This window comes from Cottoperca gobio, chromosome 3, assembly GCF_900634415.1.
Source record: "Cottoperca gobio chromosome 3, fCotGob3.1, whole genome shotgun sequence".
NCBI lineage: Eukaryota > Metazoa > Chordata > Actinopteri > Perciformes > Bovichtidae > Cottoperca > Cottoperca gobio.
In genome coordinates, this window is record NC_041357.1 from 13,738,047 (window position 1) to 13,856,669 (window position 118,623).

General features: G+C 40.1%; 10 protein-coding genes across 18 annotated transcripts; 5 read left to right on the forward strand and 5 right to left on the reverse strand.

Annotated features, from left to right (window-relative positions):
- Positions 1-214: 214 nt before the first annotated feature.
- LOC115004481 (homer protein homolog 2-like) lies at positions 215-27,739 on the reverse strand. Its single transcript, XM_029426118.1, is given in 11 exon segments — positions 215-1,117; positions 1,120-1,195; positions 1,197-1,226; positions 3,160-3,240; positions 5,765-5,870; positions 6,436-6,597; positions 8,434-8,573; positions 9,181-9,273; positions 9,538-9,669; positions 17,594-17,750; positions 27,281-27,739. Coding segments are annotated over 11 exon segments (1,062 nt in total). The 5' UTR covers positions 27,286-27,739; the 3' UTR covers positions 215-1,037.
- A 459-nt stretch (positions 27,740-28,198) lies between these two features.
- LOC115004468 (RNA guanine-N7 methyltransferase activating subunit-like) lies at positions 28,199-31,001 on the forward strand. Of its 2 annotated transcripts, none has more exons than XM_029426097.1 (3): positions 28,199-28,309; positions 28,543-28,710; positions 30,031-31,001. In XM_029426097.1, the coding sequence occupies exons 2-3, from the start codon at positions 28,544-28,546 to the stop codon at positions 30,251-30,253; spliced, it is 390 nt and encodes a 129-aa protein (XP_029281957.1). In that variant the 5' UTR covers positions 28,199-28,309; position 28,543; the 3' UTR covers positions 30,254-31,001. The 2 variants fall into 2 exon arrangements, with proteins under 2 accessions (XP_029281957.1, XP_029281965.1); XM_029426105.1 differs by having other exon boundaries at positions 28,213-28,309; positions 28,523-28,710.
- Positions 31,002-42,639: 11,638 nt separating this feature from the next.
- On the reverse strand, positions 42,640-52,926 carry LOC115028231 (BTB/POZ domain-containing protein 1-like). The gene is given in 9 exon segments (XM_029461836.1): positions 42,640-43,563; positions 43,664-43,810; positions 45,697-45,784; positions 45,894-46,086; positions 46,248-46,445; positions 46,535-46,640; positions 49,395-49,538; positions 49,540-49,552; positions 52,290-52,926. Coding segments are annotated over 9 exon segments (1,470 nt in total). The 5' UTR covers positions 52,712-52,926; the 3' UTR covers positions 42,640-43,404.
- A 991-nt stretch (positions 52,927-53,917) lies between these two features.
- Positions 53,918-59,369, forward strand: LOC115028234 (transmembrane 6 superfamily member 1-like). 2 transcript variants are annotated; one of them, XM_029461850.1, is made up of 10 exons: positions 53,918-54,290; positions 54,383-54,486; positions 54,640-54,737; positions 54,824-54,927; positions 55,134-55,216; positions 55,402-55,520; positions 56,090-56,185; positions 56,282-56,374; positions 56,462-56,581; positions 58,332-59,369. In XM_029461850.1, the coding sequence occupies exons 1-10, from the start codon at positions 54,199-54,201 to the stop codon at positions 58,521-58,523; spliced, it is 1,101 nt and encodes a 366-aa protein (XP_029317710.1). In that variant the 5' UTR covers positions 53,918-54,198; the 3' UTR covers positions 58,524-59,369. The 2 variants fall into 2 exon arrangements, with proteins under 2 accessions (XP_029317710.1, XP_029317720.1); XM_029461860.1 differs by having other exon boundaries at positions 55,459-55,520.
- A 746-nt stretch (positions 59,370-60,115) lies between these two features.
- On the forward strand, positions 60,116-65,889 carry zrsr2 (zinc finger (CCCH type), RNA-binding motif and serine/arginine rich 2). Its single transcript, XM_029459285.1, has 11 exons — positions 60,116-60,424; positions 61,334-61,413; positions 61,507-61,612; positions 61,757-61,865; positions 62,190-62,276; positions 62,698-62,736; positions 63,258-63,388; positions 63,506-63,719; positions 64,341-64,396; positions 64,514-64,623; positions 64,733-65,889. Exons 1-11 carry the CDS (start codon positions 60,384-60,386, stop codon positions 65,644-65,646), a joined length of 1,887 nt encoding a protein of 628 aa, XP_029315145.1. The 5' UTR covers positions 60,116-60,383; the 3' UTR covers positions 65,647-65,889.
- Positions 65,890-65,971: 82 nt separating this feature from the next.
- On the reverse strand, positions 65,972-70,997 carry LOC115026446 (AP-1 complex subunit sigma-2-like). Its single transcript, XM_029459296.1, has 5 exons — positions 70,826-70,997; positions 70,211-70,389; positions 68,695-68,803; positions 68,401-68,538; positions 65,972-67,783 (listed from the first exon to the last, which is right to left on the reverse strand). The coding sequence occupies exons 2-5, from the start codon at positions 70,387-70,389 to the stop codon at positions 67,736-67,738; spliced, it is 474 nt and encodes a 157-aa protein (XP_029315156.1). The 5' UTR covers positions 70,826-70,997; the 3' UTR covers positions 65,972-67,735.
- A 2,275-nt stretch (positions 70,998-73,272) lies between these two features.
- Positions 73,273-90,389, forward strand: phka2 (phosphorylase kinase, alpha 2 (liver)). 5 transcript variants are annotated; one of them, XM_029457514.1, is made up of 33 exons: positions 73,273-73,568; positions 73,694-73,783; positions 75,146-75,304; positions 76,228-76,275; positions 77,227-77,395; positions 77,643-77,725; positions 78,214-78,294; positions 78,425-78,523; positions 78,609-78,755; positions 78,892-78,945; positions 79,194-79,316; positions 79,434-79,529; positions 80,224-80,331; positions 80,604-80,682; positions 81,001-81,135; positions 81,282-81,391; positions 81,496-81,640; positions 81,994-82,072; positions 82,191-82,339; positions 82,430-82,600; positions 83,399-83,511; positions 83,595-83,731; positions 83,837-83,999; positions 84,289-84,368; positions 84,482-84,560; positions 84,638-84,767; positions 84,861-84,962; positions 85,561-85,679; positions 85,814-85,837; positions 86,366-86,419; positions 87,389-87,622; positions 87,703-87,903; positions 88,322-88,495. In XM_029457514.1, the coding sequence occupies exons 2-33, from the start codon at positions 73,706-73,708 to the stop codon at positions 88,493-88,495; spliced, it is 3,723 nt and encodes a 1,240-aa protein (XP_029313374.1). In that variant the 5' UTR covers positions 73,273-73,568; positions 73,694-73,705. The 5 variants fall into 5 exon arrangements, with proteins under 5 accessions (XP_029313374.1, XP_029313399.1, XP_029313391.1 ...); XM_029457539.1 differs by lacking the exon at positions 86,366-86,419; XM_029457531.1 differs by lacking the exon at positions 85,814-85,837.
- Positions 90,390-90,670: 281 nt separating this feature from the next.
- Positions 90,671-98,116, reverse strand: LOC115025373 (protein HEG). Its single transcript, XM_029457561.1, has 11 exons — positions 98,034-98,116; positions 97,256-97,342; positions 96,996-97,169; positions 96,608-96,772; positions 95,163-96,311; positions 93,927-94,079; positions 92,459-92,581; positions 92,116-92,244; positions 91,326-91,541; positions 91,118-91,234; positions 90,671-91,023 (listed from the first exon to the last, which is right to left on the reverse strand). Exons 2-11 carry the CDS (start codon positions 97,302-97,304, stop codon positions 90,869-90,871), a joined length of 2,430 nt encoding a protein of 809 aa, XP_029313421.1. The 5' UTR covers positions 97,305-97,342; positions 98,034-98,116; the 3' UTR covers positions 90,671-90,868.
- Positions 98,117-98,507: 391 nt separating this feature from the next.
- On the reverse strand, positions 98,508-107,972 carry ppef1 (protein phosphatase, EF-hand calcium binding domain 1). The gene is given in 21 exon segments (XM_029457575.1): positions 98,508-98,798; positions 98,893-98,977; positions 99,442-99,605; positions 99,689-99,795; positions 100,260-100,402; positions 100,492-100,677; positions 100,780-101,023; positions 101,106-101,159; positions 101,161-101,246; positions 102,164-102,313; positions 102,460-102,496; positions 102,583-102,650; positions 102,652-102,750; positions 102,963-103,009; positions 103,464-103,578; positions 103,674-103,837; positions 105,397-105,457; positions 105,570-105,697; positions 105,990-106,022; positions 107,398-107,541; positions 107,888-107,972. Coding segments are annotated over 20 exon segments (2,313 nt in total). The 5' UTR covers positions 107,528-107,541; positions 107,888-107,972; the 3' UTR covers positions 98,508-98,586.
- A 921-nt stretch (positions 107,973-108,893) lies between these two features.
- Positions 108,894-116,843, forward strand: rs1a (retinoschisin 1a). 3 transcript variants are annotated; one of them, XM_029426002.1, is made up of 8 exons: positions 108,913-109,012; positions 110,419-110,527; positions 110,628-110,690; positions 111,033-111,058; positions 111,448-111,574; positions 113,694-113,835; positions 114,663-114,858; positions 115,367-116,843. In XM_029426002.1, exons 2-8 carry the CDS (start codon positions 110,518-110,520, stop codon positions 115,517-115,519), a joined length of 717 nt encoding a protein of 238 aa, XP_029281862.1. In that variant the 5' UTR covers positions 108,913-109,012; positions 110,419-110,517; the 3' UTR covers positions 115,520-116,843. The 3 variants fall into 3 exon arrangements, with proteins under 3 accessions (XP_029281871.1, XP_029281878.1, XP_029281862.1); XM_029426011.1 differs by lacking the exon at positions 110,419-110,527 and having other exon boundaries at positions 108,894-109,012; positions 110,597-110,690; XM_029426018.1 differs by lacking the exon at positions 110,419-110,527 and having other exon boundaries at positions 108,904-109,012.
- Positions 116,844-118,623: the final 1,780 nt, after the last annotated feature.

Here is a 118,623-nt window from a genome sequence, read left to right on the forward strand (position 1 = left end):
GCCTTGGAGACCAATACAATCGCACACACAAAGTCCTCCGAACACTACACTCCTGGAAAAATTGGGTACCGATTATTATTTTGGATGTTCAGAAGGAAAGCTCCTGAGGACAGGAGCGCTTCTTATATGCAAATATAATCAAAAGTAGTGTTTACTAAAAACACTCACGAGAGAGTTTGATGACTTCCTTGCTGCGGTCCCTCCTCAACTAGTGTTTGTGCAAACATCCGTTTCATCCTTTGAGTTTATCACCACATTAACATCCATTAACATCCTTATTGGCTCGTCTGCCTGCATTTTTTCTTTTCACTTTATTAGTTTTTCTTACAAAAAGTTATTATTATGGTGATGGTCATCACTTGGCCAGTTCTCCTTGCCAGGTAGATTGAGACTCACCTGGAGGCACTTTGTGTCACGGCCGTTTGTCATGTATGTGCATATAATTTAATAAGTGCAAACTGTCTTCTTACACACCTGAGATAGACGAGAGGCAAAAGCAAGGACAGTCTGTAGAAAGATTTCATCTCTAATTCTCTGAGGGGGCCACAAGGATTCACACCAATTATTACTTGAGTGATGCTGAACAGCATTGTCATTGTGTGTTATTCATGTTAGCCCTTTAAGACCCCTCTTCTATTCTGAAGCAAAGACTGCCTGTGAAGAAGTGCTGCAGCCTTCAGAAAAAAAGACATATGGACAGAATCTAAGAACCCACCACCACCTTTATAAAGCCGTTTCCCCCCCACAGAAACGGATGAGTAAGCTCAAAGTGTGACTCTTGATTTAGTTTCAGAATGCCAGCGCACAAAATGGAGCCATTTGGTGAAGCACGCTGGCCTTCCTCCTGCCAGTCTCCCTCTCCCTCTTCAAAAACATCTCTTTCTCACATGGTAGTGTTTATTAGAAGCCAAAGCTGATAGTGTCTGAGTGGACGTCACCTTGGGGGAGAAGGTGCCACATAGTTTCTGCCCTGAAGACAAACTGTAGTGAATCCTCCGTACCTGACCTCTGACCCTTTCAGCTCAGTGCCACTTAACTCAGTTATCAACACTTAGCTTGGAGAGCCCCTGTCTGAACTCATGCAGCTCGTCTATTTTTCCATCCAGCATATCCATAACTTCTTCAGCTCGCCCTTCATGTTGGCCTGCTTCTGTTGACTGTCGTCTATGTCCAGCTGAAGACCCTCTGTCCTCCCCCTCCAGTTCCTTGCTCTTCGTCTCAGCAGTCTGTGGATGGATATTAGGCAAAACAATAATAGTTACAATACAGCAGATGGTGGATAAAGGGAAATCAAATAAGTTTGTTAAGAGGGATGTATTTGATGTAGCAGTTAGTTAGTCTTTATCTTAGAGACGCCAAACTTAAGACAGAGTTTCTTACAGCTTCTTTCAAAATGAGATAAAAGCAGTTCAAACCAGCATTTCACTGCTTTGCACTGAGTTCTGGGGAACAGCTGCAATAAATAAATCCCTATTTACATCATCAAGACTGAAAACCAAGCTTTACATTAGGGGTGTAACGATATACCAGTGTTGGCAATAACCGTGATATTTAAAAAATGAAATATTGATATCTTGTTAATAATAATACACATATACTAATATTGTGTAAATAATCCAGCGCCTCTTAAATCATTTCCTTTTTTCCCCACTCTCACTTTGTCTCCCACCCCCAACGCCCCACACACTAATAAGTGTAATTTCATTTGTTTATCTTGCGTTTGGTCTCTTTTTTTTTGGCAAAGTTAAATATAAATTTGACTTTCAAATGTTCTATAGATATTGCCATAAAATTGTTACGTGAATTCTTTTGGTCATGATAATCGTGTAGTGAAAATCTGATATCACGACAGCCCTGCTTTACATTTAGGAAAAGTATATTTGGAGTTGTGGATGGGAGGGTAAAGCAAGTCTTTCAGACTAGCAGGCGACAGGAGTGACACATTAATGTCAAAGATACCATTGAAGGGAGGGGTTTAAAATAGGAGTGCTAAATGGGTGTTGCGCCTGCGTGACTGTATCTTCCAGCTGACTCCTGAAACCTGATCCCCACGTGGGGTGTTGTCTTTAAATAGAGAGGAGCCATGACCACAAACACAGAGGTAAAGTAAGTGGATTAATTTAAAAAAGAAAGCCACAGAACTGCTACAGCCACAACTGTTTTACTTCACCCAACAACTTCTGTGTGAACGGGCTGTGGCTGAGTTTTCATTATGGATAAACGGAGGTATTTGAGAAATCCCATTGTCTATGCTTCTCCTCAGTGTGGGTAGCTGGTTAGATAACTTCTCTGATCCGCCGGTTCTGTTGTCTCCGTCATTCATCCAAGCCGGCTGTTGCAGAAACAAACCAGGCGGTCGAGCTTTGTGAAGCACAAAAACTTCAGGCATGCCACTGTTGGTTTTATTCTCCTCCCTGCCCCGGCTTGAAAAGCAGCACATGCATGACAGCATGGATGATAAAATCTGAGTCAGTCAGAAGAAAAGGGCGAGATGAGCGTCACTATCATTCAGCTTGTGCCAAAAACCTGGCACCTACAGAGCGTAGTCATTCACCGAGCCTGACACTTCTGGTTTTACAGAAAGTCGGATATTACTCAATGGTGAATCAGACTTGATGAACAGGTGCTCTCTTTGTTACAAGGAAGACGGGAGGTAAAGGGCGTGAATCTGTATTGGTTTTGGCAACAGTAGATTCTCGCACTCAACAAAAATGTTATCAGACTCCGTCATTAAAGCTCTCAAACAACTTTAGCAGTTTTCATAGACAGCAAACAGATAAAATCTGCACTGCTAGAAAACGAATAAGCCGAGACAAAGATGCAGTATCTATGAAAGAGGAAACCTTTTCTAAGAGGCAATAATCCACTCAGTGTTGTACTGGGGATGGACCTTTAGATACAGTAACCACAATGTGCGTTAGAGAGACATGTGATGGGGATGTTGTGTCACCGGCCCCCTCAGGCAGAATGGTGAATAGGAACTCATTATTTACCTCCGTCTGAAAGCGTTGCTTACGCCTCAGAGCCTGTGTGTTCTCTCGCTGTCACAGACATCATGTACTCACGTGTGATGTAAGCTCGAGCCTTTATACTCTGCTGTGAATCACATCAGAGAGAAAAATGTGGGGTCTGGGGGATTCCTGAGTGCTTTGAATGTACCTGCAGTTTTGCGGTGATGCTCTCGCACTCCGCCATGAGCTGAGGGATTATCTCCGCCTGCTTCCTCAGGTTCTCCAGCTCCTGGAGTAGATAGAAAAAACAGTTACTCAAAAGCCAGCAAAACATATCATGTTGATTCTTTCTGTAACATTTAACAAAAGAAGGAAATATGGGGAAAACACACTTATTTGTTTCTTGCCCAGAGTTAGATGAGAATATGGATAAAGGCTGGAAACACAAAGAGAATATGAGAAGGGTTTCATATTCGTCTTTTGTGTTTCCAGCCTTTATGCTAAGCTAAGATAACCGTCTCCTGGCTTCAGCTTCACATTTACAAACAAAGTGGCATCGACCTTTTTAATGTAACTGTGGGCAAGAAAGCGAATAAGCATATTTCCCAAAATGTCAAACTATTCCTTTGAAGGTTATGAAGCATGTCAACAAGAACTTTGTCTAAATAAAATGTAAACAAATGACAAAGTTTATTTAAATGAGAAACTATCTGATCCAAGAGTTAAGAAAGAAAAGTACATATCGTGCACTTAAATCCAGCCTTCTGATACTCTGTGCTACAGAGACCTTTTCAGGCAGTACCAAACATTGATGGCAGAAATACAAAGCAGGTAAGGAACAATGAAAATCAAGGTAAAAGGGTAAAGAAAGAAAAACAGACTAAAATGAATACGGAGGCCATGACCATGTTTTTCTGCCTTGTGCTTACATGTATACTCTCTACTCAATTAAACATCTATTATCGCTCTGAAAGCTGAATCCCTCTGCTTTGCTTTAAGTCACACACGCAAAGTAGTTTCATAGCATCTATAGAGTCGCTCCAAGCTCTTCCACACCAAGTAATAATTGGCCGAGTCTTTGGAGTCACCTGCCGCAGCTTTGTTCGGTTAGTTCACGTCTGGCCAGCGCTGGGGTCAACACCACAGTGATTGTTAATAATTCATCTGCACTTTTTTTAATTGGAGGAGTTGAGCGTGTGCATTTCTAGACGGGGGTGAGTCACTCGGCAGATGAGCCTCTGTGGGCCGTCTGCCGTATCAGTGCTCTGCAAACAATGAGACTTCCTCTGCAGGCTCCTCGGTCACTGTTAGAAGCGTTATGGCTGATGCACAGGACTGTAAAACGCTGAAGCCCCCAATGGAAATGATTCTTTGCTTATAATCTTTCAAACTCAGCTCCGGCTCTTTGAACTGTTTTCTTGCTGTTGTGTAAGACATACGGCTCTCCAAGGAAAGATTTACATGTTCTATTAATACTCAGGCTGCCAGGTGCTAAACAAGAATATCCCAGACACACGGTTTACCTCTGGGAATTTAAAAAGGGTCTTTACGCAGCAGAGCCATAAACATCATTATTTTGCAACAACAAATGATTAGAGTCAACAGAAAATGTATCTGCAACAAATACTGATAATCGATTAACCCTTTTTTGCTACACTTTGACGCTTGAAGGTTCTCGAATGTGAGAATTTGCTGCTTTTCTTTGTCTTTGCATTATTGTACTTTGTAGTAACAAATGTCAACATTTCATGACATCACATTGAGCAAATTGTGATGTGCATTTTTCATTGTTTTCTGGTGTTTTATATACGAAACGTATAATCAAGGAAGAAATTCTGCAGATAAACCGAAAATTAAATATTAAGGACTGATGAAGACGCCATCTTGGGCTTTGGGAAATTGTGACAGAATCTCTTTCCACTATGTACAATATATAAAAGCCACTGAACAGAGAAGAAACAGACTGAAATGCTTTAGTTTGCCGTTGAAACAAAAATATATACAGACTTATCAACTATTTTCCTCTTAATGAGTTTGTTTTGTTAAATCGGTTCCCCTCATGTGGCTGATTGTCTTCCTATCATGACGTCGGTAGGGAGACAGTCACTATCAAAAACAGGCAGCGAGACTCAGAGATTGCCAGAAGTACAGTATGTCCTAATAATTCGTCTGCAGACAAAAAAACAGCATTTAACCAGTAATGAGCAAAGGTCAAAAGACTTTGTAGCCGTGTGGGGCTCGTCCTCATTAGAAATAACAGCACCATAGGATCCGCTGAGCTGACATCTAGTTTGGATTATAGATGACTGATGCAGTAGACATAAGGCGATGTAGCAAATTCCCTGATGCTCTGACTTCAGACAAAGTCAGCTGATGAATTAACATCACCCCAGTAGACTATTGCAGAACACAAAGTAAGATAAAAGGAAATTGAAAGAAAAACATTCGGGAGTAGAAAGGTCTGGGTTTAACTGGGCAGGTCAAAAATCCAAAATCCCACCAAAAAACCTATCATTTCCTACTGAGGTGTAATCATCTCCTGAGGGAGAGGAGTGGCACTAAGTAAGAACAAGAGGCGAAGAGCTGGTGTACAGTGAGGAGACGCAATACAATGTTGGAGAGCGGAAGAGAAAGTAGATATGTAACTTCAGGAGTGTTGATGAAAACTGTGATTTTGTCTTGATGAAAGTGAATCATGAACTTTCAAGGTACAATACTACCTCCCTTACAAATAAAAACATGCTTTCACAAACTTTACAGACACCCTGGCATCAACAGTGGCCCCGTTGTTTCAAGACAAACTGACGTCTCACCTGCTCTTTCTCGTGCAGCTCGGTCTCCAGCTCCTGCACTCGTACAGACAGTTGGGCGTTTCTCTGCTTCTCCTCATTGGCTTCGTTACACTGAGCTTCTAGTTCGTGATCTGCACACAGAACGGAAAAAAGTTGTTTTGAAAAATGCCAAGTTTTTATTGTGAAAAGTAAAAACAATGGAGGTCAACAGGTTTTAGGAACTTCTTTACATTTTGTTTAGCCATCATACATATTTTTAGGTTGCATTTGTTGAATCCTAAATATTATAAGTGATGTCATGTTGAAAACTGACACTAGCAATTAGACACAAAGACTAGCAACATGTTACAAAACGAAGAGTACCATTACAACACCAGCCCAGCTGCAGAAACAGCCCACATTGATTATGAAACTAAAATGATTCTATTTATAGTGGCCTCTGGTGCAGGGAACACAGAAACTGATAAAATGCACAGTACTTTGCTCGCTCAAAGTGAAGAAACTGGAGAAACTTGAGATTTTTCTAAATTTGGTGAGGGACTCAATCATCCGCCTATACAGATCTTAAATAACAGATTAATCTACCTAGGACAGATAATTAACTCATTTATAAAAGAGGAAACAGTGTTTCTAACGCGTCACTTTTTCTGCAAGCAGGATCGATGGGTTTGTATAGATTATTTAACTACAACATTACCTTTTCCCTGAGCGTGTCACTCTCTTCCTTGCAGGCACCGAGTTGTTTCTTCCAGCTCTCTACATTAGCAGAAGACTCCTGCAGTGCATCCACCAGCCTGGCATTATTTTCTCTTAAAGTCTGCAGCTCTGTTTCCCACTTCTTGGCGTTGGTGGTGCTGTCAGACAGGAGAGACAGAGAGTTATTAATGGAGGAAAAATGTAGACAGGTTAGTGCTGAAATGCCTCGGGCGTGTGCCCACTGACATGACACATAATGCTACAAAATCCTTGCAGTCATGATTATTTAATTAGCGGTGATGTACATCACACTGTCAAGAGATATTTAGATCATAAAATAAATAAGTGGTAAAAGTCTCAAAGATTTAATGAGCTGCAGCCCTGATATGAAACAACACACAGTTTGTTATCTTTTCATAACACCAGTGTGTTTCTATCTTATCAATGAGGTCAGAGGGGTTGTGATGTATATTTAGTATGCACCGCTGTTCCCTTCCTTATGCATGGCTGGTTTGAAGTGTGCTGCTCTCCATCAAATGCAGATAGACTTGCACCGTAGCATTCTGCATTCCTCAGCCGTTTCACTGAGGTGACACACTTCCACAAAAGAAAATCTCAAGGCCTTATGAAGGCATGGAAAATGGTCAACAAAGACGGAGAGCAATGGTCGACCAAACTGTTTTTCTTTACCACAACCTGGAGCACTTTAAAGATACATGTAAGCTTGATGCACTGGGTTGAAAGAAATGTTTCTCCTTTAAGAACATTTTGTTTTAGGATCAGTGTTTGAAACACAATGACACCTTTATTTTACAGATCTGTAACTTCCTTATCATAGAATATTCCTGGAAAAACTCCCATGTGGTCCTAATTTACATCTTATTTATATCTTCCGGGTCAACCGCAGTCATCATTCTTATAAGGTTAACTTCAACCAATAAAAGTAAGAAAGGCCACAAAGAAATAGAGAAGAGAGAAATATATAAATGTAGCTTCTTGTAGGATAAATATCAACTTCAATACGAGTATATATTCATTAATATTTTTATACATAAGTGATACGATACTGTATATTCTCCCTCAATGTATCATTAGACACTATAAAGATTTAAAATAAATAAATAATTATTTATTCATTTTGTAACTTATTCCTGTAGATAAATGCACATGTTACATGCTGTGTACTGACTAAAAGACTCTAGAGGTTACACCAGCAATCTTCAATATAATTGGTACCAATTTACATCGTCCTGTCCAGGAACCTTAGAAAGATTATATTATTATATATCAGTTTCTTTCTGGGCAAATTATTGAGAATCACGGGAAAATAAAGTTTTACCGACACCACTCGTGCAGCATGCAGATGTTCATTTAATTATTATTTCCTTGTGTGTGAATCTTAAGTATTGCCAGGAAGGTCTGCTAATTGGTTGTTGTTTTTTTTACCTGAGGGCTTTTTATCCCATCTGGACCAAGTACTTCAGTGATTTTGCTGTTGCTACTAATTCTGGCTAAATTAGCTCACTGTAGTCACTGTTGACTCTGATACCCTTGGGTCATTTTAATCCCATCTGGATCCAAATCTGGTGTTTCATGCATTTACCAATTTATACACTCAGCATCTGGATTATAAAGGGCATATAACCAAATGGTGGAGAGAGCAGTGTCACTCTTTAGATTAGATCAGATTATTTCTGAGCCCTTTGGGGACATGATATCCTATACAGCAGCAATAAAATGAAGAGGGAGAACATTTGAACAGTTTGGTGCTGAAACAATTAAAAGACGAGGAAAGAAAGAAAAGAGCGTGAAAGGGATCAGGAGCTGTTGGGAGTTAAAATGATATGATTGCCCTTCATTGCCCCTTTAAGTGACATTTGCTGTATTGTGAGATTATGTGGCACATGATTTTAAATCACGAAGAGGGGAAACACATTCAGATGCACGTCACATTAAAGAGGTTCTTCTGAGGTTTCCATGAAAGTGAACCTTACCTCTGTTCTATGGTACTCTTGAGATGTTCGTTCTCGGTCTTCAGCACAGCGGTCTCTGGACCGACATGAAAGATTTTCTCGTCATCTGTCCCATTTATGCTGGACGCCTGGTTGCTTGAGGGTGTCTCACGTCCAGACTCCTGGTATGGGAGAGAGGGAGACAGGTTTTGATTCAGTCTAACTGCAGCTTTGATAAGATCTGATGGGTTAAAAATTCCTAAATGTGTTAATAAATATCTGTTTATGAAAAAGGGCCCTGGGCTTCTATTGGCGAAACACTGTAAACACCTTGGACACATCAGCTATGACAGCAGAGTTGTGAGGTAAAACTGATGCCAGTATTTATCATGTCATATGGCCCAGCAGCTTTGTGAGTCTGATTTGTGCCATCTGGAGTCAGTGCAGGCAGAGAGCAGACCAGACTGCTGGATCTACGTCCAATCAATGTGGTTTACTCACTGACAGAATTATCAGTTTAGGATCATTTGTATTGAACTGAGAAACTTTTATTGTTTTATTACACTCACTGACTTCCTTTTCCTCTCAATTGCTGTGGGCCTGCCAGGTAGTTTGTACCTTATGATGACCCTTGACCTTTCTTTTATGACAATTCACACAAATGATTTCTCTTGAATTACTTATTATTTCTGTAATGTTGATAGTTTTCTCTGTGTAGAGGCCGAAGGGACTGTAGAGGAGACAGTAGGACATCAGAGGTGTTGAATCAGAATTTCATATACAATGTACCTGGGAGTGATTACTCAATGTCTCCCCCTGGTCTTGAGACTTGTCCCTTGCTAGCTTGGCTGCTTCTTTTACCTCCTGGAACTTCTCAGAAAACTGAAAATATGACAGACACGTGATGATTAGTGACAATACAAGCAGAAATGCCATACACAGTGTGGCTCATCTTAAAAACTTTTGGGGAGATCATGGAGCCAATTATTTAGTAAAAGTGATGATTTAAGAATCAGGTATACCCTTAAATCATTTTCTGCTTAATTTCCCCACCTAAATTCCAGTTTTAGGCCAAATACAAAAATCGAATGTCTCTAAGCTTTATAGAAGCTTTTGTGATTTCATGTGAATGTTTCATCTCCTCACCTTGGCCAGTTGCTGCTCCGAAGCGAAGCCCAGTCCAAACACAGTGTTGGCCCTGCTGTCCGCCCACTGGCCAAACTTCTGCGATGTCTTGGTGAAGGTCATGTTGGGTGTGATGGTACTGTTGATGATCACCTGTTAGGACATAACAACATATCATTAATGTCCTAGACCTATTGGAGATTAAACTGATAACCAATGCAGATGTATAGACTTCCAACATGGCTCTCAAGTGCACCTGACTAACACACTCCCTCAGAAAGATGCCTGCTGCTGGGTTTTGAAGAGTGTGTCTTGTACAGCCAAGACATTAAAGAATGAGCTCCAGCAGCTGCATTCACATGATGAATAGTCCTATTGATTTAGTAAAGGACAATCCCCTATTGTAGCTCCATTCATACAGAGACAATCTGTAATATCCTGCTGTCCATGTCTTTCAACATGCCCACACTGACAAGTTTGATTACAATTGGCATATTTATTGTTTTTTTTCTTCCACTTCATAAAAAGCATCTGACTCATATGTATGTTTGAGAGCCTCTCTACAGTACAAAGCTATTTTGTATATAAAGAAATCTTTGGATGTAGTCAAAGAGTAATTATCTTCTTTCATTTCCACAGAGGGAAACATGTTTTACATTAAAAGCATAGAAATCAAATATAAATTCATGATGCTGGATGGCAAATGTCTCATTATTTTAAAAAGGAATCAAAGAATCCATCTTATATCCACAAACATTTATACACACACACACACACACACACACACACACACACACACACACACACACACACACACACACACACACACACACACTTGTCATGTTAAGATACGTTACAGAGTTTACTATACCTGCCACTAGATTTCACATGAAACAAGCTCAAAGTGACTCTAACTTGTGCCAACTTAATTAACTGGGAAGCTCTTAACGCATGATGTGGGAGTGCCCCTCTGTTCAAGACTTTTGGGGTTGAGTTTCCAAAGTTTTGTCTGAATTGACAGGTAAGAACATGCCACACGAACAGACTTTGCTACTACATAATGATGACAAGACAAATGTTATAATGCAAAATATTCCAACTTGGAGACGTGGTTCCATGCGGAAGCGCAAATAAAGTCTTAGCTTCATGGTCATGAATAGAAACATCATACACCACGCCACTCAATTTGTTATGGTCCAGCAGTCCATGACAGGCCACAGGCGATGGGATGACGTGGCTGGGGCAGGTGTAAACTATATGTATGTAAAACATTTCAGATATTTGTATATGTCATTTTTGTTCCACAATTGTGAAATAAAGATTTGCTGACAAAAATGTAATGCCGGCAAATAAATAAAAGATTGACACAAACAGACACACACTATGCAGTGGTGACTGCTGACCTACCAACCTCAAAGTAGTCAAATTACAGTCTCCATATTTGCTACAGAACACGTTCACCTGTTGCAGCTATGTATTAAATCAGCTGCTAGAAAACATTTGTTGCAGTCTATAATTGTAACTAGTGCATGTGGCAGTGACAGCCGAAACCAATAGACGCTTAAAACGTCTTATTTCAGCCTGACCAGACTGCTCTGATGTGTATTTACGGCATCACTGTACATGTCCCAAACATATATGAACAGCTAGATGTGTGTGTAAACACAAGCAGCTTTAATTTATTATTGCTTATGTACACAAACCCAATCTCACTACTAAGATATAAGAGAATTTAAAAGCAAATGCAAATTACCACAACAATTAGGAAACAATAGAAGACAGTTTAATCACAGTGCAGCCCTTGTTTCATAGCAACATGGCTCTGATCACAGGTCTCGAGAAATTCAAATTGCTGACGGGCTTGTGTCGTTTTCTACGCCCCCACAGTCTCCCTCTCCATCTCTTCAGTGGCTGAGGTGTTAAAATGCTTCACATCATGACTGGACACAGAGACCAAAAAAGCAGAGACTGCGCCAATAGAATGATGACATGAGCACATTCAAGAGAAAAGATCACTGCACAGACACAGAAAAAGACCTTAGTCAGTGTCATATACTCAAGATTAGAGTCACAACTACTGATTCCGGCTGCATTCCCACATCAACGGTTTATAAAGGAGAGTGGCAAATTACTAAGGTGTCGGTAATTTGATTTTAAAGGCATCATTCTTTCAGAGGCTTTATCAAAACAAAGGTGACCTAAATTCCCCTGAAGAGAGACCTGAGCAAAGCCTGAGCAACACTCGCACGTCTCATCTCAAGCAGCTGAGGGCATATTTAACAGAGCTTACTAAAAGAGAAGTGTAAAGATAAACTTTAATGATCATTGTGAAGAAACTGAGCCGTCGCTGCAGAATGAAGAAAAAAAATAAAAGAATGAGGGTAACCAGACAACACCGACCTTTTAAACAACATTTCAAGAAGAAGAAGAAGAAGAAGAAGAAGAGAAGAAGAAGAAGAAGAGAAGAAGAAGAAGAAGAAGAAGAAGAAGAAGAAGAAGAAGAAGAAGAAGAAGAAGAAGAAGAAGAAGAAGAAGAAGAAGAAGAAGAAGAAGAAGAAGAAGAAGAGAAGAAGAAGAAGAAGAAGAAGAAGAAGAAGAAGAAGAAGAAGAGAAGAAGAAGTATATGAATCAAAATACATGTTTCCCTTTGAAAAACTGAAGCAGGTTACCCTCAAGTTTGTCAGATTTATCATAGATCAATTAGAGCCTAAATTACTTCTCAGTTTCATCTCCTTTGATTGCTAGAAAAACCCCGTCAGAGCCTTCTCTACATATCATTTTCAGAACTGCTGCTTGAAGTTGTAAAAATGTCTTATCAAATTCAACTTAACATTGAACTGAGGTAATTAACTAGTCCCTTGTTGGGCTGATATGCCTGAGCTGCTAGATCTTTATGATATAAAACTGATGTAGGCTAACTGACTCTTAATTTAAGATATAAAATGGGCATTTAAAAATGAGTGAAATTGGTACAAATGAGACGAGATGAACCTGTTTTTAAAATAACCTATAGGTGGAAAGGTACAAAAGTAAAGCTACAGTGAGTCACTGAACCCCAACACTACAGACCTAAAGCCTACACCGGTGCTGGACCATAACCCAATGAATCAATGATTGACTTAATTATTTCAAGTTAGTTGAAATAAAAGCAAACAAAATTGTTAATGAAGTTTTTGTTTTACACATATGAAGGGTTTTGATTGATGAACTACTTGAACAGAAATATATGAGCCTTTGGATTAGAAAAAACATCCCCTAGTTCCAGCTTCTTCGTTGTTAGGATTCTTTGTCTTTAAGGATTGTAACCTAAGTGTCTTTGACTGCTAGTCGGACAGAACAAGCCATTAAAGGCATCACCGTGTCCTTTAGGAAATGGTGATGGCCAATTTTTTCCATTTTGTTGAGCAAACCATTAATCACTTAAGTCAATATCAATTTCATTATTTTTCTTTTTTTAATAATTTTTAATTAATTAATTAAAATAATATTTTGACAGTGAATTCAACCATATCGCCCAGCGTTACGCATAACAAATCTTTGAACAGGTTATTGATTATGGTTGAAACTGGAACACGAGTAGAAACATATACAAATGATTTGGAATCTCAACTAATCTGTGAGTTAACACACAGGACTACCTGGTTGCCACCATCTTCGTGGGCTCTGTGACTGTATGCTGGCATGTACGAGTGTACGACGGAGTGAGCAAGCGAGTGAGAGTGGGAGGGGGAGACAGAGGGAGGGAGAGCGGAGTGACGCTGGCAGCTGTGCCGGTTGTGAGCCGGGCTGTGGATCAAGTGGCGCAGGAGGCGCAGAGCGAAGCTGGGCTGGCCAATGGCCTGAGGGTCAGTTAGAAACTCCGAGACAGCCAGGAGGTAATAGAAAAAAATCTTCCTTGGCTGATTATGTGTCTGCAGAGTGCACAGAATCTGCAGAGTCAGTAAGAAAGATAGGAGATGTAGAACATGGGAGAGGAGTTTATGGGAGGGAAAGAGCTGTATCACTTGTCTGGCTGACAAAAAGGACAGCCTTTACACAGTGGTCGCTTTTTTTTATAAAGATGATAAAAACTTAAATACCAAAATAATGTTGATAAATGTGCTGCGAGGATGATGAACAGGCGAGCTGGCAGCAGCGCTATAACTAAAACACAGCCAAAGAAAGAAGAGATGATAGTCCTCTCATCAAATCTGACAGCAAAATGGAAAATTGCTCATCAAGCAGAGGTGTGATGGAGATGAAGTGAAATATTACATATTTTTGTATGTCTGCCAATCGCTTTAAAGACCTGATGCATTCAATCTCATCATATATTTTAGGACTGCAAAAACACGCTGTTCTCTGGTGGCAATGACGCAGGTTTGGTTTCCAAAGGGGGAGGGGGGGGGTCAACTTAGTTGGAGTCGGGGGTGCACCACCACCATCTTCAAGTGAAGGCTGTTTTCTGTATTTGTGCATAAACTATCGGCTTTCATACTTTGAACTGGCCCTCATGCTTTCCACAATCATAAAAGTGGACGCCTAAATTAAAAGTTAGAAATGATTTGTATTATTAAAGCTCTGATCTTACATAGCATTAACATTTACCTTCATAACTATGGGCTGTCCAGGTTGAACATAAGTAAATAGGCATGGGTAAAGTGAATATGAAGAAGTTGCCCTGACAGGAGGAATCTACGTATGTTGATACACAGGGCTTCACGAAGCAATGTTGATATTTGGAGGGTGTGAATGTCAGCTCCTCTGTAATCTATTGGTTACCCCCAACACCCTTCCCTTCATAGATCCCCAGAGACCTACACGCTTATCTCCACAGAAATACAACACACACACACACACACACACACACACACACACACACACACACACACACACACACACACACACACACACACACACACACACTTGAGACTAGACAATAAGTGGCCAATTTCCATCACAATAAGCAGCATTAAGAATTCAGCTTCTAAGGCTAAAGTTATGATTCTACTAGGATTTTACCTTGAGTCTTGACAGTCGGCTGATTAGGGCTGCAACTAACCACCATTATTTTTTTGTGAGCAATTAATCTGCCAATCATTTGTTTAGATTATTCATTAATCGTTTGGGCTATAAAATATCCAAAAATAGTGAAACATGTCAATCCCAGTTTCTCAAAGTCCAAGGTGATGTCTTTAAATATTTGTTGGTTTTGGATTGACAAAACAATATATTTTGTTTAATATGATATAAAAACGGATAAAAGCTGAAAGGCTGAAAACTGCATTTTCTTCCATTTATGGTTACGGCCGAGGCACAGCAGCCGTTTCATTGGAAGAAGTTCATAAATACATGTGCTTTAGATGACATTCATGTGCTTTATAACATTTGTGGTTACACTTTTGTTTTCCTCTGACAAAAATAGTCAGTGATATGCAAAGTTGTTTACAATACAGAACTTCCTGATGTTGGAGGTTCACATTAGCGCATCAAAGCTTGGGTGTGAGTGCACTATAATCCTAATGGCTGATTGTTTTGGGACTTGTATCGACCCAGTGCATGCTCTCATTGTGATGGCCGGGAATACAGTAAAGTACCCAATCTAGCTTCATTTGTAATGATTCATCCAAACCCCAATTTAAAAGTGTGTCGGGCAAATACTGGAATCTAAAGTGCCACGCAGACATGTCTCTTTCATCCCCAGTGGAAACTGCTCTTTTTTAGTTTGTTGTGGAAACGAAACGCCATGACCCATAGGTAGAGAAACTATATGGTGTGCTTGGGGTGCAGCAGACAACACAGGGCACAGACAAACGTGGCTGTAGATTGTAATATTGCCGTATATACATTAAAGTGGGTAAAATTGTACAACTGGCAAACCTACCAGCCACAAACACATTTAACAAGCTCACTTAGAGGAATTTGAATTCCTATTCTTGGCAGGCACATGTCTTTTAGCTAACCAGGCCTTGGCACATGAACCAAAATGTTCATTTTGGACACTGGCTGTGGGAGAAGTAGTAAAACATTATTATTATTTTTTTTTAAAAAGGTAGTTAAAGAGGGAGTAGGATGTAAGAGAGAAGAATATGCAACGCACATATAAATACAGCTGAAGGATTTTTTTTTTTATTGATTTTTTTTACATTAGCCTGGAAAGTGATCACACTCATGAAGTACAGAACGAACACCTCTCACTGGGTGGTCACAGCGGTACGTCGCTGTATAAGAAGTGTGATTGAGGGTGAACGAGAGTCAAAAGTGCTGATATGCTCCTCTACTTTCCATATCATCATCAGCGAGTTGCCCGCCGTCATCACGGATGGACGAATACAAGCTGACGGTCTGTCAAAGTTAGTGTGTACAGCAGCGCAGACTATTCTTCTGGACAGACCTGCCTCCCTTGCAGCTAGTGTGCATAATACAAACTATATTTAACATTCATCTCATGTGACTCAACATTTCCTTGCTTTCGGTGACTTTGCTCACGATCACTTTGACTTACTTAAATTAACTGGAAACACGGATCAAATTTAAAATCAGCAGGAGTCATCTCTATTTAAATTGACATAACATTTCATGTTAAATGTTAATCTTCATAGCTCACATATAGCTGCTGCCTGCAGACATTATATGACACAGACTCAAGGTTACAGGACAGTGTAGAGACAAGAGGACAGGGAGGATGATAGGAGAGCAGAGAGAGGACTCCTGGCTTGCATTCATTTGTCACCGTTAAGAAGTCCTATGCAATGGCAGAAAATGCAAGCTATGCAAATACTCTACATTCAAATATATCTATATTGAGTTCCTGAGACCCCCCCCACCACTTCAGCTGTTGGGTTGGTAATCCTAACCCTGAACCCAACAGGCCCCTCACCCAAACAAAGAGGCGCGTGGTAAAAAGACGAAAAATGAGGACACAAACAGATCCTGAAAAGGCTCTGCAGGTAATCTGTGTGATTTAAGATAGTGCGAAAGGTGACTGCCTGACAACGGTCATAACTCTCCTCCAGCTTTCACACAGAGAGTAGGCTCTGATCGCCATGGAAACACATAATCTACTCTTTCACTTAGTGGAGGAAGGAGGTGTAAATATGGTGCATAGGCACAATCATATGGTGTCTATTAACACACGAGTTAATCTCAACATCATTCTCTTGTGAAGACAAATCAAGATCATTTTGGATAATGAGCTGCATGTTCACATACAGTCCATGTTAACCAACAAATGTGATTCTTTGTTATCCCACACACATGAAAACAGGATTCAAAAGAAAACATAAAATCAGGTTAAGAAAATAAAATCACTGTCGAGGACTTTGACTGGGGTTGTGCTTTCTAATGCACATCACAGACGCTCACAGTGAATAAAGTTTGCTTGTTTTTCAGGTTGTGCTGCTCTGACACTCATGGAAACAACATTTATCTTACTTTGATAAACATTACAATAAGGGCTGAGTGATAGCAACCTTTTGCCAAATCATGTCACGATGATGATTCTAATTATCGTTCTACAAATTTATGTAGAAATTGAAGCCGAAAAGATTAGTCGATTAATCAATAAGTCTAAGCAAAAGTTAATAGACAACATTTTTGATCATTGATTAATCATTCGTCAAACATCAAGAAATAATGCTGAGCCTACACTCTTCAGCTCTTAAACTGTGAAAATGCTGCTTTTCTCTCAGTCAGTAAACGACTGACTGTTCGGGGACATCCCCCTGTCTCACTATTCTGACCTTTTGTAGACTAAATCATTATTTAGTTCATCAAAAACAATAAACAATGAAAACAATAACTAATTGCTCCACCAGTTCAAATCAATGATTCAGAGAATGTCATTAAAAACAAACAATATTAAATATAAAATATCCTTATTAATTCCATGATATTGATTTAATTAAATGATTTCTCAGATGTTGTAATGAGTACGAAGTTTTGGAGGGAAAACGGGCAGCCGTGCTCACATCAGCAGCAGGAGAGCACAGAAATATTAATAGGTCCACAGTAAAGTTGTTGCTGATCAATAGAGACTGCAGATGTAAAATTAATATGCTTCAAAATTCCTTCCCACACAGTAAGCACACACACATACCTTGGATCCATCCACGCTGATGATGCGGTAGCTGTTGCGTGTGCTGTCGTAAAAGTAAGAGACGGTGACGGCCTGCTTGCTGGCAGGGACCCAGTTCTTCTTGGTGGTTGGGTCGATTTGGAAGACATGGGCCCTGGTGGTGTAGATCGGCTGCTCCCTGGAGAGCAGAAGACGGAGGAGAGGGACGTTATGAAGGGATAAGACTCAAAATACGTAACTACAGGGACAGGGACACTGAGCTATGTCTCCAGAGCTGCAGAGTCCTGAGAGTGTCAGCCCGGACAAGCAGGTGATAATGCAACACAAACACTAAATCTTTACAGCAAACCAAATCCACCACCCTCCCCTCTCACAGGCGACAGTAACACATATCTAGTTGTTTGTGCGAGACTGTGCACTTGTATGTGGTGGTCTAGTGGTACGCCTTCCAGACAAAACACCGGAAGGCTGTGAGTTCAATACCAGAATCAGAATCAGTAATTGTTGTCATACATTTAAATAAATGCTGATAATGTAAACTACATGCCAAGGCTTGGAGATGAATCAGAAGGTTAACAGTATGTGGAGTGAGTCTTCTACAATGGGGGACAATAGTGTGAATCTTAATATTGATTTTGCTTCTCTTCTCATTAGCAGTCTGCAAAAACTTTTTCTCAATTTCTAAAAACTGCACAACAGCTCCTAACCATTTTTGAAAAGTTTAAAATGCTCTATCTTTGGTTGATTGTGTTTGCCACTCAGGGCTGAGCGCCCGTGACAAGTTCATGGGAAGAGCATTTTAAGTGAAATTAAAACATGACAAGCCAGCAGTTATGGAGTTCTTTCACACCAACATAGTAATGACAGATGAGCAAAGCTATTAACAGCAACGGTAAAATAATGTTTTCAAAAAAGAAACCTGAAATTAAACCTGCAATAAAAGCCAACCATCGTGAGAATTATACATCAATTAAAATGCTGCTGAACGTCTGTCTAATCTCAGTGAACAATTGTAGCCAGTATTCACATCCTTCCTAGTGGGACTGCCATGTCTGGTCATTTTATCCAACTCCAGTAGCGAATCTTCTTACTGAATCCAAATCCTTCGGAGTCCTCCATGCAATCGATTTAGTAAAGTAATAAAATGATCTGGGTGTTTTGCCCACAATTCTGAATTGGAATCAGCCATCAAAGCCCAACTCAACAATGATTGTAATGGGGAAAAGCTCAAAATCATGTCATCCATCTTTGAGAGGGTGAAGTGATCTGCCTCCCAGCAATCAGCAGCTCGCTGCCCGTGTTATTCAGAAGAAGAGTATCAACATGGGGGTGAAAGAGCAGGATCAGACCGCCTGTTGAACTTGAACGATTGTTGACTGAAAAACTACAGAGGAAATGTTTCTTCTCTTTATGACATCCACAACCCCACAGACTCCTCTCTTTCTCTCTAGACACTGATTATGCTCTAGTACACATATGCACAAATAACATAGCCTGCCTCGGATGTTGAGTTGAAAGCTGTTGTGAAATGTGTTCAGAAAATCCTCTTCTCACCTTCCTGTGTTTTCTGTTTAAGGAATCTAAGCGAACAGTGCACTGTATGCAGAATGCTTAAACTGGTCAGCTATTGTGTTGGCTTTGATTTATTTTAATTTTTTACAGAAGCAAAATCTATGTACGCTTTACTACTGTTGGACATTTTAAAGACAAGTTGTTGGGTCAGACTACTTTTCTTGCTTTACCAGATTTAACATCCAGAGCCATGTTGTCCCATTCAACAATATTTCTAGGACGTAGTTTAAGTGCAGTTTGTGGTAAAAATAAATAAATAAATAACCATACCTGCATATATTTTCTTAGCTCAAAACAAAATGTCTGAGCACTCGACACTGAAAGAACAAGCACCTTTTAATGGCAATGCTTTCCAGGGACTGGATCCAGCAGGTGGTTGCGGTAATGCTCCTCTATAAAGGTTCCAAGAGCGAGCAATAATTAGGTGGAGTGGCTGGATGAGAGGGATCAGAGGACACCTCAAGAACTCAATAATGGATGCAGATGAAGAATATGGGGCAGACAGATGGTAAGTACTTATCCTGCTGAAAGTCAAAATGAAGTGAATGTTTCTTTCCGACAGGGTGAAGTTTACGAGGCACTCACTGCTTCACACTTCTTTTTACAGCCTTCTTGAAAAAGTTGTATCTACTTCTGTCGCAGTGTTCATCTCCATCTTCTTATCTTGTCATCTTTTATTGTATTTCTTTGTCCTGCGTGGCATCTTCTGCATGTGCAGATATCGGATATCTTCTTCTCCTTTTTATTATTTATAAACATATTCTTCCTTGTGTTCTCCATGGCTCTAAGTGCACGGTCACATCAAAAACTAACTGGAACATTAATTAATTTGTGCTTGAAGCATCATGATGCGTTTTCTACATGAAATCTTGATTGCTGACCGAACAATAAGTTAAGGTGCCCTGTGGGATGTTTTCTCGTGAACAAACAAAAGCAATGTTTACATTTAGTGTTTCTCACCAGACGCATTGTGTGCATCCTTGAGATCTAACAAACAAGTGTTTCCTTGTTGGACAGCGACTTCAGGAATGTGAATGGTGACCCGACGTGCATGTGAATTTATATAAAATCAGAAGTTGCAACACTTCTATTATGCCAGCTTCCTTCATTTCGGACTCTCCCTCTATGGCCCTCAAAAGTCAACACCTTCAAGATGGTTTGCAATTGGTTAACAGCAAGTGTGTCAAACTACACTTAAGTTCAACTTTACGTAAAAGTTCTGCGAGTATTTAAGTTTCCTCAGTGACTAAATCCATTCCTCACAGAGATTCTATTGGATCTGGTGTTGGTAGGAAATGTTTTATATCAACAGCCTTTGAGGTTGTGGTCTTAGTTAAGCTAGGTAGGCCCGTTTTGTTCTTCTCAACAAGCTATTTGGTGTCCTGTACTTTTTTGTTTAAGTGTTTTCTCCGTAGGTATTATTGATTAATTGGTGATTAGTTACTGCACACGGTCTTCTCACTTGGTTAAAAACACGCTGCCAGTAGAGAGCTTTTCTAGCAAACTTTCTACATCGGTCATGTGTCGTAAACCTTGTGATATCCTGATCTTCTATCCGCTTTCTCGTCTTGGCCTGCCATTTATTTTAACGACATGAAGGATTTTAATAAAATGTGTTTAGTGGGTACAAGGGTGTTGAACTGGACGCCGTCGAGCAGCTACACTTTACCACACACGCATTACAAATATTGAATTTTTAGAGCATGGGGATATGATTAAAAAATAAGCTTAAACCTAAATCATCTGAGAGCATGTTCTTAAAAAGTCACTAAAATTATTCCAAACAACAAGCAGCTAAAGCTAGCAGGAACATGAGCACATACATGTAGTACAGATGGTGCCGTTGTTGAAATGCAGTACAGCAACAGGTAAAAGCAAGTTTCAAGGGGACATTCAGCTCAGTAGTACTTTAATGCACTGTGATGTGGTCCTGGTGAAAATAATGTCAGGCAGACAGCGATAATTCATCAGCTAATAAAGCTTTTACTTCTACAGGGATTATGGTTCTCGCCGAAATGAAAGCCTAATAAATGCACTGTCCATTTTAAGCCTAATCTCAGTCTTCATCTGCTTCGGGAACAACAAAACCCATTATACAGATCACTGTTGTTGTTTTACAACACACGCACACACACGCTGACCTTTGCAGCGGCCGTGTCTGGAGCCAGCTCACACTGGCAGGGTAAGAGAAGTGAAAGGCCAATGCTGAACACATGGATGCACTCAAACAACTGTTGGTGGAATCCAGTGATCTGCTTTTCCGAGATAAAAAGCATTAGGCGGATTGATTTTACTGGATAAAAAAAGGAAGACGACATTTGGGACTTTATGACCGCTGGATTCTTTTTCCAGCTGACTGTAGGGTGCTCTGTCCCCATCTGGTGCTTTAAATAATTTACAGGTGTGTGTGTGTGTGTGTGTGTGTGTGTGTGTGTGTGTGTGTGTGTGTGTGTGTTTCTGTATGGGGGGGGGGGGGGGGGGGGGGGGGCAGGTTTGAGTAAGCACTGCATTGTCAAGCCTACATACACCTACACACCCACCTCAGGCCCATCTACACTGATGATGAAGCAATTGTGTTGTGTAGGGGTAAAATAATAAATTAAAAACGAAGGAATGCGCCGACAGCCAGACCTGAGGATATGAACATTTCTTTTTTCATTTAGTTAATCTATTTCACAAAAGGTTATGATGACACCCAACATTTATGGGTTCAATTCTGAGGAGAACTTTTGCAAAAGGCTGCCATGTTAGCGTGCTAAATAATTGCACAATACCTCCGAGCAGCAATATTTTGAGTGATGCACCACTAAGCCTGCCTGGCTCTTAAATCCTTTCAAATCTAAGCTTGAGAACTACCTGTGATTTACCCAAACACTGTATTCTTCAGAGTTTAAGGGAAGTTTGCTGAGAGAGGGATAATCCTGCTGCTTAAAGACGACATTTTAAGATGATGCAGAATGACACAGTGCCTCAGAGAAAGTGTGAAAACAGCAGGTGGCTTCTATCTCTATAACTAAGAGTTTAGGATGGTGAATTTAATGGGAGGGATTGCCGTCATGTTGCATTCCAGGTATGTTTTGGAAAACAGCCTCATCCAGATTCCTGAGTTAAAACAATTCCCTCCAGGCTCATTCCCCAAACAAACTTTCCCCATCAATCACCGTCATCTACCTCTGTCCGAATGAAAGAGACACACGTCAGCTGATTATGTTATTGACAAGTGATTTTGGAATCTGAGGTCAAACACTGAACAGGCTTTGCAGGCTTTGTAGCCTGTTTGACAGAAATCAGCACTCAGCAGCTTCAGCAACATTCTTCACGTTCCTACAGAGAGTGAACATAATGTAACTTTACCAGACAATGACATTTGACGATGCAGAAGGGCTTGAAAATGAAGTATAACATATATATTTAATTGTTCCTTTTACAAGATAAACTTTGCCATGTGAAACTTTAGTAAAATAAGTGTTTTTTTCTTAACTGGCAGTATTGTTTCGGAGGTGTCAAGTCTCCCTCTAAACGGGTCAGCAGAGCAATAGTATCAACACATAATGTCTGGGTTTTACACCATGTTTGGAGTGTGAAATGGGCTGAGGAGGAGTAAACTAGTCAACTGTACAGCCAGGTACTATTGGGTGCAGACCCATAGGCACATTGATATGAATGAGCTCGTATCGCTTTAATAGGATCTCTTCATTAGCGAGACAACATCTCTCCGCCAGTGGGACTTCATTGGCCTGTTTATAAAGATGTTTTCCCCCTTTGAATCCTCCAGAGGCAAAAGACAAACCTTGACAGGCATTTTCATCCAAATGCGCCACACTGTTGTCAGTGACTTGGTGAAAACGCACTCTGTCCCGCACACAGCGTTATTAACAAAAGGACACAACTTTGGGAACACTACAAGTCTTTTCAGCACGCTAATGTGCATATTTACAGGCAGTGAACACATTACATTAGTCCACCACTTCAGGTGCTGAAGTGTCAAATTCAAGATGGCTAATTTGTCTCCATAAGACGGGCCCTAAAGCAAGACAATCACCAGGCTACATCAATTAATTAGGATCATTATATTACAAGCAGAATATGTATAAAATGCCATCTTTGAACTTAATTGGTCTGACTAATCGAAGGAATTTGCATTTCTGTCTGTTCAAAGAACTTAAGTGACGAACCCTGCATTACTCACTTGTCAAATATCTACAGTACAGTAGGTGGAGGAACACAGAGCACTTATTAGTCCTCACTCGCTGGTGATGACGACAGTAAACTAAGTTACAATTGGCTGTTCTGTGGAACAGAGTAATAAAAGAACATCTTCTCCTAAATCTCTCAGAGAAGGAAAATGAGAAACTAAAATATGTGTCTGAAGTTTCACAAATCTGGTGACAGGCTGTATGAAAATGGCAAATAAAAAAAGAATAAAAGAGCAGCATTCATTTGTTAATGTAAACAAACCAAATCTAATAACTTGGATTCTCATTAGCCGGTGCAATGTTGTGCATATATGAGATGAACAGAGTTGAGCCTCTGTCATTTTTACATGCGAGGTCTGCTGAAGAGCAGAGTTGCCTTATAAGTGAGAGCGGTGTTTTGTCTGAGGGAATGAGAAAAGTAGGCATCACTACAACACCACCTGGGCTTTTATCTCAAAAAACACGGAGCTCTACTAACTATGTCAAAGAAGGTTTGCCAGCAGATACAGATACTTAAATGTCTTATGTGGTATGGCAATCACCCCATGCTGTCAGATGTAACTGGGAAAACTTATTTTTCATGGCAAGGCAAAAATAAAAAGGCAATCTGTTAACTTAACACCCTAAGTCAGCCTAAACCCTCTGCCGTGTCATACTGGTCTACATTTGTTGGAGATACTTCCTTGAAAAAAAATCTAATAAATACTAATATAATTTCTGTGACATTTTTAATCTTCCCGTCCGTTTCAAATGATTTTGTCACTTGTTTTTAATAATTAAAAGGTGACCTTCATTATTACTACCAATGTTCAACTTCATGCCTACAGCTCCTTGAACTGGTGAGAGAGAGACATAATCTCATGCAACAAAGGCAGAAGGCCAGAATCAAACCAGCAACCACAGCAGGTTCTCCTCCACCACACTGAGTCTATATGATGCAGAGTCCAACTTAATCTGAGAGCTCGGAGAAAAAGGGAGTGAGGAAGTCTCCACAGAAGCACAGCATGGCAGCAGATGGCCTCAACCATCTGGTGAGGAGAAGTCCAATCCGCCATCAGTATGTCCCCTTTCATTTACCCATGATTCCTAAATAGCAAGACCTGCTTCTACTCCCGTACTACACCTCTACAAGCTTCCCCTCCGGCCTTCAAACACAGACAGAAGACACACACGCACACGCACTCCGATTAGGCTTACAGTCCACTGTCCTGTCCAAGCAGCCAAGAGACCCATTGCCACGTCACATGTCATACAGCCTAATCAATGAGTGTTAAGCCTTTAGCTGTCACTCTCTGCCCAGCCAGGAGATTATCATCTATCCCTGTGTTAGGGCTGCTCCCATCGTTTATGCTGGGAGCAGTATGCTGATTGCAATGTTGTCTGTGTGACCGCTTATTCAGTAAGAAGGGGCTTTAAGGCAATCTGAGATGCAGCGCTTAAGCTGCGAAACTACTTAAAAATACAATTACCATCACTTTCATTCCCACTGTTATCTGCATTTCCTCAACCTCTTTAAAATCAGCAATCTTAAACAATATTTTATTTTTATTGGGCACACTGCACACAAATATTATCATTTTGAGCAATACATACAGTATTGTGCTTTATTATATGATCAATAATAAATGTGTCACGGTCAAGGGGGTACAGATGGGTCACATGACCAAAGACCTATGGTAAGAAGGGGACAAAGGAAGATCGATACTTAGGGTGTTAATATGTGTGTGTTGTGAAGAATTTAGAGTTAATCTTTAACTCCATTTAGGAGCAAAGAGCAGGGACACCTAAATGCTGCAAATAAACATGACAAACAAGCTCTAGTTCCCACCGCCCCACACACACACACACACACACACACACACACACACACACACACACACACACACACACACACACACACACACACACACACACACACACACACACACACACACACACACACACACACACACACACACACACACACACACACACTTTTATATGTTGACCTGTCACTTAGGTCAGGGCATATTACATCATTACTAAGTGTAATCCAGATGTAACATATTGCACAATTAGGCACGCATATGAACTCAATCTTGTTTTAGATAAACCGTTTTCTTTAAAAGGATTTTGACCTGAAATTATTAAAGATTAAACAATTAATTGATTATCGATTGACAGAAAAATAATCTACAACTATTTTAGGTTGTTTTTCAAGAAAAATATGCCAACGTCATCTTCTCAATATTGAGGATGTCTTTCTTTTCTTTGCTACGATAAGCTTTTTTTCTTCTTACTTTTTTCTGAAATTTAAAAGACTTGAGAGACCAAAAAAAGAAATAAACCACAGACTGCCCAGTTATTAAATTATAGTTAGTTGCAGCCATTAAAATTAGTTGTTGATCAATTGTATTGACCAAAATTTAACTGGCAACAATTCATTAATCTTTTAAGAAATTTATTTTCCAAAAATGGCAAACATCCGCTCGTTCCAGGTTCTTAAATCAGAATATTTGCTGGTTGTATTGATCTTTTAGGACGAATAAATTGAACATTTTGGGATTTTGTTGGGCTGCTTGAAAGATAAGCCAGGCTGGTTGAAGACTTCAGCTTCGGCTCTGATAACTTGTGTTGGGCTTTACACACTCTTTTCTGAAGAAACGATTATTTTAAGAAAATAATTAGAAGATTAATGGATAATGACAATCATTATTAGTTGCAACCCTACACAAATCATACCAGTTTATGACCTGAACAGTGGGTTTAGAGAAAGGCTGTTCAGATGAAATTTCCTGGGTGCCTTTTGCCTTCATAAAAGTATTCAGATGTCAAGTGATACCACTGGTTGGCACTGACTGAAACCAGGGAACCGGACAAAGGAAACTTGTTGCCATGTCTCCGTCAGTAGGTGTGACCTCCCGTCTTGGACTGACTGTCTTGCTGCTGCTGCTGGTCCACTGGGCCAGTTTCATGACACAACACTACTGACTGCTCTCATTTTCAAACCTGCTGGGTGAGTATGCCAAACTACTGAGAGGTAGTCAAGACTGATTAACTGGTTTCTTACACGTAAACAAAAAAAACACATGTCTGTTCAGGAGAAACAAGCTCTGTGGCATTGGGTTGCACTTTTTACTCATTATTGTTGCTTATATTATTCACACTTTGCCTCATATTTATTTTTTTAAATCAAGGTTCCTTAATGTCGCAAATGGAAGCATTCATTAAGTTCACATTAATTATTCAGGGACAGGTTTGCAGCTTCTTAAAACATTAAATTGAGCTATTATTATTGCAGTTTCTAATTTAAATAAAAGCAATGCAAACAGGAGTAGGTCATGCAGAAAGAAAAGACAGTAACATAATAATATATGTAGATGTGGCGCGAGTTGGCAATTGCATAACTATGGCATTGAGTCAACATTCACAGCACAGTAGACTATAAAGGCAAAATAATGCACTGTAAACACACACACACACACACACACACACACACACACACACACACACACACACACACACACACACACACACACACACACACACAGTGTTGACTGCCACCTCTGTATCATAACCCTCTCAAAACCATATTCCTACAGACAAATGAGGAGGAGCTGAAGTGTTAAGAGAGGAATTAGACGGATCCACCTAATGTAAGAATAAGTCCATACTAAGAAATATGACATCGAACCTTTTCACTCATTTCAAGCTGAAGTCCTCCTAAATTACCCACATTGCAAAATAAAAAGATATTAAAGAGTACATGTGGGTCTTCCTCTGCGCTCAACACGCACAGATGAGCTTTGGGCAACAAAGGCAAATATAATCAGAGGCTTGACAGGCAAACTGGACAGTTCTAGAGGTATTTTGTGTTTTCTTTCACCGCACACACACATAACATTACAGTGCAGGTGTCATGAGAGGCGCTCTGAAGGGCAGCGCTTTCTGGATTACTCACCCCATTGCCGCGGATTTGAGGAAAAACTCCTTTTTATATGTATAGGCTTTATTGGCTGAGGGTTGAGGGGAAATTTATGTTTTAAAGCGCAGTCAAAGTCCGCAGATGATAAGCGGTCCAAAGAGTCGAACAAGTCCTCTTGCTGCTGACAGACAACTGAAATATGGGAGCACTTCTTCGTAAACTAGATTCACTGGGTTGTCAAGCTCTCTCTCTCACAGAACCCCTGTCATTTCAGGAAGTTTTTCCTCCGTGCGTGTTTGTTTTCCCTCTTCAGATACGCAACAAAATAAATCCCTCTCCTTTCTCCTCGCTGTCTTCCAACAATCGGCGCTGATGAAGTAAGTCTATGTTTGCGTTTCCCTGCTGCTTGATCGCTGCGCAGAGTTTCTTCCTCCCCGACGGGATTGTGTTTCATTATGAAGGGCAGCAGCAGCGACACGGAGCGGCTTCCACCTGCCCACGCTTCTGCCAGAGCCACCCACACTTTTTTTTTTTTTTTTTTAAACCTGTGGTATCTGCGGTGTGTGTCTGTGGATTCAGTCAGAGTTTTAGCCCAAACTGTGGTCAGTAACCACGAAATAATTAAAAGCTAATACATTTTTAAAACATGCTGTTCCAAAACAACCAACAACGTTGATTGGTTTTCTAAATTCAAAAGGTGCACTTACATGTTTTAAGTGACGGTTTTCAGCAGTTGGTACTTTCTCCTAAATTATGCAAAGTAACGGTTACAGAACAATGGCAATTAGCGTCTTCATCTAACTTGAGTTTTAAAGTATCAAATAACTGACTTCAGACGATTATATATCAACCGTTGGTCCTGTTTCTAACTGGCAGGTAACAGCCATCAATCACTGGCAGCCTGCCAGTGGCAGGTGTGCAACTGTGCGCGCGCTTCCGGAACTATTCAAATATTTTCATTTGTTCCGGGGGGAAGTGTTTCAGCGACGTACTGTTACCGGGATATCTTAAAATATACCGTTTTTAGTTCGCAGCAAAAGGAAACAACATTCGCGTCGTGTAAATGTATGTTTTTTAATTCTAGCGTTAAAAAACTTTTATTGTGATTGTTGTGTTATATGTATCTTTAGCTAACACTTGCTAATCGCACCCAGGACAGTCTAGTTCATATTGTTCCGCATGGGGGATTTGTCATGCAGCATAGTAAATAAAAAAATATAAAAACGTGCTATGTTTGCCATGTTATAAGCTTTGTTGTGATATCCAGTGCTTCTGCAGCTTTTCATCTGCCTTTTCAGTATGGCCGAAACCACGGAAACCCAGCAGAGCTACGAGGAGTTGTTTGCCGACAGATTTTCATCGGACGACAAAGAATACCAGCAGTATGTGAACCGTCCAGCTGACCTCCCACCCATCGTCGAGGACTGGAGGAGTCGTGGAGGTGGAAACCACAGAGGCAGAGACAGGTAATTTGATCCTTCATAATCTACAATTTGCATGCTTTTTGATGGTTAAGGTTGCTGCATGTATTATTGCAGTGGATAAGACTGACTGTCTAATAACGAAGTGATCGATGTGCAAGAGTGTGATGTTGGAGCAATGCTTTATAGAGATCGGCGATATAGTCATGTTGCTTATAAGTATTAAAAGCTAAACTAAAGTGGTTCACCAGTGATTTAGATTGCAACATGACGTTGGGAACCTGTGACAGACGAGCAATGCGGTTTCCTTTGGTTCCATAGTTTGTGGACCTTTTTGGGTGAAAAGAGCTGTTTTACATTGAACAGTATAGATTCAGATTTTCCATTTAAAATTAGTTTTTCTATTCCAAATAAGTCTGACTAACCTGGGCTTTCGTTTACAATCCGTATTGTTGTCTGACTGCTTGTGCTTTCACAGATGTAATAATTCATATAGGATCCATTATGCAACTGTTGTTTAATTTCTTTTTCGATCACAACATCATTTCTGTCAAATGTATGTTGTATTTGTACTATGTTGTTTATTCTGTACACACGACATCTGTTGCACATCTGTCTGTCCTGAGAGAGGATCCCTCCTCAGTTGCTCTCCCTGAGGTTTCTTTCATTTTTCCCCCTTTTAATTGTGGAGTTTCTTTTAGGAAATTGTTCCTTGTTCCAAATGTGTAATTTGTGATATTGGGCTATATAAATACATTTGATTTGATATCCATTCAAGGTTGCAGTCACACTTTTTCAGACCAATTCTTAGCTTTCCTTTCCAAAACTAAACCTTCATCATCAGGCTACACATCTTAAAAATATGATCTGAAAAGTCCCTGTTAATATTTTAGATGTGGGACTAAACTATCTTAATATTGTTTCTCTTTCAGTTTCAGGGGAGGTTTATTGATTTTGACTTATTCAAATTACGAAGTAATGTTTTATTAATATTGTAATTTTGTATGGAAGACATTTATAAAGTGCTTTACGTTAAAAGACAAAAGCAACAGTCATAAAATATAGACACAATATTCAAATGAAATTATAAAAACTAAAAGTCTAAACGGACAAAGTCTTTAGTTACTTGACTGCTTCAACATAAGTTATAAACCTTTTTTTAAAAATGTAATGATCATGTAAAGGAGAAATCTGGTTTCTTTAATCTTGAAAGGAGATACTCTGTGAACACTGCTAGATTTACTCTACCCCATTTCTTGGCGATTTTAAATGTGCAACTGAGTTTCTTACTGTCTTGTTATATGTTCCATGTATTAATACTTGTTGTTGAAGGTTCACTGTTCATTTCTGTCGGTCTCCATCTAGGTACCAGGACCGTCGGGGTCGTGGATGGGGAGGAGGAGGCCGAGGTGGTTGGGGAGGGGACAATCGTGGGCAGCAAAACTGGCATGACAGAGACAGAGACAGAGACAGAGACAGAGACAGAGACAGGCACTCAGGGCATGGAAGTGGGCATCAATCAGGCCCTCCAAGCTCCAACCAGGGATACAACTCCCATCATCAGAGACCACATTATGACCGCTACTGATCTTGAATCGCTCTGGTTTTGTCAGCATTTATAGTATTCATAGTCTTACAACTTGCATTGCAATACAATGTGGCAATATACAACTGTTTTTTTTTTGTGTACTTGTGACTCATTGCCACAGTCTCATATGTAGAGCCGAGCAATATATCAATATTAATAACATACTGTCCGTCATTGTAATTGTATGGAACCTTTTTTTATATTGTGACAGTTGTATTGTCTTAATTAAAAATACGTAGTTAGATTTTCCCCAGAATATTTTCTGAAATGTGACGGCAGAAAGTTACAGATTCTATTTGACTTCCACTTAACTTTTCCATACCCAAACAGTCATGTTTCCCCCATACTGCTTGATATTGCTCAGCACTGTAATCACAATACATTTTGGAATAATAATGAGTTGATAGTTCTCATTGAAAAAACACACATTTCTCTTTTAGTATTTCAGATATGTGGGCTGTTTTTAACAATGTTTGATTATTACATTATAAGTTGGAGTTGAGATATTTATGCGGCTACATCTTTACATGCTTTGATATCAGATTGCTATAAATGATACAGCACAGTATTGTTGCAAACAGTGACTCACAATTTCCAGAGGAAATCATTTCGTAATGTGACTTTATTTTTCTGTGACTAATCTCTGATGTAAGAATACTGATATGAATACTGAACTGTTAACATAAACATGTATTTTCTTAATTGAGTGTTTTCTGTCTTGTAAGGTTCTCAGTTAATTTTGACATAAAACAGAAAAGCTGGAAATCTCCATATTTGAGAGGCTGAAAACAGCATTTTCTGCATGAAAAATTACTTTCATATTCGATTATCAATAAAGTTGGCGATCATTTTTCAGACGATCGACTACTCGTTGCAGCTCTTGTAGGGATGCAGCATGTAAAACACTGGATCGACGTCAGTGTTGATACTGAACTTTATTAAAGCCGTCTCTCAGGTAGATTCATAAAGTCACACGAGGCTGCCGACTTACGTTTTAGTGCCACAGCAATCCCCATCCTCATGTTACATCTCAGGAAGGTGATTCCAATGAGTCAATGCTGTGAGGGACACATTTATCTTTTTGGGGAAAAGAGACCACTGGTGTGGGATCAGTAGAGAAAGGGTTGAATTGGTGCGTCTTTTGCTTTTTGGTAGTTTATAGCAGTGGTTCCCAACCTGGGGGGTCCCAAGATGATTAAAAGCATAAAATAGAAAACTAGATATACTGTTCGTGTTTGTTTCTGGTACACCAAATAAGGTTGATATTGTTTAACATTTTGCAAGCTGTGCCTAACTGCACAACTTGTCCACATGAACATTATGGCTATTCCGTTTGAAAGGTGTCTTTGGCGCAACTTTCATTCCTTTAGTCAAGGCTTCTATTGGCTTCAAATCATATTTGAATTCATTAAATGTGTTAAAATATGTTCAGAACATTCAATTAACACTTCGTCTTAGAAGTGAAGGTTTTAAGATTCCCTCGCCAAGTGTCCAAGGGGCCCCCATCAAAGAGAATAACCTACCAGGTAATATGATCTGATCATTTATTTCATGTCATTATTTGTACAATACATTAAAACCATTTTCAGCCATGATAAAAGGAGCCTTAACTGTCTCATTGTGCGTTTCAGTGATATAGTCATTACATGATATGTACATGACACAGAATATATTGAATCTGCTCTGATAAAAGCTTTGATAGCCTTAAATTACAATGACTCTCCTTTTTAAATATATCGAAAGTGTAGTTCACCAATTTTCTTCACAAGATGTAATTATGCCAGTGTAAAAATTCTCACTACAGGCTCATAAATGAAGAATTTACTGAAGCCACGTTTCACCGGTTTCGCAGTTTGCGCCTAAGTCTAATGGATGGCTCATTAAACCAAATGTCCTGAACAACTGTTCTGTGTGTGGAGAGAAAGCAGCATTCACAGTTAATGGCTCAGCAGAAGCCCAAGACCAGCAGTTCACACTGTGAAAAGAAACTGAAATATTTATGTGCAACATTAATACATTATTGCGACATGCGTCAATGGCTATGGCATATGTAGCTCATTGCCTAAAGATGTCAGCGCTCGTGTATCTCAGTACTTTCACAGCAGATCTCAATTAAGTGAGAAATGGTGACTTTGGACAAATTTGATCCTCTGATTCACAACACAAGCAAACACTCTGCATTGTTTCATTGCTGCCTAAATGCCATTCTGTGAATTCTATTTATGGCCGTGGTGAGGACGGGTTAACAGTTCATTTGGACTTCAGCAGTGCAATCAGCTGTGATGCTAAGGGAGGGAGGAGGTTAGGGAGAAAGTGTGTGGGGGATGTGCTCAAACTGGCACACAACAAGGAAGGCTGCAATCACCACTGTAATCAATTTAGATTAGAGAAACTTTTCACCCCAGATTGCTGCATTTTCACAGAGCAGCAGACAGAGACGAAGACAGTAAAAGTAAAACAGGGATTTATTGGCAAAGAAATATCAAAATGTAACTGATGCACTTTGGTGGCATGGAAAAATAATTAGATTAGGATATAAAGATGACATGGAATTTTACAATCAGACTAATATCTGTCTATTTAATGTCTGTATATATAACATGTAAACGCCATGTTATGGTTGGTTTTATGGAGGCGGGCAGATTATTCCTTAATTGGCACAGTCAATCACTTAGTCAAAATGTCGAACTATTCCTTTAAGGGTTAATTAAAGTCATATTTATCATGGAGATATTTTTTTAGCCATGGCTCTATGAAGGGCAGAGCCGGTTAGTTGGTTTGTCGGTCCACTACTTTGGTCCAGAAATGGTCTGAAATATCTCAACAACTGTTGAATGGATTGCTATGAAATGACAGACAGTCGTGCTCCCCAGATGCTGAACCCTACTTACTTTGGCAATCCCCTGACATTTCCTCTTGTGCCACCACAAGGTTCACATATCGGGTATTGAGTGACATGTGTCTTGACAATGTTTTGATGCAAGCACCGCTGTGCCTAAGTACAACCTCACAGAACCACTGGCATGGATGTAGACTCTGTCTTTTGTCACTTTTTCCATGTGAACACAAAACCTGCTTTGTATACAGTAGGGAATTATGTGTACAGCTAATACTAGTGTTACAAATCAAAGCAACTATCCTTGAGATACATTGACGTTCTCTGGAAATCCTCAAGAGCTCAACCCTAAAGTTCACACGAATAGCAACACTAATCCGAGGGTCAACGTGTTAATCTGGTCCTTTGGGTGCCACAGAGCACTAAGTATCTCTTACTCATTCATTGCACTCATCTTGTTAATAGAGTGTATGATTTGGATTTGAGGGTGTACAAAACATTTTTTTAATTAACATTAAGAGAAAAATCAGCATTACAACATTGTTATTGGATTTAGGAGTCATTCAACGGCTTTCCCTTTCACTGCCCTATAATCAAATCCATCGCCTATTCAACACCCTGGTCTCTGGTAGCTTTGTTTTCCTGTAGTTACTCACTAACTCCTCTCCTGCTAACTTGTTTTTGTTGGATTGCTAACCAATGTCCGGAAATGTATTTCAGGAGATTCCAATAAACCAAAATGTAATCCAATTTAAATCAGTCTGATTGAAGACTTTTGAACAAAACTTGGCAAAACATGTTATTTTCTCTCATTCACTCCAAACCACCAACAGCTCACTTCTCTAAACCTCTTTTTCTCTCTCTTTCCTCCCTCCTCCTTTGTCTTCCTCTGCAGAATTATAATTTTTTTTTGCCTATTACATTTGAATTAAAAAGCTATTAATGCAAAGTGAGGCTTGGAGAGTGTAAGAGAAGGAAAACAATAGAGAGAGCCACAGTGAGAGTCCCCTCGGTCTGGTCTGTTGGGCTGTCAGGCTTCATGTAGCCTGTTTGTGACGATGCAATGTGACAGCAATGGAGACAGTGTGCTGGGGGCCATGTCCTTGATGATGAACTCATCCACTATAATCATCACTCTATCTTCCCCCCCTTTGTAAGTGCATACAGACATACACGTGTGGGCACAAAACACCACAACCTCCCAACACACACACACACACACACACACACACACACACACACACACACACACACACACACACACACACAAACCACATCCCCCAGCCCCTGCAGCACTGTGCGACCTACATCTGGTGTTGGAGAGTGCAGGGGCTAAGGTTGGCCCAGGCCGGCCAGCCCCCAGAAGACAGTGGGGAGTGTTCGTGTTGCATGTGACGTGTGTAAATGAAATGAACGCCCTCAGCTCTGTATGGTACATACAATTGCACCCCGTCACATGAACATACACGTGCAGATAGTTAGCAAGCACTTATACAGGCACTTAGACTTGAGAATAGACCGTAATAATTGCTGCTGTAGATCAGATTTGATGACATCTTGTCCCCTGCTCATCCAACTGCATGCTCTATAAGCTAATCATGCAGCCGCTCCATGTAAAGAGAGTGGACTCTGCTGCCGAAGGGAGCTTGTTAGTCTGATTGTATCTTGTGGTATCTCTTTTCAGGAAGATGCACTTGCAAGATTCCTGCTGTTCGGAGTTGTATCCTCATGATTGTTTGCACTTTTTGTACGTCGCTTTGGACAAAAGCGCCAGCTGAATGATCTGTAATGTGATGTAAAGATGCAGGCAGGCTTTAGGAATACTCAGCGGAGGAAGAAATACTCAGGCCATTTACTTCAGTATAAGTACTAATACAGCAATGTAAAAATGACTCCATTGGAAGTAAAAGTGCATTCTAAACAATGCATCAAGTAGGATAGCACAGCAGCTGATAGAAGTATTATCAGAAAAACGTACTTAAAGTATCAAAAGTAAAACTACTTGATTTGCAGAAAATTGTCCCCTTATATGAAAATATAAGATAACTGATGCGTCAAAGCACATCATAGCATTTTACTGTTGTAGCTTTATAAATACAATTTATTATTATTATTATTATTATTATTATTATTATTATTATTATTATTAGAAGTTTAGTGGAGAAATCTCTCTTTGGTGTAACTGCTCATAGACATCTGTAATGTTACAAGAGGCCCGACCCGACACTTCTTTTTGTAAGAATATATAAGATGCCAAAAAGGTTAGGAACTGCAGGTTTAATCTTTATCATGATGTTTTATTTTATAAGCGGATCATGACTTTTTATGTACAGTTTTAGTATGGGAATTAACTAGCTGTAAAATAAATGTAGTGAAGTAAAAAGTAAAATACTCTTAGAATTGTAATGGAGTAGAAGAATAAATAAGCCAAATAAGGAAATGTACTCACATTTATACTAAAGTATCTGAGTAAATGTACCTTACTTTTACTTTCTATCACTGTTAACTGTCACATACAGTAAGGAAGTCAAAAAATCTTTCAAAACGTCCTGATCGATCTCCTGAACGAAGAACTTGAAGAGTACCGAAGCTCCAATCTGCCAAAACGTTGCTTCCACTGTTCAGTCCATCTCCATCCATCATCCAAACCAGTGCTCTGACCCAGAGACAGGCTGACATGTCATCTGAATTACACACACCACACTGAGAACCTTTGCTGGTTTGTGAGTGATGTTTGACTGTCAAAAATGCAACATCTCAGAAATCTTTTTTCTTTAAGGGAGGGACATTCCTAAATCAAGCAGTGCTTTACATGGAAATCTAGTTTTCTATTCTTCACCCTGGCTCTCTGGGAACCATCACCTTATCGTGGTGGAAAGGTTTGTGTGTCCCTATGAACCTGAGAGCTGTGTTGTCTGGAGCCTAGTGCTCCTGGTAGGGTCTCCCAAGGCAAATTGGTCTCAGGTGAGGGGCCAGACTAAGAATGGTTCAAAAACGACTTCATGAAAGAAAGGGAAAGGAAAGGAGAGACCCTGCCCGGAGGAAGCCCGGGGCCCCCGTCTGGAGCCAGGCCCAGAGGGAGGGCCCGACAGCGAGCGCCTGGTGGCCGGGTTTGCCACGGAGCCCGGTCGGGCACAGCCCGAAGAAGCTACGTGGTGCCTCCCATCCATCCATCCTGTGGGCCCACCACTCATGGGAAAAACCGCTGGGGTCGGGTGCGCTGTCACATGGGTGGCAGTGATGGTCAGGGACCTCGACGGACCAGACCCGGGCAGCAGAGGCTGGCTCTGGGGACGTGGAACGTCACCTCTCTGTGGGGGAAGGAGCCGGAACTAGTGCGGGAGGTGGATCGCTACCAGTTGGATCTGGTGGGGCTTACCTCCACGCACAGTCTTGGCTCTGGAACCGTACTCCTGGATAGGGGTTGGACTCTATTCTTCTCCGGAGTTGCCCAAGGTGTGAGGTGTCGGGCCGGGGTGGGGATACTCACTAGCCCCCGGCTGAGCGCCGCTACGTTGGAGTTTATCCCGGTGGACGAGAGGGTCGCCTCCCTACGCCTTCGGGTTATGGGGGGGAAAACTCTGACTGTTGTTTGTGCCTATGCCCCAAACCGCAGTTCTGAGTATTCGGCCTTCTTGGAGACCCTGAATGGAGCCCTGCAGGGGGCTCCAGTAGGGGACTCCGTAGTCTTGCTGGGAGACTTCAACGCACACGTGGGAAACGATGGAGACACCTGGAGAGGCGTGATTGGGAGGAAGGGCCTCCCTGATCTAAACCCGAACGGTCGTTTGTTGTTGGACTTCTGTGCTAGCCATGGAATGGCCATAACAAACACCATGTTCGAACATAAGGATGCTCATAAGTGCACGTGGTACCAGAGCACCCTAGGCCAAAGGTCAATGATCGATTTCGTAATCGTATCATCTGACCTGAGGCCGCATGTTTTGGACACTCGGGTGAAGAGAGGGGCGGAGCTGTCGACTGATCACCATCTGGTGGTGAGTTGGATCAAGGGGTGGGGGAAGACTCTGGACAGACCTGGTAAACCCAAACGGGTAGTGCGGGTGAACTGGGAACGTCTGGAGGAAGCCCCTGTCCTGGGGATCTTTAACTCACACCTCCGGCGGAGCTTTTCAGCCATCCCTGTGGAGGTTGGGGGCATTGAACCTGAGTGGGCGATGTTCAAAACCTCTATTGCTGAAGCTGCGGTGATGAGCTGTGGTCTCAAGGTCTTAGGTGCCTCAAGGGGCGGTAACCCTCGAACACCGTGGTGGACCCCGGTGGTCAGGGAAGCCGTCCGATTGAAGAAGGAGTCCTTCCGGGTTATGTTATCCGGGAGGACTCCGGAAACAGTTGCAGGGTATCGAAGGACTAGAAGGGCGGCAGCTTCTGCCGTGTCAGAGGCAAAGCAGCGGGTGTGGGAGAAGTTCGGAGAAGCTATGGAGAAGGACTTTCGATCGGCACCAAGGTGCTTCTGGAAAACCATCCGGCACCTCAGGAGGGGGAAGCGAGGAACCATCCAAGTTGTGTACAGCAAGGGTGGGACCCTGCTGACTTCGACTGAGAAGGTTATCGGCCGGTGGAAGGAGCACTTTGAGGAACTCCTGAATCCGACTAACACACTCTCTATGGTTGAGGCAGAGCTGGAAGCTGATGGGGGATCATCGTCAATTTCCCTGATGGAAGTCACTGAGGTAGTCAAACAACTCCACAGTGGCAAAGCCGCAGGGGTTGATGAGATCCGTCCAGAAATGCTGAAGGCTTTGGGTGTTGAGGGGCTGTCTTGGTTGACACGCCTCGTCAACATTGCGTGGAAGTCTGGGACAGTGCCTAGGGGTTGGCAGACCGGGGTGGTGGTTCCCTTATTTAAAAAGGGGGACCAGAGAGTGTGTGCCAACTACAGGGGTATCACACTTCTCAGCCTCCCTGGTAAAGTCTACTCCAGGGTACTGGAAAGGAGGGTTCGGCCGGTAGTCGAACCTCTGATTGAAGAGGAACAATGCGGATTCCGTCCTGGTCGTGGAACAACGGACCAACTCTTCACTCTCGCAAGGATCCTGGAGGGGGCCTGGGAGTACGCCCATCCGGTCCTACATGTGTTTTGTGGATCTGGAGAAGGCGTATGACCGGGTCCCCCGGGTGATACTGTGGGAGGTGCTGCGGGAGTATGGGGTGAGGGGGTCACTTTTGAGGGCCATCCAATCCCTGTACGCCCAAAGCGAGAGTTGTGTCCGGATACTCGGCAGTAAGTCGGACTCGTTTCCCGTGAATGTTGGCCTCCTGCCAGGGCTGCGCTTTATCACCAATCCTGTTCGTGATTTTCATGGATAGGATATCGAGGCGTAGTCGTGGAGGAGAGGGGTTGCAGTTCGGTGACCTGAGGATCTCATCGCTGCTCTTTGCAGATGATGTGGTCCTTATGGCATCATCGGTCTGTGACCTTCAACAGTCACTGGATCGGTTCGCAGCCGAGTGTGAAGCGGTTGGGATGAGGATCAGCACCTCCAAATCTGAAGCCATGGCTCTCAGCAGGAAACCGGTGGATTGCCTACTCCGGGTAGGGAATGAGCCATTACCCCAAGTGAAGGAGTTCAAGTACCTCGGGGTCTTGTTCACGAGTGAGGGGACAATGGAGCGAGAGATTGGCCGGAGAATCGGAGCAGCGGGGGCAGTATTACAGTCACTTTACCGCACCGTTGTGACGAAAAGAGAGCTGAGCCAGAAGGCAAAGCTCTCAATCTACCGGTCAATCTTCGTTCCTACCCTCACCTATGGTCATGAAGGCTGGGTCATGACCGAAAGAACGAGATCACGGGTACAAGCGGCCGAAATGGGTTTTCTCAGACGGGTGGCTGGCGTCTCCCTTAGAGATAGGGTGAGAAGCTCAGCCATCCGTGAGAGACTCGGAGTAGAGCCGCTGCTCCTTTACGTTGAAAGGAGCCAGTTGAGGTGGTTCGGGCATCTAGTAAGGATGCCACCTGGGCGCCTCCCTAGGGAGGTGTTCCAGGCACGTCCAGCTGGGAGGAGACCCCGGGGAAGACCCAGGACTCGGTGGAGAGATTATATCTCCTCACTGGCCTGGGAACGCCTCAGGATCCCCCAGTCGGAGCTGGAGAATGTGGCCCGGAGAAGGGAAGATTGGGGTTCCTTACTGGAGCTGCTGCCCCCGCGACCCGATCCCGGATAAGCGGTAGACGATGGATGGATGGATGGATGGATATTCTTCACCCTGTTCTGAGCTTACTGATGACAAGGCTACAATTAGACTTCAGAAAGATCAGCATCAACACCCTGCAGAGCACCTCATCGATCCACTGCTGGGAATTTACATTGTTGAATGTTAATGGAAGTGACACTTAAAGGGCACAGGCATACCTTTTCTTTGAATGGAACAAATGTTCCTTTTTTATAGGCTCAGAATAGGTACATTTAAGGAATTTAGTTCACTTTACTTGTCATAGTTTCTCCAAGCTTGGTAACTAAACCACCTGATCATACCTTTCATTGTGCTGAAGAAAGTCTGAATTCCCGCTCACTTTTCACATTTTCACGTCACATGAGAAAAATAGGCATTATAAAAATAAGAAGATTGACGTTAAGCCAAAATGTTGACATATTAAGTATGTCATGCTTTTAACCATAAATATATTATTTTTTTCTATTCCTGGTGGAAATGTGTTTCCAAAATTAAAATAGAAAATACTGTTCATACAATGCGAAATAAATCACTTTTAACAACTAAAGAAATTCAAATTGAGGAGGGGGGACAAAGTCTGACAAAAAACAGCTCTCTTATAACCTCAATGAAAAATAGATTATACAAACAAAACAATTTAATTTTCAAAAGTCTACTAATGAAGACAGATACAACAACACTCAGGTCAACTACTATTGAGGAAATGTTATATAAAGTGTCTATTACTCAAGATATGGGTCTGTTGTGTAATTCATTTCTCTCTACCAGGTGCATGGACTTGTCATCACACTGCCACTATAATCATATTGTATTTAACAAATTGAGATGATCTGAATTGCCTTACTTTTTTATCTTTCCTCTTGTGAACTATAAATTGGGCAAAGTCACAAATGAGCAGTTTCAGTTGACACGAACAAACACCCAGTGTTTCAGTGGCTCGGGGTGATAGTGATGCTCAGTCCTATACAGTATGTGTGCGTGGTAATTAATTACCCAACAGTCTTACATGATTAGAATACACATTGTATAACTCCCACCAGCTGGACACACACACACACACACACACACACACACACACACACACACACACACACACACACACACACACACACACACACTCTCTCTCTCTCTCTACCTCATCTCTGCAGGTTGATGTTGTTGTGAAGTGGTCAGGGGAGCTGGATCTCACATCAGAACATTCTGGTAAATGGATTACATAGCCAGTGATGACGTGTACAAGTTATTTAAATAAAGGAAACAGCTAGAACAATGCAGGATAGGCTGCACACTGAAGTCAAATTTAGGGAATTGACGACAGTCTTGGACTGACACAATTCAGTTTTCAGGATCATCTTCTAAAAGGAGTTTACAAATGGCCTAATGTGGGTTAAATGTACAGACTGCACGGAGGAATATTAGAGATGGATATGAATCCTTGAATGAACATAAATGTAATATCTTAAAGGTACTGTGCGTTATGGAGAAAATCAGTGATCATGATATTTTTGACCAAATACCTCAATATCGATACTGCAACGATATTGTGAGGTTTGATCATTGGTATTTTCATAAACTATTTACATAATGAGAGTTTTGATAAATAATAATCAGTAATGTAGATGTAATGACTAAGTGGGTAAAGTTAAACAATAGATCAGCAAGAACAATCTGGTAAATTCAGAAAATGACATCACTTTACTGTAATTCAGCTTTTACAACCAGGGAAAAAAAACATTTATGCCATGCTACAATATTATGATATCCAAAATCTAAGAAGATATCTATTCTCATATCACGATATTAATGTAATATTGATATATTGCACAGCCCTACTTAAAGGGGAAAGTCTGTTTACAGGTCTTGAGGAGGACTACTGCATGTGTATACTTTATGAATGGATGTATATGCATATATAGGCCATATAAATATGTTTTTATATGCACAACTAACTACCTTCTTGTTCTTTGTATCGGGAGAATGGTAGGCGTAATGAGCTCTGGCTTCACATCTGTTCATTCTTTATAATCTTTATAATCTGATATTTACTCATTGTTTTGTGGCTTAAGCAGTCAGGTTTTCAGATGATCAAATGATCATATAATTCCATTGTGGTTTTCCAACATACAACATAATGAAACATAAAACCAGGTTTATATACAAAACGCCTATATGTTCCAAGCTCTTTTCATGATATAAATCAGGCTTCAAAATACTGAGAAACTTTCATTTCAAGGCCACTTTGAATGTGATGTTCACCAGTTTGAAGAAAAGGATTTGTCCTCATTAGGAAACAAGGTTGTGCTACAGATGCAAAATGGGATGAAAAAGGCCTTTCTCTGTTTTGCTTATGGCAACCCAAGTCTGACTCTGCACCATGTCAGTCCTGTACAGTCACGTATCATGGTCTGTCAAAAGCAGCAGTCATAAATCCTCCCCCCTGCTGTCAGTGTTCAAGTAAAAGGCCCATTCTGCTACTATCTACACACACACTAAGAAAATCACTGTCACGGATTTGTGATCTAATAGCTGTAATAAAATGCTTGAGTTATTCTCCATAAGCTTCATATTTGCCTCTTTAATGCCTCAGTATTAGTGGAAAATTCATTACATTACATTACAAATGACATACATTACAAGGACTTCTCATGAACCTTGTTTTTTAGTCCCTTCAGACATTGAAACATTTTCTTACACAACACAGGTGTGAGCAGAGGACTGCCAGTGCTGTACTCCATTTGTCCTGCTGGGTTTTTGAGCGTTTTGTGTCTGGTGGGTGGTATAAAGGCTGTCTAAGTGGGCAGTCAGCAGGGAGAAGCTCTCGGTGACTCACCTGACGTGGATCACTCTCCTCGTCAAAGCCCACTCACAGCTGTCTAAAGTGGCCTCGTTTCTACCGTCTTTCTCATATGAATGTACAGATTATGAAATTTAAATGCCCTTCATCTCTGTGCTGTAGATGCAGCTTTCAGCAGACTGCTTTATTTTATTTTTAAAAGCAGAACCGAGTGCATTATACTTTGCTGAACTGTTGGCATCTTAGACGCTTAAAATCTTCAAATACTTCTACACTACTGGCTATACCTGCAACCCCTTCACACAAAGTACATTTACTCAAGTACTGTACTTAAATACAATTTTTAGGTACACTGCTCAAGATTAAAACGGTGGTTTCCACCATTTAAAGTCCTGAGGAGGCAAAGTAAATGAAGTTTTGTATTTCTTATCACCTCACAACCCCTCAGTTTTCACCACCATGTTGGGAACAGCTGATCTATCCTTCCTACTCCCCATTTAATGTGTTTAGTAGTTTGATAGCTGGCAGTTTGGAGTATATGGCATCCCCTAGTGACAGAAAGAGGAACAATAAAAGATTCATGATACATGCCCAATACCCACTTTATCTGGAGTTTATCAAAGGAAACAATCTTACCACATTTTATTGCCAAAAAGCTATAAATAGACTTTTATTCCACCATAAAAGTCCTCGAGTGTTTTTTTTGTGTTCTTATTTTACATTTTAATGAAGTGCTAAGCAAACATGAAGTCATAAATTACAGCATGTACCACTGGCGAAGTTACATAACACATATGGATCCTTAATACAATGCAAAAACAAAGTACTTGAAGACACCTGCTGAATAAATGATAACAGTGCACAATAAAAAAATATGCAAATATTATACTTTCGGTAAATGCATCAGCATAAACTGAGAAAATAAAATAGAAATGGCGGCGACCAAGAAATGGTAGCTGTCTCTCTAGTTTCACTCGTGTAGGATTAACTCCTGCACTGGCAGCTTACTGATAACAACACACAGACAGGACATCAGTACTCAGATCATTTACAACTGAAGGTACAGATTATGCCCAAAAAAGCTTTTTTATTTTCAGACGACTCTGCTTACTTCCACACAGCATATACACACACACACACACACACACACACACACACACACACACACACACACACACACACACACACACACACACACACACACACACACACACATTCATTATTCCAAGGGATCCTGAGGCACTACGTTTATCTCCAGCAGTCTAGTCTTCCCAGCAGTCTGAGGTCTCCCTGGTTCAGTGTACCTGCATGACACCGTGTTAAGTCTAAGCGTAGTAGATGATCTCTGGTATCTGGCCGTCCTCCACTGATGTACCGTTGTTATTTCCCGGTGAGCTAAAAAACAAAAACGTTGTCTTGATCCCCATTGCTGATTCCTGCGTCACCTTCTTCAACCCCTTTGTGCCGTAGTGGGAGTCTGGGCCCTGGGGAGTAAAATCAGGTAATTCGTTAATCCTAATCTGAGTTGAAACAGATAATTTTCCATTTATGCAATTGTACATATTTTAAATACAGCAGACTGACCTTTAAGGTGGCACATGCAGTGTAGCTGACATTGGGTAGGATTTCCACAGGCTCCTTGAACATCACTCTGAAGGTGTTTGCGGTGCCGTCACAGTTGAAACCTGTGTCGTTCTGCCCCAGAGTAATGCGTTTGTCGCTCTCTAAAATCTGCAGGACAGGATAATGTCTTTAGTGAATGAATAAAATTGTGCACACTTTTTAACAACTTTAAACGGTTAAAACGCAGCTGACAGGGCACTCTGTGTTTCTGAGTTCATCTGTTTGGAGTTGTACCGTTCTGGTTGGTAACTGGAAGTATCAGCTGTGCCCAAAATAATTTAATATCCACAATATATTCCGCTATGTCCCTTTCTAGTGTTGACTAAAGGCCCTGTCAAACGTATACGAAAAAATGCTCACAATTTGTCAGAGTCCAAATACGTCCACCTTTTCATCGGATCTGAAAAGTGAACATATACAGATACGCATGTCTAACCTATTGATAGAGTATCACTTACTTATACAAAATGTATCAGACGAATACCCAACAAATGCATAACATATACAAAAATATGGCGTATACAAAATATTGGCAACACGCTGGTGTACGTTGATGTAAGGTATAAGTAGTGTTCGTTAAGAGCAGGCAGTGTTACACTGGGGTGCGTTGTTGAACGCTGATGTTTTGAGCATGTTCAAAATTACCGGACGTACCCGACGTGTGCTTCATAAGTTATGCAGACGTTACACATAAAGTACGTTACGTTAGACATACGTGAATACTTACCTACATAAATATAGTACGTGAATACGTTAGAGGAATGTTAGATATAGGCGACGTCGGCTGACGGTGAACCCTTCAGCCAACTTATTGATAACGAGTGGATACCCTTTTCCTACCCTATGTTAAGATTATCCCTGACGACGGAGTAACTTATTAAACTGTGTTTCTACAGTACAGCTAGCGTTCAGCTAGCGTTTTGGGAGCTTATTGGGGTTTGAATATAGTATATAGGGTCCCTGTGAGTAGCTCATCCTCACTTTTTCACAGCACGTCTTGATGAATACATCAACCCATCATCAGAGAGCATGGAGGATGCTGAGAGGCTGCGACAAGAGTACATTCTAGCCGTTCTCCATCATCACCATGACGTGAACCAAACGGCACTTTTCCAGCTCCGTTGGCCAGACGCTCTGATATGTTTTGTATAAGTGGCAAACACTTATAAGTGATACGCTATCAATAGGTTTGACATACGTATAATAATTTGTTATGTATTCGTTATGTATACGTCAGCTACAACACCGCTGTGGAAAAGTTGGACGTATTTGGACTCTGACAAATTTTGAGCTACTTTTCACATACGCCGACATGTTTCTGCCATACAGATCTGTGTGACAGGGCCGTATGTCTGGCGTGTCGTCTACGTCCTTCAAACGATCACGACTTACCCTTAATTTATATCAACCTATTGCCGATATCTCGTTTCTGCCATACGGATATGTGTGACAGGGCCTTTAAGTATACCGGCTTTAGAAGGCTCAAATTGTGGCATAATGCAATATAAAAATGATTATTATAAATGAGATGTGCTGCACTGAAATCATTCCCCAGTTCACTCATTCAAGTGTTTTCTTGAACAGATTTACCTGTATCTTATAGTGAACAGTAAAGCAGGGACATGAGGGGAGAGACAGGAGGGATGACATACAACAAAAAGGTCCCTGGCCAAACTTAAACTGCGGGGATGCAGTTTTACACAGTCAGCGTCTTAGACCCCTAGATCACCAGGATGCCCTATAAAATCATCAAATTGTAATTCTTACATCTATCAATTACTGTGAAATTTGGCTTTTGAAGTTTTAACAACCATACAGGGAACAATTCACTGTAAAATAAATAAAAAACTGCTGGCAAAGACACTTTGTCAGCAGTGTTTTTGGTTATTGTATGGCTGCTTGTGTTAAGACAACAATGTACTTCTGAGAAGATTGGCTTTTTTTGTGTCCGAGTTTTTCCTTTAACACTAAAATGGCTTAATGCCAGAAGTTACCTGTATGTTGACCTGATAGTCAGTGGGTCCATGTATTGAACCATACAAGCCAAAACCCACTATGGATATTCTTTTGTTAACATTGAATCTGCAGAGGGAGAAAAAACAGACAGAGAGAGAAAATTAGACAAAACATTTTTAAAACTTCAATTTCAGATTAAATTTTGAAATTTCAGGTGAGATTTTGTTCATCTCACCTGATTCTGTCGCTGGTACCACTGTACCCCCATCGACTCTCAACCTGCTGGAATCTATTAATGCTGCACTCTTCCCCCCTGAGGCAGCAGCGGGGCCTGTCGTTGTAGTCGACCCGTGGTTTCGGGTTTACTGTAAAGTGTAAAAAAAGATTTACCACGTCCCGATCGAACAATATTCCAGACTGGGCAGGCCCTGTTGCACAAGAAAGAATATCAAGCTGGTTTCTGTGGTTTGAGTTGTATGGACACATCAGGAACATGATGAATATGTTTGGCTGAAATGGTGAGTATAGCGTTGAAGAAAAAAAAAAAAGTACCAAAGAGAAACAAGTTATATTTTAGTGTTGCGCTTACCTGCAGCAAACTCTTCAACAGTCATGAGCGGGAAGCGGATGAGCGGGAGGGCTTTCCCCAGAACCTTCTGTTTGTTGTCCGATGTCGGGGGAAGCTGTTGTCTGTAACACTCGGCATCTGCCCAGCGTACCACCGCCCCAAATAAGCGGTTCTCCCTGATACTGAGTGTGTCTCTTTGTAGCACTGCACATAAGGTGTCTACACATACAAATACACAGAATATTCATCAGTTCACATCCAAACAAGCAGTAGAAAAAGGAAATATCAGGTGAAGAGGAGTCCCATACCGAGATCAATATCTGTAAACCCCTCTGCGTTTATTGCGTCCGCAGTGCTTTTGTCTATAGTGTCCAAGCAGAGACTGGCAAGTTGAGGCTCATCAAATAACCTTGCCTGTAATGAAAGCATAAAAGAAGCCACATTAGAATCTATTAGTTGATACTGCTCATTTACTTTGCATGCACAAAAGGATTTTAAAAACCTGTCAAAGAAGTTCTTCTTTATTTAGGCAACTGTACTGTGTGAGATAAACCAACAAAAGTCAAGTTTAATGAAAACACTAAATTGATTTTTCCATATCTTGCATTCAAACATCAATTAAACATGATAAATTAGGCTTTTTTGCAAAGATATCGTTTTTACTTCATGAAAAAATATGTAATGAGATTTAAATGAGCAACCATGAAACTGATCATTTAGAGTACAGTGCTGGGAATGAAGTCTTTTGTTTCCTCTGGGTTGCTTTAGGTGGTTTATGGAGGATTCTGCTTCTTGTTGCTGTGTTGGAAAATATAAAAGGGAGTAGTTTTTGATCAGAAAGCAGCTGAGCATGCAGCCTGAAGGCGTAGCAGCCAGCATCAAGTCAGAATGCTGAACCCAAGCAGACGGTAGCATAAACCAAAAATAGAACAGCTAATGTCATAAAACCTCAGCCATCAATGGCTGGAAGATGGTCTGGTGGGGATCATATAAAGAAAGAAAAATGGGCTTCATCCTCCAGCGTAAGTGCTGCTTGTCAGTTTCCAGAAGATGGCAAAATTGTTATTGCATGTTTTCATATAGTGCCCCAGGAGCTACCCTTAAAAAACAGACCAAGCCGTTATTGAAACCTTCTGTTCATGGTCTGCTTCAAACTCTCTTATTTTGGTGCCCTTAAAAAGGTGAGTTCCCCTGAAATACTATGAATATATTTTCTTATTTTCTCCTGGTGGTGTCTGGCCAAGCGGTTTCTGTCACAACTCTTATACAATGGAGGAGGTTCAATAGCAAATCATTTGTGCTGCTCAAAAGGATCAAAATGGGCTATTTATTACATGTGAAAAACTCAACAGCAATCTGTGTTTCCAGAAAGAATCCAGTTTCTCTGGATTATCACGAGCAATCAATGTTAATGGTTTCCATAGGGACTTGGTAGAAAGTAGATCTAGTGAGGTCTGTAAATAATCCAGACTGGAAAGGTTTTTTCAAAGACATGTTGCTGTCAAATGTCATTATTTTTCAAGGCATTGAGCAACACGAGTTACATTCAAGAATCTCAGAGACATAACTCAAAACCTCTGCACATGAAAACCGTAAAAGTATCTTGATGTGTCGTATAGTAGTATAGTCATATAGTATAGTAGTATATAGTATAGTAGTATAGTATAGTAGTATATAGTATAATCATATAGTATAGTAGTATATAGTATAGTAGTATAGTATAGTAGTATATAGTACAGTAGTATATAGTATAGTCATATATAGTATAGTCATATATAGTATAGTAGTATATAGTATAGTAGTATATAGTATAGTAGTATATAGTATAGTAGTATATAGTATAGTCGTATATAGTATAGTCATATATAGTATAGTCATATATAGTATAGTAGTATATAGTATAGTAGTATATAGTATAGTAGTATATAGTATAGTAGTATATAGTATAGTAGTATAGTAGTATAGTAGTATATAGTATATTATTATATAGTATAGTAGTATATAGTATAGTAGTATATAGTATAGTAGTATAGTATAGTAGTATATAGTATAGTAGTATATAGTATAGTCGTATATAGTATAGTCATATATAGTATAGTCATATATAGTATAGTAGTATATAGTATAGTAGTATATAGTATAGTAGTATATAGTATTATATAGTATAGTAGTATATAGTATAGTAGTATAGTAGTATAGTAGTATAGTAGTATATAGTATATTATTATATAGTATAGTAGTATATAGTAGTATATAGTATAGTAGAGTAGTATATAGTATAGTATTATATAGTATAGTAGTATATAGTATATAGTATAGTAGTATATAGAATAGCCATATATAGTATAGTAGTATATAGTATAGTAGTATATAGTATAGTAGTATATAGAATAGCCATATATAGTATAGTAGTATATAGTATAGTAGTATATAGTATAGTAGTATATAGTATAGTCATATATAGTATAGTAGTATATAGTATAGTCGTATATAGTATAGTAGTATATAGTATAGTAGTATATAGTATAGTCATATATAGTATAGTAGTATTGTAATATATAGTATAGTAGAATATAGTGGTATATAATATAGTTATATATAGTATAGTCATATATAGTATAGTAGTATATAGTATATAGTATAGTCGTATATAGTACAGTAGTATATAGTATAGTAGTATATAGTATAGTAGTATATAGTATAGTCATATATAGTATAGTAGTATATAGTATATAGTATAGTCGTATATAGTATAGTAGTATATAGTATAGTAGTATATAGTATAGTCATATATAGTATAGTAGTATTGTAATATATAGTATAGTAGAATATAGTGGTATATAATATAGTTATATATAGTATAGTCATATATAGTATAGTAGTATGTAGTAGTCATTCATAGTATAGTAGTATATAGTATAGTCATATATAGTATAGTAGTATATAGTATAGTCTTATATAGTATAGTAGTATATAGTATAGTAGTATATAGTATAGTCATATATAGTATAGTAGTATATAGTATAGTCATATATAGTATAGTAGTATATAGTATAGTCATATATAGTATAGTAGTATATAGTATAGTAGCAGTAGGTAGCAAACCAAAGGTTGATGCCAGAGAGTTTAAAGGTCAGGTGTGTACTGTACAATAGATGTGACAATAACCTGAGTGAGGAGCATGAACGCGTTGTCCGCTCGGAGGTGTTTAGTGAGGAAATCCACACAGTGACTTTCCAGAGCAGGAACAGCGTACTTCTTAGCCGTATACAGAGTCGTCATCACAGTCTCTGGACCAATGTGGACCTCGTCATGAATACAAGAACCTGCACAGAGGAAACAAAACATTGTGTGTAAGGTCAGGTATTCACGTCGTTATCTGCAGTATAAATCACATTTTAGGCAGACAATTCTTAAAACAGAAATTAATTGGCAGTATGTAGATGGTTTCAGAAACCGGTTCTTAAAAGCACTACAGCTGGGTATCTAAACTCTGTACTTCTTTATACTTTGTAGAATCGAAAACTGTCCGAGAAATGGTATTCGAATGTCTGGTCAGATTTATAGTCTTGTTTACTTATTCTCTTATCGGACAGTACCTGATTTATGTCATGATGTTGCCAATTTTAGACTGTAATAGCGGCACGTCCTCAGAACATTTAACACTGGAGATATTTCACTTCATTAGTTAAATGGGGAAAAAAGGGTTTGTAGAAATACATGTTTTTATATCTTAATGTATGGGGTCTAAAAAAGTATTGCATCTGAAACCAGGCACTTAACTACACTGATATCAAAACGTTTCAAAAGGATACCCAGCTCTAAAAAGCATTTGTGAATACTATTCTGAAAAATACAGTGGTTCTCAAACTTTTCGTGTCACCGCCCCCAAAATAATCCAGCTGGTGTTCGTGAACTTTTGGCCTTAATTCCTCATTTCCAGAAGGGAAATGGTAGAGAAGGGAAATGACAGCCCACCAGAGAGAGAGAGGGCAAAAGAGATGAAGTGCTGCAAACCGGCATAAACAGCGGATTGATTTAGTGATATTGTGAATGCTCTGACAAATATATGAAAAATAAGTCATGCTTTGTTTGTCATGACCGTTTTGTTTAGTTTGAACAGAGAGCACCTAGACATTGTCCAACATGCTTCAGGTGTGTTGATTTTTGATGCGTTCAGTGACTTTTTATCTCCTGCTTCTAAAAAGGCAAGTTATATCAGTGATGCAGGCGATGTACTGACAAACCATTCCCCAGTCTAAAATATGTTATTTAATTTTTTTCTTCACAACCATCTGGCGAGCCCCAGAAATTACCTTGCTACCCCGAGGTTGAGAAGCACTCATCTACAAATAAAATCCAGCCACACAAAAGGTTCCCTTGGCTTTATCTTCAGTCTCACCTAAATCTTGTAGGCTAACAAACAAAGTATTTTCACTTCAGGGAGGATAGCAAACGCAAATGTACCTCAACGTGACTGTGTGCACAAAGAGATTTTTGACTTTTTGTTACATTTTGCTTCACAAAAGGCTCTACATTTTAGTTGTTTTACATCAGACAATGCGTTTGTAATTTAACAGACCATCTTCCTATGTACATCAGGAATAATTTGTGCTGAATATCATGAAGGTAATCAGATAAAGATTTCACCTCACTAATCCAGGAGAGTTCATGCAAAATAAATGTCCCAATTAAAAGATATTTCTAATGAGCCACTGCCCTGCAGACATATTCTGTTCCAAAGACAAATCAACGAATGATGATTTATCTGCTAATTCTTTGTTGATTATTCGAGCCGATTAATTGTTTGGTCAGTGTCAGAAAATAGTGAAAGATGCCCATCGAAATACCTGAATGTCCATTGGCTTTAAATGGCGTGTTTTGTACCATTAGACACAATTAACATCGCAAGAAAAGTAGCAAATCCTCACAATTTAGAAGCTGGAACCAGAAAGTGTGTCATTGTGGATTGAAAAGGAAAGAAAGACCAACTATTACCAATTTATAATAATAATAATAATAATAATAATAATAATAATAATAATAAAATTGTATTTATAAGCGCACTTTTCATTTGAATAAACAAAACTCAAAGTCCTAATTTACTAATCCAGTAATCAACTAATTGATTCAGCTTCACATTATACTATACTTAGCTAATGCTTTTAAATCTGGGATAATGATCTGAGGGTTATACTATCACATTTACCCACTGTTAATGTCATGTTTCCATTTAGCTCTTCCAAGGGTGCAATGATTAGTTTTTTTTCCCCTTTATTAATAATTATTAAAAGTCCAATAAATAAAAAGGTTTCAGGGAATTTCCGTTCGTCATGCAGTGAAGAGATTTTGCTTGAATAGCTTGAATTCATACTTCCATCAGTTCCTTTGGGGCTTAACCTTTAACATCTATGAATAAAGTGTTTGTTTACTCAACAAAATCCAATTGTTGATAAAAAAAAAACAAGTTGTCCTCCTTCCTGTACTCCAGCTTTAATCAACATCATATTTCTAGAGTGTAGTAGCAGCAATATGTGTTTAAATTAACTCTAGCTCCAAAAACGCAATTGATTCCTGTACAGGTTCACTGGAAGACAATGTGTTTTCACTGTCCCATTCACATAATCCACATGAGTCGTTATTCCAATTAAATCGTTAATGTAAGATTGTATGGGGTAAATATTGTTTCCTTATTTCCCTTGCTTCTTAAATTACACAATATTCTTGAAGAACACATTTTATTTTCAGCTGATGAGGGTAGTATTGTGTTGATAAAACATTTAAGTGAACTGCTTGCTACTTAAGTTGATCCCTTTAATGTAGAGTGGCCTTATTGCTAATATAATGTTAAAGAGTACAACTAAAAGTTGATTAATCATTGTTTTGAGGGGAACTGGAATGGCCTGCATCCCTTTAATGTATTTGGACATTGAGGACAATCTCCCTTGTCTAACAATTTACCAAACTCTTCCATCAAGCGGGCTACATCCCATATTACTGAAGCTGCATGTTGCTGGACGATCAGGTGAATTTGGCCATGTGCATGGTGATCACCTGTCCTACCTGAGCAGGGCGAGGAAGGCTGCTGGTTCCACATCAGGTAGCTCTATTTCAGACGAGGTTGTAGCCATCCCTCCGTTGAACATGGCATCAAAAACGGCACTGCCAGCGGCCAGGACGAATTTATGGGCCGGTATCCTCTGGGCCTGTCTGCCCTTTCCCACTATGAACCTGACGTCGCTGAGCAGCTCGTTGTTGAAGAGGAAGGCGAAGCGCTCCTTCAGGGAGCTCTTCGTCGCCTGCCAGTTGTACATGGGCTCCCGGTGAAGGCCGAGGACAGGCGGGGAGGCAGACCGGGCAGGACCGGAGGCTGGCGCGTTGGACAGCACCGCTGCGGCTCCAGACTGAACCGAGTTGGATGCTGCCTCCTGACCGTTATGGTTTGACGCTAAGCCGACGCTGCTGCCGCCGCTCCCGGTCGCCATAACGACACGCTTCTATTTTTTTTAATTCTACTCACACAAAGCACCGACAATGACACACGAAAATCACCGACCGTACCGTATGAGCCGTTATTTATTTACGTGGTATCCATCGCGATGGACGCCATCGTTCTTTGATGTTTAGCTTTGCTAGCTTGCGTCTCTACAGAAATGACGCAGACGCACACTTCCTTCAAAACACTTTTTTTCATTCAACTTTATTGCTGAGTCCAAAAGCAACAAACTAACGTAAAGTGACAAGGAAAGGCGCAAAGAACAAAAGGGGCAATATACGAAATAAACTCAAAACAAAGGAATACATCAATGCAAATAAATAAATAACGAAATAATAGAAAATAGAAAATAATAAAGAAATAAGAGAGATGTGATTGTCATTCATATATATATACAGCGCATTAGGCTACATAGCACAATTGTGTGTTCCGGTCCCGTAGCAAAACAAAAGAATGAATGAACATAAGGTGAAAACAACAAGATCCAAAAACAGGTACAGAACAAGATCCAAGACAAGGTACAAACAAATTAGGCAATAACAAACATATAAGCCAATAATGGAAATATATAAATACAAGTAGTGTAAATACAAATGCAGGTAATAAACGTAAACACATGTAAAGTGATCCCTGAGGATATCATTAATATGCAATAATAAATCTAGAAAACAAAATACAAATAGGTTATGTGTTGTAACGATACCACAAACAATTGAACAATAATATACAGACATTGCATCATGTAATAACAATCCAAGTAATAACCTTAAACATTGGGGATTTAAACATATTTAGATCTGTAATTACATTACAATTTATTTTGTGTTTCATATTGCCTCTATTGCCGTACAAAATGCATATTATTGGCTTGTTATTACATTTCAAAAATATATCCTGTTGCCGGCTTCAAGTTTTCTAATCGACCGCTAGATGTCAGAGTCTGCACTTTCACTAAAATAACATTATCAAACATTCAAACTATTTATAGATGATAATGATTAAAAATAGACAGGTTATAATTCTTATTCTAAGTAATACAATATAAGATTTCATATTAAATAAAGCAGCGGTATACAGTAAGATCATTCTCTGTCATAGTGATTTTGTGTGTGCGTGTGTATGTGTGTGTGTGTGTGTGTGTGTGTGTGTGTGTGTGTGTGTGTGTGTGTGTGTGTGTGTGTGAGTATGCGTGTGAGTGTGTGTGCGTGTGTACGTGTGTACGTGTATTTGTGCGTGCGAATGTCTGTGAGTGACAGTATGTTGGTGACAGAGAGAGAGAAAGCGAGAAAGACCTAACAAGACAGAACATGCCTACGGAAGCGGGTTTGGAAGTTTGTGCCTTGTTTTAATTTCAGACACATTCCTTTCCCCCATTCCTTGAGATATGACTCGCAGACTAAACCGGGGGCTTTATCAGCTGAATTATTTAAAATTCTCAATTCTCGCATAAGATAAATCGCTTAAACCTGGCCAGCAATGAGCGCGTCTGCAGGGACGGGAGTATTTGTGCTCTCCCTGATGTCCATCCCCATCTGCTTTTTATTTAATTCCCTCATTTACAGCAACAGGTGAGTGAGATAGGCCTTTTTAATTGTTGTTACCGTTACTGTAATTTTGCAGTAAGTAGCATTGTTTGAAAATGTTGTCATGTTTCATTTAGTGCTGAAGCTTTCTTCTTCGCTGGGTGTTCAACAGTCATCATCCTGGCCATTTCAGTCCATTTTATGTTTAAGAAGAAGGCTCCAGTGGATCCTCTTTTCTATGGTATGAATTCACAAATGCATTTTTTCTTGTTGTGACCAAACCATTTTAAAGTTGTTGTAGTCTTTTGTGAGAAATATTGATTTAATACCAAGGAAAGTGTCTGCTATAGTCACCCAACTGACATAAAATAAAAGTATGCATCTATCTGTCCAGTGTATGCAGTGTATGCCTTCTTCAGTGTGGTGAATCTGATCATTGGGCTGGAGCAGGACAACATCATTGATGGATTTGTGACGTTTTACCTCAGAGAGGCAAGTGTTATGTTGTGAGTCCTGTTCTTGAGTTGTCTTGCGCAGCCTGCGTACATTCTAACTGAAACATCTACCCTGTGTTTCAGGCAGATCCACATATTAACACAGCACATGGGCACATGATCTCCTATTGGGATGGCTGTGTGCACTATCTCATGTACCTGCTCATGATTGCTGCAATTGCTTGGGGGTAAGAGCTATCTATCTATCTATCTATCTATCTATCTATCTATCTATCTATCTATCTATCTATCTATCTATCTATCTATCTATCTATCTATCTATCTATCTATCTATCTATCTATCTATCTATCTATCTATCTATCTATCCATCCAAGTCAGAGTAGAATGTGTTCATTTGGCTTTTACATTGGCCTTGTTTCTTTGTATGCACAGGGACAGTTACCGAGCAATTGGACTCTACTGGGTGGGCTCTTTTCTCATGCGTGCCATAGTTTACATTCTTGGGAATACTGTGGGTAAGTAAAAATAATGGTATGCTTTTAGATGGCTAGTGTACATACAGTACCTCCCCTGAGAATACTACAAAGTTCCAAACTTGAAGTTGATTTGAAAAAGATGCAAATTCTACTGTAAATACTGCTATTTGTGTTTTGGTCTGTGTCTTTCCCACAATGAGATATCTTGTTCTGTCCTTTCTCAGGGAAGTATGGGACCCAAGTTAATCCTCTCTTCCTCCTCCACATGCTATATATCTCAGTGTCTGTCTGGGCCTGCTTCCGCATCTTCAGCCAGCCCTCCACACGGGACACTGAGTTGACAGTAAGTCAAAAACTGGGCGGTTATTACAGTAAAGAATATTATTGAAGATTCCCATACATGGCTTTTACTGGCAAAAGTGTGCAGAGCAGTTTTGAAATATGAGATGTCAGAATTTCTTTCCAATATTTTATTCCGAGAACTTTTAAATTATAAACATTAAAGCCAAGCAAAAGACGTGATACAATTATACTATGAACAGATGGACAGAAGCACACACACCCCCAATAAAGGGGAACTGCCAAGGAAGTAAACACTAAAAGTTCTAAACAGTATGTGTAAAAAAAAAAGAAGAAGACCAAGTTCAGTCCCTGAAGTTGTTAGGTAAGGAAGGAATGGCGCCAGCCTACTTTACAACTCTTTTAGGAAATTGTTTCTCATAAACATTTTCTCTATGACCTTTGAAAACATGGATGTGATTTGCAGTCCATTACAGTACGATTAGTCTCTTGGCTGTGATCAATCCAAGCTTCATATTATTATTGTAAAGCTGTCAGTGTGTGGCAGAGCTATGTATGTGATAGAGAGCACAGTTTGAATATCATGTTGTTGCTTTCTCTTGTAACATCCAGAAGGCTGAAAGAAAAAGCTTACTCCACAGACCTCTGGACTTACTGTTCGTCATCTACCTCATCCCTGCTTTTGCTTTCTGTGTCTTCAGAGGCCTGGTAAGAAGCCTGAAGATGACCAACTTCCCAATGCACACACACACACACACACATGTGATTTCTTTATGTGGAGTGCCTCTGTATTCTGTGTTTTAGGTTGCTCTGGACTGCTCCAGCAAATGGTGTCAAGGATACACACAACAGTATGAGCCTTACATGAAAGACCCTTCAGCCTATCCTAAAGTACAGGTAACTTTGTGGAGCTTTAAACACCAAACTTTAACCCTAAAACACTGTTCATTGCACAAATCTCACAATTGTATACATGTTTGGCAGATGCTGGTGAGCATGCTGTACTCTGCACCATACTACATCATTACTCTCTATGGGCTGATAGTCCCAGGATGTGAGTGGATGCCGGACCTGACTCTTGTACACTCTGGAGCACTGGCACAGGTACGTCCTGCTGGTTGTTCCTCGCTCTTGGTTGGTGACCAATGATTACTAATTCTTTGCAGTTAAAGATCCTGCACTACCACAGCTGTTCATTTATTGTATTGTTTTGTTTATTAGGTTTTGCATGAACATGCAATTACCATACCTCAATAAGTGCAACAAAACTAATATGAGGGGCAAAAAGATGTCAATCAATCGTACAGTCCAGAGAAGAGGTCTAATGCTGTGTTCGTGTCATATCGGAGTTATCGTAATTACGAGTTTCCAACTTGCTTCTTCTTTTCATTCTTTTCCAAGAAAGCTTCTGTGAATATTTCATTTGTCCTCTTGCCATATTATGCTTTTATCTAGTTTTTCTAGTATTTTGTGGGCTACTTGTTTTTATGATGTTTACTGTGCAACTTTGTTAAAATAATAATACTATTATTATTATTATTATTATTATTATTATTATTATTATTATTATTATTATTATTATTATTATTATATTTTCCTGCAGGAAAGCAAGCAATCCTAAAACATATTCGTAAGACAAAAAGTTGTCTTTTTTAAATATATATACAGTATATGGAGTTCTCTATAGGCATCTCTGTGTACATTTTAGAATCATTTCTTCACATTTAAACTAGGAAACCAAACCTATAAATTATTTATAGACCTTAAATATAATAAAAATATTACCCAGATACAAAGAAGATACCACTGCACTGAGCTACTAATCTCTAACCTACTTTATAGATAAAATAATCACTGTGGTCACTTTTCCAGACCATGTAGGGTTTTTCATAATTTTGTATAAAATATTTCCCATGACATCATCATTCCAGGTAGTTTAGCCAATGCTACACCATCAGTCTATGTTTCCCTAACTTTTTCCTCTAAATAGTGGTTTCAGATTGTCTCTGTTTAGGTTATTCATCAGTGCAGTCAAACACAAGTGGATCTGCATGAACAGATATGGTCTGAATTAGCACCAGATACTCTCTTTGTTTACATCTAAAGAAGGAAACTCTGAAGAGTGGTGTGAGCAGCTCAATCACATCTCAACAAAACAAAGCAGCTATTGTGTTTGAGCTGCAGGCCAGCGCGTCACTCATCGGTCGGATGAGGGCCAAAGCTGACTTTAGACCAAGAGGATAGGTTTCGTGGTATTCACTTAAGTGTCAACTGTTCAGCACGGCTATGAATAGGAACGCTGATAGACCGACAGCCGTGGTTGCTATGAGACGTATCATTTATCTTTGGAGTTTAAATATATGTTTTGGCTTTTTGCCTTTATTGATAGTACAGAATATAGACTGGAAATTAGGAGAGAGGGGGAGGGATGACATGCAGCAAAGGGTTGGATTTAAACCAAGGCCACTGCGGTAAGCACTCAGACTTAGTACATGGGACACCCGCTAAACCAGGTGAGCTACCTGGGCACCCCTCATGTCTTGAGGGACGGCAGTACCATCATTTGTCCAGGTGTTATGGTCATCAGTCCACTTAAATGTATAAAACATAAACTGGTAATATAATACTTGGAAAACCAACAAATCTATTTAACTTTTGTATATTAAAAGAGGAGATTAATGTTTGTTTTCAGATATCAGTTAGACATCATCTTCAAGCTGTTTTTATATCAGGAGCAAAATATATTGTAAAAAATATCTGAACTCTTTCATTAATATGGAAAAACAATGTCCCTGTTAGTGTGAATCTACTAACTGTGATTTTCCCATTTCTCACTCTCTGCTTCACTTCCCAGGCCCAGTTCACTCATATCGGTGCGTCACTTCACACACGGACACCGTTCTCCTACAGAGTGCCTGCTGACGGCCAGCCTGTCTTCTTGCTGTTCAATATCCTGTACGCTATTGTGCCTCAGGCTCTGTGCTACCGCTGTCGCACCAGGCCTGCGTTCTTCCTCAGACCAACGTCAGATAAGAAGACTGAATAAAATAGAGCGAGCGTGAGACGGAGCAAGAGAGAGCCAGGGATTTCAAGTGCTTGCAAAGTACAGCTCTCTGTTTGCAGTTATTAGTGGTTGCTATTTTTGGAGAGGGCTAAGTGGAGGTATTGGAAACATGACAAAATATTCCAGGGTCAAACTGAGTTTGTGTCAACTAGCATTTATGTTCTGTTGCTTATTTTGAAAATGTGTTTGTGTGTGTAAAGCAACAGGAAGGCACATACATTGTTACAGCACAGAGAAGCACTTTTAGATTTGTGTATGGGATTCAAACAACTTGACAGTTCTTGACAGTTACTCTTTGTTCTGATATTTTTGGTTACAAAACAGCTTTGTTGTTGACATAGGTTTCTGTGCAGTGCCTTTTTACTAATAGGTTGGCAAATATAGAAATTATTCCTATGTGTCTTTACATGTTAAATAATATAGGCTACATTTTATACAATAGATAGGTATTCAACCATTTAAGGGCATTTGGTAAACAAAAATGGTCTTTTGTCATGTTCAGATATTCAGTTAATTATTTTAATTTGTCATTTAATTTTGACTAATATAGTTAGCTTATTTCCTATAATATAACTGAAGAAGGTCAAAAAGGAAAGATGATGTCATATGCTGTACATACAGATTGCAAAGCCCCCTTAGGCAAATTTGTGATTTGTAATATTGGACAAGGTACATAACATTTACTTGACTTGCCAAGTGGAAAAACCTCTGCATTTAGAAAAAATATTGCATTTGTTGTTAACGTTCAAATTATTACATTGAATTTATTCTATAGATTCAATTATTCTATAATTATAAAATGTATATATAAACTATGATTGTAATTCAGAGAAAGACACAGTCTCATTTTTATTTCAGTGAAGGCCTATGCTGTATTGCTGTGAAACGTGACAAGTGTGACTGTTGCAAATTCTGCAAAGTCAATACAACCACCAAACTCAGAAATGCGATGTGCGTCTTTGCTTCACTGAGGAAAGAAATTGCTTCAAATGTTTCCATTTGGCCTAGGCTAAACTGCCACACATGCTGGAAACAATGGTTCAAACATGGTTCTGATAATACATGTATTACATGTACAATATGTTTTTGTTTCTACACTTTAAAAAAAAAGTGTTTTTATCAGGTTTACTAAGTAAGTCTTTTGCTCAGTTATCTAAAGGCACAGTAAGTTGTTAAAAAAGACCTCCAATATGAGGCAGTCTTACTTATTCTTTTCAGTTTGCAATTTTTTGTGTGGTAAACAAATCTGAAAAACATTTATTTTTGTTATACCTAAGAAGTAAAGTCACAATTTTGTGAAAATGCAAATAAAAAGACTAATCTTTGTTACCAAACATAAAGAAACTCTTAGGCTGATATATTTTCAAATGAAGAATAACGTAACATTAACGCCCAATGTGACATATATGTAATATGTGAAATATATATATATATATATATATATATATATATATATATATATTGCTTTATCTACAAACAATTTGGCGACCCCCCTGCAGTACCTCCGCGGACCCCCTGTTGAAGACCTATGGTTTAGAAAGTTAGTTATCGAGCGTCTTTGGTTATTCAGGGTTTAAACCGGAAGTACTTTGTGTCGACACCACCGCCTCTTTCTCAAAACAACTCCGTATGTAGCTAAATTGTTCAAGTTGACAACAAACATACATTATTGAGTTGTATAATTCCTCAGACGTCCCAAATCTAATTTGGAAGTAACTCATCCACTCAGAGAATATTAAGTCTTGTTTTTTTGTTTGAACTATACGCCGATAAGAGGAAATAAGGGCTAACGTTAGCTAAACATGCTAACTAACTAGCTACTGCTGGCTATCATTAGCTGTGATGGCAGCACCAACTCCACTGATGTCTGCGCCTTTGTTAAGGTCTGTATCACTCTTTAAATCATGTCGAGTTAACTTTATGATCTAACAATGTCTGTGTGATTGACCACATTACCATAAGAAAGAGTAAAGACGTAAGTACAATGTAGTAAATAAAAAAAGTATTAGTCCTGGCGTAGCTACTAGTGTTAACCTTCTAAAAACTTAACGTTACACTTTAGTTATCGTTAATCTTCAGTTTTGTTGAGAAATATGTTTTAAGATTCTGGTCATTTTGAGACCATATTACTGTTTGTCATACTACCCACTTACACAGTAGCCCTTTAAAGCACTAATAACACAAACTACTGTCTCAAATGACTGATAACGTTGGAGAGCTGATCAATCAACACCTCTGTAATACAGTCTCAGCATATACTCTGCTACTTAATGGTCCACCAGGACTGTATTTGATTACATTAGACCAGTGGTTCCCAAAGTATGTTTTGCATTTTTATATTTGTATGCTGTGGACCATGATTTTAAATACACTGCCAGTTAGTGTTGTCATTGACTATAGAACCAAAGAGGACACATGTCTAAATGTTTCTGTTTTAAATGGCCTGATAGTAATCTTAGTATTTGTAATAAGGTGAAATAATAAAGATATTTATAGTCAATGCCGCATGATGTAGGCACAAGCGAACATTATGCAAGATTAGTGAGTGTATGTCTCTGCTCAGAGCATACTGTGAAACACCACTCGATATTGCATTCTTGTGGTCAAAAAGCAAGTGTACAATAATATTATTACCTGAAGAAAAATAAATAAAAACCTTTTTTTATTTTTTAAGATGAAATAACCTTCAAACTAGTAAAGTATTTTCATCCACTAGGAGAACATGCTTTAGCAACACTTTTCTTGTCCTCTGATCTGATTGTTGTGTCAAATGTCATCTTTCTCATCTTTAGTCAAAAGCAACGCAGGGCTGCTCTGAGGAAAGAGAGAAGAAAAAAGAAACGCCAAGCACTCGCCCAAGCAAGACAATGTGGTACGAAGATAGCAGTTATGTTGCTGTTTTGTCATTTTTACAGTTCTTGCTGCACCATTAGCCATATGTAATGTAACATGTACTCTGTTAAAGGTTTAAAAAATGGGGCAAGCTATACACATGAAGAGGAGGAGGAGGAAGAAGAAGAGGAAAGAAATTATGAAGATGATGTGGACAATGATGTTGCTGAGGAGGAAAGGTAGGTTTCATACTACTGTCACTCTGCTGTCTGGCAGCTGAACATTCAGTGACAGACAACACAAGAAACAATGTTAGAACAGTATTTATAAAATATAAAATCTTCATTGTGTTTGATTTGTGTTGTGTTGGCTTGTTTTCTTAGACTGCGGCTGCATATAGAGTGGTTAGAAAGAGAGAGGCTTGCCCAGGAGGAGTTCAGGTTGAGGGCTGAGAGGGAGGAGGCTCTAAGGAAAAGAAAAGAGGACGAAGAGGTAAAATACTGTTTGTATTCAATAGGGAGCATGAACAACTTGACCATTTCTGAAAACATTTACACCAATGTAATTTAGCAAGTGTACAGATGTGTATAAATTCACACTGATGATGTACTGTAGGGGTTTGCTGATTCAGGAGTTTATTCCATTACTATCAATTTACAAATGATGTGAATTATTGGAGCCTGACACAGGAGATTACTGCCCTCAATTGGGAATGCCTGCTGTGTTGATTAATTGGCTGAACTGATGAGTGCACCTGAGCCTGTTTGAGTATTATAAATAAAATGTTAATATTCACATTGTGTCTTGTGTTCAAAGCGGATGATAAAGGAGGAATGGGAGGTCCAGCAGAAGAAAGAACATGAAGAAAAAGAGCAGAAGCAGCAGGACAAACGAGACAGAGAGGTGAAACGGGCCCCAGGAGGATAGAAACAAAAAGAAATATATCCTCTTCTACTTAATCATGAGTGTTCATATCATACATCTAAAGTGGAAGATCCAGATAATCATATAGTAATCATGTTTCTTTAGTAAAATGTGTTTTTGCTTTGTACAAAACAATCCTTGACTAAGGGGCACAAGCAACCGTCCAACTCCTCAACTAAGATACACACAAAGAGAAAAACCCTAACAGCACCTTCAGCTCTCACAACAAGGATGTATCTTTTACTTTGTGTGAAAACAGTCTGTGAAATTGCTTCCCAAAAGTCCAGAAATATTGTAATGCCAGTCCTTGTGAGTGTGGTCTTAACACACAGTAACAGATCTTCTGCAGTATGTTGACCTCTACACATTTTCACCAGCCGTGTCTTTACACCATTTGTAGGAGGCCGTTCAGAAAATGTTGGATGAAGCAGAAAATCAGGTATAAACACAGATGAATGTTGTGGGTAAAACAACTGTCAAGAAGCATGAAGTATGTATGTTCAAAGTTTGTATACATTTAAATAAAACTTCCCTGGGTTTCCCAAGTTACTGGGTATTTTAAGTTGTGTATTCTACTCCTAATGGCATGTAACTCAGTTTAATGTATAAATATTTTTAAGTTCAGTCACACATAATGAACGTGTGAAAGATATGTTTGCACTCATTTCAAAATCATGTGTCTATTACTTAGTTTTTTCCACCAGCAATCACTGATCATTTAGATTCTTATTCTGAAATATATCCCGTCGGTACATATTTCAGTCACAAATCTGTGATAACCAAATTTTAAAGTTTTCAATAAAACAGCTTAGTTATGTATTTTTAAAGCCAATATTTTATTTATCATGTTTTAACATTTTAAAGGTAAGGGGTACATGAAATGCTTAATTTGCACACCATTTTGTTCATCTCAGTCATACTATACAGCAGATACATTTTTGTTCATGTTCTCACTTCCAGCTAGAAAATGGAGGACCGTGGATGAACCCTGAGGCTCCTGCGACAAAGAACTCTGAGAACTTTGGGACGGAGCGCGACGTAGCCAACTGTCCGTTCTTCTTGAAGACCGGGGCATGCCGATTTGGAGACAGGTACTATTTGTTTCTCTCTTGACTCTTTGAGTGGTGACTGAATAGATGTACAGGTGCATTAAAGAACTCTTTCCTCATATTTGAGTAAATTCTCCTCTTGTGTCTTTGTGAGTCCAGATGTTCCCGGAAGCACGTTTATCCCACAGCCAGCCCGACTCTGATGATCCGTGGTATGTTTACAACGTTTGGCATGCAGCAGTCGCGCCGCGATGATTACGACATCGATGCTTGTTTGGAACACAGCGAGGAGGAGCTGCAGGAGACTTTCCTCGAGTTCTACCAGGACGTCCTGCCAGAGTTGAAGAGTGTCGGCAAAGTGGTACAATTCAAGGTAAGATGAAATCAGGACAGTCGGTGTTTACATGCACTGAAGTACCCGATTTACTGTCAGCTTTATGAAGTAATCCATGTATCACTAAAATATACCTTAAATAATAAGACATTATTCCAGAATATACGGTCAGGAGAGAAATGTGATTGCTGACCTGTTGCATGTATTTGCAGAGTAACAGAAGTCTACAGCAACCAGTTTATTTCAGTTCATAGAAATGCTTTGTCTGATTTATTGTGACCTTATTTGTGTAATTATACTTTGTCAAATATGTCTTGAAGTACCAAGTCAAAGATGTGGACTCACTGTATACGTCACCATTCATTTTAGATGCTTTCAATTCAGTATGAAGAAAGATTTATTTTCTTTTGCCTGGGACTTTGTAAAAACATCACCATTACGGTGTGCTACAAAATCCAAACTATTAAAAATATATGAAACGGTCTAAATGATTTCGTGATGCTGTCAGGAAGATTGAAGATGTAATCCCTTTGACTTTTTCAAAACAATTTCCATTTAAAAACCAACCTGAAACTTCACTGTTCAGGATAACATGATCAACTTATTATGACTAAAAATGCATATCTAGTGTCATTGATACCTTTCCTTTTTTTTTTTTAGGTCAGCTGCAATTATGAGCCACACCTGAGAGGAAATGTTTACATTCAATTTGACACGTAAGTCATAACACAACCACTCTGCGACTTTTTCAAAGTAATTTCTCTGTACGGTGTTCTAACTTTTGTATACAACTCTTCATTCTTTGTCCTCTCTGCTCTCTGTTGTCTGTCCAGAGAGGAGCAGTGTAGAGAGGCCATCATCAGGTTCAATGGGAGGTGGTACGCAGGCCGGCAGCTTCATTGTGAGACGTGTCCTGTTACACGGTGGAAGAATGCTATATGTGGTGAGTTATTCATTCTGATATGAGAACCGCATTTTCACTTAGTGACCTTACTGCAGAGACAAGATTCGGTTTAATGTATTTAGCATCTTGTTCGTATTTCCTCTCTCAGGATTGTTTGACAGACAGAAGTGCCCCAAAGGGAAGCACTGTAACTTCCTGCACGTGTTTCGAAACCCTGGCAATGAATTCTGGGAGGCCGACAGGGACCTGCACATGTCTCCAGACCGCAGCGTCAGGGGGAGTCGCAGAGACGGCTGGCATTCAGAGAGATACGGAGACCGATCGTGGAGGCAACGTCAGTGCAGCAGAAGCCCGCCGAGATCGGAGCGATCCCACAGCAGACGAGAAGGCGACAGGCGGAGGAGCAGGAGCAGAGAGAGGAGTCGAGAGAGGTGGGCCCCCCACCAGCACAGAGAGGATAAACGGTCATCCACACACAGTGACAGGAGGAAAGATTGGTGTCTGAGCAGGAGTAGAGACAGGTCGAGGAGTCGAAGTAGAGACCGAGCGCAAGACAGGCCGAGACACAGGAGTAGAGATAAAGACAGGGATCACAAGTATAAGAACAGAAGTGAAGAGCGAGACAGTAGAGACAAACATTCAGACACTCAGGGGAAAGTGAGAGAAAGGTCAAGAAGCACAAGCAGAGAAAGAAAGAAGCAAAGTAGAGAAAAGAGCCCCAAGAAAGCAGAGAAAAATGAGAAGCCCGCTAATGAAGAAACCAACACACGCCGCCGCCACAAACAATCCAAAAAGAGCAAGAAGAAGAGCAAGAAGAAGCACAAGAAGAAAAGCCATTTGCCTGAAGGGATGACCTCATCTGCAGAGTCAGAAAAGGAGAAAGAGTCAGAGGAAGAGAAGGTGGAGAATCTGCCTGCAGCGAGTCACTGTCGGGAGATGGATGAAGCGGAGGTCGTTCAGAAACACAATGACTTGGAGGAGAGTCCGTGTGTCGACAGTGAGACGTTTAATCCTGAGGTGAAACGTGAACATTCCAACACAGAAATGCCAAGTGATGCTTAGTGGCGCCTCCATTTCAAAATCTGTGAGTGTGTTCTTGCTTTGTCCCTTATAACTATGCGAAGGTTCGGGAGGAATAAATGACATATTTTGAGCAGTGATTCAGTAAGTTGGCACTCGTCACCAACATGTACAGATGTGAATATTTTGCTTTTGTAAAATGGTTAATGTTGCTTTAATTATTGAACACTGGAGCTGCAGTACTACATGGTTATTGCTGCTGAGTAAAAACAATATGAAACAAAAGGGGGTTCTTTCCTTTTCTTTAATACATTTATTGTTAACTTTCAAATATAAGAAAGAAATGTTGGCAACTGTGTTGGCAGTGTTTGATACAAAAAGTGATTTATTTTTGCACAATTCAAAGATGAACTTTATGTAATTCCGTATGAATATTCAACAAAAACACTTTGTGGTTTTAAGAATGCAGATACAAAGTTTGGATGAGCATTTATTCATTACTTGTTGGCTTGTTTTCCTGCATCCTCCTGACACGTGAACAAGCTGACAGTGATGAATATTAACGATGTACCCTGATATGTGCAGTTCATCTTCTTACGTTCCGAATCCATAAAGAAACTCTGCGTAGACCTGTCCCTAAACGCATTGGAATAATTACATAATACTGGTATATTGTGGCCAAATAAGCCCCCACATACATGTTTTGTCAAACATCTTGCAATGCTAAATCCCTTTTCTGCATTGTTAGCTTTCCATAGACGCCATCAAGAAGATTAAACACAGTGTTCTTTGGTCATATGTTAGTCTTTAAGCCAAAGTATACATAAAATAGCATTTCTCTTATTTGGGCCACTATCCTTTCCTGACCTAAGACTAAGGGAGAGACAGAACTAAGATTTATCTCCAGAGGCCATTCTGAACTTCAATGTTAAACAAAGGTTTTTGTCAGGAAAAGAATAAATTTTCAGAAAAATAAGACGAGACAAAAAAACAGCTTGAAAAAGAAATAAGAAACGGTTAATTTCTGAAGGCGAATCACCAAACACAAACTTGTACAAACCTCTACATAACATATACACTGATGTTGATAATGGGTAATTGTTTAATTTCACTTAATTGGTGGGTTGAATTGACCCGTGTGATTGTAAGTGTCAGTGATTCCCACAACAGCACTCGCCCCCTTTAGTGCCTCATGTATTACCATTACATCTGAATCAGAGCTGAGCATCTGATCTCTAGAAAAATAAATACCTAATGATATTTAAGAAAAACCCAGGTCTTTACTTACTGCTTCTCTGAAGGTATTTCTAGAGTCCTCAAAGACTCTAACCATCTGGATAAAAAAGAAAAAATCCGTCCACTGCATGATAAAACTTTTTTTTTTTTAAACCCATTTCCTAAATTAAGCCTCTTTTCAAATAAAAAAATGCTAATTTAAATGACAAATGTCGTTACATTTGTACACAAACCAAACTTAAAACATTTATTGTTAGTTATACTGCAATATTGATGGTTCTTTGCATTATTTAATATCAAACTAAAATAATACATTTACTTTTTGCTCTTGAGAAACAAGTTAAAAACCTTTTTTAATTTGCAGCAGAATATTAGTTTCGAATAAGTTTTATTTAACGACCCTCTGGGTTTTTCACAGATCGCAGAGTATTTATTTTGTATGAATTTGGATGCTCTGTGACTCGAATGTGAGGGTAACACATGAGAAGCATCGCCTGTGGCAACAGTAGCACCTTTAAAAGTCCTTTAAGCCAAACAGCACACACAACTCTGCAATCTGTGATGATAGATGATATTAATATGATGCTGAAGTTTTTATGTCATCGCTACATTGTACTCTGGAGTTTTAAGAAGTTAGGGGTGTGATGTATGCTAATAGCACTGCAGAATACAGGGAGGGAGATTGTACATAGGAGACACATTAAAACCACAGTTGGCACCACATTTAAAGGACATTACTGGATAGTACATGACATTAATACAGTACATAGATGGTGATTATACACACACACACACACACACACACACAACACTGACACAGGGAACAAGAGAAGACAGGATAGAGACATGAAGTTGCCAAATCTGCATTTGGAAGAAGGAACTGCAGCAAGATGATTTATGTCAGCCCAATTTCTTCCAAAACACTCCGTGGTGCTTCGGCCTCCTGCGAACAAAGAATAGAAAGACAAATGTTCATTGCTGTCGTACATTTTGTACCCCTCCATATTATCATTCATAGTCAGAATTGCAAGTTACTAATTGTGTGGAACAGCAGGCCTTAGCGAGTTCTGAACAGTACTGCATGCCTTGCTAAAAATAAATCAATGATTCTGTTGCAGTACTTGCATTCACGCACCGGCACAAGGGAAGACAGGTATTTATCAACCGCTGCTGGCCTAAAATAAACAGATGACGTCAGGTGTGGAGGGGCGGAAGGTGAAAAAAAGCAATACACCGACACCTTAGATCTACTATTCTGTCTGGTTTAACATTACCATCACTGAGTGAAACTAATGCCACATTTACACCAAGTTAGAGTTTCAGCGATTACTCGATCAACAGAAAATGTACCTAGCACAATGTTGATAATCGATGAGTCGTTGATATTAAGACATCAACTTGGGCTCTGAACATTTTTCCTCAATTGTCGTATTGACAATATTACAGACCAAACAATCGATTAATTGAGAAAATCATTCGCAGGTTAACAAAGGTAGGGTTCACTTGACACTAGTTAGTCTGTCGAATGGGTTCAACTATCTGTTGATGAACAGTGTGTACCTCCTGCAGCAGGTCAGCCTGCTCGATGGCCTTCAGCACATTCTTCTTGGACGTCTCCTGAGCCTCTCCGCCCAGCAGGAACTCATCCAGGATAAAGTAGGCCTTCTCAAAGTTGAAGATAATATCCAACTCGCACACCTGTGAGACCACAACAGCACAAACAGCAGCCGATCAGAGGAGATCCTGTCCTGACTGAATACCTTGGATGGATTCTTGCAGTAAATGTTTCATCTGTTGTCTTCCCCACACTATCAATCAGCAGGTGTGACAATGTGTGATGTTTCAGAGACTCACGCTGCCAAAATATTTGTCCAGCAGCTCCACGTATCTATGGATGATCTCCAGGGTGATCAGCTCGTTATCCTGATCCTCGACTGCACAGCAGAAATACAGGCTTGCATACCTACAACATAAAGTAAGGAAATACAAGATTACCAAGGCGGTGATAATAGTGCTTTTACTCTTAGCAGAAATGCAACATATCAGTGTTTTTAATTTAGTTAGCAGTAATCAGGCTGTGATCACTGTCCACACTCAGGTTTGCTTATGTACTGAAAGAAAGCACAGGGACTCAGCTGCAGTCACAATAAGATGGTCTTTCTGAATGTTACATTTTCCCTGACAATACACATATATTCCAAAAATAAATGCAAAAAGCTTTCAAATCTAAATCCTATAATATTGACTTCCTGAATAAGAAGTGTATCTTTAAGGTTGTATGGCTACATCATTGTGTACCATGACATAAATAAACCAATAAAGCCATACGTGTTCAATCCGGCCATTTAAATCCTCTGAACAAAAACAGAACATCGTAACCTTTACACTCCTAAGATTTATTGCAGAGAAATTCAATTGCACAGCATTAGATGTTTACATATGTACCAAATAAACAGGTAACTCAGTGTTTATCATCATGAAGCAAGAAAACACATCTTCCAGTTCTGCAGCACTGTGTCACTGTTGTTTGGTAATTATATTGAACACAAAAAGATGTGACTTTTGTATGTTCACAAATCAGGCACTCCTTACATATTTGAATCATTGTCCTCCATTGTTGGCAGTAGTTATTAGAGAGGAGGTGTTTCTGGCTTTCAACACACACCAGAAGGTGAGATCTAAATGCCAGAAATCTCAGTGCTTGACAACATAATTTCTGAATCATTCGGGTTTTTTTAACAACCCGAACAATTCACCGCAGATACAAAAGTGATGTAGCAAACCAAACATTACAAAGATCATCCTCTGAAATACTTCTCATAAGACATTTTAGTGCAGCCTATTTAGACCATTGTGAAATATTTAAGAAAATGATCTCAATGTTCACTTGCTATCTTTTCCCAGGAGTTTCAACCACATCTCAGTTTTCTTCAACAAAGAAACTCCATCATGTTACAGAAGATCTATACGCAGGTCACATTATAACAACTAAACCATGACAACTACTCCTATCTGCTGATGAAGACCGTGAGACGCAGATGAAAGCTCTTGAAAGGAGTAGTAAGTGTAGTTAAGATTAGTATGTCCAACTGCTATTTCCATAGTCGGGAACAAACTTTAACGTCGGCTCAACATGTCAAAGCCAGATGCAATATCTTATGAAAAGCAACTGGTACGCAGCTTTGATTTAAATGATCTAAATTAAGCCTGCTGCTGTTAAAAAGTACGTTTCATAACAAGTCACAGATCAGAGAAGTAACACAACTGAAGACAAACCAGAAAGATTTTAAGCCTTTGGAGATGACTTCAGATGATCTCTACTGCATGTTTCTCTGTATGTACTGTATTCAAACTTCTCTCATTCACTTACCTCTTGTACACAATCTTGAGGTCCCGCCACTCCAAGAAGCTGCACATCTTGGGCTTCCTGGCCAGTATGGTCTGGACCAGGTCTCTGGAGATCTTCTTCCTCTCCTTGTCAGACAGAGGCACATACCATTTCTGTAAGCGCAGCTTTCCCTGCCGGCTGAACAACAGCATGAACTGCATCTGATGGAGGAAGTTCAGTTAAGAGTTATCCATGGGAGAGAAGAGATACACTTACAATGATTAGAGACAAGGATGGTACAGTATAGAGGTAAAGGGACGGGGGTGTAAGTAGTCAGCAATCCTGTGACATTTGTGGTATTGTTACATGTCAAGAAAGTTCATTCAGAACATTTGATGAGATAATTAAGAAACGCCCGATCAGGAAATGCCTGCATTCTTCGAGGAAAATTGCCACCAAGCCTTCTGATGAAATGTATCAATTTAACGTCCAGGCTTTTGCACAAACTTCCATCAGCTTGTTTTTAGCTATCTTTGCTTAATGGCAACACATTAAAATCAACAACACGGTATGCGTGTATATTATGTGTCATTTGCGCCCCCTCCCGCGACGCCCAGCTAACGAAAGCAGACACGAGATGTAAACAAGACTCTTTACCTTCGATTTAGTCACTTGGACGACTGGTAACTTTAGTCAATTCAAGCGTAATACATAACCAAAGAGAGTGAACAGATATGTATGTGTCTCTGCAGGTTAGCTTCTCATCCAGACTGATGCTAATCTAGCTAGCGGATGGTGGTTACTGGTTAGACAACGATGAAGTGAGCGGCGCTGTGATTGGTCGAAAAAGACACAGTTATGGAATTTGATTGGCTAAAAGATTCCGTTATTCCAGCGCCGTTATTCGCTACGTTGCACAGAGCTGTCGCTTCCTGCTTGGAAAGTTTATCCCTCATCATTTTCACTTCTCTTTGTTTGGTAATAATCTGAAAACATCACAGTGTATCCTACCAAATGAAAGATACAGCTAAAACCAGTGGAGGAAAGTAACCAAGTACATTTCCTCAAGTACTGTAGTAGACTACAATTGTATCTGTACTCACTGCACTTTAGAGACAAATATAGTATCTTACTCCACTACATTTATTTGATATCTTAAATTACTAGTTACGTTGTGAATTGACTGCACCATACACAGATATCAGTACACTGTGCAGATTAAAATTAATAATACAAAATATATATAAATTGCATACATTCTCTTTACTGTGAAATTTTGCACATCCCCATATCCATATTTTTTTAACACCCTGCACACAATTCTAAAACAGTTGTATTATGCATAATTGTAGTATTTTATATAGTACATTGTTCTTGTTTGTTTTGAAATGTTTCTATTCTATATTTATGTTCTTGACGCTTGCAGTACTTTGTCTGTATTTTTTTTCCTCCTATGTTTATGTAAGCAGCAAACACCAAGGCTAATTCTTTGTAAGTGAACATGTAATTGGCAATAAATCTTATTCTGATTTTGATTCTGATAAGCAATCACTGTATTCTAATGTATTCTTTTGGTTAAAATAAGGCCAACCTTCATTGGTCCTTAGGACACACACACACACACACACACACACACACACACACACACACACACACACACACACACACACACACACACACACACACACACACACACATTACCTGTTAATTATATATACCAGGGGTATTCAAGTAAAATTCAAAGAGGTCCAGTTAGAGAAAATTTCCGCCAGCAAAGGTCCGGAGCATCATAATGTCTAACGTGCGTTATGAATTAGTGTGAAATATATTGAAGCAGTCCAGTAGCTGTATCAACGTCTGCACGTAATCAACAACTGACTGTCAAATCTAATAAAAAAAGTACAATTTAAAAACATTTAGACAATATTTATTGTCACTTAACATTGAACTATACAGATATATATATAATACTGTAGATATGTATAATGTTCTTCTCGGGCTGCATTTACAACAATTGAACAATTTAACCCAGGCTAGCACATCCTGGGTTAAACTGTTCTCTGTGGCTGATGATGCTGACAGGTGGCCTATTTGCTTTATTTTGTCACAAATCAAAATCACATTGAGTGCTTATTTTCTGTCCCCTCAGTTCAGACTTGAGTGGGTATGTTTGGTCAAAAACGTTGTGCTTTGCCTCATAGTGGCGTTTCACATCACCACTTGTAATGAGCACCACGGTCTCTGAGCATATGAGACACAGGTGTTGTGCTCCAGTGGGAAGGATGAACATGAATGAGTCCATTCTGGGTTGAAAGCTCTGTTGACATTTCTCTTCTTGGAGAGAGCCATGAGTAGTTATTTTTCTCTCCCTGTCTGCCGATCTCACTCGTCTCTTCGTCAGTGTTTCTCTCCCTTTCTCCGTCTTCTCTCCCTGTATCGCTAACTCTCTTTCCGTCTGTCACTCGCCTCACGCCTCTCATCTGTCTGTATTCAGAGTCGCAATGTTTGGAATGCACAGATTTGATTGGCTGAGTAGCATCACGTGGGATGGCTTAACTCGCATGTAATTGGTCTGTGAGTTTCCTGAACCGCTAAACCAGTGCCGTAAGAACGAGAAAAGCTGCGCCGGTTAAAATAGAAACGCCCCGTCAAAATTGAAAATCCCTTAATAATGTATTGATTATAGGTCCGGGTCCGGATAGGTCCGCGTCTGGGTCCGGACTCGGACCGCGGTCCGCCTGTTAGTGACCCCTGATATATATCAATGAAAAAAATGTAGCCTCAACTTTACCAGCAGCAACATCAACACATCAAGTTAAGATAAAATAATATAAGATAAACCTTCATTGTGCAGAAATAAGCACTAATAAATAGAGATGTGAGAATAAAATAATAATAATAATAAGAGGTATATACAACTAGAATAACAATAGAAGTACAAATACGAACAAGAGCAATTAAAGTCAAAGGCACACGGTAAAGTGCCCGGCAAGTAACACAGGCCATTTAAAAAATACATAAAAACAAATGACTTACATATAGTGTCAACTTTGGAATGGGAAAAATTGAGGTCATGTGGCGCCCCCTGTCGTCACACACTCAAACATCAAGAACATAATGTATCTTTTCATAAAGGATGTACAGCTGCTCACATACGAACTCTGCACGCTCTCTTTTTCTGAGACGCCCCACACCTGTAAGGCCTGACTCCACACATCCAGCAGTTTGACCGGAACACCGGGCGGTGAGTGTGTGAATTCAGGCGTGTGAGTGTCACGATAATGTTTGTGTCGTCAAATACAGTTGGATGCTACTCAGCTAACAAGCTGTAGCCGAGCAGCAGCCTCTGCAGAGCGGCCAAGCTTTCAGACCAGGGACTGGAAGGATGCACCACTGTCTGGTAAATTACCTCAGTGATTAATCTACATTTAGCCGTTGCATTTATCTTAACGTCATATTTACAGATAACCAAACCTTTAGTGCTGTATATTTGTTCAGACGTAACTTCTTGTGTTGTGTGCTCAGTGATCGGTGAGGATGAGGAGTCGCAGTAACTCAGGAGTGAGGCTGGATGGCTATGCCAGGCTGGTCCAAGAGACTATCCTGTGCCACCAGGTGAGTCCAGACATACATGGCAGGATACAGGATCAGCATTAGTATTAGCACCGTGGTTAAAGTCCTGCATTTGCTTAACGTTAATGTAAATGTATTTGCATCAAAATATACTTAAAGTTTCAAAAGTACTTATTATGCAGCATTAGTCATTTCAGAATGCTTATATATTATATCATTAGATTATAATTACTGACGCATCACCATATAAGAATCATTCTAATGTAGCAGCTGGTAAAGCCAGGGCTGATTTAAACTACTGTACATATTAATGGGTAGTTTAATCGATGATAATACATCATCATTTATTTGTTTATTACATGTTTTGTATTAATTGTATATGATATAGAGGAAAATAATACATAACATTGTTACTTTGCGATTCTGGGAGACGGTTATTGAGTGTGTAAACCATGTGATTGGGAAAGTAGTTCCTCTTTGAATCCAAATTCTGTGTACTTGGAATTTACCAGACTATGACTATGTTGGTACTGTGCAGCACACAGGGCTTATTGACTTTTGACTCGTTTATGGAGCAATCTCACTCTTTCAAATTATTTATTAAATTGTCCCAAAAGTATAGCCTATAATCTGAATGTGCAACGTAAACACTGTCTAGTTTTGTTTGATTTTTTGTATTTTTGTAGAAATGTGTTAGTACAGGTTTACAAACAAATACAGGCCTGTGCAGGTTTAGGCTCAACCAGATTGAGCTGCATAGAAAACAACAATGTGTGAGCAAAGTTCAGCCCCTGGAATAGGCTGAGGACTGGGAAACTATGCACCTTTTATCTATCAGCTCTTCAACAGTCAACAGCTGTTTAAGTTTAAAAGTGTGACCCAGTGACAACTTTCTTTATACAGCATGAACATGCCAGGGTGTAGGTTTGGTTTCAGAGGAGGGGGGGCAATGAAGTGTCAGGTTGTTCAACCAAAAACTGCAACCAGAACATCAACATTTCTGTATTGTTAAAGCACTAACCCAACATGAAATCACATTTACTTTGATTGAGAAGAGACTTGATTGCATCCTTCCCTCCCTTATATTACATTAATGTTTAATGCTAGTATTTCTAGGACGATATAGTAATAATATACTGTTAACGGTAAATCATAACAGCTTGAATGATTTAGAGTTGAAACTACAAGTTGAGTAATTGTCAAATCCACTATTTTGAAAACCGACTAAACATTTGAATCGTTTTCCAAACATAAGTGCTAAACAGGCTTCAGCTTCCCGGATGTGAGGATTTGTTGTTTTTCTTTGTCATGTCCACCTTGTCCTAACTGTTAATGAAGCTCTTGCGTGTGTGTGTGTGTGTGTGTGTGTGTGTGTGTGTGTGTGTGTGTGTGTGTTTGTTTCAGAACCCAGTGACAGGACTTCTGCCCGCCAGTGCCCAGAAGAAGGATGCTTGGGTCAGGGATAATGTGTACAGCGTCCTGGCCGTGTGGGGGCTCGGCATGGCCTATCGCAAGAACGCAGACCGCGACGAAGACAAGGCCAAGGCCTATGAACTGGAACAGGTGTGTTTGTGACACACACACACACACACACACACACACACACACACACACACACACACACACACACACACACACACACACACACACAGATATAGAGAGAAGGGGAGAGAGACAGAGCGAGAAACAGAGAGACAGAGAGAGAGAGAGAGAGGGTTAATGTTCACACCAGTGCCTGTTTGTTCTACCTGTTATGTTTGGATTTGCAAGCCTTTGGTGTGTTCCTCATCAATTCTCATTTGATTAGTTTACACTATGTAATGTATGCTACAGTTAAATATAACTAATCCTAAACAAAATATTTAATTCTCAAGTTCAAAACACTGACCTGCAGGGGAACATAAAGTATGGAAATGATTGTCAAACAGTTCAAGAAGTTCATTAATCAGCCAGTTGATTGAAATAATTATTTAAATAACCAATTTGGTGTGTAAGAACTTAAAGTAATTTAATCAAAATCAAAATTTGCTGGTTATAACTTCACGAAGTTGAAAATGTACTTTCTATTCATGCTGTATGCCTCATATTATTCCAAATGATATAATCAATATTTTTTACTGTTAGTCAGAGTAAGTGAACAAATGAAAAACATCACCTTCAGCTCTTGTGACTCTGCGTTATTTTACAGATTTAATGATTAACAATAAATAAATACATTTAATACAATGTTTGATAATCAGTAATAACAATTATTAATTGCAGTTATAATTTTAGTCATTTAATCATCACTTGTCGCATGTACTAAGGTGCCATTCATTTACTGAAGAGCATTTGAACGGTGCATGTGACCACTGAGCTTAAGAAAAAAACTGAACTGAACAAAGTGATTTGTGATTTTCACCTCTACTAAAAATAGAAACTAATTTGCATTGTAGTGATGTTTTGTTAGATTTTTGTAGTTTACTGATTTTGTTGTTGGCCGGCAGAGTGTGGTGAAGCTGATGCAGGGGCTTCTGCAGTGCATGATGAGACAGGTAAGACACTCCTGTGCTCACATTAATTCTTTGCATGTTCACTTGTGTTTACACATTTAAACATCACAACCTCCTGGAAGAAATATTCAATAAGCCCGTGTTCTGGTTCTGAGAAACCACGATGTGTTATCTGTCGTATTTAAACAGACCGTTTTATGTAAACAGCGTCTCCAGGACTATCTGCACAGGCACGTCCAACTCCGGCGACATGGGCAGTTAGTCAGAAAAACATCTTTCCAATGATTAACAATATGTTGTAGTGAAAGTGCCTGGCTGCAGTAACACTGTGTATTGTTTGTTGCTCTCATCTTCTTCCATTACTGGAAATAAGACGAAGATGCCAAATTCACAGCGCAGTGCTAAAATGCCGCAGTGCTTGCTAAGCCATAAAGCAAATCATCCTCTGCTGCTGAGATGTCATCATCAGGAGGCCTAAATGAAATGAGTCTGGAGACTCACTGGGATGTTGAGGAGTCCAAAACAGCAGACCGTGATCAGAAGCCTTTATAATGTTCTAATCATGTAAACAGGGATATGAGTGGGATTTTAGTGTGCATGTAAACACACTTTTATCATTTATATAACTGTGAATTAATGTTTTAAAAATATATATGTCATGCAGGAATCTGTATGTCGGAGGTCTTTTTGTTGCACGTCATCCCCCATTGCTCTCTGCTGATTTCCTTTCTGATCATCAGTGGTTCAAACCCATCAAATATACTTTAAAATGTGTGTATGATTTGTGTGTGTCTGTGTTTTTTGTGTATTATGTGCATGTGCAATATTCATCTTTATAAACTACTCAACCGCTCGTACTTATATTATTTTTATTTAATTATCATGTGGCACTTTACCTCACATATTCTTTGCTGTAACAATGTATCTTTCCCCGTTGTGGGACTAATAAAGGATTTCTGACTCTGATTCTGATGCATGTTCATGTGTCTTCAGGTGGCCAAGGTGGAGAAGTTCAAACACACCCAGAGTACTACAGATTGCTTGCATGCCAAATACGATACTCCCACCTGTGCCACGGTGGTCGGGGACGACCAGTGGGGTCATCTCCAGGTAGACGCCACCTCCATTTACCTGCTGATGCTGGCACAGATGACAGCCTCAGGTACAGTAGTGATGCAGAGTGGTGTTTATATGTGTTGCCTTTTCTGTGTGTTCTGTGTTCTTTCTCATTTTAGGTATAAAGACACATACTGTAGGTATTGATTTAATAATTTGTCAAAGTATAAAAAGAGACACTAGCAAACAACAATGCACTGCCTGGTCAGCTTCTGGCGAGCACTGCATGTCCTCGAAAGGGACAATTAAGGTACCTAACCACGAGTTGGTCACTGAGTGTGTCACGTACCCAGGTCTTCGCATCATCTCCAACCTGGATGAGGTGGCCTTTATCCAAAACATGGTCTTCTACATAGAGGCTGCCTACAAAGTGGCGGTGAGTAACATTTTCAGAGGTTTGGGAGGTTTGGTAGGTAAAGGCGGACACACAGGGGAGTTGACTGAGAGAAATGATCAGAGTAAAAGCTAAAGGGGTATTTTACACATCAAACTCTGTTTACAAGTGTTGGGCAGTACGACTGCATGTTGGAGCTGAAGACTACACATCTGGGGGGGGGGGGAGGAGTTAGAGAGAAGTGAGCTTACTGCAGCTTTCTCCTCATCTCAGCATAACACTCTCCAATGTCAAGTTGAGTTCTGGGTAATGTAGGCACCAGGTTTAGACAAGGAAGAAGAATCCGTGGAAGACAAATAAGTTAATACCTTTGGTTCTGCTGCATCGACTCTCCATCGTGAATCTGATTTATTAGTGAGTACTTTAAATAAATGTGATAACACAGCCACAATGCAGAGAAAAGGGGAGAGTTTAGAGACTGGAGAATTTGGAAAAGAAATGATGTCATTACCTTTTCTCCCCCCTTGAAGGATTATGGGATGTGGGAGCGAGGTGACAAGACCAATCAGGGCATCCCCGAGCTCAACGGCAGCTCTGTAGGAATTGCTAAGGTACATGTTATTCTTGTCAGCATTTATGATATCCTATATATAAAGACCAAAAGAGGTAAGTGTTGGATACAACGTGAGTGCACGGATGTGTGTGTTGACTTGTGTGTGTGTGTGTTTGGGTGTTGTGCAGGCAGCTCTGGAGGCCATAGATGAGCTGGATCTTTTTGGTGCCCATGGAGGGCCGAAGTCAGTGATCCATGTTTTGCCTGATGAGGTGGAACATTGTCAGGTACCGTTTGCTTTGCCTTCAGCCATCTCATCATCGTCTCTGCTCATCTTTCTTCTGCTGAGCATGTCTGTGTGTTTTTCCTCAGTCCATCTTGTCCTCCATGCTGCCAAGAGCTTCAACTTCCAAGGAGATAGACGCCGGTCTTCTGTCCGTCATTTCCTTCCCTGCTTTTGCTGTTGAGGATGCTGACCTGGTGGCCATCACTAAGTCGGAAATCATAAGCAAACTGCAGGTACAGTCAAAGCAAGACAAAACACACTCGGCACAGAAATACTACACAATTCAGTATTTTACGCTACACTGTTTTCCTTGTACATCATGTAAGTCATTTAGCATGCTAACATTCCCACTCTTTGGTGTAATTTCAGGGTCGCTATGGCTGCTGTCGCTTCATCAGGGATGGATATCGTTGTCCTAAAGAGGTCAGATATTCTGAAAACTGAAAATCTAAATAATAGGATTCATAATTATATAAATTGCTGTAGAATTCATGCTGCAGGGACAGAATAAGTGTTCGTGTGACAGATAAACACTCACATAAAGTACGAAATGAGAGAAGAAGTGCACCTTTTAAGTGAAGGTCACAGGTGATTGCTTTCCTGTTGTAAGATAATTGTGTATTGTATTGTTTGAGCTGGTCGTAATGTAGGCCCCGGCTGTTTCTCTCCAGGACCCATCTCGGCTGCACTACGATCCTGCAGAGCTCAAGCTGTTTGAGAATATCGAGTGTGAGTGGCCCGTCTTCTGGACTTATCTCATCCTGGACGGTATCTTTGCCGGAGACCAAGTGCAGGTGATAAAACCAAACACACCGGTTCAGTTTCTTCTGTATTCACACAGTCATGGAGTCACGTTGAATGGATTATACTGCTGATGTAATCTTGAACAAATTAATGTGGGCTTTGCACAGGTGCAGGAGTACCGTGATGCACTGGAGGGCATTTTGATCAGAGGGAAGAACGGCATCAAACTGTTGCCTGAACTTTATGCTGTACCTAGTGACAAGGTATCCCACTTCCATAGGACACATATAACAGATGCATCTTTATTCTAGTAACCTTGTAGTTGCAGGGTCTGAGAAAACCTGAAGGAACCACATGAAAGATATGTGATTAGGTGTTTTGTGAAGATGGCAGGACTGTTTCCATGCATGGATATAAGATATTCAGTTGGATTGTATTGTTTTGCATTATATCTGTTTTTGTTAGAGTCAAAAAATGATTAGTCACAATACTGACAGTCAAATGAGCAGACTAGGTTACATCTCTACTCTGAAGCGGTGGAGGCATTTAGTACTGAACCTGCTGTCGATGACATAACTAAAAACAAAATGAACGCAAACGAATCAGTTATTTTATGCTTCTATAAATGACCTGCAGTGAGTCTTGATTTGTTTTGTTCTATTTATTGACAAAATAGTTTTAACATATTCTTAAAGTTTGTATTTTTGTTTCCAGCCATGCTAACAGCATGCTGGCGCCATCGTCAGGTCAACATACGAATTTGTCCAATTCTTCGTTTTATGACCAAATACTTGCAAGAATAACAACATTCTCATCAGCCTCAGCTGTACTTTATGTTCTGTACAAATGTTAGTATGCTAACACTCTAATCAAGATGAACATGGTAGCATACTATCATTGTCATTGTGAGCAAGTTAAAAACCACATAAGAATGAGAACATGGTTTGCCTCTGACAGGTGGAGGAGGAGTACAGCAATCCTCACTCAGTGGACAGAATGGCCATGGGGCAGCTGCCGCACATGTGGGGACAGTCGCTCTACATCTTGAGCTGTCTTCTGGCTGAGGTATTCACAGGGCCTTTGAACACCACCTCTTATGTTGGCTTGCAACACTTGGCAGCTCTTATCACTGTGACTATCACGGCAATGGACAATGTCACAAATCTAGAAATACGCAGACTTTATATTGTAAATGAGAAGAAAAGGCACTTGTAGATGACGTCCTCAGCAGACAATGAAACCATACAGACTACATTCTCTTAGTAAACATACACATACAGTTAAACCACTAATAGTTTGCCCTCTCTGTCTGTCTCTCTTTTTCTTTCTGTTTTCAGGGTTTCTTAGCACCAGGAGAGATCGATCCTCTCAACCGGAGGTTCTCTACAAACTTCAAGCCAGATGTTGTGGTTCAAGGTTGGTGATCGATCATTAGTTTGAGGGAAATATCTGCCCAGAAGTTGAATTAAAAAATTGGTTAGAACCCAGAAAAAAGGGGGAAAATAAGTTACAGGAAGTAAGAAAGAAGAAGAAATCAACACTTCATTGAAACAAATTTGTTGCACGGATTAAACATGGAGAGGGAAGTTCACTTTTGGTAGAAGGAAGACTCACACGCAACTACTAAACATATCAACAATGTTAAAGACTTATTTCTTATGTTGTTTTGATGTTATATAAATATGTCCTCATTGAAGGCAGGACATAATGTATTTATTTTTATATGTGTGTCAGTTTGTGTTTTAGCAGAGTCGAAGGAGATCCAGGAGTTGCTGCGTGATCATGGGATCAACGCCCAGACGGTGTCAGAAGTTCTGCCCATTAGGGTCATGCCTGCTCGCATCCTGAGCCATGTCTATGTCAGACTGGGTAAACAAGCACTAAGCTCTCTCTTTTCCTTAGTGTGCAAGTGTGTGTGTGTGTGTGTGTGTGTGTGTGTGTGTGCGTGTGTGTGTGTGTGTGTGTGTGCGTGTGCGTGTTAATAATAAGACTAACATCTTGTGTCATTGCCACAGGGAACTGCAAGAAACTGAATTTGAGCGGGAGGCCCTACAGACACATCGGAGTTCTGGGAACATCCAAATTCTACGAGATCAGAAATCGCCCTTATATATTCACCCCCCAGGTACAGCTAGCTTGAGATGTTGTGAGATTCATAATCACAGCAACGAGGTGGCAGTAATGAATATTACTTTGGTTTCTTTCTTTCTTTCTCTTTCTGTGCTCCAGTTTCTGGATCAGCGGCATTTCTACCTGGCACTGGACAACCAGATGATCGTGGAGATGTTACGAACAGAGCTGGCCTATCTCTCCTCTTGCTGGAGGATGACAGGACGGCCCACACTCACTTTCCCCATCACCCGCAGCATGCTGGGTAATAAGGCTCTTAACCCGAAGCAAATCAGTCTCACAGATTTAGTTTTTTTAGTGTTGGAGGTTTTGATGTGTGACACCTTCACACATTTTAAATATTTGTATTATTAATATTTTTTTAAATTCTAGCAGCTTCCAGAAATCTCATCCAAAACATGACTGGACATGATACACTTAGACATGATTACGTTGGAACGGTCAATAATCTGGCCAAAAAGGTCTAGGTTACATTTAATATGTTGCTTCTCAGCATGCAGCTTTGAGCTTGAATGTACGTACTGTATATTTCCATATTGCTATTTTGTCAAATTATGTCACTGCGCTTCACAGCATTTGTTTACTTTTTATGTCCAGTGGAAGATGTAGATGCGATTGACCCGTGTATCCTAGCGACCATCAGGAAACTACAAGATGGCTATTTTGCTGGAGCGAGGTCTGTTTCCATCTGTAACACAGGACATCATACCATTAGTGTGTTGAAATGTCTGTAACGTGACAGTAGATGTTTCTTCTCTTGCATGTGTGGGTATTTTGTACGGATGTTACCACAGGGTGCAGATGTCAAACCTCTCCAGTGTCCAGACCACTTCCTTCCACACTCACCTCAGCTTCCTGGATGAAGAGAACGATGATAGCCTACTCGAGGATGATGAGGATGATGATGAATATGGAGAGGAATATAACAACTGTGGGCCCTCAGGTAGTTACAGATGAAGTGTGTGTGTGTGTGTGTTCCTTTCAGTCATATTTGATTGAACTGTAGTAATGGTTTGTATGTTTTTAACTCCAGAGGGCTCAAAAGGCCAGTTTGACCAGTACCTCACCCAGCTCCTCCACAGCACCACCACCATGTGCCATCTTCCTCCCATCCAGAGGGGGCAGCACCACGTCTTCAGTGCTGAACACACCACCAGAGACATCCTGTCCTTTATGGCCCAGGTCCAAGGCCTGAACATACCCAGTGAGTTATTAGGAGTCTAATTATTCAGTCCAAGGCTGCGCTCAAATAGTAATATAGTAATATAGTAGTATAGTAATATCAATTATGTCCTATATTTGTTCCTAACCACTTTTCATCGAGGTCAAGAAAGATGTGAAGGAGAATTCTTAAGGAAAGAAAACTGCAGTGCTAAGATAAACCGACTGACACTAGGCCACGTAGTTATGCAACAGCAGATGTTATTGAATGTGGGTCTGCCGTGGTGCTGCCGCAATGGGATTGTGGGGCAGCATTATGGTCCAGTGTGTCCTGTACTTAAGGAGATAAGAAGCACCTTTCCTTAGCAATTCGAGCAGCTCTTATCATGGTGGCCAATTAGATCTTTTTGGGTCATCGCACTCCTTTGATTGTTTTGTCTGTTTGACTGTTTTTTATGCAATTTTAATCTCTGGCTACCGGCAGTTGGCAACAACAAAGATATACTAGACTAAATACCAAACCCTATTTGATTGATAATAGCCTTGATAACCCATAATGCACTGCAGCCCCAAGACAAGAAGTTGTGGGGACACAATTACATTTTATCCTCAAATGTGAAACCTCTTACTCAACCTTCCAACTCTAATCTGATGTTGAAAACAACGAAGTAAAAGCCTATTGTGTTGTTGTTTAACTGGGAAATGTAGGAAATCTTGTGTGGGGTAAAACAGTAAAAAATCAGGTTAAACTAAATACACCAGAAATGAAAATGAATTGTCAGCATCTCAAAAGTACTCCTGTTTCACTTTGTAATATGTTGTTTTAATGTGTGTATATCAGAGTCTTCCATGTATCTGCCTGTGACTCCTGTTAAGAGCAAACGCCACAAAGCTCTCAACCTACTTGAAGTTCCTGCTCATCCTCAGCAGGGCCCACATGCAAAGCAGCACAAGGTAGGCACAGCAGATCCTTATTTCTCTTATGACTTTAGTGTTGCTCTGAAGTGCATTTGTCTTACACTGACATCCCTCCAAAGCCCCACAGTGCTGCTGACTTGCACCTGCCTCGAGACTCCCAGGGCAACACAGACTTTGCAGCGTTAGTGAGGCAGCTGAAAGAGTGTCCGACTCTGCAGGACCAGGCCGACATACTCTACATCCTTTACATAATGAAGTGCGGACATAGAGACAGCTACGCACACACAGAGTTAATTGTCACTAATAAGTAAACTATTTTTCTTTGTAATGAGCCGTCCTGTGTTGTTTTCCCGATGACCAGAGGAGCTGATTGGCTGGTGGAGTTGTCAGGTCCCGGGCAGGGCGGGGTCAACGTGCGTTCCCTGCTGGAGGAGCTGTATGAACAAGCCGGAGCCTGCAGAGAGTGGGGACTCATCAGATACATCTCTGGGATACTACGCAAGAGAGTGGAGGTCCTCACTGAGGTCAGTGAGAAGGCACTGGCCTTTTCTATCACAGCAGACAACTGGGTGGATTAGCAGCTAGTGAGAGACTTCAAACTGAAGAGTTCATCGTCAGCAACATGCATACAGTTGGTCCTATATAACCCTAAAATGTACGGCCTGATACAAAACAGACCTGTGGACCCGGTCCAAGTCATGTCCCGAATAACTTTTGTATAACAAAAAGAGTGTTCTCTGCAAAATCAATAAAATGTTCAGATCATTTTTAATAACTTCACAATAATAAAACCAGTATCTGTCTGTCCCTCAGGCCTGCACAGATCTGATTTCTCATAACAAGCAGCTGACTGTAGGTCTGCCTCCTGAGCCCAGGGAAAGAGTCATCACAGTGTAAGTCATTATTCACAAACTGGTGGCGCCCAAGAGATTTTCTGCTCACATTAAGGCTTTGCCAAATTACTTCACACATGAACTAACTCTTCTTCCTCACGGTGTTCTTTCAGTCCTCTTCCTCCCGAGGAGTTGAACACTCTCATCTATGAAGCCAGTGGTCAGGACATCAGTATAGCTGTACTCACACAGGTAACACTTTATTCTTTTGGACTGCCACATGGCTTATTCAGACGCTAACCTTACAGCTGTGTCTGTTTGTCATATAGGAAATCATGGTCTATCTAGCCATGTACGTGCGCTCCCAGCCCGCTCTGTTTGGGGACATGCTCCGGCTCAGGATAGGACTCATCATGCAAGTGATGGCCACTGAGCTGGCCCGCAGCCTGCACTGCTCTGGTAGGAAAAACCAAGCATGCTCACACTCAACTGTAAACACACATAAAGTACCCTGCTCAGTGAAACATGAGAAAATGTGTAACATCTTTGTAGGGGAAGAGGCGTCTGAGAGTTTGATGAGTCTGAGTCCTTTTGACATGAAAAGCCTGCTGCATCACATCCTCAGTGGCAAAGAGTTCGGGGTGGAGAGGAGCAGTGAGTGTTTTCCTTTTTCTATGTCTCTCCTCGTTTTTACAGTATATAGAGTGTTTTGTACCCTTAGTTTTCAGTGAGAAACTTTAGTGCTCAATTTGTGACAATATAATGTGCATTTCCCACATTTTACAGAACATATAGTATATTACACTGATGAATTGTTGTTTATATTATTTGTATTCATTTTGAGGGTATTAATCAGACTTCGTACAGGTAATCATGTTTCCCAGACGATGTATTCTAATGACTCTGGTGATCACCTGACTTTTCCTCTAGTGCAACCAGCAAGCTAAAATGTCTCTTTATCAAATACTTTTATATCAGCTGTTTAGTGCAAATCAGCAAATCCTAGCACGCTAAACTAAGATTGTGAACATGGTAAACATTATACCTGCTGAACTTCAACATGCTAGCTTTGTCTTTGTGAACATGTTAGCATATTGGTATTGAGAATTTAGCTCAAAGTACCTCACAGAGCCACTTGCACCGCTGTTGATTGGACAAAACAGATGTTGTCAGCAATCCAGAGGTCTGTAAATAGGCTATAGAATAAGTGTTCAATTGCTTTTTTTGTTTGTTTCTTATCTCTGTTCATCAGTGCGCCCAATCCAGTCGACAGCCACTAGTCCTGCAATCTCCATTCATGAACTCGGCCACACTGGAGCCACCAAGACTGAACGCACAGGGATACACAAGCTGAAGAGTGAAATAAAACAGGTGGGATACACAAATAAAAAATAAATAAAAAACTGCACAATTATCAGGGTGTATCTTTGTAAATATGTGCTGTTTCGTGAATCTACCTGCCCATCTATAGAATAGTGTAACAGTGTTCTTGCTTTTGGTTGCAGCTGGATGACTCTCGGCCTCTCAGTGTGCGTTGGGTTTGATAATATTTAGCATGTTTCTAACGTCAGTCTAAACAACCAAACCGCCGACTAAATCCTGCTCATGCACCTCGCTGGTGCTTAACATTGTGTGAGCCACGGCACCCTCCATAGCTGGAACAACTCCCACTTCATCCCATAGCAGTAGGAGAACATGCTTTGCTACTAATTTATCACACAGTACACTAATTGTCTCTGTCAAGATGGGTTTCTTTGTTGAAGAGTACTACATTTTACATACCTTTTATTAAGCTGCTTTAATGTAGCACACACTCATAACTCATTTCGTGATAGAATTTCGGCATTTCACGGCACATCCTTTGTTTTTTTCCAACGGTCTTTCTTGTCATCACTCATGTAGAAAGGTTCTCACTAGTTGAACGAGTTGAATTAGACTTTTCACTCCACAGATCAAACATCTCCGTGTGGCTGCAATTTCATCATGACTGTGATATGAGGACCATGCGAACCATCTCAAACCTTTCTCTGTCACCTGTCATCCATATCCATGTGTAGATCTTCAGCGGAGGTCTTTCCTTGAATAGCAATGTCACTTCTCCTCGCTCTACGGTAAACCATTTCACCTCATCTGCTTCCCGTTAACTTGTTTGTCCTCACCGTAGTTCGAATGTACGTGTGCACTCATCAGAAAAGCATTTCTCATTCAATTCATATTCTCTGTAGACTCTAAAACATGAAGGCTGTTATCTTATCCTTTTAGTTTGGTCCTAAACAGACCAAACCAACAATTAATGTATCCTACTAACACATATTATACATGTAGTCAAGCCTGATATAGCATGGAACTCCATTATTATGCAAACATTTTTAAAAAGACATATTAGGGACATAGAGCAGGGCAACGTATTCCTTCATTTCAACCCTCATATGTTCTTCAACACTCATTAAAGGAGGCATACGCTACATCAGAAGACTTAAATAGGCTAAATTCATTATTATTGTTTCGTATGTAGAGTAATTGTAAATCACACTCAAACATACAATAACACCAGCCTTGTCCTTCCATATGTTTTGCAAAGTGTGATAGAGCATGAGATCAATATGCATGAATAATCGCATGGACTGTGTAACTATAGATGAACATTGTGTGTGTGTGTGTGTGTGTGTGTGTGTGTGTGTGTGTGTGTGTGTGTGTGTGTGTGTGTGTGTGTGTGTGTGTGTGTGTGTGTGTGTGTGTGTGTGTGTGTGAGAGAGATACAGAGAGACGGAGACTATTGTAAATGTTTCAACCTTATTTACACGTATTTGTTATGGTATGACAAACCTGTACAGTATATGCTATTACTCGTGTCATTATATTGTATCTTTTAAAAAGGCTCCCACCTATCAGTGCTAGAATGGGATGTGGGAAAACTGCAGTTATTATTGATCTTGTGGTGAAAAGTCTGATACAGACACTACTGACAAGTCTAATGGTATATAGAATAAATACATTTAAAGTACATCGAGATAAGGTTGAAATCAGTCACGTGGTCCAATAAATATGTTCTAAAACGATCTTCCTGTTCTCTCACGCAGCGCTGCAGCAGCCCCTCCACCCCCAGTGGGATCCTGTCCCCAGTGGGGCCCGGTCCAGGAGATGGACAGCTGCATTGGGAGGAGAGACAAGGCCAGTGGCTGAGGAGACGCAGGCTGGACGGAGCGATCAACAGAGTGCCGGTTGGGTTCTACCAGAAGGTGTGGAAGATCCTGCAGAAGTGCCACGGCCTGTCCATTGACGGATATGTGTTGCCCTCTTCTACCACAAGAGAGGTAGCATCTCGCACACTTAACCTGGATTTAGAACATTCTGTGTGTGTGTGTGTGTTTAAAATGTTTGGTTTTTCGTGTAGATGACGGAGGGAGAGATCAAGTTTGCGGTGCAGGTGGAGTCTGTCCTGAATCACGTCCCTCAACCAGAGTACCGGCAGCTGCTTGTGGAGACTATGATGGTGCTGGGCCTGGTAGCCGACGTGGACGTGGACAGCATCGGTGGCATTATCCACGTGGACCGCATCCTGCATCTGGCCAATGACCTCTTCCTCAGTGACCAGGTACAAAGATAGCTGATGGGAAAATATACATGTTGGTTTGAAAGGATGTTCAGTAGAGCTGCAACGTTTTGTCGACTCATTTGTTATATTATATTAAAATAATCAATTAAAATAACCGATTAATTGTTAAAGAATGCAAAAATGTCATGAAATGCTGTTTTCAGCCTCTCAAATATGGAGATTTTCTACCTTTCACTATTTTATATTATGTTAAACTGATAATCTTTAGGTTTTTGACTGACAAAACAAGACATTTAAAGACATCACGCAGGACTTTCAGACATGTTTTACCTATTTTCTGACATTTTATAGACCAAATGGGAAACAAGTTGGCAGAATAATCGATTATATAAAATAATCGTCAGTCCTAATGTTCATGTACATGTGGATTCACTCTATTCTACCTCTGCTTCCCCAGCAATCCCACAGTGCCAGTGATTATTTCCTTGAGAAGGACCCAGCGACTGGAATCTGCAACTTTTTCTACGATAGCGCCCCCAGTGGCAGCTATGGCACCATGACCTACCTGTCCAAGGCGGCCATCACTTATGTCCAAGACTTCCTGCCAAGCTCCAGCTGCCTGATGCAGTGAAAAAGCCAACTGAACACACGGAGGGACATGTTTCATAAGTAAAGGTTCATCAGGCCAAAGGCAGCAAAGCTTCTCATTATCAGCTCATAAGATTCCTGTGATGCTTGTGAGTATTTACTCTCCAATACACTGTAGCTCTCATACACTGATGTAACATCATGGCCTCGGCAGCTGATTTCAAACCACTATATAAGAATTTATTTATTCTTTGTCGAGTCTGGACTCTCAACTTATTTATTACTTAAACATGATGTTCGAATGTATGTTTACAGGAACTGCCAACATACATTTTTATGTACATTTAGTTGCAGGGATATAAGCACATGTCTGTGCTCTTGGCGTTGTGTGTGAGAATATTATATAAACAGTAAACTGTCTTGTATTTGAATTTATCATATGTTATAATTATACTGAGCCTGGGCAGTTATCAGAGCAAACATTAATTGTGCACATACATTTTTATTTCCCTCAAATAATTTGTAATTTTATTTTCTGTCTCTTTTTAGTTTTGTCTGTATTGAGTAATATAATAATTTATTGTTCTATTGTAATTGATTACCTTAAATATGCGGGAAAAAATTTAAATCATAAAAACTATTTGTACCCTTAAATGTATTTGTTTCTTCCCCCACAAATGAATAATTTGTGCATATTAATTAACATAACATATTACCTCCGATAGCTTCCAGGCTCTGTATATTTCAGTGTTGATGATACTTAAACATACTTTTTGTAGTCTCGTATCACTATTAACCTGAATGGGAACAAGAATAATAGTTGTACTTGAATGCCACAATGTTTTGAACAATCAATGAACATTAATTCATCGTTCTGCATAGACCTGACACCCCAAGGTTCTGCTACTGATAACAAGTCAAAATGTTGCATTTACCTCAACGTATTGATGGTTTGTTCATTTATGTAGTGAAGATACATTTATTTTTGGTATGTTGGGGTAGAATTATGCTTTAATACCCGTACATAGTAGTGTAATACATATATACAATATGTTTGCACACAGTATATGCATGATGTGTATGTAAAGAAGGAAATGGAAGTGCAGCCAGATATTGGTGAAGTACCAGAGGGTCCGGAGTATGTTGAATGAGGTCTTTGTAAGTGTGGGAAGCAGAGAAAGGAAAGAAAGTTGCAAACAACTTTTCATCCCAGTGCTTTTATTTTGAAAGCAAAACGGCAGGATACAGCAACATTTTTAATATTTGAATGACAACCCTAACACGGAAATATTTCCATTAACTTAAAACCTATAACAGAAAGAGAATTCAAAAACTGTATACAATATTATTATTTTACTATAATAACAGGTCTCCTATTTAACTTTTAAAGACCTGTTTGATTATTTTAACAATTCAGTTTCCACTCATTTCCATTAGAAAAATCTAATAAAATAATTTGTCTAACAATCATTTATCTGTTTACTGTTTGCTACATATCCTTTTGTATACTAGCAGTAGTAGGAGCTCCTGCGTCACACAGCAACTAGCCAATCAGAGCTCTAGCTGTTGCTCTGTGGGTTGGACTAAATTCACTTGTTTTACACATATTTAAAGTGGCTGTAATCGATTTTTGTCCAATATCAATTGACAATGTAAATTGTGAAATGGCTAATAATGATGAATTTACAGAGAATTATCACGTTAAGATGAATCTATAATAATCACAAGCATTTATTAGATTTGAAATGTTGTTTTCTCCCTAAGTAAAACAATCACTGGGCAGAAAGCAGAGATCTGTAGGTTCACCAGAAGACTTTGGAAGTGGAACAGGTGAAAAAGTTTTGCGTAGAGAATGCGAGCGAAGTGTCCACATCAGTACGGTGTATTGTTTCATATTACTACGAATTTCCATTGACAAATCAGTTCGTTCTGCAGTGCTAGATTAGAACGTTTGACAGGCATAGTAACTTTGGGGGCAGGACCTAATCCACCAACACATGATGAAGAATTTCATTAATTATGTTGATGGTTAAAAACAGTGATTCTTTTTTATTTATATTTATATGTTTATTCATTCCCAACATACAAACACAACATATACATTTGAAATACAACAATTAAAATGGTTCAACTAATTACATTATGTCATTTCTGAATCAATCTGAAAAAACTGTTTTAAAGAACAACTGGCTGAAATCTATTTAACAAGTAGGACAGACAGCTCATATATTTATTATTGAACCATTCACTGGGAGTTCTCATCAAAAGCCAGTTTCATGGGTCCAATGTTTATTTGGGGTGTGAAGACCCCGGTCTGAGGATGAGGCCAATGTCAGTCAAACTAAGTGATACTTACTAACAATAAGAAACAGACTCCAGCAGGATGTCTCTCTGTCTCACTGAGGTGCCGTCCAGCTCAGCCGGCAGTGTTCGCTGTTGTCCTTGGTACACATTTTTTCCAGCTGTAGGAGGAGAGCCGATGGGAGGATGGACAGGCACATTTATAGCCACCTTTTTGGTTCACACACAGGTGGGAACAGCCTCCATTCTTCTGACTGCACTCATTAATGTCTGAAGGAGAGGAAGGTTGGTGCAGAGTACACATAATTACAGTGAATACTTTTACACATACAACTTTCCCATTTATATGAATGACCCCACTGACCTTTGCAGCGTTGCCCATCTCTGTTCAGTGTGTATCCTTTGGGGCAGATGCAGCGGTGAGAGCCTGGCAGGTTGATACACTGCCACTCACACGTTTCCTCCTGGCACTCGTTTATATCTGTGTGGACACAGAGGAATCTATTGATGATCCTTTGGCGAAAAATAGGGACATACAAGGTATAACTTTAGCGTTCATGTTTTTCTCCTACCTACACACTCCTCCCTAAGAGCTTGTGCAGTTGAATTCTCAGGCGTTGTTGTTGGTGGTTGCTTCCTGTACCCCGTTGGACACTCAGCGATACAGCTGTGTCCGTCTCCGGCTAAGAGGTGCCCATACGAGCAGGAGCATCGGTACGATCCTGGGGAGTTGTGGCACTGCTCCGTACACGGCCCGAGCCCCTGATTAACAGCACACTCATCGATATCTGGATAAGAAAAGACAACCAAGCATAAGTCTACACCTTTTCTATTTTCTATTTTATTTTCATACTCTCAAAAGAGTAAAGACACTGGGACAAATTTGCACTGATGGAACAATAATCTTTAGTTTGCAATGCTTGGTGCTGCTTTTTCAGTAACATTTTGAAGTAAATATAATACAATTTTGTGCAGTATGAAGGCAGGCTATAAAAGAGTGAAAGTGAAATGTGTTTTTTTTTTTACTTGGAATACAGCTGGAGTTTAAAATTTGAGTGTCATGAAAACTATAAAACAAGACTAAGAGTCGAGGGGAGAACGGGGAAACATGAGCCACTTTTCACATTTGATGATTTTGCTGCAAAATAAAATAAGTTTCAAATAATACTTACGAAACAACTCAGGTTGTTGTGTACCCATGGAAACTAAAACCAGCTATGTAATTATTATGTTTTTTTATAACAATGACACGTCAAAAATCTCAAATGCAAGTTCTCTGCATTTTAAGAGAGTTAAATGAGGGTAAAAATGGCAGAAGATAAAGACCTGCTTCACACTAATGTTAGGCGAGTGTCCCCTGACCTTGGCAGTGGCTCTCTGCAGTCAGAAGGCTGTATCCAGCAGGACACTGGCAGTGGAAGCTCCCAGGAGTGTTAACACAGCCAAACACACAGCCTGCTACAGCTGCAGGCAGCAGGCACTCATCCACATCTGGAAAGATGGAGAGCGATGTAGAAAAACACTTTGTTGATAGACGTAAATGACATAAACAGACACAAATGTATAAATACACAAGGCCACACAAGCACACACACACACACACACACACACACACACACACACACACACACACACACACACACACACACACACACACACACACACACACACACACACACACACACACACACACACACACACACACCTGTGCAGGAGGTCTGGTCACGAGCTGGTTGATAGCCGTCATCACAGCTGCACTTAAAGGAACCAAATGTGTTGATGCATCTCTGCTGACACTGGTGCTTCCCTTTCACACACTCATCTAAATCTACACACATGCAAACAATAGTTATTACATACATAAAAACACATATCTTGCACGGGTTTGAATGGACCCAGATTTAATAAAAACACATGCTTGTGTTAAGTCGACCTGGCAAAAACACACACAGTCCAGGCCGCACAGAGATGAAAGAAACGAGCAGCAGATGAAAGCGGCTCTTCTCCGCTGCCGCTCTGAATCAAGCTGGAATCTGAAACCTCATTGATGTGTCTCCATGTTTGCTTGCTGTTTTGGCCTGTAATGAGCAAAACCATAACGCAGATGTTTTCTGACTTCCTGTTCCTCAGAGACAGGAAACAAGGATGTGCAGAAAGGACTCAGCGAGCTTGTATATCAAGCTCTGCCCTTGTTTTCCTGCCCAACCTGACATTTCTCCATAAACCTGCATTTTCTGCAGCGGCGGAAGAAGTGCTCGACTCTTACTTCAGTTAAACGCACAATTGTGCTATGTCCCTTTTTCTTACATTGAAGATTTCACTGAAGTCAAAGTACAAAACTATTAACAGCTACATGTACTTTAAGTATTAAAGTGCTGCTTGTTGGAGTTATATTTCAGTATATTACTGGAATATTGTCACCACATAAGCAGCATTTTAATGTTACAGCTGGTGGATGTGTAGCACATTTTAATTACTTTATATACTGTTGGATAATTTAGCTATAGCACAGTATCACATTTGATATATTATCATTGATTGCATGTTTTGTTTGTAAATCTTAATCTGTTAAGTAACAAATAACTCTAGCTGTCAGATAAATATAGGGGAGCAAACGTGCAATGAGGAAGCATAAAATGACGTAAAAGTACCTCAAAATTGTACTTAAGTACAGTACTTGTCAAACTTAACAACACTTGACAAATCTTTATATAGACGACTATTTGGACAATGTGTGGTGCAAAATGAGATCTTTTGAAATAAACTCATTTTTCTTGAAATGTCCGTTTCTTGTTTTTTCATTGCAGTGGAATTGACAAGCTGAAACTAAACTATAATCAGTTGAACCACATAGTCTGGACAGGATCATGTGTCAGAGGGCACACTGTTCCAAAATAATATCAACACCATCCACTGATGGCTCTCACAAGTGATAGTGAGCAGGCACATGTAACAATATATAACGTCAATGGATCTCACTGCCATACATTTCACAGCTCACTTGTAACGCTCGTCTGTGAGCCGTGAAACATCAAACGCATAAAACATGTGAAGGAAATTCCCTGTTGTAACACGCCTCAGTGCACGCTGTGTTGTCATTAGGAAGGGCCCGGGGCGTCCACAGAGGATTCGAGAAGAATGTTACAAGGAAAGAAAAACATTAATATACTAACCTCGACACGTCCGCCCGTCCTCCAGAAGGGTGAATCCAGTTTTGCAGGTGCACTGAGTTCTGGTCTTGGCCTCGTTGGAGCTTTGGTTGTAGTGCTGGGAGTGAGCGCACAGCTGGGAACAGCCACCGTTGTTTACTGAACATGGTGTCAACTCTGGAGACAAACAGTGAGGATCAATTCAAGGGGAATTAATTAACAAGTTCAAGGCTCATTACAACAGTTACAATAACATTAATTAATTTGAGCATTTGTATGAGCACTTTTAGATGGTGCAACATTATCAGAGCGAAGCATAGGACTGGAGGGGACCTGTAACCACAGCAGACGCTGTAACTCACGTGTACCATTCAAAAGCATCTTTGGCTCTATCATTTCAGAATGAGAACATCTGTAAAGCAGAAGACCTGATTTTTTCTTTAAAACAGAAACGATTAGTCTATTAATTGATTGACAGAATTTCTTTTGCTATTTTTTGATAATCAGTGAAATTATTGAAGTTATTTTTAGGCATAAATGCCAAAGTACCCAGTTCCAGCTTCTAGATCTAACATAAACTATAGGTAACACACTCCATATATATGTTATAGACCTTCATGTTTAAACTGAAAACATTAATAATCGGTAATGCTGCCCATGCTTACATTTAATTGTATTTTCATTCAAACTGTATATATCCTGTAACAACACTACGTATAATTGGAATGCTGACATAGTACATTTAGGCCTGTACATTTGCTTTTACTGATACTTTGTTTATCCCTCTTAAGCTGCAATCCACAAGATGTTTTTACTTTGCTATTGATTGCTGTGATAAACCCATTACCTATTAAAAATGTAAGGTTTTCCTACTTTTACTAGTTTTTGTGGGATGGTTTCACACAGAAATCACCGATGGGGCGCCAATTATCTTTGGTGGATACCCATCTTTATTTCACTTGCCAATGTAAGTCCTTTTAAAGTGTAAAAGTTAAGGTGCAAAATGTAAAAAAAAAATCTAAAACAATGTATTCTAGGTTGAGTAGGCAGCGCCTGGTGATAACATAAAGAAATATTATTCATATAAAACTCCCTTATACCAACAATAAACAACAAACCAATAAATTAGTAAGACAAAAAATACTAGTATTGGGCAGTGTATCTTGCATCTTCCCCTTTCTTTACCCATAAAGCAATATTTTCTTTTCCTTGTCATTTATTAAAAAAAAAAAAAGGTTTTGAAGCAGCGACTCCACTTACCCAGACAAACAGGTGTGGTTCCGCTCCAGACGCCCCGCTGCTGGCAGTAGCTGTGTATGTCTCCATGAGCCAGCGTGTAACCAGGGTAGCAGGCATACTGGATGTAATGTCTGTACTCTCTGGGACCTGGATTCTCTACATTGCGAAAGTAAAAGGTCCCGTGAGCGGGCACAGGCGGGTACATGCACACGGGTCGTCTGCTGAGGCTGAGAGACAGCAGAGGTGGTTTGGAGGTGGCGTTGCGGTATTCGGTCGGATAAGATCTCGGCTCAGTGGCGGTGGAGGTGTTTGAAGAAACTTCAGTTTTCATATTGGACTGGGTGGAGCTGGGAATGGAGGGGGATAAGGAGGGTGCAGCGGAAGCAGGTGTTGAAGTAGAGGAAGAACGGGTGGATATTAAATCAACAGGAATAGATAAAGCTGTCTCTGTGGGCTCCTCTTTATCTACAGACTCAGGCTGAGACAAAGGAGGATAGTGGTTGCCAGTTTCATCCTGTTGGTCTTCAACCACAGTTTGTGAGGAGCCTGTTACTTCTTCAGAGGGAGTCACATCATCCTGGGAAGTGACAGATTCTCCAAATTTGAGCACTTTTTCACTGCTGGTGTTGTGGAGGGGTGAAGTTGGTGCAAACGTCACAGTATTCGTGACAGCGGTGATAGTTGGTGAATGGGCTGTTGAAAATGATGGTGGCATTGAAGATGTTATTTGTTCCGTTCTTGACACTAATGATACGGTAGATGAGAGAGTGGTAGACCAATGTGATTTAGAGACATCTTCAGCCAACTTTTCTGCTTCCTCCTGAGAAGCCTTTGCCTCCGAGACATTCCTCCCAGTTTCTGCTCCTTGAGCTTCGTTTGCCTCTTTAAGAGTTGTCTGGACGCCACCTTTGACTTTAACATCTGGAAACTGATCATGCTGCTGAAGGTGGACCTTTGGGTGAGTCACTTTAAACCTCTCACTGTTGGACATTTGGGATGGCGCGTGAGACAACAAGCTAAATTTGAGGTTTGATTCTTTGGAGGCAGAATTAGCGAGGGTGTCGTAGTGGGATTGTTGCTCGTTCTTCAGAACTACGGCAGCCTGCAGGTTCAGGTGTATGTTTGTTTTTCGCACACGGACACCTGAAGTCGAGCTCATCATATCGGACTCTTACAAGGAGAAAAGAGGAAAAAAGATCAAATGGAGACGGGGGAGTCCACTTTAAACATGACTAAAGACAGTTAGTTACCGTTACAGTGCAGTAATAAACTTATACCTCCTGCTCTTTGGAATCAAAGAATATAGGAGAATAATGTGATACAAAGACAGTGGCTATTATAAGATCAAATTCAAAGGAATAGTTTGACAAGTTGTAAAATGAACTCAGTCACTATCGTGTGAAGAGTAAGATAAGCAAATGAGCGCATTTTCTAACATGTCAAGCTAAGAGTTTTTTTATGCTCACCTTTGCATACAGGCATAGTGCTATTCCAAGTGTGGCCCTTACAGTATAACATTGAGGGCCCATGAAGCCGAAAGCCACTCTTACAGCTGAACACCGTCCAGGAGCCGTCCTTATTCGTGCTGCTCGTCCCGTGGGTGAGCGGCCCGGGGTTGGAGCAGCCGGAGCCTGAAAAAGGGGGAGAATATCATTGCAAGTCTGACCGGGGACCTTTTCAAGCCTTTTATTGTTGTCTCCTCTCAACTCTCTACTGAACTGTAATATAAGCAAAACCAAATCTAAAAATACCTAAAACAAATGAGTTCAACGTTATCCTCTAAATGCAAAAACAGAAATTGAAACGCTAAAATAAAAAGGTTAACAGTACAATCTCATGACTGAAGCTCCTTACCGACACAGACTGGGGTGTCCCGGGACCAGAGTCCAGACACACAGCTGTTGGTTTTGTATCCATGGAGCTTGTAGCCGGGACGACAGCGGAAGATCACCATCAGTCCACCGTAACGGAAAAACGTCTGCCCGTTCTCCAGGTGTCTAAAACTGTTGCACCCCTCAGCTCCACACGCTGTCGGACAGTTTCACAGTAAATGTCTTGCAAAACACTCCTTTCTCTTAACAACACACAAGTATGAAAATGATCTGGAGAAGTACCTGGAGCGTAGAAGCAGAGCAGAGTGACCAGTGCTGCCAGGAGCCCCATCTGAACTCCCAGATGGAATGTGAGGCTAAAGAGAAGTACTTGGAGAGGGAAAGTAGGTAGTATAATGAGAGGTTTAAGATTGAGGGGAGGGGAGATGCGTTCTGGGATTACTACAGGATGGGCAGATGGGAGGAAGGAGGGGTAAAATGGTGCATATGCAAAACACTCTGACAGATGGATAAGGAGGTATCAGGGGAGATGCTGTTTTTACCTGCTTTAAAGTAAGTAGCAACAATTTGACTTGTTGCTAGAGTATACAAAACAACACCATACACTCAGACATAAGCAGTTTCACAAAAATAGAGGGAAACATCCAAGAATCCTGGCACTAAAACAATCAGTTCATAAAGTAAATGAGAGTGTGTGCATGGGTTTAAAGTATGTGTGTGTGAGTATGCTGCACAAGTTGTTGAGTAACATCCTGAACCCATCATTTACTCAGGCTGATGGGACGCCTGGGCCTGTTTTACTGCGCTCATTATTTGGTAATTATAGTGGGCAGGATGCCAGAGTGAAGTAGAATATGAACATACTGAAACATCTGCTTCAGGTTTGTGTGGGTTCTTGATGACTTTCCTGCGCACCTTTATGCCCAGGACTTCCATCTTGTGTACCTGGCAAGACACTGAATCCCAAATTGCTTCCAACGGTCAGGTCAGTGTGTATGTCAACGGGTGAATGAGAGTAAAAAAGTGCTATATAAACGCAGCCATTCACCATTTAACTTACGTATTCTTCTAAATACTGTCAAATTTCAACCCATCCAAAGTGTGTCACGCCATTTAACGTCGAAACAATCCAAAGGCCTGCTGGTGGCACTAGATGAAAAGACAGTAAATCACCAAAGTCATCAGGATTCATCGTCTTGGAACCGTGATTGTCTGTACCAAAATTGATGTTATTCCATCTGGTTGATGTGGATATATTTCTTTACTGAAAACTTTGGCTTGCTGGAGTTGCACGATGAAAGGTCAGAGGATCAGTCTTACAGACTTTTCCTTTGTGGAACAAAGTTTCATGGCAAATCCAATAGTTGTTGAAATATTTCCCTTTAAAATCAAAGTGGTGGATGGAAGCAACCTACAGATTGACATTGCCATCCCTAGATCCCTTCCGCTAGTGTTCTAACAACTTAAGAAATACTAAATGATTTCATATTTTCCCTGCTTCCTACTTTCCTTCCTTCCTTCCTTCCTTCCTTCCTTCCTTCCTTCCTTCCTTCCTGATCATGCAGGACTTCCCCGCTGCAGTATTCAGATTCTTCCCTTCACGAATACTTCTCTCAATCCATCTTTCCATTGAGTTGCTGATCCTTGTTGTCTAGTTTGTGTACCACTCTGAAGGCCTCTAGGAACTCAGTGAAGTCTATACTGCCGTCCTTGTTGAAGTCAATACTTCGGGCCAGATCATCGATGGCTCTCTCGTCGATGTCGACCCCCAGGTGGGCGCTGAAGAGACGCCAGGTGTGACGAAACTCCTCGATGGAGATCAGACCTGAACAACATACGTAGCCCATATACTGAACTGTAAGGAATACATTTTGAATTATTGACACATTTTCTTCAAAGAGATTCAACACTTTCTTTACCTGAATGGTCTTTGTCTATAATGTTGAATATTAACTCAATGTCTGTCCGGTATCTGAACAGAGTTTCAGCCATGTTTGGAGTCACCTAAAAGAAGAAAAAAAGAAAAGAAATAAAGTAGAATAAACCACCACTAGCTGCGGTGGTCGAATATGTAAAATAATCCAGGTGCCACCAGGGAATAAATGTTCATTACAAATAAAAGTATTGCACTGAAAATGAGGCTTAAGTATCAGCAGTAAAATGTACTCAATTCAAAAGTACACATTATGAAGAATTGTGCTGATGATCTCACTTTCCTGCATTCAAAAGCTCCCCACAATGTTTCTTTGTGTTATTACTGACCCATTTAGGAAGCCTTTTTTCCCCTTTTGATATTGCATGCCCGATTACCTGATATATTTTTAAGTTCCTGAAAAACTACAGGCATCAAATACGTGTGGTAGACAAAAAAGGTGCAACATTTCCCTCTGAAATGTAAAAAAATATAAACTTAAAACAAAAGGATCCCAAAATACCCTTTAAGGAGAGTACCCCTTCACTCCTCTTACCTGAGGCAGAGGAATCCCTGGTTCCATATTCTCGAAGCAGGACTGATACTTCACACTGCCATCTGGTGCCAGACGTGCTAAGTGCGGGCGAAGTGTCCTCCACGGCAGCTCCAGTCTCAGCACAGACTCCAACACCTGAGCCCATTCACTGACTGACACATTACCTGAAAGAGATAAGCTTGCATAAAACTATACATGTCTACGCTGGGCAACCATAAGTAAGGCAAACAGAGTGAGAAGAGCGCACCGGTGTTGTTGTGGTCGTACTGCTGGAGGCCTGACAGCAGCTCAGAGCGATGGGAGAACAGCTTCTCCTTCAGGGCCTTGAGAGCCGAGCCTTCTGCAGCTCGTACTCTGCAGACATACATGAAAACACAGGTCATTAACTACGACTGAGCTTTCTTACAGATATCTATTGTCACTGTTGATTAATCGTTCATTTATTTAATCGACAAATCCATGTATAATTTAGTCTATAAAACGTTCTACAAGTTAAATTAGTGACATCACGGTCATGGTTGCATCTATACATTTCTTGTTTTGACCACTAAAAAGTCCAAAAACCAAAGATATTTGGATATATTATGGGATATTTAAAACAGACAAATGCAGAACATCGTCACAGTGGAGAGACTGGAACTGGCTTATAAATGACCAAATTGAAATTTGACAATCTTATTTATTTTTGTTTAAATGAACTAATCCATCAATCAACTCATTTTTTCAGTACAGTTCAGAGGTCTGTAATGTATGTAGTAATGTGGATAATCTTCCCCAATTTTATGGACACACATGAGCACACCAGACACCTGTTGTACCTCTGTGTAAGGGTGAGTTTGCGTGTTGTGCGGCTGACTTGGTACTGGTAGAAGCGAGGGACCAGTTCTCGGCCCAATTTGATGTAGGCACCGCGGTTGCTTCCCTCCTCGTAATAGTTTGACGCTGAGAAAATGGTGATCACCTGTAGAAGAAAACATGCACGCATTTATTTCTCCGGACTCAAACATTTTTGGACAATCTGAATTATTGTCTTGCGTCCCTCTCGTCTACCTGTCCACCATGACAGAGCTCATATCCCTCCTGTTTGCACTCATGGGATCTGATGAGCAGCTGGAGTCCGTGCTGGAGCAGCAGTCTCTGGGTGACGTCGGGGCCGAAGTAGCAGCCTCCTCCTCTGAATATGTTGGGACTGCAGCCTTCTTGGGCTTTAGGGTCACTCCACAATATATCCACTATCTGCAGCAGAGAGGAAAGAAGAAGAAAAGTGCTGAATAAGACACAGAACACAATAGAGCAGAGTTGAACAATATACATTTATTTCCCACTGAATCCTCTGACCTGTTTCCATTCTCGATCATGTTGTGGAGGTAAAGGAGGGGCGACAGAGGAGAGAGAGTCCAGGAAAGGCACTTGGAGGACATTGATAGCGTAAGGCATGCTGGGAGAGGACGGGCACGGACGAGGCGAGAGGCACGATGGCGTTCGAGGAGAGCAGAGCAAAGAGGACGACGAGGACGATGAGGAGGAGGAGGAAGAAGTAGAGACAGTGCTGTCCTGTCGGCTGTGCCTGCAACGCCTCTTTCTAAAACAAATAGGTGAAGGTCTGTCATTTCAAACAACAAATCTTTTTGTACACTTTAAAAACATCGGTGGGCTGCTCGGACCTCTGGTTGGGGGTTCTGTGGTTCTTGCTGTGGCTGGGATGAGAGCTAGGCTGTCGATCTCACTCTTTTCATCTGTCTGCAAGACTGACCAATGTCCAGCTGCTCCAAACTACGTCTGGGAAACCTCAGGGCAGATTTCACCTAGAAAAGCAGACAAGGGAAGACAGAAGTAAAGTAAGGACAAAGGCATTTGTTTTCCAAATTGAAGTACAAACTGACTTATATCAAGGTCTGAGGACAGAGGGTAACGTACAGAATGTTTGTACGACTGTAAAGACTTTAGAGAACTAGTGATTTGTGGGCTATATAAATAAAACTGACTTGACTTAAGAAATGTGTTTATATGAATCCTTAGTACAGTATTAACTCTTATCAGGAGTAAATATAAAAAAAGGTAAAAATGCAACATAAAGATACATAAATAACTGTTGCACTCGTGTCCTCCTCTACTTCAATCAGTCATTTGCTGATTTTCCCTTTCAATAACTGTATGAGAACAATTGCATTGATGAATGATCATGAAAAGGCCTCAGTATGTGATGTACAACACTGAAACTTGTTTAAAAGCACTTCATTATTTAGCATTGACCTGTAACTTAAAAGCTGAAATAATTAATTAATTTTTAACAAATAAATTAACATTGACACAAATTACTTATGTACAGTGAGTGTTTCTATATACTGCCACAATCACATCATTTTTACTGAAATGTGCATCTCAACAGAGTGTGTTTGCCTCAAGACTTGTTGTTCAACAAAGTTACAAACAGGCTGCTGAAGAAAGTCTAACATGTAGGAAGCTGATAACCCAAATATTTTGCTGAGGAGTTTGTGGAGACCAAAACCAAATGGAGAGAAACATGCCAGCAGATGCTATTGTTGCTCCATGTCAGCTCGACATAACAACTACTGGTAGCCAGAACAACCACATTGATGTGTGGTGGCTGTGAATTTGTAAGCATTAAAAAAGAAGTCTGACCGTCTAGTGGCCAACATCTATTATTGCAGTTAAAGGGCTACAGGTGGAGGATGAATGGTGGGTGCTTGTTTCCTCTCACCTTGTGCCTCTCTATGGAGCTGAGGAAGTCCAGGTCGGTCTGGTCTGATATGCCTCCATGAACGATCAGGACCTTTCCGTCAATGACCGTCGCGACGGGCAGGAGACTGAAGACGTCCTGAAACAGCTGGAGGATCTCACAGCCATGAGTCTGCGCACAGTCAGCCAGATTATTAATCCACCCAGCTCCACCAGCTGTGACCGTCAGCAGTTACAAGATACAACCTGCAGAACGTGCACCTGAGTTCTGTACATATTAAAAGCAGAATAATGACATGTGTCTGGACTTTACTGTACCTTGTACTTCTGCATGACTTCTCTTGTGAATCCATATCTGAAACAATGTCAAACAAACATATTCTAGTTTTACTACCCTCGTGATTTTGGTAAACCTTGATGAATAGATGTTGTCCTACCAACCTGAGGTTCATTATGTGGTCTTCGTGGTTTCCTCGGTTCAGGTGCATGTAGTCGGGGTAAAGCAGCAAGGTAGGCGAACAGGAGGATGACCACTTCGATCGACTTTTTCCCACGGTCCACAAAGTCCCCATTGAAGACATATGGCGTCTCCACAGAGGGAAGGCCGTTCTAAACAGCAGCAACATGTTGTAGAATCAGGTCACAGAGAAGTCTTGAGTGCATGTGTTTGATGAAGCTTTGATGTCACAAACATTTGCTTGTTAATATCTTTTATGCATTTATATAAAATCAGATTATCTGCATGAAACATTCATTTTCTGTAGGTAGTGAATGACTCTAAAGATGATTGTTGTATTGGAAATAAGAAGGCTGTACAATACCTTATAAAATATGAGAAGTAAGTCATCAAGCCGGCCGTGCAGGTCACCTGTACCAAATAGCAAAATCACAGCAATTGTTGGAATCTTATTTCCGGCTCAACAGATACCTGATTTGCAGAGGTCTAAAATTCCTCAATGGTATGAAAACACCTTAACGAACCAAGCGGTGTGTATTTTCTGTTTTAGTCACAAGTATTCTTGAGTTTAATTACATGCGAATCTGCAGGAGGAGGCAGCCGCAGAAGAGGAGTCAAGTGCGTGATCAGTGTGCAAATAAACAAGACCTCTATTCTTGAAACACTGCCATTAGGATACAGTCAGCTGAATTTAAAAAACATTTGCAGACATCAGCGACCATTTAACCGGTAAGTAGGTTATTCATGTATTCAGGGGCCAACTGTACTGTGCGATATAGCAGATGCAAAAGCAGCGTCTGTTGTGTAATTAAGAATGACAAGCAATTTTGAATTAACAAGTGAAACTGTGGTCATGGTCACCCACCACATATAGTGATCTCATTGGTGTAAGATGTCGACAAGTGGATGATGTTGGGCATCTGCTTGAGGAGCTTCTTGGTCTCGTACAGCAGCTGCAGAACATATCTGGCATGTAGAGTCTGCGTGGAAGAAAAGTGATGTCCTAAAAAGCACCGAAATATAAACCAAGATAATCCAAAGTAAAAGAGAGAGAGAGAGACCCATGTTACTGTACCTGCTGCTCTTTAAATGCACCGAGGAGAGCGTTCGTATCAGAGACAGAGAGAGGAAACGAGAGTCGGGGCCCGGTGTACGACTCTGGTACAGTGATCAAGTTGGAGCAGGTCTCTCTATCTAACCAGGGGTCCACCACCGGGACCAGCAGCTGGGAGATCAAGTCTGGAGGACACAGCGTGAGGAGAAGTGAACATACTGAACTCATCGTTACTGAATGTGACTGCATTGAAAAACTAGAGGTCCACAAATATACAAAGTGAGAATGATGAACAGCATGTCTGAACTAAACGTAGGACAATTGTAGACAATGATAATTACTAAAAGTAGGTCATATCAAAAAAATCTTCTATATGTAATCTTATTTCACGGTTTCAATATATATTGTGATATATATATATATTATTACAAATGGAAATATTTTATTTTTTACTCCGCTACATATATTTAATAACTTAAGTTACTAATTTATTTTTGGTTTCGGATTAATAATATAAAGTATAATCAACAAATTAAAAACTAAAATTATAAATCATATTTATTAAAACAAAAATGATAAATCATATTTATTAAAACAAAAATGATTATGTATTGGTCTGGGTTAAGATAAGATAAAGCTTTATCGATCCCTGGAGAGAAAATCATAAAGTATATACAGTACTCTGATTATTACACTTCTTCATCACATTTCATTAGATGTTATTGTGCTATAAACAACTAAAATGATGTTTTGTGTGATCCTATATCACCTACATTACAAGCCGTTTCAAACCTTGAAAACATCAAATTAAAATGCAAGTGTTCAAGGATTTCTAGCTTCCTCGTGGGAACCCTGAACATGAACGAAGTCAAATCTTTTTTGGGGAAAAAAACAAGGGTTTACCCACGGCAAAATAAATCCCATATGTAGTTCCTTGTACTAAACAGCTTGACACGGCACCACATCCAGCTCTGTGTGACCTCACTGTTTAAAAGACCACTCCAATATGCTAATGAGAACCTCTAATTTATGCAAACAAACAAGGCATGAACGGACATCTACCTCCAGGCCTATTTCTCTTTTGCAAGTCTTTTGTCTATTTCCCACTAAGTTTCTATTAAATCTCCTATATTCTGTCACACACACAAACACAGATGCTGTATAATAAATAAACGTATGTTATCTCAAAGTAAAATCGACGTAGAGGATGTACTGCAGATGTTAAGCAATAAGGGCTGACCTAAGGATGAGCTAGTCAATGGAGCATTATGCTTTTTAACTGGACATACTTCAGCCACAGCTGTGTCAGTGCAACACACCGACACGTTAGCCTCCACATTCACAGTAGTTGCTAAGCAACAGGGTATACGCAATGGGTTTCGTAATGTAGACCAAAATACAGCAGCACACCTGACACAACTGGTGTTAAAAAAAAATTCTGTTTTTATCATTTAATTTCACATAAATCAATAATCAAAACCTAAAAAAAATCAATGAAATGCTCAAAATAACCTCACAAATGTAAGTTTCAGTATTTCTGAGACACAGACAGTCCTGTAGGTGCTATTAGGAGTGAATACTTCACATGTACAGTGCAAGTCCTGCATTCATGTCCATATGACCAGTCAGAAAATGTTATTTTATTTAAAATAAAATCAACTTTACCTTCAACATTTCAAATAGTGAGGATGAAGTTCAATACTATATATTCTTAATATTCTGGAAGAGTATTTTGGCTCCTAACCTGGTCCATTTCCATTCAACTGAGTGAAGTTGTCGAGCATAAAACTGAAGAAACTGGAGAGCTAAAGGAAGATAAAACAGAACACGTTTAAGCTTTATGGTGCTTCTGTGAATTAGCATACATGAGTGTATGTGAGTTTTTAAGCAGGAGGAAATGCCTGTGCGGAGAGTCACCTGTAGCTGGTCCTGTTCCCCGGCGTATTCAATGGACTGAAAGATGTTCCATGTGTACCTGCGCCTCATCTCCAAACGGGCCATGTAGCGCCGGTACCATCGCTGGATCAAAACAGCTGCCTTCATAGCTACGACAAAAACCCAGCTGTTACATTTCATTTAGATCTGAACAATATTTTAAATATCTGAAGTACATGAAAATGACATGTGGTAGTGAGTATTATAGCACAGCAATTTTAATATAGTACACAGTGACAGGAACATTTCCTTACATCTGCGTCTCTAAGCCAAGAAGTGATTCTGATCCAACAGTTAACTTCTAATGATTCTTTTGTCGTTTAGAATTCATCAGGTTAATATGTAAAAATGCACAAGTCACATATGTCACAGACTGATCTATAGAGATGAGCAGGGTCTTACTCAGAGCCGGGCAGGGAGTCTTAACTGTGTCATCTGAGAGAAGAAGAAAAAACTACAATTCAGCATAAGAAACTGGTAATTAAATAAAATCATGTGCAAGACAACACTCTCTCTCCTCTCTCTCCTCTCTCTCTCACCTCTCTCTCTCTCGCTCTCTCTCTCTCTCCCCTCTCTCTCTCCTCTCTGTCTGTCTCTCTCCCCTCTCTGTCTCTCTCTCTCTCTCCCCTCTCTCTCTCCTCTCTGTCTGTCTCTCTCACCTCTCTCTCTCTCTCTCTCTCTCTCTCTCCTCTCTGTCTCTCTCTCTCCCCTCTCTGTCTCTCTCTCTCTCTCTCTGTCTCTCTCCTCTCTCTCGCCTCTCTCTCTCTCTCTCTCTCTCTCTCTCTCTCTCTCTCTCTCACCTCTCTCTCCTCTCTGTCTCTCTCTCTCCCCTCTCTCTCTCTCTCTCTCTCCTCTCTGTCTCTCTCCCCTCTCTGTCTCTCTCTCTCTCCCCTCTCTCCCCTCTCTGTCTCTCTCTCTCTCTCTGTCTCTCTCCTCTCTCTCTCTCTCTCTGTCTGTCTGTCTGTCTCTCTCTCCTCTCTCTCTCTCCTCTCTCTGCCAGGCAGGCAGGCAGGCAGGCAGGCAGGCACACACACACACACACACACACACACACTAGAGATAACAAGACACAGGGGAGGTCATGAGCGACAGTGAGAATGGAAAAACTAAGCAAATTAAGAGCTTGCAGCAGAAACGACACTCATTAAAGAGAGAAGACAGACTGTGAAGAAAGAAAAGCACAATCTGTCAAACATCTGGCCGTGTGTGCAACAAGTCTGAGGAAAATCTACTACAGCGGCAATTAATTATCATCAGATTCATACTACATAGTGTGACATTGAGATGCCATGACTACTGCTAACAATAGCAGTATAATATTACATAATTCCTTAGAAATTAAGAAGACAAAAAATTAGCAAGAAAAGTACTTCGACTGCAACTAATGATTATTTTCATCATCGATTAGACTGCCAATTACTTTAATTAATTATATAGTTTATGAAATGTAAAAATAGCTGACAAAATGCCCATCACAGAGTCCAAGATGACTTATTCAAATGTGTTATTTTGCCAAAAACCTGAAGATATTCAGTTTACAACGATATTGAGAGAAAAGTAGCAAATCTTTACATTTGAGAAGCTGAAAACAAACACATTTTGGCATTTTTGTTTAAAAACTAATTGACTTATTGTTCCAACTCTAGTTTTCAATGTGGACTGAGAGGACAACTATTTGAGGATCTACACTGTGATTTTGTCATGATGTCAGACTGTATGAAGACAAATGTGTACTCCAATTAGTATCCAGCTCTTATGGAATATTTGTGCTCACCTGGTCTGTGAACACTGTCAGCTGAAATGTCTTTACCTGTCTCAACTCTTTTCCCTTGTGTCTCCGTAGCAACGGAGGTGCCACATCCCATGATGGCCAACAAGGAGGTCCCGGGGCTCACATCAGTCAGTGCTTCCAAGGCGTAGACACATCTGGCTGGTGGCATGAGACCTGACAATACTGCATCAGTCAGTGTATATTTGAAAGAAAAAGAGAATAACAGAGTTTCACTCGGATGTCAGAAACACTTTAGTCTCACGTCACAGCAACAAATGTGAATCAGGCTTTAATATACAAACCTCACAAAACATGCCACAATAAAGAAACCCTGGGGATAAAATTAAGCTTGTAAATGGCTGCTAATCACGCGTCAACACTGTTAGACAACCCCCGTTTATATTGTAGGCTAAGGAACAAATACAACTAAAAAGATCAATGCTGATAATTGCGCATTACTTTTCTAAATGTTCACACATATTTCAGTTCACACGCATCCAGTGAATCATCCCAGTGTTTTTGTTCCTACCTGTAGTTTGTATCCGTGCGATGCGGAAATCATGGAGAAACAATCCATGTGATGCACAAATAAATAAATACAATTTAAAAAAAAAACTTACGTCGAAACTTTGGCCAAAATGTTGTGCAACACGTCTTCTAAATGACTGTTAAGACATGGTTTGAGTTTAAACGATATTATTAGCAGTAAAAGTGTTCCTAGCGAAGCTGTGGACGCTGCGCGAGCTGCTGCTGAAGGAGGAGACGAGCGCGCGCAGAGCAGGCGGAGGCATCACCAGGTGGATTTACAGCACAGAAAACAGTGCAGTCTCTCTTTATCTCTGAAATATTCCCCAGGACTCATTTCACTCGTGCAAATCACTGTTGTGCCCGTACATGTAGCGAAACGAGGAGGATGCCAGTTTACATTTAAAAGCAAACAGGAGGGCTACCTCCACTCTTATTAAAACACTCCCCCTTTTCTTTTTTTTTGTACGTTTTTAATGCAGACTCCAAAATGAGAGCAGAGGTCACTGGATTTCAACTGGAAAAGAGAGCTCACTTGCTACCTCAATTTGTTATCTAAAAGACTGAAAATGATAGCCGGATAAGGCATGTCCACTGAAGCATGTTTACCAAAGAAATGCAACCAGACTAAACTAAATTATTCCAGATCAGGAATTCACAACCAAAACTTTGAACAAAATCTGCCCATAAACCCTGTTAAATCTTGACATTTTAAATTGTACAACTTGTATTTGTTCAGTTTGTCATTAATAATCTTCCATATATAAAACTACTGCTTGGGTTTGAGTACTTAATTATTTTGAATTTACTGATTTAGCATGCAAAACGTGCATTAAAAAAAGGCAACAGATTAAAAATTAAAACTCTTTAATGATAAAAGTTAATACAATGATATGTTCCAACTCTTCATGCTGCAGCTCTCGTACGAATCCTGTGTTGTACAAGTGTGACAGCAGCACTGATCTCCTGCAGAGTGATCACTTTAAGTCTGTTGGTTTTTGACAGCCGGGAAGCCTCCAAGCTCACCAGTCTGAGCAGGACTGGTTTGGGAAAACTGAGCCGACTGGTCAGGAAGTCTGGACTCGTCATCGCAGCCGGACGGACCTGCAGAAGAGATGGAAAGCTGCAGGTTAGTTGCACTTTGATTCTTTTCATGGTCTTAATCCAAAGCACTGCAACCTGTAAAGTCCACTTAAAATGGTATTTTTATGATCCGTCATATTAAACACAAGTGTTGGTCAGCTTTAATCACCACATGTCCCTGCAGAAAGTTACTGCTTTTGCTGTAGTTCTAACCTCTTTATGTGCTCTGTAGATAAGCATGGTGTGGGCTCGAATCCTTTTCTTTGTTTGTGGAGCAAGCCTGCGCGTTGATCGGACAGGAGCCTTCATTTTGCTGTGTCAGTTCTGTCAAAAACAAAGAGTGTGTGAGGAGTGAAAAGGATGTTATAATGAACACCAATTTAAGACAGCTTTGCTTAATTAGGCTTAATTACTTTCACCTAGCAGGCTTTGAAACCTTCAGTGTGAGTTCAGACATCTTTGGCCTGAGTATCTACAGGAGGCAGAAAAGTTGTATTTATTTATCACTTTTGAATTCTATACCTGCTCTTATCTGTGAGATAATGGAATATGTATACTCACAACCATGGCTGCATCTTGAGACATTTATTTTTGTTATTCTGGAGTGACGAATTTCACACATTTAGAAATTTCCTTCATCACTTAGTTATCACAATTCTTATCACCAGAGAAATAAACTCACAGAGAAGCAACATTTTGTATTCATTTGTGGAGATTCTTTCCTCTCATTTTACAGTTTATTTAGAAACGTTCAGCTCTGAGAAGTTGTAGATTTACTTGAGTGGAGAGGGGATGTTGAAATACAAGCAGATTTTATTCTAAGGTACACTTTCTTTATGTGTTTTCATGGTGTCTAATCTTCATGTGACGATCCAATACTGAATTACTGAGCCTGATACTTTTATTGATAAATATCTGATAACAATGTCAGATATTAGCTGATATGCTCAATGTTTTTCTTTTATAACATAAACAAATCACATTAAAAAAAGCATTTCTGATAAGAATCCGTTAAATTTGGCGATGAACAATCTGTGGACTTTTACAGTTGAAAAATAAACAGTCGCTTTATCCGTTGGGCTCTGCTGAACATTTGAATACATTTGAATTATATGAATTAAATATTATTTTATCTTCTTATATTTTATTTCTTTCTCTCTTTTTATATGTATTAAAATTAACATGCTAATGCCAATGGCAATGCAACAAACATACAAGTAGAGCCATACAGTCAAACAAAATTCGACCTTCTGGTCAATCATATGGATCACAAGGCCCAGCATAAACCATCGCCACCCTCCAAGAAAAACACACACGCACACACACACACGTACGCACGCACGCACGCACACGCACACGCACACGCACACGCACACGCACACGCACACGCACCCCCAGCCCAAAGCTGTCGCATATCCGATTGACCACACTGGCCTTTGTTTTTGTCTGCAGGATTTTTGACCTCTGTGGCTTTGCAGTGATTTAAAGAATATATGGTGGTCGTTGATGGTGGTGTGTGAACAGCTGTAGGAGGGGCTTTGTCAGATAAGGATGGCATTAGGTAAGGCCATTAGTGTCCCGTGGATTATTGTAATCCAGCCTCTCTTTCACTGCTGGCTCGGTTGCTCAGTCTACAATCGGTGTCGTCTGGTTTGGAGCAGGTTGGACGATGGCTCTCTACGTGCAGCGTTTCCTGCTGGCCCTGCTTCTTCTGGGAGCTAATGGTAAGATTCCAGTCTTTACGCTCTTTTCACTGCTGCACACATAATCTGTGTGATTTAGAAAGTCACCTCAAACTGGACAATATGTTGAAGGAAACTCTGATTCCTAACTGAGAAATTGACAAATATATCAGATTTTCTCAGTAATCCTTGAGATTACCATCCAGGTTTATTCTCCGTAACGCCGTGCTTGATTGGTGTCTCTGTTGAGTTTATTTACCTTTTCTTAATATGGTTAAATTGACAGATTAATGCACATATTTTGTTTACTAGAGCGGATGATTACTGTGTCCTAACAGTCTTTTTTTTCTCTCCTGTGTTCTTTCTGTCCATCTGCCTGAACAGTGTTCATCAGCATTCACGCTCAAGAGGTACGAAGAAACCTCAGAAAAATATCAGAGATGATTGAACTGTTCAAATCAGCAGTGTTTGCATAAAATGCACCAGAGTTTAAAAAAACCAAACACTTTTAGATCAGCCGCACCAGAGACATTTCATCTTGGAGTTTAGCAATATCTCTCCAGTTGACATTGGTCAATGTCAAAATGATTTTAATGAAATAAACACTGAGATGAGATATTAGAAGGTTCCGTCTCTTTGCTGCATCATTGTCTTCCCAGTCATCCGTGAAATTATTATTTCTATGTTATTTTATGCAAACCAGCTGTATTTAAAAAATAACGGTATTTATATACATTTAGTATTTCTGATGACACTATTTTGGATTGCATCTACTAAATGTTGTATTTGTTTATATGAGGCGGGAGTGTCTGAGGCGTGGACCAGCAGGTCTTGCAAATGTGATTGTGAAGGAGGTGAATCCCCGACTGAGTTCTCCTCCATTGGGGCCGGCTCTTCCATGGTGCGAGGAGTGGACTGCATGCCAGGTAAGAACCATTAAATACGGTCCTCTCTCTGAAAACCCCACCGTTTTCTGTGCCAGTAACCTGTAACTTTCTTAAAAATAATTCTCCAACTGATGTTCTTTGTCCATTCATGATGGATTTCACGTCACATTTTACCACACACTGAGCACAGATTGTCTCATTTCTAATGAAGCCACTCTTTGACCTACTAATTAAGTGACTTTTGTTGATGAAGATGATCAAATTGAATCAGTAAACTAATCATATCGCTTGTAACGAGGACTTAATTGTGATGGCAGTGATAGATTCAGATAATGAACGTGAGAGTGGACGAGCACAAGAACTATATGTTTGATTGTTTAACCTGTTGCAAATCTAGCGGACAACGCAGTAAATTTGCAACTACCGCTGATTTTTTATTATCAATTACCTCCCGAATATCTTCTCAATTCATGGATTAATCGTTCTGTTCATGACATTTAAAGAAGCTACATCCATTATTTTGAGAGGCTAGAAAGATAATTTAAATGAATGATTGACTAATGGACAAATAGTTTGCAGATGGATGTAGAGTTTTAATGTGTGTGTTTGTGCGTGTGATAGAGATAGAGAGAAAGGGAATCTCTAAATGTACATGTACATGCATGAGTGCATTAGACCCCAGATTTGACGCCACAGGGTGGACATGCTCCACTGGACATCCTCAGAGAAGATGATGCAGATGGAGCCATAATAATCCGCATCAAAACACACAATATAGACAATCGTGGGATTCATGTGGCAGATTTTTGAGTTTGGATGCAGCAGTTGACAAAATGATCTATTAGTAGCTGGTATGGAGTTTTTGATCATATCACATCATAATCATAAGCAGATGGACATTTCCATTTTTCAAATCACTTTAAGGACTTGGCCTGAGGTTTAACTTTCCACCAAATCTCTGTGAAATCTGTTTTCGCACAAACACAAAAGGACTCCTTTTTTGGGCCATTCATTTGGCCAGAGATATAAAGATCAGACTTGAATCATGTCAGGCTTGAAGAGAAGAGAAAGGCAGAGCTGATGTACAGTGAAAGGGTTTTCCTCAGTGAATCAATGCGTGTCAACTGAGCCACAAATCACATGGCAACGGGTGACGGACAGAAGAAAGAAGTTCAGCAGATATTCATTATCTCAGAACATGATGCTCCGATTATGGGGCTCGTAATAGACTGTGCCGATTGCACAATAACAGAAACCAGCAATTACCTCAACATGGACCTGGTGATGATAAAAGATGAGCGAGACAGACTTTCCTGCGCGGCCTCAGACTTTATTTATTCCAAAAACACGGTTTTCCCATTAATTCAGCCATCTGAATATGTTTTATTCTTCTCTTGAAATACATTAGGGAGGACTATAGAGTAATTTGCATTACTGTTATGTAAACACTTATCTTCTGACTCACACAGGCGCTGCGGCTGCTGCTGTATGCGTTGTAATACAGGGATTAGACAGGATGTGACCCTGTGCCAGATAGGCTTAAGCCAGTAGTAAACAAAAGCGCAGCAGGTTTCTGCTCCACGTATCCACAGCTGATGTTATTCCTGAAACTTTAGAGGGAAAAAAACTCACTCATGTGCAGGTCTATTATCTCTCCCATTCATGTATTTGTAATGCGTTTTTAGTGGAAGTGAGAGGACAGATTGAAAGATGAAAACATGGGACCAACATGGAGCTAAAGCTGCGGAGTGTAGAACATGGCCATCTGTCCGCCTGCCCCCCTAATGGACATCTCTGATCTCTCACGGTGGAGAATTAAACTGCAGGCTTTTAGGATAGGATATGGGTCACTTTGGGTCTGCTAACGGCAGGGGCTTTGGGAGCGGGAGGGTGTGAGGATGGGGAAAGAGGAAACTATAGAGGGATGGAGAATTAAGCACCTAAAAAGGTTTATAGTGATGATCATTTGCTTGTCACATCCCAGTGTTTACTGCATAGCTGGTGGCAGATATGTTTGTGTTCTCCTTTGCCCGGTGTGGTGACTTTCAAATCCATGTGGCCAGGGGGTCTTTTAAAAATGATGTTAATAACTTAATATAACAAAAGAGGTTTAAATTAAGGCCTCTGTTTCATAAATCTGCATCTGATCCTCCTGCAGAGTGTCCGTACCACAAGCCTCTGGGCTTTGAGGCTGGATCAGTGAGTCCAGACCAGATCACCTGCTCCAACCAGGACCAGTACACCGGCTGGTTCTCCTCGTGGGTCCCAGGCAAGGCCCGGCTCAACAGTCAGGGCTTTGGGTAGGTACAGGCCAGCATGTTTTCAATTCAGCATCTTTTCTGTCCACAAAAAAATAATAAAATAAAAATATGCATTTTATTTTTGTGAGGAATAGTAAAAAAAAAAAAATGCAGTCAAAGAGAGAGATGCAACACTTCTCTCATTATGTAAGATGCATTTGGTAAGGTTGACATGCCAATATGCTCTCGCTTAAAGACAATAAGATATAAATAAACAGGCAATGCAAGAATAGATATGCTAAATAAAACTGTGGACTCTGAGGAGCTGTTATGCTCAGTGTTGAAGGCTTTCAGTTTTTGAATAGTTTTTTCCGCCTGCAATAGTAAATAGTAGAATCTTAACGACCCCTGAAAATCATGTGTTTGCTCACCTCCAGTGGTTTGACTTCTCACCTGCCTGCAGTGAAGTACAGGTGTACTTCAAATCAAATCAAATGTATTTATATAGCCTAATATCACAAATTACACATTTGTCTCAGTGGGCTACAGCATATGGCACCTTCTGTCCTTAGACCCTCGCACCGCACAAGGAAAAACTCCCTAAAATAAACCCCACAACTAAAGGGGGAAAAATGGAAGAAACCTCAGGGAGAGCAACTGAGGAGGGATCCCTCTCCCAGGACAGACAGACGTGCAATAGATGTCGTGTGTTGAGAATAAACAACATAGTCAAAATACATCAAGACCCCATGCAGCCGGTATTGGGTTACAGGAGCAGCCGAGCACAAACTTGCTTGAAACAAGTTTGAAACGTTCACCCATGGGTACACTGTCATGTCTTACTGGGACACCTGACCTTACACCCAGTGTCTGTGTTTCTCCTGCAGGTGTGCCTGGCTGTCTAAGTTCCAGGACAGTAATCAGTGGGTGCAGATTGACCTGACGGAGGTGAAGTTGGTGTCAGGGATCCTCACCCAGGGCCGCTGTGACGCTGAGGAGTGGATCACCAAGTACAGCGTTCAGTACCGCATAGACGAGAAACTCAACTGGATCTATTACAAAGACCAGACTGGAAACAACAGGGTCAGTTGAACCCAGGCAGAAAGAAACACTCTAGAAACAAACATCTGGTCACCACTGGTCTTATTTTGACAAAACTTGAAATTCTGCCATTTACAAACAGTACACTGATTGGTCACAATTCATTTTAAAAGACAGTTACAGGTTATTGCTTTTTATTTGATTTGATCTTTGTTACAGAAACGTGATGAAATCTGATCTGATGAAGATCTGTTATCATGACAGAAAATATATTTTTTATAATTGAATAATTGTTTAAGTCAGTTATCAATCCGAAATGCCAAACAGTTGTGCTTCTCAAAATTTAGAATAGACTGCTTTCTTTGCTTTATATCATCGTAAACACATTTTATTATAGATTTAACTATGAATTCATATTCAATAATGTAAATAATTGTTTGCTGCAGCTCTACATTATAATCATTATTGATATTATTAGTATTAACTCACACAGTTTCTCTCAGTATGTCTAAATTAATCCATCCTGACCTTCCGCTCCTCCCTTTCTCAGGTGTTTTACGGAAACTCTGACCACTCCTCGTCTGTGCAGAACCTCCTGCGGCCGCCCATCGTGGCGCGCTACATCCGCATCATCCCCCTTGGATGGCACACACGCATCGCCCTGCGCCTGGAGCTGCTGCTCTGCATGAACAAATGCAATTGAACCTTTCCTCCCCGCCATCCCCGAGGCCTTCTCCCGAAACTTCATCTATACCTAAATTGCTCCATCGTCAGTGTGTGGTCTGTTATTATATCCACAGATGTGGCCCCCTCCAGCTACATGCGCAACACCACCAATTGAAGACAAAAACATTCAGTTTTTAAAATACAAACCAAACAGTTTGACTTATGTGATTTCATTCAAATGTTTGTTTGATGTGCTCAATGAGCTTTCATTCACTCCACTCTCCATTGTCTCTGTTAAACCAGTCTCACACTGGGGGCTTTCATTTGGTGAGTTCTCAATAGATTGTGCCATTTGCAATGAAATGGCATAAATTCAAAGCAATAATTAGGCATGGAGAGGGAGAGGCAGCGTTGCTATGGAGGTTGTATCCAAAGGTCTGAGACAAGCTCTTCCAAAACATTTGTGTCCTCCTGTGAAAGCCTGTCTGCTCCTCTTGATATTAACGGTACACAGGGACCTCTCAGTCTCTCCTTCTTAATCCTTAAAGCATAAGGTTGGTGATATTCTACATTTCTCTTCCTGTCAACAAATCCCATAAAAAGATCAAAACAAGTATCGTGTGTGAGACCAAAGGCATATCTATAATCTTTTTATACGTTTATTTGTATTATTCCCAAAAACTATTATAAATTCATCAATGAGCCACAGTGTGTGACATTTTCCTTCATTACAAAACACTTTAGTTTATTTTGAGTCAATAACATACTTGATCCTGCTGCTCTAAATACTCAATGGCTCAGTGTGTATAAAATGTGTATTGATCCACAGTTGAAAATAGTCCCCAACAAATGCAATATTTACTCTTGTAAGTACTACAGTGCCAAGCTGTTTTTCTTTTTCTTTTAAATCAATATAAATAATAAAATTGTGACCCCTTAAAAAAAAGAAAATGGATTTTCATCTTCAGTTTGCACAATGGTGTTTGATCTTACTGCCTCAGACAGGATAGATACGCCAGAACATATTGAGAAAAGGAGAACTTGAGAAGATTTTGTTTCTATTAATGAGATTTGTTGATAATAAGAACTCTGTGGAATAATGCCAGACCTTTTCTTTAAATACACCTGTGATTTCACTTTTCTCTTTTTTGTTTGTAAACACTGACCCTTTTTACAGATATCAGTGCTATGTAAAGATGGAGGGATGGAAAATATGTTTGTGGTTAACTCCTGATTTTTTTGTCTCTAACATTTCAATACATTTTCCCATGGTGCTGTGAGAATACACTACAAACTGTGAAGATGTGTTCTTTATTGTATCTTTAAACTATTTCCTTGATTAAATGAATACTTGTTTCATGTCTTGTCTCCCGTGGTGTCAGTTTGTGCTACAAAACAAACATATGAGCCGTTCAAAAATGTACAGTTGGCTTTTATTATGAGACCCTATAATTTTTAAAGTAGAATGGTCAGTATAGATACACTCTATTATTTCTATGTACACCCTGTAAGAAGTGGGAAACAGCTTAATGAAAAAAAAAGAACGGATGTTTTAGGAAACACATTCATATTTGTGAACAAAAATTCTTCATCTTCTCATCTCAGTCATCAGTGTATGTGACTTGCTGGGGGTTGAAGTCTCCATTTCCATCTGAAGTGTTGAGTCAGTAAGCTAATATAAGGCTTCGGGTCACTGGCAAGGCAAGCTTTGTCATCACAATGTCCCATCAATGATATAGACAAACCCACGTCAGCAGTCATTTACAATCAGTAGCATTCAGGATTCTTAATAATACACAACATGGGGCAGTTTTACCAGCCCTGGGTCATGTTCAAAAAATTGTAAATAAAAAAATGTATTGCAGAGCGATGTCTTGAAATTCTATGTGGATGTGGTTCTTTTGCTTTTATCACATTCTCCTAATGGAAATCCTTCTCTGCGCTATATTTGGCTCCTATTAACTAGCCACTGATTTGGCTTGTACACTTTTCATTAGTCTAAGTCTCTTTCTGAATGTTATTGCTTTCAATCAGCCGTGAAGTCTTTTTTTTCATTTTCATTCTTTCGACAGATGGGAAAACAAAAAATGAAATTCTCCAAAATTCTCTCTTTAGTCCAAAGATGTCTTGAATTTTGCACGAATCCAGCCATCCTTCTTTCCTTTTATTCCCTCCTCCTGTGATATAAAAGCTTTTCTTCTTCACTTTAAGCTTCAAAACCGCAGAGGAAGAGGAAGGAACGAAGGGTAAAGGTAAGACTGGAAGGTAAACTATGCTGTATATTTTGCCTAGGCCACTGAAAGTGTTTTGTTCTATTTTATTTTAAAATCATCAGGTCAGTAGACAACCAAGTAAATGCTTTTTTATGAATAACCTAGTGAAGTAATATCATCCCTGATCATGACTATTCAAAAATAAAAGTTGTTATGCGAAAACAGTAGGAAAACCAAATTCAGATTTACAAAAGGCATTTACAAAACTTTGTCAACACAAGCTTGCACAAAATGCACACAGAAAAATGTAAACACACATTAAAGGATAAGTCTGGTGTTATTCCATATCTTTCGTATTGTTAACAAATCCCATGAAAAAAACAAACTAACGTGTCTAAAACAGCGCTGCGTTAAACACAAGGGGCTGCATGAGTGGGGGCATAATATTTCAGGTGTGACTTGAAATACGATCCATGAAGTCCAGAGATTAATGCGTTAAAAGGCTTAGTAGATGTACAGCTGCGCAAACAATACTCAAACAACTGTATATTTGTGTATTTGTTGGGGACTATTTTCAGCAGCGGAGTGATACACATTTGGTTCTATAGTGAGCATTTACAACAGCAGGTGTATGTGGGATTGGTTCAAAATAAACTACAGTGCCCATCCAACATGTCACCCAGTGCAACAGAGTGGCTCAATGATGTGTTTTTAATAGTTTTTGGACAATGGCTACGATATAGAGGATTACGATATATCCGGTTTGGATACACAGACAACATTTGTTAGTAAATTCAATTCATTGTTGGGTTTGGTCTTTTCATGGGATTTGTCGACATTAAGAAAATATAAAATATTACCAGACTTAACCTTTCAGATCTTAAAGGTTGTGGGTGAGGTATGCCTTTTTGCAGAATGCTCTCCTACG

Bases quoted from the DNA above. Each gene is read 5' to 3' on its own strand.
- LOC115004468 (XM_029426097.1), top strand. From the start codon at position 28,544: ATGGCCGAAACCACGGAAACCCAGCAGAGCTACGAGGAGTTGTTTGCC. The intron at 28,711-30,030 runs GTAATTTGATCC...GTCTCCATCTAG, and splicing joins AACCACAGAGGCAGAGACAG to GTACCAGGACCGTCGGGGTC.
- LOC115025373 (XM_029457561.1), bottom strand. From the start codon at position 97,304: ATGGGGCTCCTGGCAGCACTGGTCACTCTGCTCTGCTTCTACGCTCCA. The intron at 97,170-97,255 runs GTACTTCTCCAG...ACTGTCCGACAG, and splicing joins GCTCTGCTTCTACGCTCCAG to CGTGTGGAGCTGAGGGGTGC. The intron at 94,080-95,162 runs GTAAGTGGAGTC...GTTTGTCTCCAG, and splicing joins AACCACACCTGTTTGTCTGG to AGTTGACACCATGTTCAGTA.
- rs1a (XM_029426002.1), top strand. The intron at 110,691-111,032 runs GTAAGATTCCAG...CTGCCTGAACAG, and splicing joins GCTTCTTCTGGGAGCTAATG to TGTTCATCAGCATTCACGCT. The intron at 114,859-115,366 runs GTCAGTTGAACC...TCCCTTTCTCAG, and splicing joins ACCAGACTGGAAACAACAGG to GTGTTTTACGGAAACTCTGA.
- LOC115028234 (XM_029461850.1), top strand. From the start codon at position 54,199: ATGAGCGCGTCTGCAGGGACGGGAGTATTTGTGCTCTCCCTGATGTCC. The intron at 54,291-54,382 runs GTGAGTGAGATA...TGTTTCATTTAG, and splicing joins TCCCTCATTTACAGCAACAG to TGCTGAAGCTTTCTTCTTCG. The intron at 54,928-55,133 runs GTAAGAGCTATC...TTGTATGCACAG, and splicing joins ATTGCTGCAATTGCTTGGGG to GGACAGTTACCGAGCAATTG.
- phka2 (XM_029457514.1), top strand. From the start codon at position 73,706: ATGAGGAGTCGCAGTAACTCAGGAGTGAGGCTGGATGGCTATGCCAGG. The intron at 73,784-75,145 runs GTGAGTCCAGAC...TGTTTGTTTCAG, and splicing joins AGACTATCCTGTGCCACCAG to AACCCAGTGACAGGACTTCT. The intron at 80,332-80,603 runs GTATTCACAGGG...TTCTGTTTTCAG, and splicing joins TGAGCTGTCTTCTGGCTGAG to GGTTTCTTAGCACCAGGAGA.
- zrsr2 (XM_029459285.1), top strand. From the start codon at position 60,384: ATGGCAGCACCAACTCCACTGATGTCTGCGCCTTTGTTAAG. The intron at 63,720-64,340 runs GTAAGATGAAAT...TTTTTTTTTTAG, and splicing joins GCAAAGTGGTACAATTCAAG to GTCAGCTGCAATTATGAGCC. The intron at 64,397-64,513 runs GTAAGTCATAAC...TTGTCTGTCCAG, and splicing joins GTTTACATTCAATTTGACAC to AGAGGAGCAGTGTAGAGAGG.
- LOC115026446 (XM_029459296.1), bottom strand. From the start codon at position 70,389: ATGCAGTTCATGCTGTTGTTCAGCCGGCAGGGAAAGCTGCGCTTACAG. The intron at 68,804-70,210 runs GTAAGTGAATGA...TTTATGTTGTAG, and splicing joins CTCAAGATTGTGTACAAGAG to GTATGCAAGCCTGTATTTCT. The intron at 68,539-68,694 runs GTGAGTCTCTGA...GTGGTCTCACAG, and splicing joins TGGACAAATATTTTGGCAGC to GTGTGCGAGTTGGATATTAT.